Source organism: Lissotriton helveticus, chromosome 5_1 (assembly GCF_964261635.1).
Source record: "Lissotriton helveticus chromosome 5_1, aLisHel1.1, whole genome shotgun sequence".
Lineage (NCBI taxonomy): Eukaryota > Metazoa > Chordata > Amphibia > Caudata > Salamandridae > Lissotriton > Lissotriton helveticus.
This window is the reverse complement of record NC_136065.1, coordinates 1,329,056,219-1,329,200,397: the sequence shown is the minus strand read 5'-3', so window position 1 is coordinate 1,329,200,397 and position 144,179 is coordinate 1,329,056,219.

Genomic DNA, 144,179 nt, shown 5'->3' with positions numbered 1-144,179 from the left:
AAATGCAATCTCAATTTAAGAAAGCGCAATTTTGCGATTTCTTAAATTGCGAGAACAACAAAATGCATAATGCATCCCAAAAATGGAAATTGCATTCGCAAACGGCCGAATTTTGTGATTCGCACCGTTTGCGAATGCAATTTCCTTTGATGCATGTGCCCGATAGTCCTAGCCAGTCACATATTATCAGGCTCTTTGTCTTCGGTACTTGCAGTCCCAGAGAAGGCATTGAAGTGCTTTTCAGCATGTAGCACGCTACTCCAGAACCCAAAGGTGGATTAGTAGTTGTAGGAAAGTGCCCCTTTTTTGCACGGTTGCCCCGAATTTGTGCCTCATGTGGATGCTCTTTGATTGAGTGTGGCCAGGGTTCCTGCCAACCAGTTACCCAGGGCCATTGTTCTTTCTCTAAAACTGTGTTGTGTACCCCCAAATTGGTGCATCTCTGGCCACATATAAGTACCTTATAAAAGGTACCCTAGGTACCAAGGGCCTTATGACCAGAGAAGGCCTCTAAGAGCTGCAGCACTTACTGTGCCACCCATAGAGGTCCTGTGCCTTAACACACACGCACTGCAATTGCAGGCTGCATGTTTTGGTGCAGAGAAAGTGAAGAGTCAACATGGCACACTTTGTGTGCCATGCCTACAAGCCACTGCCATGGCATAGGTCAGCCACCCATCTCTCTGGGTGCCCAATGCCAGTGGTGAGGATACAGGTGCATGGGCCTTGTACCCCTACAGTGTCTAGGTCTATTCTTAGATATTGTAAGTGCAGTAAAGCCATAAAGGGTATATGGTCTGGGAGTTTGTCATTACGAACTCTGCAGCACCATAATGGCTTTACTGATATCTGGGAAGTTTGGTATCCGACTTCTCAGCACATTGAAACTACACTTATGCCAGTGTGGGATTTAATGAAAACTGCACACAGAGGGGATCTTAAAGATGCCCCCTGGAAAACGACCTAACTCTAGTGTCCTGGCTGACTGGCTGCTTGCCAGCTGCCACCCCCACATATGTTTCTGGACCCCTGGGTCAAGAGCCTCCCGCTCTCGGGTCCGGAAACAAAGCACTTCCCGGGCTGAGGTGCCAAGCCTCCTCCCCCATGACGGGCAGGGTCCACCAAGGGGAAGCTTCAAAGGCCTGCTACCTTTATGAGCTGTCCCACCCATTTGCTGCTCCCAGCACCTGGCCCCCTCCGGTTCTGACCCCCACTTTGGGCTGCAGAATCGGCAGGAAAACCAAGAAAAAGCATCCTCAGGTGGGGGAGGCAAGGGAGGCACAAATCTTTGTCCCCGCCATCTTGAAGATGGGGGGACCCGGCAAACCAGAGTGAGGCTTATGCCAACCTCCCACTGGAGAGTGGCACAATAGGGGGGTGTACCCACACCAAGGAAGGGACCCACTGGTCCCAACATGTACTTAACTGAAACACCCCTAGATCCAGTATTTAGGGGCAACTCCGAACCTTGCCTCCTCAGACAAGAAGAAACAAGAAGAAGAAGGACTGAAGAGCAGTGCAGAAGGAAGAAGAGGACACCAACTGACTTGGCCCCAACCTACTGGCCTGTCCTGACCTAGTACTGGTCCAGCGGAATCCCGGTTTGTCCTGCAGTCAGCAGCCCTCTAGAACCCAGAGAACCTGTCCTGCCTTCCCCAACAAGACTTTGTCTCCTGTGTGCACCAGATATGCTCACCAACAGACTCTGGCTCCAGTCAAATCCGAGAGTCTGCACCTAATGCCCATGGCCCAAATGCGAGTGGCCCACTAGGAGGTCTACCCAGCGATCCTGACCTGGGATCTGGTGATCCTTGACCTACCTCAAGTCTCCAGACAATGCCTGCATCCCCTTTCTGGAGGATCCTCCGACTGCAACCGGAGCCAGTAAGGAAAATCCAATGACAAAAGACACCCCTGCACTGCCTTGGGTGGCCCAACCGACAGTTTCCCGGCATCCCTCAACATCCCAACTTACCTCTCCAACCGGTGGTCAACTCCAGAAGATATCTGCCCAGAGCCTGAAGTGATTGTTGCAACCAGTGAATCCCCACTGACAACGACTGTACACCCTAATTAATCTGAGCTTAATTCTAGGAGCTTTGCTCCCACAAGCATGTGGCCTGCTCATGAGAAGCCATCAACCGGAGGCCCCCTATCCCCCATTGGATAACATTGGCCCTCAGTACTCTGCACCCCTCCTCCCTAGTGCCACCGAGGGTGCTTTTTGAGTGCATCCTCGACCCACAGGGAACCCTTGTTCTAACCCCAGAAACTCAACCCTCAAGACTGTTTACTTACCTGCAAAACGACGATAACCATAGGATTGCATTGATTGTTTTCCTCTGAAAAACCTCTTAAGTGTTGAGGGTGTTTTGTATGGAAACCTGTCACTGTGTTTTGATAAAAACAGTTGTATCCACCTTTTATCCAGGAAATGTCCCAGTGTGATATCTAGACATATCACACTGAGTAGACAAGGTAACCTGAAAAGTAACTTAAAAAGTAATCACAATGTAATTGGAAAGTAACTAAAGAGTAGTTTAAACTGTTTATGGACATTTGACTTACCTATAATGAAACCAATTGCATTCAACTGCATTTAACTGTATTCAACTGCATTATTCTTGCAAAGTACTATTATACTTACCTGTGCCAGGTCGTGCTTGGTTCTAGAAATAAAATACAACTAAATAATATTTTTATACAAAACAAATTGTGCAGAGTTCGGTCTTTGAGTGTGTGACATCATTTCTTGCTTGAGTGTGTACAATAAATGATTAACACTACCCTCTGATAAAGCCTGCCTGCTCACCCACACTACCACAATTAGAGAGCAAGGTATTATTCACTTTAACATATGTAAGCCTTTGGGGATCCACGGGACTCTGTGCACACTATACTCTACTTTGGTATAGTATATAAAGAGCCAGCTTTCTACAGTGCTGGATTAGTAGAGGGAAATACAAATTGTTATAGGGAGTGGTAGACATGCGTGTCTGATAATTGGACTAATAGGATAGATAGAGAAGGGACGAGTTTAGAAAGGAGTATTTAAGAGTTCATAGTAGTAAAAGAGGTTTGGGAGCAGTCAGAAAGCCTGTTGGTTGTATGAATAGGATACATGATAGATAAAGGGGGAGAAGAATTTGTAAAGGGTTATTTGGGAGTTCATAGCAGTAGAGAGATTTGGTATGAATAAGAGAGTGGAGGTAGGGGATATTTTGGAAAAGGAGTGGGATGAGTCATAGAGTGGTGGTTTAGTGAAGTTTGGGGAGATCATTTATTATCTCTGTAGTGGGAGTAAAATATATAAATATGTAGATATTTTACCTCACATAAGAGGTATACATAGAGATTTGAAACATGATTCACGTATGGAAAATATTCAGGAGATATATAATTGCACTATAAAAAGTCCTATATGTACATACATGGATGAATATTTACACACTCACGCTTTTCATAATACTGTAAATTGTTTTTTTTAATGTTATATATAATATATATATATTTATTTATATTCGTCCCCCAATATTTCAATAGGGTAACACTTAATACAATTCCTATAATTATATTTACACATTGTGACAGATATGTGCTATTATGTGTAAAATAAACCCATATGCATACACTCATCACCTTAAATCCTACGGATGTATTAATCTACGTATATATCAATATATTATTAAAGTTATACATCTATGTATGTCTAAGATATGTTTTAGTTTTTTACTTTGGTTTTTAAATATATTTATTTATTTTCAAGTACTTTAGTAAGTATAAAAATATATAGAGAGAGTTACATACACATATTGTTCTGCCATATAAAGATCTGCCGGCCTGGGCCTGATTACCATCGCGAGAATAAATAGAGCACGCTGGGGAGGCAGGTCTTTCTCTCTTCAGGCAGCTAAGCTATGGAACACCATGCCCAATAAGCTTCGCCTACAATCTAATAAGAGCTGTTTCAGAAAGGCATTAAAGACCTGGCTTTTCACTACGCCCTAGTCATCCAGTAGTAGCCTTACCCCCCTTGCAGCGCCAAGACGCCACGGCATAAGTGCGCTTAATAAATGGGGAACATCCTTTACAACTCAACTTTTACAACGAAGTACCTTTACGACGCAACCATTACAACGCAACTTTTACAACGTCTTGCGCTGGGGGCCCTCTAGGATAGGGAATAGTTTCCAACACCTTCCCTACTATCCACGGGGACTGGAGTTTGAATAGTAAATTAAACTATTCACTATCCAGCGCCCCCAACGCAAGTCGTTGTAACGACTTGCGTTGTAAAACTTGCTTCGTAAAGGCATGCGTTGTAATAGCATGCGTTGTAACGTCATACATTCTTAATAAATACTTCAGTCAGTCAGTCAGTCATTGTTGTTTGTTTTCGCCATAATTAATTCATCTTTTTTTTAATAATTTTATAATTTTTGATTTATGTACTTATGATTTATATAAGTAGTAAGGGTATTGAATAGTTAACATTTACTCATACTTTCTGCATAATCATGTTTATATTTTGTGATATGAGTTATCATAAAAAAGAGGCCCATAAGCATGTATGCAAATACATGTTCTATATGTAATGACCTATATACATTTCTAAGCATAGATATAAGGAATGCATATATGTTAACCATAAGTAATAAATTAATTTGTACATGTGTTAAACATAATTATAAGAAAGTACATATTCCTTTGTTCATAAGTAATGTGTGCATTTGTAGAAATAAATGTACATATCTGAATACATACATACATATAATCAAAGTTCACATGTTTACAAACACAAGTATATACACCATTAGAATTTTTTTGTGCATACCATTGCTGTACATTTGTATTCTTAATCTGTAGGGAAGAGCCAGCTCTTGAGTAATCTTCTGAAGATAAGATGGTTATCTGTGGATCTTATGTTTGGAGGTAATGAATTCCATTGTTTGGCTTCCTGAAGAGAGAAATATGTTCCACCCATTTTTTTTTCCTTGAATGCTGTTATTTTGAGGCGGGCCGCCAATCTGGAGCAGAGGTTTCTCTGTTGTATGTAATTTGTGAATTTCTTAAGGATGAAAATTGGTCCTGTACCATGTATTACTTTGAGGTTTGTGCTTTGTATATAGACAACACTCCATATCATTCACTGCATCCAAATGATATGTGATAGGCCTGCCCCATGGTAAGTCTGTTTTTTTATCCATCCAGTTTCTATAAGAGGCAGAGTGAACCTTGCTAAAGCAGCATTTGCAGCATCACAGTTCCAAAAATACATTTTTGCTCCACCCAAGTCATGCATGAGTGAAAGCTATGTGATCACCGAAGGTGGAATTAAAAACTGGGAATTACACGAGCTACGTGGAGCCCAGTGTGCTGCTTCTGCTGAGACTAGGCACAAGAAGGCTCACTGCTCATTCTATACAGGTCCTGTGTCGGAGAAAATAGCACCATTACCGGGATAATCTGTTCAGAAATTATACACTGTAGGAAATGGAGCATGGCAGTATTCAAACTGACAAACATCCCCTTTCACCAGGGCAGAATTCCCAATTCAAACATTTTGAGATGATCCAGAAACACTGCACAGACCATTAATGGAGTAAGGATGGCTCTGCTTTTATTCTAATCTGTATCTGACTGCCACTTTGGGAGCTTTCGACTCGTAAAGTAAGAAACGGCAACAATCTAATCAGTCCTCTGTTCCAGCAGCCTGCTGCCCATCCCCTCTAAGACTAGGACGAATCCAATTAGGAGGCGTTCAGGATGAACTTCTTTCCTTTTTTTGCCTTCTAAAGGAAATCGATTTCTCAGGACCAGGTGGTATTCCACTCATTTTGTTTCAGCACAGTCAGGATGTTACTGCAGTACAAAAACCTTTGTGATCTATTAAACACTTGGGGGGTTTGCATTCACCAGTCATCTGCTTGAAGTGATGGTGTATTAATAGAGACTGGTCGAGTTCAACATGATTGGATTTCAAGGCCCTATAAACTGCATCGTAAAGGGGAAACTTGGGCACCATTGATATACCCGTGTACCCCTTGTTGGCCCTCTCTCTGCCAGGAAGTGGAAAAGTACCTTAAGGTCATTGGTCATTCTGTATGCCTATATGCATGCATGTATATATGTATGTGCCATTCATATTGCAGGCAGCAAGCAGAAAGGCAGCAGAGCACTGTACAAAGTCAAAGGCAGAGGTGCAATAAGAGAGTGATTCTAGGTGGTGTTTGCTATGGTGTTCTTTGGGGTCTGGGAAGGGTGTGTCAACGATTTACTGTATCACAGAGTAGTATTGTTTAAAGAGATGCATCTTCTGTTCTTTATTAAATAGAAGAGTGGCAGCATGATTCAGAAGGATACATGGATGATGTGCCAGATCCTGGTGTCTTGATTAAGAAGGCCTGTTGCCTAGTTAGTTTTTTCTTTCTTGCATTTCCTTTTCTCCAATTTGTTGGTGTTCTAGCTGTAGATATTCTTAGGGCCACTGGTTATGGTGAGCATGTCAACCAGATATGGGAGGTATAGTCAGTAATGGCTTGGTAGTTGATACAGATGGCCTTAAAGTTTGACAGTCCAGCAAAGGGAGTGGTGTAGAGTGAATGTGTGGGGATGTGGCCATGTTTCTTCAGGCCCTTGATGAGGGAACTGCACCATGTTGGATGCCTTAAGGGTGGCCATTGTGCAATCTGAGCAGTACTGTCACCATCCAGATGCAAAACCCAAAGTATTTCTTTTAGCAACAGTTCTGAAGTAACTTTCTGGCATGGTTCACTTTCTTTTGTAGAGGAAGCTGGTTCAATCCACATTGTTTTTCTTGCTAGGCTTTTTAGGTCTCGGCTAGAGTTGCTGCGCAGATGCGCAGCTCGCTAGGTGAGATTTAATGATTTTGAGGAGTTTTGGTAAAGGGCTTTAAGCCCTGCCCCTCTTTTCCATTGGCTGACGTCACCGTTTATGCTAAACGGTGGCCATCCATTGGAAAATAACTTTTTCTGACTTGTACTTTTGGCTTTTTCAGACGGCCCACTTTGATGGGCTCGCCTGCTTTCCTTCTGCCGTAAAAGGTTTCTTATCTTTATGGGGCCATGTGTTTAAACACATGGCCCCATAAAGACGAGAGATCCCAAGGCTTGTAGCGTGGTCCTCCTTTCACTTTCGGGCCGTATCTTTAAGGGGTCATGTGTTTAAACACATGGACCCATAAAGACAAGAGATCCCAATACTTGCAGCGCGGTCCTCCTTTCACTTTCGGGACCGCGCTTGTCTATAAATGCATCTACATCTCCCAGTATGTTTTTCCACGTAACCCTCTATTGGCCCGGCAAAGCCTGGGGTCCAGGGAAGAAGGTCTGGCATAGCTTTGCGCACAACCGCTGGGTCAGGAGTCAGCTGAGAAGAAAAGGCAATCCTGCTTCAAAACAGTGGCAGCACTCACAGTCTTGTGATCCCAGCGAACGTTACACCTCTTCTCGTCAGGAGCCAGGTTACGGTCCCTGCCCATCAACTCGTTGAGTAACTGAGCGGCTGACAAACATAATTCAGACCGTGTACTCAAGCTGTTCATGTACCTGAAGCCTTTATGCCTGAAACACAAGACGGTCCCTTCCCTGGAATAGTGGCACAAGTGGCGTCAACGCTGACAGAGTGGCGTCAACGCTGACAGACAATAGGTTGTGCAAAATAACGGGGCCATTTTGAATTTGTACTGTGACTACTTGATTTTTCGAAGCCTTAAGGAATGTTAACCATATGAAACTTGTTTCATTTTCATAATGTTTGTGGTATCTTTTTGAACGCAACTACATGCATATTTTGGAATACTACAAAATAAAGGTCCATGAAGATGTTCCACAAAAAACAGTATTTTATTTCAGATAGCTATTGAACGGATCTAAACGTAAACTAAATATTGAACGGAGATTCAGTTAATAGGGGGTGGCGCTTAGTGCAATCGCCGTTCGGCGGTGGCACACTTATTCTCCCAGAATGCAATTGCATTTATAAGTTCGTTGCTAGTAAACACAAGCAGAGAACGCTAGAGCGTGCATCTCAGTGTACAAGTAGGTTAGCACCCCTCCTATTGTTGTGACCTTTATGGCCTTTCCTAAACCCAACTAACCCGGTCACCTTCTAGAACCGCACAAAAATACGGTCCTCTGTTAAAGAACTATCTTGATAATTTAGCGTCTGACCCCCCCTGTCCACAACGCCTGACCCCCCCTGTCCACAACAACTGAGCCCCCCTGTCCACAAAGCCTGACCCCCCTTACCAATACTCAAGGATTAAGAAGGTGGGGTGCCTCGATGTGCTACAGCCCCCGCGGATCCTGGTAGGTGGGAGCATCCATCATTTTCGGCTCCGAGTTCAAGGACCCCTCGAGCCCAGGCATGGACTCCCGGGCCCTGACATGGACCCGGTGCCCTGGCGTGGTCTTCCATGCCGTAGCATGCTCAGGCATGGACCCCGATACCAGGGCGTTGGCCCCGGTGCCCTGGCATGCTTGGGCATGGACCGCAATGCCTGGGCAGACCCATGGGATCCTAACATGCCCAGGCCTGGACCCCATGTGGCCTGAGATGCCTGGGCATGGACGCATGGTGACTGACCACGGCGGGCACTCCGTCAGGAGGTGTCTGAGAGGCACAGACATTCCCCGTTGGACACAATCCTAGCAAGGGCCGTTGGGCATTAGAAGGCATGCTTCACAGGGCCAAGCTTTGAATGGGCATGGTACAACCCTGGAAATGGCATGAGTGAATGGCACGCAGATGTGCCCGACCCTGGCATGCCAACTGCATTTCACTGCTGGAAAACCTGCAAACAAGAAGTTAGGTGGTATGTACACATGCCTAACTGGTGACTGCGGACCTAACTTCCTATCTCAACATCATTGTTTCACCAAATTGTGTGACCCTGGACACATCATTTTGTCCTCAAATGAACTATCATCCTTTAACGCCAAACTATGAGAGGCGCTTGGAGACAGGTTGATGGCAGTGGTACATTTAAAAAGAACAAACTGAGCCCAGACTTTGTTGTGATCTGTGCGTGCGAATATTGTGTTAAATGACGCTTCAGACGCACAGACCTCACTAACGCGCACCCTGAGAAAATTAAACACAAAACCAGCACCGTAACATCTCTCACCTTCTAGTTACCTGTGTCCAAGTCAAAATGCCATGAAAATGCCTGAAGTTCCATTGCATGTTCTAGAGTCAACGTGTATTTTTTTGGGGGGGGGGGCTCGGGGGGTTTAAAGATATGTTAATCATTCCGAGATGACAATATGACCGAAAAAACGACGTCTGGGTTTAGCACCCCAAGGGAGTCTTTTATAATCAGCGTCTGGACCGCATAACATCAAAAGCGAGTAGGGCATCAGGGGGTGGTGTCTTCCAATCAAAGCCCCGAGGCTTCTGGGCGCTAGCCTAGCATTCTTATTCATGGAGCACTAGTGACTGTGCAAGGGGCCCATGCGATCCTAGACGTGAGGAGTCATTCAACTGATTGTTCGGCCTGGATAGCAGACACCTATCTCACCCTCATGACTCATGCCGGACACTTTAAATCTCATCCAGATGGAGGTATCCCACAATCCTCTCTGCCCAGGTCTGTCTAACTCGCACAGTGATACATTCAAAACCTTAATCACGAGTCTTCAAATTCAGACATGAGAGGTGTTCCAGCAGTCTAGGCTGTAGAAACCCTCCTCAAACTTGTCCATTGTCATCATGTCGAACAGCTCAGTGGGTTTTACTCCTGCTGCTGGTATTGGCACTTAATCCACTAGTCTCAGGTTAAATTGGGGCCCATCGGGAGACGGGGAGGGCAAGAACCGACCGGAGACAGATGTAAGGTGTGATAAAGGCCGCTTTATTGAGAAACAGGTGCATCCTGACAATATACCACATCCTTGGCCTTTGCCGTACAAAACTAGGCCTAACTAACTATACGTATACCTGCCAGAACCCCTCAGCCCCACCCCTAAACAGTTCCCCGCCAACAACATAACATTAGTACCAAATCCCCAAACGCCTGCCTCAACTGTTTCAACCCCTGCCATATGTACACTCCCTCCCCCTCTGCCAGAAAAAATCATTCCTCCTATCCTACCTCCCCCATTTAACTAGGAAAAAGCGCCACCCAACATAACTTTCCAGCACCTGCTCCCAGCGACAACACAACCAGTCAACCCTACTTGAGAACGCACCTGCTTCCAACAAAACTCCGATGGACCCCTCCCGTACCATCCTAACCCAGGGAAAAAACCCCCGCCACACCCCCTAAACCAGAAACCACAGGGAGGGTGAGTGGGACAACAATTATCCTGCCCCCCGGCTGCTGGGTCACTGTCCCATGAAATGGTGCACAGTGACCCAAAATGGCCGCTCTTATCGTAACCAGCCCAACCCCGGCCAAATCCCACTGCCCAGCCCAACCAGCTCCGGAGCCCTTCCTGTCCCCTTTCTATTTCCTTCCCCCACCCTTCCTCCCGGGGCCCCAAAATCCCGGGGGGGGCGAGCCTCCCGCCGGTCGGCCACCCCCCGCAAAGCCCCATTGGGGCCCATCGCGGAGACGGGGAGGGGAAGAACCGACCTGAGACAGATGTAAGGTGTGATAAAGGCCACTTTATTGAGAAACAGGTGCATCCTGACAATATACCACATCCTTGGCCTTTGCCGTACAAAACTAGGCCTAACTAACTATACGTATACCTGCCAGAGCCCCTCACCCCCACCCCTAAACAGTTCCCCGCCAACAACATAACATTAGTACCAAATCCCCAAACGCCTGCCTCAACTGTTTCAACCCCTGCCATATGTACACTCCCTCCCCCTCTGCCAGAAAAAATCATTCCTCCTATCCTACCTCCCCCGTTTAACTAGGAAAAAGCGCCACTCGAGAGCCCCCCTACGGCTTTCGACCCCCCCCTAGGACCCCAGCACCTTTGGATACCTGTGCACCCCCACTGCCCGGTCCACTGCCTCCTTCAGCTGTACGATATAGAGCTCCATCCCATATCTCGATAAATGCACTCCATCTTCCATAAAAAAGTAGACCGCCCCATATCTCAGCTCCGGGTGCTCCATCCTGCCCACTCCCTCCTTCTCACAAAAGGCCCGCATCTCCCTGTTAATCTTTCTCCGAGTCCTGTCAATTGCCCCAGGTCTCTCCGCCCCCCTCCAACATCTCCTGGGTATGAATTCCGACCAAATGACATAACATCCCGCCCACTGCCTCCTGATCTCCAGCAAGTCCCTCTTCATTTGTTTCACCAGTGCCAGTCCCTTACACTGCACTAAATCATTCTCACCCAAATGGATGACTACCACATCCGGACAGACCCCCCCCGCACAACATTATTCAAAACCGGCACCAACTCGTGCCAACGCATGCCCCCTTTACTCCTCCAATGACACCTAAACAATTGCTCGTCCAATTCCAAATTGAGATTCCTGCGTTTTTCCCATTCGGCCCTCTCCGCTCTCTTTACAAAGGAATGGCCCACCACGTATATGCTCATCGCTGCTGCATCCGGCCCCGCCACCGCACCTGTAAAGACACATATGTGAGCAGCGCGCACCAACTGCAAGTCTATTCCATCACTACCCCCCGCAGCCTGACGTAGGTCTTATAGCAGTCTGATTTCCAGCGTCCCAGCTTCTTAATCTCCTCCTTCCCCCAACCCTTCCGCGCCGCCTCCGTCGCTGCCCCGATGCGAAACGAATATGTACCGAATTCCTTCGGGTCCTCACCCATATCCCGTAGGGCGTGCCGCAGGACCCACAGCAACTGCGCAGCTGTCACCCGACCGCCATCTCTCCTGCCAAAAACCTCTGGGCCGCCCCGCACCCGACCGGCCACAAGTCTTTTCCCCCATGCTGCCGGATAAACCGTCTCCGTTCCCCCTGGACCCAAGAGAACCCACGTACCCTCCCCGCGCTGATCAGTCTTGGACCGGCGAAGCCGCACCGCAACCTCCCTGCCGCGCAACTCCACCTCCTCCCAGGTAAGACCCGGCCGTCCTTTCAAACCTACCAACTCCGACACCCGGAAAGCTCCAAAGAACATCCATGACATCAACATAGAAAACAACACCGTCTCAGCCTGGTCCCTGCACACCACCGGCAAGCGGCCTACCAAACCCTCCAACATCGCCTCCGCAATGGGCCGTCTCTGCCGTGCCCGAGCCCCTTTCTCCCTCTCCCAACCCTCCAAAAGACGCCCCCCCAGTTCTCCCGCCGAAGGCGCATAACCCCACCATAGCTTGCCCATGAGAGCCACTCCTGCCAATTTGCCTGCTATCGTCACTCTCGTCAGACCTCTGTCCATTAACCCTAGCATGAACTGCACCACCTGCTCCTCACGACGCCACTTGCCGCGCTGCCTTACCGCTCCACCACGTAGAAACTCCATCCAAGCCTGCTCATAACTCCTCCACGTAGACTCTGCCAGGGACGACCTCACCAACTGAACGACCCGCGCTCTCCCACCAACCACAGCTCCTCCGGCACCCGTGTCTTGACCGCCGCCGCCTCCGTGGCTAGCCCATGGAACCTCCACCACTGGGAACGAGACAAAGCATCAGCAATGTCATTATCCACTCCCGGCACATGTTGAGCCTGGAACAAAATATCGTGCTCCAAACACCTCAATACGAAGACGTGCATCAACTTCAGCACTTGGGGCTCCCTAGCAGACTGCCGATTCACCACCTGCACCACCGACATATTGTCCACCCTGAACAAGACCCGCTTGTGTGCCAACTCCTGCGCCCACACTGACACAGCCACCACCAACGGGAACAACTCCAGGAAAGCAATGCTCCTACCCCCCGCCTGCCACTGCTCCGGCCATGTCTCCGCGCACCACCTGCCTGCCCAGTAGAGTCCAAAACCTCCGACGCCCGCTGCGTCCGATGACATCGTCACATCCCACTCCCAGTCTTCCGGGGGCGCCATGGGCACTCCATTGAAACGCCACAGAAAGGCCAGCCACATGCACAGGTCCTCCCGCGAGCCCGCCGATAGGCGCACATGATGATGTGGCAGCGTCAACCCGGACAAAGCCAGACCCAACCGCCGACAAAACGTCCGCCCCGCTCGCACCACTCGGCACGCAAAGTTCAAATGCCCCAGTAACACCTGCACCTCCCGCACCGTCACCTTTCGCCTGGCCAACATGCCCGTCACCAAATCCATCATCACCCCCCGCTTGTCCTCCGGCAGGCGTGCTTCCATGGCTGCTGAGTCGAGCTCTATCCCGAGGAACGACAGCACCGTGCTGGGACCTTGCGTCTTCTCTGGCGCCAAAGGCACCCCTAGGTACCCCATCAGGTCGGTGAGGCTGTCCAGTCGTTGCTGGCAGTCCGGTGAACCGGGCCGACCCACCAGGAAGAAGTCATCCAGGTAATGCGTTATCGCCTCAGAGCCTGTGCGCCAGGAAAAAACCCACTGCAAGAAGGAGCTGAATCTTTCAAACAAGGCACACGACACGGAGCACCCCATGGGCAGCGCCCTGTCGACAAATATGAGTCCGTCAAACTGGATCCCCAGCAACTGATGGTCCGCCGGGTGCACCGGCAACAACCGAAACGCCGATTTAACATCGCATTTCGCCATGAGCGCCCCCCGCCCCGCCGTCGTCACCAACCTCCTCGCGACGTCCACGGACGAGTATGACACCGACGCCAACTCCGTTGAAATAAAGTCGTTCACCGACGCGCCCTCCGGCCTTGAGAGATGTTGAATCAGCCGGAATTGACCTGGTTCCTTTTTCGGGACCACCCCAATGGGAGAAATGATCAAATCCGGCAATGGTGCCTCCTCAAAAGGCCCCACCATCCTCCCTTCCTTCACCTCCTTGAAAAGCTTCTCCCGGACGATACCCTTGTGCGCGTTCACAGACTTCAGGTTCTCTGCCCAACGAGCGATCCGCGGACCCTCGTAACCCAACCGAAAACCCTCCCTGAAACCCCGACGCAGCACGGCCGCATCGTCCGCCCGCGGGTACGCCTCCAAAAGAGGTTCCAGCCGTTCCAGCCTAATCGGAGTATGAGCCTTTTCCCAGGGTACTCCCCCCCTTCCGCCCCCCCCCCTTCCTCTGCCGGGCATGTAGGACGGGTGCTGCCCCTGTGCGGGGCCACCCCCAATCCCCCAACAACGTGCCTCTGGGTGGCGTCTCCCGCACGTGGAGCATTCGTGCCTAAAACGGCACACCTGCCTGAGACAAGAGCCCCTGTTGAAATCCCAACAGGCCCCAACGCCGGCAGTGCTACCGGCACCCCCCGCCCCCACCTCGCCACGGGTGGGGCGGGCCGAAAAGGGGGGGGCGCCAGCGGCAGCCCACTGGCCGTGTAGATGGTGCGGCCAAATTTCGCCCCGCTCATCGTCTGTTGGTACAAGTCCGCGTCCAACTCTCCCCACTTTGCCTCCGGATCCGATGCCATGCGCGCCCGAAACTCCTCGTCGTAATGCGACCACACATTACCCCCGTACGTCACCTGCGCCCGCCGCACCACGTCCATGTACTTAAACAGTGCGACCGCCCTGTCGGGGTACTTTTCGCAGTACACACTGGCATAGATCAGGAAAGCCGCCGACCAATTCTCAATCGTAACCGGCACCTTAGGCCGCCTGGCTAACTCCTGCTCCTCCTCCTTCGACCACTCTTTGGCCATCAACTCCCTGTGGAGCAACTTCAAAATCTCCACATACTCCCCCTTCCATATCTTCTCCCTGGTGGCCAACGACAAATGCGCCCCCAAGGGCTTCGCCACCCCCATGTACGGCAGCTTCCTGATCGGCACCTCACAGCTCTCCTTCGCCCCGACTCCAGACGCCGACGCCCCGCCAGACGTTGCCTCGCCCGACCCCGCGCTTGCCGACACCGCAGCACCCGCCGACCCCCCGGAATTCGCCACGAAACCCGTGCCTGCGCACCCCGACGTCACCTCACCTGCCGCCTCCGTACACACCCCGGCATCCATCACGTACCTACCCTTCACCAACCTCACCCAATCCCCACCCCCAGCATCCGTCCCCACTGACACCTGGCAACCGCCATCTCCACCTCCCGCCTGGCCTCCATGAGGCCCGCCCGAGCCACTCCCCGACCCTGCATTGGCCTTACCTTGCGTCAAGGCTGGCGTCCGCACCGGATCCCGCCGCCTAACCAGATCCACTGGGGGGGCCGTCACTCGCGGCACCGTCTGCCGGGGGCGTACCTGTAAAACACTGCCAACAACATTACTCACTTCCCCCTCCCACTCCCCCTCCCGAAGCTCCCCCTCCTCCTCTGACTCAAGGTCGCCAACCCCTGCCACCAATACCCCTCCTGCCGGTACCCTACTCAGACCTGCCTTGTCCCTGCACTCCATCATCAATGTCCCTAAATCCACATTCCCTCTTCTCCTGTCCTCCGTTTGGTAATTAAAGTAATCTGCCCAACTGCTGCTCCTTCCCCGTCCCCCGGCGGCCGGATCGACCCATCGGGAGGGGGGCGTTGGAGACCCATGTCCCTGCCAACTGCCGTCTGCTCGCACATGGTCCCTCGTTGGAGCGCGACCGCCCGTACTAGGCAGAGCCGGCCCATCCACTCGGCGGGTTGGAGCCGCAAGCTGCTCACCCGAGCCCCTCGCCAACTGCTCCTGCCAAGAAAAAAGCGGGGAAGTCCAGCATACCGGGGCAAACGCACCCCCTTCACCCCCCCAAACTCCTGGCGCACCCCTCCCCCACGCCGCCGAGTGCCCTCCCCGCCGCACTGGTTGCCTTCCCCACCCCCCTTCTCCCCACCCCCAGCCCCCCGCACCTCCCATGCCGCCCCACCCCCCACCCCCCGCACCACCACAAGCCCCGCACCCCCGCGCCCCACCCCCGTAAACCCCATCTACCCCCCCTTCCCCGTGCCCCCACTCACCGAGGCTCTCCCTCCCCCTTCCCCTCCCCCAACCCCCCTCCACCCTGCAACTCCTGTGCACCTCACCTACCCCCCGTCCCCCACCTGCCCCCGCCCCTCCCCGCACCGCACCCCTCCCCGCGGCAACCCCGGCCTGCTCGGCCTCACCATGTCCTCCTCAGACGACGACCCCCAGTCCAGCTCGCTCTCAGCCCCACCCTCTGCTCCCTCCCCGTCCTCCGACTCCTCAATCAACAGCGGCGAGAACCCCCCTCCACCCCTTTGCCCCTAAACCCCCCCTCCCCCTCAGCGCCCCCTGCCACCCCCCCTTCACCCCCCGCCGTCTCCTGGCCTGTGGGCACCCTCGCCGCATCCACCCCTCCCCCGAGCCCCCCCATCCAGCACACCTTGCACTTGGCTCCCGGGCCCACCCCCGACCTGGCACTCCTCCCCGACCTCGGGTCCCCCCCCTCCACCCCCTTAGCTTGTTCAGGGCCCGTTTCCCTCGAGGACCCTCCCGCCAGCCTCTCACCCGTCCCCCCCGCCCCCCGGCCCCCACCACGAATTTAAGCGGGGTCTTCCCCCGGCCGCTGCGCCTCTTGCCCGCCCTCCCTCCCCATTTTGGAGCCCCCACCGCCCTCTGGCCGCCACCACGCTCCGCTCCTCCCCGTGCCGCTCCTCCCCTCGTCCCCGCCTCCCCCTCCCGCCTCGCGCGCGAACGCGGCGGCTCCCAAGCCGCCACCGCCGCCGCGGCACCATCAGCAGCGCGCCGCGGTGGCCTTACCATCACGTCGCTCCGCAACAGGTCCGTCCTGCCGGCTTCTCCCAAGAGGCGGAGCGCCTCACGGACGCGGGGATCCGCCATCGCCGCCACCATCACCAGGTACCTTCCCTCACGTGCCGCCCGCACCGTCGCCTTCAAATCCTCCGCTCCCCGAACTACGCCCACGATAAAAGCACTCTAACCTATAAATCCCGACACAGTCTGCCGTAAAACCCGCTGAAAACCCCCGAAAACGACCACGCCTAAACGCCTAAGGCCGCAATACCCGACAACAATTATCCTGCCCCCCGGCTGCTGAGTCACTGTCCCATGAAATGGTGCACAGTGACCCAAAATGGCCGCTCTTATCGTAACCAGCCCAATCCCGGCCAAATCCCACTGCCCAGCCCAACCAGCTCCGGGGCCCTTCCTGTCCCCTTTCTATTTCCTTCCCCCACCCTTCCTCCCGGGGCCCCAAAATCCCTGGGGGGGCGAGCCTCCCGCCGGTCGGCCACCCCCCGCAAAGCCCCATTCTGACATGATCAGCCATGTATTTCATCCCTCGCAATTTGACAAACGAAGAACTAGTGAGACAGTAGTGTAAATAGTGGCAGTGACGTCAGCTGGGATGTAAAGTGTGCTCTTTGTGTCTGGAGTTGCTGGGGTGGGCGTCGGAAACCGGGTCTTATCTTTCATCATCGCACATTAACTGCGTGCCCGAGAGAGTCCAAGAGCCAGAGAAAGCCAGGCAGAAGAGGGCGAAAGAAATGAGAGAAATATAGGAAAACAGTGAATATGAGATTGAGCAGAAATTAATAGCAAAACTCCCAGCGTAAGATAAAGAGACCGAAAGTGTAGGGTGGTGGAAGAAAGAGGCATGAGGTGGAATCAAGATCAGGCAGCCTCGATATTCATGAGATAAAGAGACAGGAAGTGTAGGGTGGTGGAAGAAAGAAGCCTGAGGTGGAATGAAAGCTAGGGAACCCCAGCATTCGGCAGGGCCAGCAATGGGTCCATAAGAAAACCTTTTTATGCATTTAAAAAAGGAGTGTTCGAGTGTTCTATGCTATGTGAGTAGTAAATAGATAATTTGCTCGCTGTTGTAAAATAGTTGCCTGCAACCAAAATTAACAAGCATTGAAAATGCAATAGGTCTCGCCTTTGATTAAGTTAAAGCCAGTTGCTTTGCTGATGGTATTGTATAGCAAAGCAAATGGCTTTAACTTCATGAAAGGCGGGACCTATCGCATTTTTAATGCTTGTTAAGAATGAGGTCAGAATCAAAGGTGAATCTGCTTGGCTTGGTAATGGTCAAGAGTTGGGGTATGAATCTATCAAAGTCCATGTTTTTGTCAGGTTTTTGCTTGCTGTTGTTGATAAAAAAAAGAGGATTTCAGATTAATTTGTGGTTAATTTTCAGGTAGGTAGTGTACTTCCTGGTTTAGATTAGATGAAGGCAGTGCTTGAGGTAATAGAGGTCTAGAGGGAATTTTACTTTCAGGTTGAGTGGTGTGCCATTAATCAGATTAACTGATTTTGATACTGGTATGAATGAGTAGAACTCCACATATAGAATCAAGAGAAAAAAATGATTCTTGGGTAGATTCTGAGATCTGGGGAGCCTGCATGAGAAACTATTGTTAGGCAAAGAAGGGTCAAGTGGAGAACATCATTGGTGAAACCCATTCGAGACTTCAGTTTGCGGATGTGACTGGACTAGATAGTGGTGCCAAATGTGACACTGCTGATTGCTGATCCTATTTTTCACATATTCAATTGATTTCTCTTGTATTTCACATTGTGATTCTGCCACTGTACATCAATGTGTCATATTTTTTAAAACTGCAATTTGTCCCACATGTGCTTCATTACTTTCTCACTGGTACTCATTCATATGGGAGCATGAGTTAATTAACTCTTTAGCAAGGGTACTGAGAGTTCACATATCACTTCCGATTTCAGGTTTTTCATGATCACCCAAGGTGCAACAGCGATAGCCTTCCACATGCCTTTGACAATAGACTATAGACAGTCGGAAAAGTGCAAGAACATCAGGGATAAAGGTTTTGTGCATGTGGTTGTGTGTATGGTTGCCTCTAGTATGTCTCAATATGAGGTGTTCCTGGGTGTTTTGCAAATATTTAAGTTGCTCTAGCTTCCAAGGACTTGAAACTTTGTATGTGTCTTTGGCTTTACTGTTATGCCTAATTTTCTTTTACTGCCTGATTCATTATCTTTTCTGCATGCCTAAGTTCAACATAGGTAGGCAGAATATAGATATGCAATTGTAAAGTTCCAATCCTTATTCCCCAAATCTGGAATGAAGGAATCTTACACTCACCAATGGGATTTGGCAGTATGAAGATTCCGCTAGCATAGCGCTATTTGCACTTTTGCAAAGTTAGAGTAAGTGTGTGGTTATTAGAATTTTAGCAGCATCTAACCTGCAAATGTGGGTAAACAACCTCAAACACTTACATTCATGGATATTTGCATACCCCTTGAACATAGTTTTCCACATTAGATTTGCTGGTATGTTTACACCCATACTCCCATTAGTATAATTCTTGAAGAATTTAAAAGTCTGAAATTTGCTCCAAACATATTAGTAATACTATCAGAGTGAAATTCCTACGTTTTCAGCTTGAAAGTTTTGAATTCGGACCTCAAAATCTTTTTGTTTCTCCAACTATTGTTAAGATTAGAAATGTATTAAAAATTGCTTTCAGAATGTAACAAATTCTCATCTCATTATAAAACAATTTCAGACATAGACTCCGGGCCCTGCCTGGACAGATAGCATGTAGTATATACCTCAGAGAGGTTACAAGCATGTTCAAACAAGGCCACATAGCTGAGCGGCAATCTATGAAACGGTGCCATGGCTAGTAAAATCAACAAATTTGACACATAAAAATTATTTCACCAACAAGTTTGAGCTAGTTAGAATTCGGTCACTTTAGAGTCACTTTGGCTGGCCAACTCCACTAGGGAGCCAGTCAGCAGGACCATAATGGACCTTAGAAGCAGTTTCCTCAGCAGGTGAAGGAGTCTTTAGTTAGTTCCAGGCATTTTTATTCTTTGCAGGGCTTTCCTAAGAAAGTGCTCCTGATGCAAGGGATGAAGGATGCTGAAGATGCTCAAAGGATGCTGCGGATGGGCTGCTGTCGACGGTGGTTGTGCTGCGACAACTACTCAGTCCATGAAGGAGGCGACGCAGTCCTGGTCACAGGGTTGATGTCCCTCGAAGTCCTCTCAGAGCAAGCAGATGCCCAGTAACCTCTGGACTTCAAGCCGTCCAGTATCACAGTCAGTCCAATCCTTCCTGGGTCAATAGCTCATCATCTGGGGGTACCAGCTACACATTGACAACATTCCCAGGCTCAGAGAAATTTGATGCAATTTTGTGCCTCAGGTCCTGGGCATTGGTGCTGCTTAGTGGTGGTTGGCGGCATGTTGAAAACTTTTGGCTACCAGCTTGCCCCAGCATGTTTCTCAGCTGTTGTGTTCCTGTGCTGTGAACAGGACGCCAGCTCACTGACCCTTGGAGTCTCTTGGCTTTGGCTGGGCTCTGGAGATTCCTTCTCCTTGAGTAGGACACAGCAGGCACAGTCCCTCTCCTTTGATAGCCACCAGGTTAAGCAGGTGCAGTCCACGCTGGTGCAGCGTCTCTTTGCTGGTTCCACTGTGCAGTAGGGCAGTCCTTCATCGGTCCTCCTTCCATCCAGTTGAGATCTGAATTCAGGGTGCCAGGAGTGCCCTACCTATGCTCAGAAAATGCCTTCAGGGCAGAATGCGGTTTGTAGCCATTGGGCTACCAGGTTACTTCCCACCTGATGACCACTTCAGCAAAGTGTGGCATATGGGCACCCCAGGATTCAGCAGTCTGCTAATTTCCAATATGGCAGGACCCCCCTCCCAGAGTTTGGAGCTCCCTAGCCCAACCCATATATGTGGCTACCAAGGCAGCTACATACCCCTGGAAAACAAGTTTGGCAACTGGTTTCACCTCTCCAGTCCCAAGTGCCACCCTCTCTGCCTGAACAAAGGAGCAGCACTTCATCCAAGTGTTACCCATGTGCCTTTCAAAGGCCGCTTCTCCTTTGGAGATTGGCTTTTGGGTCAACATCCTTGTGGCTTCCTGCAGAAGGGGGGGATGACACCTCCTTCCAGAGCAGACACCTATTGTTTCCTTTCCTGGGAGTTGGTAGCACATTTCCCCAGGAGGGCAGAAAGTTGTCTCGGCTACAGGACCCTGTGTGCAACAACTGTGGGCACAGGGGAATGAAGACAACAAAACTGCAGCTTCGATAAAGTTGCACACTGCAACTTGGTACATTAAATTCGACCTGAGGTATCAAGTCAAGATTAATGTTGTTTGTTTCCTTGGATGAACCACTTTGGATGCACTGTTCCAGTGTTAGCACAGCGGAGGGATCAGCATGTAACTCTGCACGTGCCAATTGTTAAAAAATCCAATTCTATATTTTCACTGTCAAAACATGTAAAGTTACATGTGCTGCCAGTGGAACATGTTGCACCTTGATTTAGGCTGCTAGCCCAAAACCAGTCCCAGGATGCTTTTTTCCTGTCCAGGGAAGACATGGCTTTGCAGTTCAGGCTGGACTGTTACCATGAGGCACAGGGTCAAGACTGATTTGCATATAGCTGTGTCTGAACTGGCGTGGCGAAGTGAGCTAAAGAACGATAATGGATTCAACCCAGATCTGCAACTGGGGGTGAGTGTCTGAAAAGTTTCAGCTCTCCGTCCATCATCTCCTTGTCTTTGCAAAATTTGGGCAAGCCACAGACACATTTTCTCACACATCCCTAATCTTAGTCTGAAACCCTACTTACGTTTTAACTAGCTGCTTTGCTTTGCATTACATTGCTTTGTTGTGTATCATTGTATGCCAAGTAATGTAATGACTTATTGTGCCATCATACCTGAAGTTGGAACATCTGATTTCAGTTTCCCTTCAGCAACCGGTCCACGTGTCTTACCACAACCGGTCACACGTATTTTATATGCCTTTATTCCTTGTGGTGCTGTATGGAACCGGAAGGGTTGGGCTCCTGCTCGGCTTATGCTTTGCTATACAGGATAGCGAAGTATGATTCTTCTTCAAAATATAGTAATAGACAGAACCTTGCTTTTCTTCCTTTTTCCTACAAGGTAGAGCTCAAGGTCATTTCTCCTCGTTGCCACTATTCAGCTGTTGTGTTTGTGAAACAGCGTAAGAGGATAGAAATTTTCCTATTCCGACCTGTTAGTACGAGATCTGAAATGGTAATCGCACACACATTTTTTTAGGTACATTAATTACTTCTGAAGGCCTATAATGTAGGCACTTGCATCACGCAGTGAAGCACATTAACGCATAGTGAACTTTTCAGCGGTTCACTGATAGAATATTGATGCTAAAACATCGATGTAAAAAATATCTAAAAATATATATATATATAGAATGCAAAAATATCGACTCCCTATACTTGAACAGGAAAGAACAAAAATATCATATCAAAAATATCAAAGTTAAAAATTTAGATGTTAAAAATATTGATTTAAAAATAGAAATAACATAAAATAATATATATCAAATATATAAAACATTAATATTATCTTTTTTTAACATTTAATATACATTTTAACTAAATATAAAAAATAAACTTAATTAAATAAATATAAACACGCAAATATAATAATTTATACATATACATATATTTACTTTACAATAATTTATTTAATTTTTAAACTTTTAAATTATATAAAAATAAAGTATATACATATATCAATAATTTAAAATGTAAAATTAAAAAATTATATAATTAATTAAAACATTAAACTATTAAAACAAAATTAAAACATACATTTCACAATACAATAAATACAACTGTAGGGAAAATGTTGGATAGCAAAATAATTAAATGTACTATTCCAACTTCAGTGAGAGCAGCAGTAGGGAAAGTGTTGGATAGCGGAGGGGTAAAAATTACTATTCCCACTCCAGTGAGTACAATCGTAGGGAAAACGTTGGATAGCAGAGGGGTAAAAATCAATATTCTCACTTCAGTGAGTGCAACAGTAGAGAAAGTTCTGGATAGCTGAGGGGTAAAAATTACTATTCCCACTCCAGTGGGTGCAAAAGTGTGGAAAGTGTTGGATAGCAGAGAACCATTTAAACAACTGAATTTTTTTTTATCCTCTTAAAAACAAATAAACAATATTTTAAAAATATATGATTAATATAATAAATATATAAAAAGAACACATATTCTAATGTTAATTACAAATAACAAAAGGTTACAAATATTATATAGAATGAAATAAATACATTTATAAACAATATTTATTTAAAAAGAGAAAGTATTAAATAATTATTTAAAACATAAATGTATTTATTTTATTTCCTACCCTATAACACCACACCAATAAAAATTACATTAACATTTTTATTTAAATTTATTTTGATAATAATTAATAATGAATTAAAAAAATATTATTAATAAAAAAAGATAATAAACATTCATTGAGGACTCATTCTTTAACACTATATTATCCACAACACACCTACAATTAATTACACAATTACCACAATTAATTACTAATTAATTTAAATTAATTAACAACCAATTAATAATTCTTCAATAAAAAATAAATTACTTCTCACCATTTACACCTATGAATACCACAACACACACCTAAAATAATTACACAATTATTATAATTAATTACTAAATATGAAAATAAATTACTTCCCACCCTTTCCACCATTTCCACCTATAAACACTACAATACACACCTAAAATTAATTACACAATTACCATAATTAATTACTAATTAATTACATTAAATTAATTAACAACTAATTAATAACTCATGTTACTTCCCACCCTTCCCACCATTTACACTTATAAACAATGCAACACACACCTAAAATTAATTACACAATTACATCATTAATTACTAATTAATTAATTTAAACGAATTAAGAACTAATTATTAAATCATTAATAATACATTAATTTACACAGTTAATGCTATAACATCACAATTAAACAAATATTGATAAATAGAAAGTATTCAATACATTTTATATAATTCAATTACTTCCCACCCTATTCCCCTATAAACCCAAAACCCGCTACGGAACTAAAAACACACACTTCAAATTAAAAAAAATTAATCAATACTAAAAATATTCAATACGTTTTATGTAATTAAATTACTTCCCACCCTATTCCTCTATAAACCCACAACCCTTAAACTAAAAACGCAAAATTCAAATAAAAAAATGAAAACAACTACAATTTTAACACATATAATAAAAATACAAACAATTCTTATACAAAAAAACATACATCACATACATATAAAATATAAACTGATACAGTGCGACACCAAATCAGGAATCAATAACCAATAACACCACATACCAATACTAAAATACATAACATTAATAAAAAAATCAATATTTTTAACAACTACAATTTTGCAAACGATATTAAACACTTTGATATTTTAAACATCGATATTACTTACCTAAAATCAATATTCTTGACCACAATATTTTGTTTGTTGGTATTTCTGACCCACAATATTTTTGCTTCGATATTTGTGCAAGTCGATATGTTTGCATTGATATTCTGTCTCTGCACACTTTTCAGCATACAAGGCCAGTATTATATATGTAACGTTGTGAAATGTGTCTAGAAACCTTGCTGCCCACTTCAGATGGTCTAGGAGATTTTTTATTTTGGTTAGTCTTGTTGAATCACCAGGAGCAGCTCCTCCATTTAAGTGGAGGAGCATCACCCCAGAAAGAAAAACCCCAGGTTAGAGGTGAAAAGTAAAATGGAGATAAAGTTTATTCATTACCATTTTATTTTTCAACAACTGACCTCTCCCAGACTTTGGGGCATATGTAAAAACCCCTATCGCCACCACAACAGGAAATTGGGCTGTAAACATGCAGAGAGGGAAATCCTACGCCGAAGGCGAGAAGGAAAAGTATAAAACCTATATTTCTAACTACAAACAATCTCTCTTGGAAGCTAAAAAAGAATACTTATTGTTACAAATAACTATGGCTAAATCCAATTCTAAAGATTTGTTCAAAACGATTTCCAAACTAGCCAAACCTATTACCCCTAAGAAACAGGGTGATGCAGAATTCTGTAATAAAACAGCTGATTTTTTAAAAACTAAAATAGAAGCAATCTTTGCTTCATTGGTTGGTCAGATCAACGGTAATCAGACTGATCTCAATCCAATGGCTTCAGGTAGCTTAATTGCTCCCGCAGATTCACTGGATAATTTTACCCCGATTGAGAATGCTGACTTGGTCAAATTGCTGCACACTATAAAATCCGGTGCCCCCAGTGATCCGTGTCCCGCGGGAATTGTTGAGCAAATCCCTGAAATTATTGGAACCGTACTGACCCCCCTACTTAACACAGTTCTACAGACCGGAATCTTTCCTAAAAATTGGAAAAAGGCCTCTGTGCTGCCTCTATTGAAGAAGCCATCCCTGGACCCCAAGGACCCGAATAATTATCGTCCGATTTCCAGACTCCCACTACCAGACAAAGTACTGAGAAAGAAATGAATAGACAACTTAGTAATTTCATCTCGGCTAATAACTCCTTGGACCCATCGCAGTTTGGGTTTAGAGCTTTTCACAGTACAGAGCTGGCTTTAATAAAATCAACGGAGGAAATCAGAGAGGCCGTGGATAGGGGAGAAAATGCCATCTTAATCCTTCTGGACCTATCTGTGGCCTTTGACACAGTCCACCATAAGTTCCTGTTGAACCGGCTCTCTGACATTGGTGTGAAGGACTTAGCATGGAAACTGCTTCATTCCTTTCTGTCTGACAGGTCTCAGACAGTAGACCTAGATGGCAACACCTCTGAATCCTTCTCGCTTCCCTGTGGGGTGCCACAGGGCTTGGCTCTGAGCCCCACGCTCTTTAATATCTATGTGGCCCCCCTGGTCAATATCATCCGGTCGTTTGGTGTCCTGCTCACCTCCTATGCTGATGACACACAAATTGTGCTATCGCTGACGGAAGGAGCGGAAAGGGAAGCGGGAGATAGGTTCCAGAACTGTATGAGCTCCTTTTCCACCTGGATGTCATCTAACTGTTTAAAGATCAACTCAGCTAAAACAGAGGTGTTTAAAATTTGGCAATAATCCCCGGGTCTGGACACCGGACTGGTGGCCGGATGATCTGGGATTTTGCCCAATACCCTCTAGGAAAGCCAAGAATTTGGGAGTCATGGTGGATAACAAACTCACCATGGGGGACCAAGTGACGTCAGCTTGCTTCATGGTCCTCAGAATAATATAAAAAATCAAGTTCTTCCTGTCAGCCAGCAACCTAAGGATGGTCATCACTGCTCTTATTATGTCCCGTCTGTACTATTGCAACAGTCTCTATCTTAATGTACAGAAACAACATATGAAAAGTTGCAACTGGTCCAGAATGCGGCAGCGAGAATACTGTCTGGAACCTCGAGGTTTGCCTCGGTCAGAGGTCAGAGGAGAGCTGAAGAAATTACATTGGCTCCCAGTTCCACTCGGATCACGCTTCAAGGCACTTTTTGTTGTCTTTAAGGCGGTAAACAGGATTGCCCCGGAGTTTTTCAAAAATAGACTTACATGGTAAGTCCCAAGCAGAACTCTGCACTCCTCTGGTTCTAAATTAGTCCAAACCTCCACTTTTAAGAAAACCAACGAGGGAGGCAGAAGCTTTTTTTATTGTGCCTCTAAGGCATGGAAGGAACTCCCGTTCAAGCTAAGAAATGCGTCAGATCTCATCTCTTTTTGCAAGGGGTTAAAAGCATGGTTTTTCTCTCACTAAAACAGCTCGATGATTCCCAGGTCACCAGTACTCAGCGCCAGGACACCTTGGGGTAGCAGTGCGCTTTATAAGTACAAATAACATAACAACTTCACTATTACTGACATTGTGGTGGCGATAGGGGCTGCGCCTTATGTACAAGGCAGCGTTAAGCCACTTAACGTGGCTTAGCGCTATGTTAGCGTGAAAGGGATGGACAGTGGGTGTTGTGGTCGGTGTTCCACCGCAACATCCATTCATTTTGACGCTGACCCCATGTACAAGGATGGTGTACATAGGAGGCAGCGCCAAAATTAAGACCAAGTAAATCCTGGTCTTAAGTTGGCGAAACAAGGAGAAATGCATTATTTCTCCTCGTTTTCGCTTTTTTCATGTGTGCTGCCTTGTGCAGCACACATGGAAAAAGCAAATTTCCAGGCATTGTTTATGTACAGGAAGTTGTCCCTTCCTGTACATAAACAATCTTTTTTTTTTAAATGCCATTTTATCACTTTCATGTGTGCTGCATGAAGCAGCACACATGAAAGTGACAGAATGGCATTTTAGGATTGTTTGTGTGTAGAAAGGGATACCTTCCTTCACATAAACAATCCTCCCCTGCTCGTAGACTCCCTTGCACTATGGTGCAAGGATGCATAGTGCAAGGGGTGCCTGAGTTGGCGCTAAGTTGCTAAACTTAGCGCCATCGCAGGGGTAACGCAAGGCTGCACCACCTTCTTGTAAATATGGTGCAGCCTTGTGTATCTGAAGTGGCAGAGAGAGACGTTAAGCCAGGACGGCTAACGCCTCTCTCCACCACTTTATTGTACATATGGCCTTGAGTGTCAGGACAGGGCAGGGCTATTGCTGCTGAGTGGCAGCAGGGAGCTGTGTGCTTACGATTACAATGCACATGTCTCTTTGGCTGGCCATTTTGCGACAGTCAGCCAGACATGCACATTTTAAACTTCTCTAACCCAGCTGCCTAAGACAGCAGGGTTAGCGAAAGCGCAGGTCTACAGCGCTCTTAAGAGTGCTGAGAGAGCCTGCGCCCTCCAGTCTTGGCACTTCTCCCATGCTGGTGAGAGCAGCACCAGGACTGGTTAGGGAAGTTGGCTGGGCCTGGCATTGGAGCCTTATTCAAAGAGAGAAGAACGATCGAGGAGAATGGCCGTCAAGCAGGAAGCATGCATTTTTTTAATCTATTTTCTTTTCTGTGGCACCCACCTCACCATCCTCTGTACATGCCAGCTCCCACTGTGAATCACGTTAATAAATACACCTTTAGCAACGACCCAAAATCTTCTTTGGTGCTAGAAGGAAATTAATAGGAGAGAACCTTGGAGATCACACAACAATCTGAATTTGAACTTGAATCTCGTGGCTATAGAGAAGGGAATAGAGCAAAACCAAAGGGGACGATGGACGGAGTGTTGAACATTGCAAGCACTCAACCCCAGTCAACTTATCTGGGTTCTATCCATCATCATTCTTTAGCTCACTCTGCCACCCCAGTTCAGACATGGCCGTATGCAAATCAGTCTGACCCTGTGCCTCATGGGAACAGTCCAGCCTGAACTGCAAAGCCATGTCTTCCCTGGACCGGAAACAAGCATCCTGGGACCGGCTTCTGGCTAATCAGTCATCATCAGCCAGGCTAGCTTGAATCCAGTGGCAAAATGAGCAAGGGACCCACGTCTGGGCATACCCTGCCAACGTAGGGCAAACAAAGCAAAGCCAAAGGGGACGATGAACGGAGTGTTGAACATTGCAAGCACTCACCCCCAGTCAATTGATCTGGGTTTAATCCATCATCATTCTTTAGGTCACTCCACCACCCCAGTTCAGACATGGTCATATGCAAATCAGAAAGATTACATTTCATTAATCATTCCACCAATAATCAGGTGTAAAAAGAAAAGGGATTAGGGAGGGGTTCTGATCTTCTTTTGTATGACGAATGGCAGATGCAATAAGATTTGTAGACTTCAGTCATGATTTGTTACTCCTGCAAGAACAGAAGAAAACTTCTTTGGGACTTGGAGGCCTTTCTATCAAAATTTGCAGACAGTGACAGTCAATAATACTAATTACGATGATGCACCTTTTTCGCTGTATTTTGTTCCCCAAAAAGTTTTCCATGTTTACATTTAAATGAAAGGTAGACTGTAAGGGTTCTGTTAGGATGGCGGGCGGACTTCAGTCCACCACCACCCTAGTGGTGCTGGGACCGGCCGCCAGTGATGCCACCACCACAGTGGCGGTGGTATCCAGTATATATTACATTGTGGCGGGCGGTGCTGTAAGCAGCACCCGCCACAATGCAATATATGTATGTTGTGCATTGGCTTGCACAACGTGACAGGCACCACGCAGTGCCTGCCACCTTGTGTATGCCAATGATGGGGGGTACCCAGGGCACCCCCAAGTGCTGCCCCCACCCCCTCGGGGGCCCGCAATGGGCCCCCAAAGAAAACTATTCATGTCTTTCCATGGCGGAGTCTCCGCCATGGAAAGGCATTGAAAATGCCACATCACCGCTACCATGTTATGGGCCTTTTCCGCCCGGTAGGCAATCGGGACGATTGTACCTCCCAAGTGCATCCTTGCCTCCCCCAAATCAGGAGGGGCCAGCAACCAGGCCCTCAAACCCAATCCCCGCCAGCCTTTCTATGGCCGTTCCACAGCCATGGAAAGCCAACATTGTAAATTGGCAGAGAGTGCCTGCTAGGCACCGCCGCCATATTACTGATGAAGACCGCTCTGCCCGGCAATCCTAAGGATTTTCTCTGGTGGTTTTGTGGCGGACGGTCTTTGTGACTGCCACGGTCGTGGAGAGATTCCCCCTGCCATCCTAATTTGGTGGGGGGAAATTTGCAGTCAGAGGACAGAAGGACCACCACCACAGGGCTGGCAGTGGCAGTCCTTCCTCCATCCTAATGAGTCCCATAGTCTTGATTTCACCTCATGCCTCTTTAATACACCACCAGACACTCCCTGACCAGTTATCTCACTTTTGCAGGTGCTTTCTCCATTTGTCATAATTTTTCAGTCTTTCTGTTTCTCCATCTTTCCACCTTTTGTGTTTAATTTTCACACATAACAGAATGAACTCAGAAAGAATGGTCAAAGCTCACAATCCCCTGGATGTACCTCTGAACTCTCTTCTTTTCTGCTTGTTCCCCATCAATGAATATCATCGAACTATTTGCATTTTGAGCTGTATAACTTAGGCCTGTCTTTTACAAAAAATGTTTCTGGGGGAAACTTATTCATTTTTTACTCTTCCCACCATGACCCTACCCAAAACCCCTACATCCATGAGAATTTGACATGCCCCCTTTTTACTCAGAATTTGTATGTTTCATTGGCTATTATACTTTTCTTAGCACTAATGAAGAATGTCATGCACAATTTGCTGTTTTATATCCTCAAGACAAGACAGCATTTGCTGTTTTTCTAATTGAAAGGCGAATTCAAGAATGAGATGTGTATATATACATATTTTTACATAATTAACTTTATAAGCCAAAGTATGTAAGATTCCTTCCCGAATCAGGCAATTAGCATATGAAAGCTATTCAGCCATTCAGTGTTTGATTAATTTCTTCCCCATTTTCCTAAGGAAATGTGTTCAATGTTTCAGGCGACAAAGCTCTTGTTAGGTCGAGCCAACCAGGCAGCACAGCTGTCTGGTTGAAAAAGACTTATTGAGGGCTTACCAAGAAGTTAAAGTGGGATTCAAGCCCACCCATTGCTAACCATTGGTTGGTACTTTCATGTGCTTGCTTCTAAATCGATGACTTGCCTTGTCTATCTTGTTCCATCTTGTCTTTGTTTCTCCCCTGAAGCATAGCCTTTTTACTGTCTTCTTGATTTGGTTGACATTTCCACGGCTCACTTTTAGTGGACTATGGGGTCGATTACGATGGTGGGCGGACTTGCGCATTGGCAAAAGTGACCGCCCGCAATAGGTGCAGAGGTCCCGCAATACCAATTACGATGCGCCCACCACACTGGCGGGCGTATCCGGTATTTTTACATTGCGGCGGGCGGTGCTGCAAGCAGCACCCGCCGCAATGTAAAAATACATGTTGTGCTGCAAGCAGCACCCGCCACAATGTAAAAATACATGTTGTGCATTTTAATGTACAACGTGACAGGCACCCTGCGGTGCCTGCCACCTTATACATGCAAATGAAGGGGGGTACCGTAGGTACCCCCCCACGTGCAGCCAACCACGGAGACCCGCAACGGGCCCCTGCAGGCATTCTCCACCTGTATTTTTGCGGCGGAATCTCCGCCAAAAAAGACAGGCATCGTAATGCCCACGGCGGTGCCTGCACGGCACCGCTGTCATTGTCCCATTGTACTGTGTACGGCAAGGCGGGTGGAAAAGGACCACCTTGCGGGACCATGGCGGACGGTCTTTCCTTCCGCCATGGTACCATTCCCATTCCCATCGCCATCCTAATTTGGCGGTGAGAATATTCAGGTTGATGGCAGGCAGATCGCCACTGCCGGCCCGGCGGTCCTTACCGCCGGACCGGCGGTGGCGATCCACCCACCATCGTAATCGGCCCCTATGTTTTTGTTTTTGATTAAGCACTCCAGGAGAGTGCAAATGTTTTCATTCTCTTGCTGTCTCTCTTTGGACACCCCAATATGCCCCCATGCTCTCTTTTACTTCTCCCACATGCTCCATGTTGTTCTCTCTCCCGTGTGCTTCTATGCGACTCCTTGTGTTGCCATCACCCTTGTGTGCTGCTCGCGTTCTCTGTTGTGCTTCTCTCTCCAACCCCAAGTTCCATGTTCTTCTCCCTTGAACACTCACATTGTGTGCTGTTTCGCCAGATGCTTTCTCCCCCCCCCTTTTTCGATTTTGCTGTTTTTCACAAAACAATCTTAGTTTTTGTGGTGTCCAGCATCTTTCCGCTGGTGCGTGCATGCATTGAGATGTATGTGCACGTGACTAGCTTCAGTATCACACATTGTTTTACTACTGTTGCACAGCATCGGGGTTAAGCATTTTATCCCTGCACCCTCCACCTGATTCTGTACATCCATTGGCAATGCCAATAGGCCTTATGGGCAAAAGCTAATGCCTTTGATAATGCTTGTTTTTCTAATTGGCATTGAAGCAAGGGTGTAACACAGGCCTTGGCAACTGCTGTGGTGCAGGGTGTCCCTACCCTTCCGCGGCTGGTATTTCGCTTAAGTCTTATGAAAATCTGTGAGATATTTGAGTGCCAGGTTCTACCACCACGTTCTGAAGGGAGGGGCATCATTTTGTGTTGTATGGAGTGGCAAAGAGAGTGGGGGTGAGGTCCACTATATTTATGATCACCTGCCTTCATAGTCAATAAAATATTAAATTCCCTCTTCTCTAAGTACCTTATCAATTCAAACATGACAAAAGATGATTTGGCATTAGGAAGGAACTCCTGTATCATTTGCTTAGATGATACCGCCAGAAATAGGCCAAGAAACGAAAGAGTATTCAGACTGTCATCCTAAAAGTGCTGGTGTAGGAAGTCGTCTGGCCCCTTTGATGCATAAAATAGAACAAAATGGAATGTGGCTAAGTGGTTAACCAAGCCCCTCATTTCTGGGTACGCAGCTGACTACCATCATCAGACTGGCACCGTGAATGGCGCCTTTCAGTTATGTCCTACCTATTGAGTCGGTGCAGGCTCTGACGCTTTCAGATTAGGTGTCTCCTGTTGTGATCTGTGGATTCTTTGACACCCTTCCATCACTTGTTATTTGCATTCCCTCAACGCGTAGACTGGTGCCCAGCAACTCCTTGAAAAAATAGAGGGAATCACTGAGCACTCTCTGCCCTCTAATAACTCACTATGATCTTTGTCCTGCTTACTTACCCACAGCTAGATTGCCTCATAGCCTCCCCAGAATGCCTTTGCTGTTCTGAACATGATGTCAAGCCCTCCACTGGATTAAGTGCTTGAGATAAGGACTGCCTAATGCCTGCAACGAGAGGTCTTTGCTATCACTTTATCTCTTGTGGATACTGTACTTTCAGCATCCCTGAGTAAACGAATGCTTTCTCATTGGCTGTGCCTCGTATGGAAAAATCAGCTCTGGGTGGCGTTTTTTAATGCTAAAACCCGACTCTGTATACGGTGGTTTTCAGCAATAGACATCTTGGCCGCATGGCTATGTGCTGCTCTGCCCTCTGTGAGGCTGTGCCTCACCCCAGGCCTGTCTCGTGCCTAGTATTACTGAATTAACCATGTAACTGATCCCTTTCGATCTGCCAATTTCAGACAGGCTGTTTGTTTTGAAAACACAGACTGTGTTTTGTGCCAAATATAACAGCCAACAGCTGAATCCAGCATCTGTCCTAAATGTTGCTCCAATTATTAATATATGTATTAAGCATTTGTGTTTTGTGGTGCTACTGTTTATTCAAATGTATGGTTCCTTAAACTTGTACTGTCTCTATCTGAAACAGTTACAAAATGTGCCTGTGTAGAAAATGTTACAGGGACTGACTACATTTACACCTCCCAGGAAATCAGAGAAAGATTCTGGGCAAGCATGTCAAAATGTACTACTGTAAATTTCTCCTCCACCGTAGTAAATCTCACACAGAGTAGATGATGGTGTAAGAGAATTTTAGGGACGTTTATGTTTTTCCATCGTTTACAACATGCAGTATGCATTTGAACACAAAATTGCACATGTCCATACAGATTTCGCATAATTGCATTTGAAACGGCTTTTCTATGATGTGAAGAAGTGCGTTTTTCTAATGTATGTTAACGAGACCACATGTCTGTGCAAATGACATATTGGAAGTCATATATGTCACTCACCCTGTGCTTCCACACCCCCTGTGCACATTCTCTTCCCACAAGCTCCACGGCACACAGTCAAGCTGTAATGTATTAGGATATATATATAATAATATTATTCTGTTCACAGTGAATTTCCTTAGTTTGGATGTAGCTTGCAGCAAGTTTTTCTATTCTTCCACTGAAACCTATTCATACACATAACATGTCATTGTCAATGTAACTTGTTCTGTTCCAGCATCTCCAGATGACATTAGCATAGAGTGCTGAATTTTTATTCACGTGGTTGGTTCGTGCTTAGATGTTAAGGTAATGTGACGTTTAATTTTCACGTGTTCTGATTTCCTCAAAAAAATATGCATTTACTCATACCACAATGATTTTGCAAAAGTTTTCCTTTTCTATGCAGGAATTGTGTATAAAAACCACCGATTTTGTGGGTGAGCCGGAAGACTTTTCTATTTTACTAGGGTTGCTGCCCATTGAGACTTAACATATTTTCTGATTTACAACTTTTGGGAGTTGATTTAAAGTGGGGGTACATTGCCTTATATAATTGAGGTCAACACAGTCTCCAATCCAGTAAATTGTGGAACATCTGATTGAGGTAAATTTTGGAGTGCCTCAATTTCTGTGGGTGGAGGAGCGTCACCCCACTGCTTTCTCACAGTGCGAGAAGCAGAAAAAAAAATGGTATGAAAGCCATTTTATGTTTCTGCTTCTCGCACTGCGAGAAAGCAGAAGAAGGGTTTGGATGGGGGTGGGCAGTCCTGCGCGTGACCAGGAGAGGAGTGGCTAGCCCTATGTTGTGGGCGCTGACTGTTTGGTCGGCCCCAGGGCCGACCAAACCAGTCATGCACACTCTCCCTTTTCTTCATGTAGGCTGCATGTAGCCTCCATGGAGACACCTGCGCGGTCGGCGTCCAAGCCAATCACAACGCTGCAATTGCATCGTTGTGATTGGCTTAGGGGAGGGGAGGGAGACTGCCTGCGGCTGCTTCCTGCGAGGACGACGCGACACGGGACCGGACCGCCGAAGGTACGTTTTTATTTATTTTTTTATTTAAAATTAACCCTCCCCGCGCGTGACACCTGCCCCCCCCCCACCTGCGAATCATGCCTACCACAACTGCTCTTTTGTTCTCACAATGGGTATTACAATGAGTAGCTTGCCTTGTAAGTTTGTGAATGCCCACAAGCATGCACATTTGTGGAATTTCTCAAACTGAAACCATACTCTTTTCCATCCTGGAAATGTTTGGAAAATAGCTCCAGCCACTAGAGTAGCTCCTCTTCCAGTATGGAATGGGGAATGGAGCACTCACACATTTGGTGGGTGTGTAGATTAAGGTTTTTTCGCCAGGAAAAAAATGTTTTCCCAGCTGAAAAAAAATGTGCTTTTGAACATTCAGCTGCCCTTCCCACTGTGCAGATTTGTGATCTCACTAGCCTTCCAATCATGAGGAATAGGCGACTTTGAAGTCAGCACCTGTGCAAAAATGTAATTAAAGTACAGGTACAACTTTGCATCTCTTCTTGAGTGTATTTTAAGCATTTTTTTGTTCACATACATTTCTAGAAGCATGCCTGGAAAGTTATGAAAGGCACTGTTTTCAATGCGCATTTTTGGGAATGTCCTGAGACTTTTCCTAAGGGCTCCTACCTAGTCCCTATGTAGCATTCTCCATCACGTGGAACACTGCAGAGGAGGAATGGACATTTTATTTCTTCACAAGGGAAAACATTTTTTAGCCCTTTCCCTTCAGCCTAGCAAGACTGGTAGTGATTCATGGTGGATGGTAGGCTAAATAGGTACAGCGGTTAGGCACAACTTTTTGGCGGCGGCTCCTTCATTTGAGCAGAGGAGCATCGCTCCACAAGCCCCAGAGCTGAAACATAAAATGATAATAACGTTTATTTATTACCATTTTATTTTTTAGCAGCACGTCCCAAACTAGGGGGTCTATCATAATAGCGGGCGGATGGCCACCTACAGTCATTACCTGCCGCCCGCCTCCCATTTCCCCCGTCATATTACGATGGCGGGGGGGGGGACCCCGACGGACGGAAAGATAGTCCACCGATTTTCCGCCCGTCGACCGGGTGGAAAAAGGCTGGATATGGCGGCGGTGTCTGCAAGACACCGCTATTCATCCATATTACAATACAGGCAGAGTAGTGCCTTTCCATGACGGTGTTGCCGCCATGGAAAGGCATGCGGTGCCTCAATGTGGGGGCCCCGTTGTGGGGCCCCAGGATGTTGGGGGGTGGAGGGTGCACATGGGGGGGTACCTATGGTACCCCCTGCATTTGCATGCACAACGTGGCAGGCACCGCATGATGCCTGCCACGTTGTGCATGCAAATGCACATGGTGCATCCATGGCATTGTAGTGGGCAGTGCTGTGAGCACCACCCGCCACAATGTTGTGGATGGGGTGTGCCACCCTGGCGCCGGCATCCTAATTGCCGGTGCGGGACCACCGCACCGATGGTGGCCGGTCCCAGAATGGCTAGGGTGGCGGGTGGACGAAAGTCCGCCCGCCCGCCATCCTAATAGCCCCCTAAGTGTCAGGATGGGGCGGGGCCAGTACTGCCAAGTGACAGTAGAGGAGGGCTGTGCGCTTTAAAATGTGCATGTCTCTTTTGCCGGCCTCTCTTGAGACGGTCAGCCAGGCATGCAAATTTTAATGTTCTTGAACCTAGCTCTCTTAGACCGCTGGGTTAGGGAAAGTGCAGGTCTCCAGTGCTCTTAGGAGCACTGAGAGAGCCTGCCCTATCCAACCCTGGTGCAGCTCTCATGCTGTGAGAGCAGCACCAGGATTGGGTAGTGCAGTTGCCTACGTCCAGCGCTTCCTGAAGACACCCGAGGGGGGAGGACGTTGCGCTGCAAAGATAAGTCATTCCTTTTTTGTGCCCCCCTGCTGCACCCTCTTCAGTGCAAGCCAGCCAAAACTGCAACCTCTTTGTAAATGTGTGACTACAGAGGGTGTCTCCACCTTTACTACCAGGAAGAATATTTATCCCGTATTTATAGGTATGGAACCATCACTAACTGACTTGTTTGAATATGTACAGGTATAGGGTAGTCTGCGATCTACAATAGCCAGATGAAAACCTTTAATATGCATGGGCTCCAAGTTAGGCTGAAATATGCCAGCACCGAAATGGATGTGCAGATATAATCACTCAATACACATTATTTTTCATGTTTTAATCTTACCTATGGTACCCTGAGTTAGAATTGGGTTACTGGTTAACTGGGGTCTGATTCCTGGTCAAACAGCAACCACAATCTTAGTCAGGGTAAGGCACAAGCAAACCCCAAATGAACCTGTGCTCAACCCCCTGGTAGCTTGACACAGAGCAGAAAGGCTGAACGTAGAGGCAATGTTTAAAGTATTTGTGCAACACTTCAAACAGTAAAACACAGCACAAAATGTTCCCCACTTTAAATCAACTCCCAAAATACTGAGGTCAATAAAAAATACAATGCAATAATAACTTGGGACTTGAATGAGACCAATCAATAACTGAGTTCAGGATGAAGGGTTTTATTACAAATTCAATATTAGTGATACAAAGTTAATGCCATGAAGTTATAAATCAGAAAATATTTTAAGTCTCAATGGGCAGCATCTCTAGTAAAATAGAAAAGTCTTCTGGCTCACCCCTAAAATCGAGGGTTTTTACACACATTTCTTGCATTGAAAATGAGAACTTTTGCAAAATCCATGTTGTATGAGTGGATGCATAATTTTATCAGGAAACCAGAACACATGAAAATTACAGCACATTACCTTAACATCTAAGCACTAACCGACTACGCCACACAAAAAGATCTCACACCCGGTTAGGCAAATAAAGCTTAATTTAATAAATAAAACAAGAAGAAAACAACAAAAATTCAATCAGTAGAACCAGAGTCGCACTGGACCAGGTCAAAGTCAAAAGTTCAGGCCAACCACGATAGAGCGCAGGTCAGATACAGTTCCAGATGAGTCCAGCTGAAGGCTTACATTCTCAAGTTTCGTGACAAGAGTCACGTTGGAGAGGGTTGCAGGGAGCATGGAGCGCATTGCGGGCAGTGCTCTGTGTGGTCCAAAGATCAGGCCAGGCTTCGCAGACGTGCAGACTGGAGTCTTGTGTTGATGGTCAACATTGGGCGATCAATGTTTCCTGTGAAAACAGATGGGCTGGTGGCAGCTTGCATTGACTTTCAGTGTGAGTGGAGTTGAGTGAAGTGGTTCCGACATGAACCGGCCCGTTCACAGTCGCAAAGAGTCCAATGTTTAATTTCAAGAGCCTGTGAACCACACCAAGGATCCAGGTCCTGAGAGGCACTACCTGGGGGTCAGGAACCCACTGCAGCTGGGTTTCAGATCAGGAGGCCAGCAGGCTAGCCCTTGGAGTCACTCGGGGATCCTGTGTTGAGTATGAATGTGCCAGTCCAGTTCACCTTCCCCAGGAAAGAAGCCAGCAGGCAGTAGATCAGCACAGAAGGGCAGCAGTTCCTTTAGGGCAGGAGTCCAGCAGAATGGCAGTCATTCTTCCTTTGCAGGGTATCCATAGGTCTAGAAGTGTACTGAAGAGTTGGTGTCTGAAGTCCCCTTTTTATACCTTGGTGCCCTGGGTCTGGAAAGTGGGGAAAGCTTCTAGATAGTGTGTTTGAAGTGCATGGAATTCCCGACCTCCCCTGCCCTGGCTCCAATCTGACTGCCATAATAATGTGGGGTCATTGGGACCTTTAAGCCAGAGCACAGGCTATTCGTTTGCAAGTGAGGCTGTCCTACGCTCCACCCCCATCCTGCCAGCAGATGGCCTATTCAGGCACACCTCTTCCCACTATTTTGTGACTGTCTGGGAAGAAATCACAGAGGCTATAGGCACCAAATGGCTATGGCAAGAAAATGCCAACTTTCTAAAAGTGGCATTTTCAGAATTGCAGTTTAAAATCCGACTTCACCATAAATTAGGATTTTAAATTGTGATTCCAGAGACACCAAACATGAACTGGTCATTTCTTTCCATTTGGAAATGACACTTGCAAAATGTAATAAGGCAACTCCAATGTTATCCTATGGGAGAGATAGGCCTTGCAGTAGTCAAAAACAAATGTATGAATTTTTCACTACTGTTAAACCGGGCATCTTTGGCATGGTCTCCCCTGACTTTTTTTGGCTGCCGACATCCTGTTTGGAACTTGATTTGCTGTCATTCACTGCTAAAGTGGTGTGCTCATCATATACATGATTGGCTGATTAGGGTTAGCTGTAAGCCCCTTGTCAAAGGGTAAGACATAAAACCAGGGCATGTATCTCGAATGCTCCTTCGTGGGCTTGCAGCACTGGTTGAGCATCCATGGAGGCAGCTCATTGATTGCGCCACAGGTTTACCCTGGTGGGGCCTGTGTGCACGGGTTACTGTTACTTGACTTGGCACTTAAAAAGTTGCATGCCAAGGTTCTGCATGTCTCATGCTATATTGGAGTTCTCCCAGGTGGCAGGGTGCAATGTTGGAAAAAGGTTGGGCATGTGCATGTGTGCATTACCTGCAAGGGTCGTGAATGGCTCCGGGTGATGTGTTCAATATGACGGGCCTGCTTCGTGCATTGAATTAGCATGAGAGGGTGTAGGGAAAGGCAATCAAGCAGTATTTTCTACGGGCAGAGTAGTAGCAGTATAGTTTTTGGTTTCAATGAGTTGGTAATGACGAATCATTTCCAGTAGTGCCAAAGGGTTCGACATTACGGTGATGGAAATGCCACTTTGGGAAATTGGGCATTTCGAGGCTCATGGCTCTGTGTGCCGGTCTCTTAATTCACAACTGGGTGCTAGAGGGACAACCACATCTGTGCATTCCTGATAGAAGGCCATAAACTAGGGGCTCAAGGGAAACTGTGGACCTTTGACTCTAAGGGGCCTGTGCATTTCAAAGGTGGCCTTTTGAACTGATCGTATATTCAAAGAACATTGTGGGGATAACTACTGGGACTCTGGCCTCTGAAAGTAGAGATGATTTTGGATTTGGAACCATACTATGCTGGTTTGATGCTGGCACATCGACTGAAGGAATCATTAGGGCAAGAGGGACAGCAACTGGACTATCTGCAGACTTGTGGTGGTCTGGAGCTTGTTATGCACCAGGAAGGGGACTATTACTAGCTGGCCTGCAGCTAAGTGCCAACTGTCAAGGCCTGGGTCCTGAAGTACTTTCCAAGGGCCGGTGAGCTGACCTCCTGTCCATGAGCTCCCAGGGACACAAAGGAACTCACTGACTCTATGAGAACATAAAGACTGCTACACGGGGCGCAACGGAGATAGGTAGAAATGATTGTGGTTGGGACAAGGACCGTCCTGACGTACACCATCATTACACTGTGCAGAGGAGTATGCGGATAAAGATCAGCAGCCGCCTGCGGTGCCGGTATTGTGGAAAAGTAAATTTTGCCATGTTGTATGTGCCTACGTGTTCCCCCTGTTATGTCATATGTGCATGATCGATATGCATGTATTCCCCTTCTGATCGATTAAAGACGCAATTACAGTTGTGTCCATCTCTAGTATGCCAGTTTCCAGTCTTCGTGAATACAACGAATATCAGGCCTATGTAAAGCTACGTTGCCACGTTTCACAGTGTGCACGTTAATTCATTGAAAAGTCCCCGTTTCTAGGCCTCAAAAGGGCCCGGACTCAGATTCAGCTCCTGTCTCCTGAACCCTCTCCGAGGAGCAATACAGCCCCCACCTGTATCCCTGACCCTTAGCTTACTTCATGCCTCGCAGTGCCCGGCTCGGCCTGGCTCTGCCTCTCAGTCTGCCAAGAGTATGTTATGATTCTAGTTATCAGTCCAGTCCTCCTTCTCTGCATTCCTAAGCTACTGAATCGCATCAATAGTTTCCGTCATGGTCTAGCCTTTATGTCTTCATGTAAGAGAAATACTGTATTAATATTCATAGAATATTCCTCGCACACACACTACATATAGGATTATGCATGCACCAGTCTTAATGTCTGTTAGCCTTTGCCCTGATAACTTTTGGATTCTATCAACATGTTCCCTAAACACTAGATACTAGATAGGCTTTAGGTACATGTCGCCCTGACACTCCAGACTTTTCGTCTCCTCTTCTAGCACAGAAGTCATAGCCCCCAGTCCTCCTGGTAACACGTCATTGCCAGTTTGTGCGCACCACTAGGTTAGAGGTCCCAGCTGCTCAGGTAGCCCCCTCCATGTTTCCGCCCCTTTTATGACATATTCTGTTACGTTTACATCACATGTCTATGTATACGCCCTGTACACGCCTTCTTGTTACATCATTTTCTGCCCTTATCTTTCGCGACTGCTACAAACTCCGCCTCCTGCTACGCCTATTGTATTGAATGCCATGAAAATGTTTTAACTATATATACTTGTGCACTGTTATTAAAAGTTACCATTCCTTTGTCCCTGCCCCAGGCAGCTGCCATCCCATCCCCGTACAGGCTGTCCTGTTCCAGTCCTTTATGCTTAATTAAAGCCTGTCAACTCTAGCTACCTCGTATCTTGACTCTTATTTATTGAGCTATCTATTTGTATGAGTATCCTGAAAAATAGTAACGGTAATTCATTATTTATTTACCACATAATGGCGCCCGAATAGGGACTTGCCCTTTCCCCACGCGCCGGAGAAGCCACGCAAGCCCCCTGATCCTCTGCAGCCGTGACGGAACCATCCTGCGCAGCGGCAGATATTTCTGCTTCAAGTATCCCTCAGGTCCACGGAGGAGACGGAGGTTGCGGTCCAGCATCCAGACGAGGCGGTGGAGGAACGCGGCGAGTCCCGACCAGAGCCCAAGCCGAGAGTCCAAGGTCCGAGGTATCCGGAGGCCCACCTGTAACTGAAGTCGAAGTTCGTCGTCCGTCGTCGTAGCAGTTCAGTCCAGTCCGAGGCCTTCCGTTCTTGCTGCCCGGTGAGTACCGTTGCTGGGGTAGTATCTAGACAGGGTCAATTAATTTGTCTCTGGTCCGTGGGTTTGGGTACACAGATCCAACACGAAGTGTCCACTTAGGTGGATGCGGGTCCTGACGTGTCTCTTTATGGGACCGGTAAGTTTCGTACTGTTTCAGCAGTGCATCTAGTCTGTTCTAGTAAGTTCTGTTCTCGAGAAATTCATGTGTTCTGTTCTCAGCATTTCAGGTAGTATCTTGTCCGAACTGTTATTCTAAATGTTATTTCATGTGTTTTCAACGTCGTGGTATGAATGATTCATATTGCAGTTATTATTGTGTTCATTGTGTATTGTATTGTGTCCAGACTCCAGTCTAGTCATGCCTCTGTTCTCAAAATTACGTCAGCTAAGAACTAGAAAAGGTCTGCTCGAAGAAGCAGTTCCTGTCCCGCCTAGGGACAGTCCAGGTCATTTTATGTATCATAAGCATGGCATAAGTGCCATATTATATCTAGACTTATGGGTGGAGTACACCAAGGAATTAGAGGAAAAGTATAGATGGCCCGTATCAGGTACATGGGATGCCGAGTGCATCATGCGAGTAGAAGAAGTATTATGGAAAAAGAAAGCCAGACAGTCCCAGAAAGATGCCATCGAGTTATGGCGCAAAGAATCTCATAAAAGAACAGAGAAAGAAATCAGAAAGTCAGAATTAAGTAGAGAATCCTCTGAAAGAGCCCAAGAAAGGGAATTGATCGAAGTAGGTGAACGAGTTAAAGCCGAACAGTCAGACAGACAGAGAAATGCCCTTATTAAGGGTATGTATCCTCTTCTTGCCGAGGGCTTGCCAAAAGCAACCCCGGAAGCACCATGTAATTTTCCGCCACCATTAGTTCCGATTAAGCTACGTCACAAACCGACCGCAGCTGATATTTTTCTCTCGTCCTATTTGGACGACACAGTCCCAGAATATGTGAATCCAGTTCCGCCAGCTCCTGTAAATAATGTAATTCCTGTTCTTCCAGCTACCGGGGCACCTGTTACGGTACCCCCGGTCCAGCCCATAGTACAAGTTCCCGCTACATCGGTCACTCTGCCAGCACGAAGAGTATCAGTCGACGATTCCAGTTTAGGGGCCGCGGGGGGAGGTCCTCCGGGTACCCCGCCGCCACACAAACGTGTAACGTTAGTCGAGTTACATGAACGTGCGTTACAGCGTACGCCCAAATATCAGTCCGTTGCAGATATCAGACGAGCTCTTACCGAATGCCGTTATGATCCAGTCCCAGGCGATGATAATATGGTTTTATATTCATTGCGTGTAAGACGGGTGACCGAGTATTTGGACACCCTACCGAATATGAAAGAAGATCTAGACAGAATATATCGTTTCATCCGTACAGGGGATGATCCAGAAAGTATTGACGAAATCATGTCTCTAAGGAAAGCTGAGACCCAGCTCATGCTATTAAAGTTTTCAATCAATTGTTTAGTAAGGGAACAAGATTGTCCGACTAAAGATCCGACCGAAATGAAAGTCCTGACAAGGTGGAGTGATAATATAGCCGATGGTAGACACAAGACACTCAGTAGTATAGAGAGTATGTACAAGAAAATCCGTAAAGAAATAATAAGGTTACACGTGCAACGTAAAACAGCACAAGTAAGCGAGAAAGAAAACGACTCTTCTACCGAAGAAGTAGAAGACGAGAATACCGCCAGAATAGCGTATGTAGGTAAATCTAGATTTCCAGACCGACATTTACGCCTAGAACACAAGAAAGTTTTTCATCTTCCAGCACCAGAACAAGGTTCTCTGGAACAAGTATTTCAAGCTACCGATCACATTCTGAAATCACGTATCGGTTATAGTGAACTTAATACCATGCATGAACAAGAACTAGCCCGATCAGCAGTCCGATGGATTACTGATTCTACCACTTTTCCAGACGAAATAGTGGCACAAATGTTTCTGAAACTGCCCCCAGCCGAGCAGCGACTGGGGGGTATGTATATGATCCAGCACCTCATTACACTGTATGAGGGTCAGCATTCTGATCCAGGTCCGTTACATGATGTTCTGAACGAGTTACTCCAGTATAAATGGAAAGGTTTAGGGACCGATTTAATTAGTGTCATTCTAGAACAGCGCCACAAATATAGAACGTTTTTGAATCCGCATTTTGTTCACGTCTCACCTCCAGAAAGTAAACCATTTTACATAGATAGACAGCATCCGTTACGAGAAGTACACCCAGTTAGGACACCGGATGGTGAAATGCAACGAGTATTTGTTTACACTCCTGTCACAAAGATGGAACTCTTAGAGATGAAGAAATTAATTCCCTGTCACGACAAAGATCCAGCAGGGTTCCATCGAGAATTAAAAGACATGCTCCGTATGGGAGAATACACGTATCCAGATATTATTAAAATGCTAAAGGTCCTGTTGCCCGCAGGGGTATACGAGAAACTCAAGGAAAAAGAATGGGAGGTGGGAGAGAAAAAGATAGATTGGACAGCTCTAGAAGCTGAAGATAAAATACGAGTACCAGGTACCGGTCTTGGGGAGAAATGTAAAGAATTACCAGAGTTATTGATTCAGGTTTTGCCTAGGTTATTAGCCACGAAAAAGGAAGACTGGGATGCAATCTCAGCATGCAAACAGAAACAGGATGAAGATACTAGTGATTTTTATTCTAGATTTGAGAAATGTTTTATGATCAACAGTGGTTTGAAGACAGGTAGCGAGTCATACCCTCATCTTTTTGTTACTAAATTAGTCGAGAATTCAAGTCCACAAGTTAAAAATCGAGTTTTGAAAGTCGAAAGTACTTGGCAAGCTAGTACCCCGTCACAGATGCTCCAGATGCTCCAGTATCACCAGAATAGAATCAGGGAAGAGCAAGAACACAAAAGGAGACGTATGAAAGACACGAAAATGAAAGTACTAGTTGCACAATCTGTTCCACAAGACAGTCAGAAGAGGGGTCCGAATCAAGCCAGTCATCCTGCAGCTCCCGTTAAAGGGACATGCAACTATTGTAAACAGCCAGGTCATTTCATAAACGAATGTGCAGTTCTGAAACACAACATAGCCACTGGTAAAACTAAAGAAAGACCACGTCCGCCTAGACAAGAGCAAGTTTCAAAGACTTCTCAGTCACCACAGAATGCACAACAGACAGTTCCAGCACCGCAGCCTATCGCTGCAACACAGCATGTTACACAGCAAATGTACCAGTATGCCCAGACAGAGTATCCAGAGTATCAACCGTATTCATGAAACAGCCTAGAGAGGGAGGTAGGCTTGCCTCTCATCGAGATACCTGTAGATCAAGAGGGTCCCTATGTACACAGTCAAGTATTAGGGAAAGACAGAAAGTTTCTGATTGATACAGGGGCAAGTAGGACTACTATCAGTCATGACGAGGTTCCAGGGGCTCCGCTCTCAGGCTCTAGAAATGTTTCCCTTGGATTTTCAGGAAAGCCTATTGTAAACGAGATATCAAAGCCAGTTACTCTAGAAGTTGGTCCATTGTCCCGAACTACTGATTTATTACTTACGAAATCATGTCCAGAAAATTTGTTAGGTATTAAGACATTGAAAGAATTAGGTGCAGTTATTTGCTGCTCCCCAGAAGGAATACGTATGTTTTTGCGTGACTTTAAAGGTCACTATGTATTACGAGATTTTGATCCAAGATTGTCCAATGTTCCGCAGCACTTATGGGCGCAAGGTCCAACTGATGTAGGGTTTATGCAAATCACACCCCATCGTGTGACTCTCAAGCAAGGTATAGTCTTGCCACGAATCAGACAGTACAGATTGCCACCTGAGGCTGTAGCAGCCTTATCCAAAATTATTGACGAGCTCATTGCTCAAGGAGTGGTTGTAGAAACTGACTCCAATGTATGTAATTCTCCTATCATTCCAGTCATGAAACGTACTGATCCAAATGCACCTCCAGTATATCGATTGGTGATTGACCTTCGAGAACTTAATAAATGTATCATACCCCAGTATCCAGTAGTCCCAGATATTTCATCCCTATTGACAGCTATTGATTCTGAAGCTGTATTTTTTACAGTAATAGACCTCAAGAATGCATTTTTCAGTGTTCCAATTCATCCAGACAGCCAGTACCTTTTCGGTTTTTGTTTAAATGGAAGGAGCTATAAATTCACACGAGCTCCTCAAGGTTTCACAGAAAGTCCTAGCATTTACAGTCAAGCACTTAAAAGACAACTAGACAATATTCATATGCCAACTGACACTGCCCTGCTCCAGTATGTTGATGATCTACTGATCACAGCCCGTTCTGAACGTGACTGCGAGCGTGCGTCACTTACAGTCCTGTATTTCCTAGCCGAGATGGGGCACAAGGTGTCCCCTTCAAAGCTTCAGTTCTGTGTCCAGCAAGTGATCTACTTAGGCCACTTACTGTCCAAGTGGGGTAGGCAGTTGACACCAGACCGTATCCAGTTGATAGCGAGTCTTCCACAGCCCAAGACACAGAAGGAGGTACGTGCTTTTATCGGCCTTACTTCTTACTGCAGACAATGGATTCCTCAGTATGCATTTCTAGCAAAGCCACTGATACAGTTAACGACACAGGAGGCAGCCGTATCGACTGTCCTCCCTTGGACATCTGAACATACACTTAGTTTTAATGAGTTAAAGAAAGCCTTATGCCAAGCACCTGTTCTAGCTACACCGAACTACAGTAAGCCTTTTACACTTTTTGTCACAGAACGTGATGGTACTGCATTATCTGTTCTCACACAAGATCAAGCCGGACAGTACAAGCCCTGTGCTTATTTTTCGAGCACATTAGATCCAGTAGCCCAGGCTTTGCCTGCGTGCCTCAAGTCAGTTGCAGCCACAGCTCTAGCTATCAGACAAAGTGATTCCATAGTATTAGGACATTCCCTGACAGTACAAGTTCCACACTCCGTGGAAGTTCTTTTAAACCGAACACAGACTCAGCACTTGACCATTGCACGTTTAACAGGTTATGAACTGACACTGTTCCAGCCACACATAGAAATCAGACGCTGCAACGTTTTAAATCCTGCTACTCTGTTACCGTCAGTTACTTCAAATCCCGCCACACATGACTGTGTGGAAGTTGTTAACACTATGACTAAGCCAAGACAAGACCTGACAGACATTGCTTTACCTAATCCCGACCTGACACTTTATGTGGATGGTTCATGTATGAGAACTAGTACAGGAGAACTAGTAGCCGCGTATGCAGTGACTACTGACACTGAAGTTATTGAAACACACCGTATTGACACCCTGTCTGCTCAAGCAGCAGAGATAGTTGCTCTGACCCAAGCCTGCATACGTGCCAAGAACCTGAAAGTAAACATATATACAGACTCACGTTACGCATTCGGAGTTGTACACGACTTCGGAGTGCTCTGGCAGGAGAGAGGTTTCATGACTTCTCATGGAACCAAAATTCAGCATGGTCTCCTCATTCAAGCTCTGTTAGATGCAATACATTTACCGACAGCTATCGCTATCATGAAGTGCAAAGCACATACGAAAGTTACAGACATTATTTCCCAAGGTAACGATCTAGCAGATCGAACAGCCAAGCTTACAGCTCAGACACCAGACATTCCAGTTAACAAAACACAGATATCCACTCCAGATCCGACTACATGTATGACAGTTAAGGACCCTACACAAGATGTCATAGACATACAGTTACATGCTACTCCTGAAGAAATCAAGAAATGGTCCGAACAAGGAGGGGTCCAGACAGATCAGGGATGGGTGACGAAGGGAAAAGCCACATGGTTTCTCCCCGACTCTATGGTTCAAGTCATTATCAATACCGCACATAGTCCAGCACATCTAGGAGAAAAAGCTATGTTAGACAGTATCCAGAACCTTTGGTTTAACAAGCACTTACGAGCTGCAGCCAAGCAGAAAGTCCGTACTTGTATGATATGTTGCCAGTTCAATCCAGGTAAAAGTGTCCCGGTGGAACAAGGTGGATTCCAGCCCCCTGACCACCCTTTTGAAGTCCTCCAGATGGATTATATTCAGATGGAGCGATGTCGAGGTTTCAAGTATGTCCTCGTAGTTGTATGCGCTTTGTCCAGGTGGACAGAAGCATATCCAGTTCCAGATTACACAGCAGCGACCACTGCCAGGCAGTTGGTTCGTGAATTCTTCCCCCGTTATGGACTCCCTAGGGTCGTGTATTCTGATAACGGCCAGCCATTCTCATCTGAGCTAATGAAGCATGTTTCCCTTTTGTTAGGGTACCAGTGGAAGTTCCATTGTGTACGCCATCCAGAAGCAGCCGGTCTCGTAGAGAGACATAATCAGACCCTGAAAATTCGAATTGCTAAGACATGTAAAGAGAAAGGTGTAGACTGGCTGGTTGCCCTGCCAGTTGCTTTATTCTTCATGAGGATGGTTGCACACTCCAGATCAGGTCTGTCCCCTTATGAGGTCGTATTCGGCCGCCCCCCAAACATGTGGGGTACACCTAGACCCCGCAGTATTACAGATGTTTCCAGTAATATGCTGACAGATTACCTAGCTTCCTGGATGTCTGCCCTACACTCTTGTCGTTCACAGGTTGCCGCCGCATTTCCAGACAACACCGAGGTGAAACCGCATGAGGTCATCCCCGGGGATTTCGTTTTGATAAGGAACTTTGATCGTTCAAGTCCGCTGGAGCCCCGCTGGAAGCAACCTCAACTAGTCCTCTTGACCACCCGTACGGCCGTGAAGTTGGAAGGCCGTAAGGGGTGGGTCCACCTGTCCCACATCAAGAAGTTCCATGGACTACGAACTAAAACTTTTTCAAAGGATTGTTCCATTTCGAAAGACTGCCCTATTCTCAAGGACTGTCCCGCTACTGACTTTGAAATCAAGCCCTCCCTGTTAGAGAAAACTCCGCAGCAGGAGTATAAATCCAAACTACGGTCTAGTAAAATAAGTCAGCCAGTTTAATTGTCTAAGTCCCCCTCGGGTGAAACGGTTAGACAGGTATCTGACATGTATGAGATAGACCCCCATAGTGAGAGAGTTAGTCAAAACTCTATCCGATGTATCGTTTTTCTAAGTTTTCTATTGTTTCTAAGTTTGATGGTTACCTGCACAAGTTATGCATTTCATTTATGTTTTCCAATTCCGCATGTAAATAAGTTTGCTAATGCTACAGTAGAGCACACATTTAGTGATCTGCCTCCGCACGAGTTATCCTATCGTCTTGCTATGAGAAATAACACATTCATCAGAATGTTACACTATTCACACCAGACCAGCAATGCTACTAATTGTTGGGTGTGTGGTCGACTTCCCCCTTTCCAGACACCGAAGGGAGTTCTGCCACTCTTTCCTTATCCGTTTTCACATAATGGTTCGTGTGGAGCATGGTCCATGTTAACGTCATCCTCAACTGATATGTCCCTTCTGAATAGTACATGTTTCCCAGACAAGCAAGGTCTCACCCATAGAACAGGGTTAGATCTAGAAAATGAAGTATATGATTTAGGTAATTATTCTTCGAATTTTATGGTCCTGAATGTTCAGTCTGATACTACTCCAGACTTACCTGCTATTTCAGTACTAACAGTCAAAGGCGAATTATGTGTCAGAAAGAATGGTTCCGCATATGTAGGACATAGTGATTGTACTACTACTGTCGAGTATAGTGACAGTGGGAAATCTATTTTCAAAGCTTCACGTCATTCTTATTTTGTTTGTGGTCAGACCGCATATGTTCGTCTGCCCCTCGATTGGGATGGAACATGTTACATTGCCTTCCTACTGCCACCAGTTTTTCTAGCCCCATCTGATTATCACAGAAACACACATCTAGTACACGTCAGACATAGAAGGGAGATTGAGTCCCCAATTGTCGATCAAACTGAAACTGCTCTAGAACAGTATACAGATTTCAATAAAGGTTTTTTCTTCTTTATAGGCCCTGTTCAGAATAGTAAGTTAATACGTAGATTAACCAGAACCCTTGAAGCAGTAGTGAATGAGACTACTTCTGCTCTAGGTAACTTAACCGAAGAGCAATCTGCTATGAGATTTTTCGTGCTCCAAAATCGTCTCGTTTTTGACGTCATACTGGCCGATAGAGGAGGAGCATGTAGAGTCATCGGATCTAGTTGCTGCATTTTCATTCCTAATAACGCGCCGTCTGTTTATTCAGCTATAACCAGACTTCATAAAATTGCCCATCAGTTACACCAGAATCCAGGCACCTGGACATGGTCCGGTTGGCTCTGGAGTATCATATCTGCCTGGGGATGGAAAGTATTGTCATTTCTAGGTATTGCAGTAGCGATCATATTCAGTTGCTGCCTCTGTATACAATGTGGCCCTGCGATTTGCGGCATTTGTGCTACCTCTTGTATTCCTAGTCCTAAATCCCGTTCCAAGACAATTCGAGACGAGCAAATGATGCTGTATGAAATGATAGATGGTATCATGAATATAGATGTTTCCTGATGGAAACGTAGGGCACAAGGAGGGAATGTGGAAAAGTAAATTTTGCCATGTTGTATGTGCCTACGTGTTCCCCCTGTTATGTCATATGTGCATGATCGATATGCATGTATTCCCCTTCTGATCGATTAAAGACGCAATTACAGTTGTGTCCATCTCTAGTATGCCAGTTTCCAGTCTTCGTGAATACAACGAATATCAGGCCTATGTAAAGCTACGTTGCCACGTTTCACAGTGTGCACGTTAATTCATTGAAAAGTCCCCGTTTCTAGGCCTCAAAAGGGCCCGGACTCAGATTCAGCTCCTGTCTCCTGAACCCTCTCCGAGGAGCAATACAGCCCCCACCTGTATCCCTGACCCTTAGCTTACTTCATGCCTCGCAGTGCCCGGCTCGGCCTGGCTCTGCCTCTCAGTCTGCCAAGAGTATGTTATGATTCTAGTTATCAGTCCAGTCCTCCTTCTCTGCATTCCTAAGCTACTGAATCGCATCAATAGTTTCCGTCATGGTCTAGCCTTTATGTCTTCATGTAAGAGAAATACTGTATTAATATTCATAGAATATTCCTCGCACACACACTACATATAGGATTATGCATGCACCAGTCTTAATGTCTGTTAGCCTTTGCCCTGATAACTTTTGGATTCTATCAACATGTTCCCTAAACACTAGATACTAGATAGGCTTTAGGTACATGTCGCCCTGACACTCCAGACTTTTCGTCTCCTCTTCTAGCACAGAAGTCATAGCCCCCAGTCCTCCTGGTAACACGTCATTGCCAGTTTGTGCGCACCACTAGGTTAGAGGTCCCAGCTGCTCAGGTAGCCCCCTCCATGTTTCCGCCCCTTTTATGACATATTCTGTTACGTTTACATCACATGTCTATGTATACGCCCTGTACACGCCTTCTTGTTACATCATTTTCTGCCCTTATCTTTCGCGACTGCTACAAACTCCGCCTACTGCTACGCCTATTGTATTGAATGCCATGAAAATGTTTTAACTATATATACTTGTGCACTGTTATTAAAAGTTACCATTCCTTTGTCCCTGCCCCAGGCAGCTGCCATCCCATTCCCGTACAGGCTGTCCTGTTCCAGTCCTTTATGCTTAATTAAAGCCTGTCAACTCTAGCTACCTCGTATCTTGACTCTTATTTATTGAGCTATCTATTTGTATGAGTATCCTGAAAAATAGTAACGGTAATTAATTATTTATTTACCACAGTATGTGGAGATGTTGAGTAGTACGGGGGAAGCTTACAGAGTTTAAGGAACCATGCTTTCAACAAGGGGACCTGTGCTAGCTCGCGTTCCAGATCATGCAGTGACTGAGGGGTGTTGGGGAAACCTGAGCAAGGAGCTGAGATTGCCTTCAGCCTCCAGATCAGGAGGACGGCAGTGCCTGACAACGCTGCCTCTGTCCGAGGGGGACCCGTGCTAGCTCGCGCTCCAAATCGTGCAGTGACTGAGGGGTGTTGGGGAAACCTTAGCAAGGAGCTGAGATTGCCTTCAGCCTCCAGATCGGGAGGACGGCAGTGCCTGACAACGCTGCCTCTGTCCGAGGTCATTGGCTCCCTATCCCTGGACCCACACCACAAGGTGCTTTGTTGTGGGTGGAGAATACCGTGATGAAGCCGGAGGGGTTTGTGTGCCTTGTTAGCACCTACAGTTGACTGTTGGGGGCTACAGCAGGTTATAACTCCTCTTGAGGGGGAAAACAAATTTCAGACTTGGAAGTGCACCGACTTCCTGGGTCACATCTTTTTGTCTAAGTTGTATAGCGATCCCACACACGTACAGGTGCTGCCTGGAGGTCTAATCTGGATGGGCAAAACTAAGTTACTGTTTCTTTCCATGTTGGATGGTTCAGACTGTCTAGTACATGGAGTGCCAGCCGGGGCAATGTGTATCGTTGGCTTGGCTGATGGAGTTGCAGGACTTACGAGGCATAGTCAAAAACCTGTGACTGTTTGACCTTTCTGCTAATGGGAAAGCCAGACAATTGCTTATAACTATAAAGTTTATATTTAATGTGTGTTTTGTTTTGATTTCAATGGAGAAGTTTGACAATTGCGTATAACTGTAGAGGGTTTATACAATGGGTATCTCATTTTGATTTCAGTGTGTGTAATACAAAGACAAGTGTTTTACACATACGATGTGGAGTCTTTTTCTGGCATAAGCAGTGTGTTGCAAGGGTGGTGTTGTGCCAGTATTTTACTCTTGAGTCCTGAGGAAAAGCCTGATTGCTTGGTGCCAAGGTACCAGAGGGTGAGCACAGGTTATCGGACAAGTGAATCGTACATTTAGAACAGTGGATTCTGTCTGGCTTCGATGCATCCTAGTCAGCCCGAAAGCGCTGGGTCTAACAACCACCAAGACATGTAAATCTTAAAAGTACATGTCCAGCTTTTTAAATATATTGCACCCTGCCCTCTGGGCTGTCCGGGGCCTAGTCTAGGGGTGACCTATATGTAATAAAAATGAAGGTTTGAGCCTAGCAAAAGGTTTATTTTGATAGTTCGAAAGAGCAGTTTAATTGGGACACACAGACTCTGAATTTGGCATGCCTGAGACATGTTTAAAGTGCTACTCAAGAGGGTGGCACAACCAGTGCTGCAGGCCCACTTGCAGACTGTAATTTACAGGCCCTGGGCACACGTAGTGCAACTTTACTTATAAGTACATTTAATATACCAATTGGTTATAAGCCAGTTGTATCATGTTTTAAGGAGAGAGCACTGGAAAGCAATGGTAAAGTGCACAGAATCCTAACGCCAATAAAAATAACTTCAACAGAAATGGAGGATAGAAGGCAAAATATTTGGGATTGACCCTGCAGAAAGGGCCAGGTCCAACACCCTGTATAAAAAGAAACTACTTTGGGTTTACCTAGAGGTAATTTTAGTCCTCTTGTCCCTCTCCATATCCAATAGACTCTTATAAAAAACTCCCTCAAACGAGGTCAAGCCCATTCCGGTAGTAATATCTTGCCAGAATGGAGAAGGTTACCAATGATCAAGCAGGGCACGATAAGTGGGCGAGGTTTCATTATCCAGAAACACTGGTCTCTATTGGTAATCTTTTAAGGGTTACCATCAGTTATTATTGCACTGTTTGTGCTTGATTGTATAAGAAGGGAGGCTGTGCGATAATATCTTTACACTCTCTAGTCTGATGTTAAGTGATTCATTCCCTTTTCCATTTTTGATAGTGAGGCAGTCCATCCCTTGCTTTAGCAAATATTTGACTATTTCGAGGATAAAAAAGGGTTCAAGAGGAGCTTGGGCATGCCAAAAACATACAAGTAGTTGTGAGTTCACAAATTCCTGACAGATGTGAAATGGTAATTTCTGTTGTAAACTTCTATTTTTGACTCCTATTTATGATTAGTGAATAGGTCCCCTTACATGAAACAGGCAATAGTACACCTGAAAACTGGAGTCTGATGTGGGTTTCCAGGAACTCCTGTTTTGTGAATGGCAGAAAAGTGTGAAAGTACTCCACCCTCACATTTAATCTTTTCTATTTGATTTGCTCCCTATGTGTTTCATTACCTTGGTTCTCATACTACACTTTTTAAAATGGAGGCTTTGGTATTTTCTGGGTACCAGTATTTTTCCCTAAACATTTGTCTAGATGTCCGTCTCTTGAGTGCTGCCACCATACCCTGTTCAATGCTAATTCTAGGTGTTGGAGAAAATAAATATTCTATATGTTGGCAACGTTCTTGACCATAAGACCTTTTTAGGTAAGATTCGATAAGAAAAAACATCAATGTTCCACTATGTTTGATACCTGTTACCTTCAACAGGCTAGTGCAGTTTGTTTTTAAAGTATGCAATATTGCATTATGTGTATAATTGTGTTTATTATTATGGGTTGTAACTCAAAACAGAAATACAATAAATGAAATTATATTACAGTAAAAACCTGAAAAGACTTAATGGCTAATAACTACTATTCAAGTACACCAAGAATTTAATAGCAGTAGCTGTGAGGAAGGAGAAAACGGTTTAGGGTCAAGATGCAACTTTAAGAAATGACACATTTCTTTATAACACATTTTATTGGATTTGCCTCAAGACATAAAGAAAATGAAAATACGAATGGTCGACATGAAAAAGGAGCCGCTTACAATAATTCGAAAGTGACTCATAACCTCTCGACAGGAGGCAAAGCGAACCTTCCCTCTTCTCCCCACCCTCTTATTTGACAACAAGAAAGTCAATTATGATATATTTATGATTTGGAAATAAGTCTATCGTAATGCCTCTATATCGGGTCCAATCCCCACTTATCTTGGAATGTGTATGCGGACACCACAAGTCTGATAGACCAGTAACTCCAAAATCATAGTGATCCATCTCTTTGGGCCAGACCTCCAGAGGGTCCTCCACCCTCCTGCATTTAACGTTTAAAACAAATTTATATATGTTAAAATCCAGGTCTGCATTGATATGTAATGGGACAAATTCAGGGTTATCAGGCAGCTATTTCCCAACACCTCACACAGTGTATTGAGGTCTCTGCTCCAAAAGGGCCTGATTTTGGGAAAGAACCAGATAGTATGAACAAAATTTCCCATTTCAGTAGTGCATCTAAGACAAGGCAGGAACTTAGGGGCTCATTAGGATGGCGGAATGCCCGCCACCGTCAGCCGTGTGATGGCTGACCCTCATCCATGTGACTGGCAATGTCCTCTCGCCACATTACGATGGCGGGGAAATCGTTCTGCAAGAGTGGTGGGCGCAAAGACTGCCCGCCACGCTTCTGCCACAGGCAATCGTTACTATTGCCTGATGAAGCAGACAGATGGAGGTGAATGGTGGCAGTGCCTAGCAGGCACCGTCTGCCAGATCACAATACTGGCATCAGCCAGCCTTTCCATGGCGGGAAAACCACCATGGATAGACTGGCAGGGATTGGGTTTGGGACACCCGTTGCTGGCCCCCATTGTCTTGGGGGGAGGTGTTGCTGCACTGGCGAGGGTACCCATGGTGCTCCCCTGCATTTCCCTGCACTGCATGGCAGGCACCGCGTGGTGCCTCCCACATAGTGCAGGGAAATGCACTGCATGACATTTTAACATTGCGAACAGTGCTGCAGCCAGAAGCACTGTCCGCAATGTTAAATCCCAGAGATGGGCCCGCCATACTGGCGGGTGCATCGTAATTTCAGTGGTGGGACCGCCGCATGACTGGCGGGGAGTCCCAACCACCGCAACAATGGCGGGCTGCCCCCCATTGTCTTCGGGGGAGGTGTTGCTGCACTGGCGAGGGTACCCATGGTGCTCCCCTGCATTTCCCTGCACTGTATGGCAGGCACCGCAAGGTCCCCCCACATTTTAACATTGCGAACTGTGCTGCAGTGCTGCAGCCAGCAGCACTGTCCGCAATGTTAAATCCCTGAGATGCGCCTCCCATACTGGCAGGTGCATCGTAATTTCAGTGGTGGGACCGCCACATGACTGGCGGGGAGTCCCAACAACCGCAACAATGGTGGGCGGACTCAGGTCCGCCCGCCATCGTTATAAGCCCCTTAATGAGGTCCAGTCTCCACAGTCTTGCCCTAGGAAGATATGAGTGATGAAGGTCTTTTAGTTGGGTCAGCCAGAATTACGAAGCAAAGGTGATTTCAAAAGGGTCCATTAACGCTGTTCACCATTCCTCCTCTAGTTAACATGCCCAAGTCCTTATCCTGCATATGTCACAGGTTTTCCAAAAGTGTCAGGAATATTATCAGCAAGGGGTACACTTGAGATTTTTTGGGGGGGAACCTAGCTGACCCATCAATAGTTTAGCCTTGAGTAGGCTGAAATCCAGTAACTCTACCAGGCTGGATGTATACGACTTCAGATGCATACTACCCATGGAGACGCCTAACAACACAAATAAAACACACTGGAAGTGTAGTGTGTTTTATCTAACGGAAACGTTGCTAGATTTGCTGACAATTGATAATAGACACATGCGTTGGACCTACGGAGGATATAGTTTGGACGCTTTGGTTATAATGATGATTGATGACTACACTGCCGACCATCTATTATGAAGCAATATTCTTCCTACTGTACGTGTTCGACATTCTTGCCCTGATGAATGAAGCCTTGTTAGGTGAAACGTGTTGTCTGCGCTCCTTTCGGAAAGTACAAATTAAAGCTCAAGACTAAATTGGACTAGTGAAGAACTACAAGTATTATTTTATATGATAAACCTATTAATGAATGTGTTGTATAAATAATATCTGTGTTGCCTCTCACATATCTTTTGAATGGCACAATTGAAGGTACTTTAAAAAATGATCCTATGGAGCTCAAATTCCATTTATAAGTCTATAAAGGAATGATACTATGTCACCCAAGCAAGAGATTCCTATAGTGTCCCAGCTCTTAAAGCCTTGCAATTACACAGGGGCGTAGCTAGAGCTTATGGCGCCCGGGGCTATCCCTCAGATTGCTGCCCCTGGGGGGGGGTTGCTGGGGAAAAAGGATGGCGAGCACTTGAAAGATGTCCGAGAGACACGCAGTATTGCCGCTAATAGTTACCTCGATCATGCAAGTTACATGCACATACCTGACACGGTCAAAGGCTAGACAGTTGAATACACCGGTGACTGGCAATACAAAAGAGAACACACAGACTGCATGATCTATCTGGGGACTCAGAAAAACCGCATGTGACATCCATCAGAGAGTACAATGCAAACATGCACATACATGACACTGTTCAGGGAACCATCTTCTCTAATGTATAATTTAGTCACAATGTGTGGTATTATTTTGGCAATTTATTTAAATAGACACACCTAAAGCATCTCATGTAAGTTTAGCTGCATAGTGCAGCCTACCTGGTTTGCTCAATACTCATCTATGTACATCTACTTCCTTTAATATAGATGTATTTCACTTGTAGTTTAGCAGCTGACAATCACACTTAACGTGCTTCATGTCAGTGAAGTGTGTTGTAAGTGCATCTGAGATATATATGGAGAAAAGGATTGGGTTTTATATACACCTTTGCCTTAAGTTATTTGGTTTGTGTATTTTTCTTGATAAAGCTCAATTCCTGCCCAATTTAATTCTCATCCATGACCCTCATGGAGTTGAATGATCAATTTTAACAACTGATATATATATATATATTGATGTGATCAAGGTTACCCGTTAACCGAAACGCGTCATGCTTGAGAGAAGAATGTGAGAGGAGAGAATAAAAACTTCCTGGAATATTTTACTTGCTGCGTGGTGGTCCATCATTCTGTGGTGTAAGCACGCTGGTTGCAGAATCTACAAGAATATATATATATATATATATATATATATATATATATATATATATATATATATATATATATATATATACACACTATTTATATTTTTTCCCCAAAGGAGGGCACGGTTAATGGTGTTGTATGCTGTAGGTAAGTCTATATATGAGACATAGAGGGTCTGTTTTCATCTAAAGGCATATTCTTTGGCCAGCAATTTCAATATCAGGAAACCTTCCACCATTGAATATCCTCTCCTAAAGCCTAACTGTGCCATTGGGCACACTCCCTCCTCGACAGCCCATGTATCCAGTGATTGTAATAGGTATCGAACTTAGATTTTGCTTGGTATTTCCAACAGGGTGCTCATGCGGTAGCTCTTTGTAACTCTTGAGGGCCTTTTTTTTTATTTAGGACCTGTATGCTTCCGTTCCAGTATTCTGGAATTTTTTGACCTCTTATTTCAGCTTCAGACACTGGGGTCAACACTACGGCCCACAGGTTTGGGTTAAGCTTTAGTATATCAGAAGATAATCCAACTATGCCTTGTGCCTGCAAACTATTTAAGTTCTCTCACCATTGGATTCAGGGAGATATACTTCAAATCAGTTCTATATTGTCCATTTGAATTATGGGGATCTCCATGAGGGCAACATTCTTATTGCAGTCTTTTTCCTCCTTACATAGCTCTCTTATGACCCATTCTTCCTCAGTCACAAGAGTTGCTACTGGTTTACTCATTGATCCCAAAAGTTTGCGCAGTGTCCCAGAAACACTTTGATCTTCCTTTACGTAAATCTGTTATAACCTTGGACCAGGCTGTGTCTTTCTCTGTCCAGGTAGTCTTACTTATCTACTTTCTGAACTCCTTCCTGTATAGTTTGATTAGGGCTTTTCTGTTGGCTACGCTCAATTTAAACGCCTCCCTTATCTGTTTATTTATCTCTGTCTGTGCCTTGTCCCTAGCTGACCATTGTTTACCCTTGAGCCTCTTTCCATAATTTGAGGCCTTAGATGCAGTATCTCTCACTGAGTAAATTAATATTTTGCATTCCTCTAATATTGCCCTAGGGGGTTTACCTTGATATGTTCTCAGTTGGTCGCAGATTTTTTTTATCCTTTGGGTTTTTAGGCTTGCAGCTCATATGATCTGCCATTTCTTCTCCACTGTATTGAATAGCTATTCTGCCAACACCCTCCTTTTTTTGAAGAACTGTTCAGTGATAGCAGATGGGGCTTATGGTCACTTCCTCGTAACTTTCCAATTTCATGATCTTTTACAGTGTCAAGATCTAAAGATGAAATTATGGTGCAGTCAATAAGTGAACATGACTTCCAATTATCAAAGGCTTATTTCGCCAGCTGGTCTCCTTTGATTCTCCCATTTATTATGGTCATAGGCAGACTTTCCAGGTTTGTGCCCAGTTTTATACCTTTACCATATCCCAGGTATGATGTTAGGATCTGGCAAAGAATACCAGGGAATTTCTAGTTTCTGATTGGAAGTTGTCTCACATGGGTTGGCTGGAAATGTTTGCATCGAAGTCTCCTAACAGGAGAATTGTTACCTTTGGAAATTTCAGGATAATTTCCTCTTCCAGATCTATCATGTTTATTAATTATTTGTCCTGGACTAGGGAGGGAAATATGCATTTACTATTACTGAAACTATACCAGTGGAAGTCAAACATCCCCCTTTAGTTTATTCAAACCTGAAATTATGATACTTAAGAAATTTGTAAATTCACTGAATATTCTTGCACCCTTTACTTCATGTTTCACTCCAATTAGAAGTGCCAAACAGGGCAACCATATTTTCCCTTTACTTTGTTTAGATTATAAACTAATAGGTCTTTAAGTGGAATGAGATAACTGGAGGGTCTCTCAAAAGGGCGTAGTCAATGTAATTAAGCGCGTGGCTTAAAAACATGTAAGCTAAAAATCTGTGTTTCGCATAGTGTGCCACCGACTTGTATTTTGCTGTTTCTGTCATTGCATCCAGATATATGATACAACAAGTAACATCATACATACAAGTCAGAACTATTGCCTTTGTGAACACTGCATCTTTGCTCAGTTATCAGTCGGAATGCACACTTCAAAAATGAAAGGCCACATTCAAGAAATTTGAAATGTGGAAAATAAGGGTTCTCAGTGCTGGATGCACACTTCAAAGAATACATAAAAAACCATGTTCGAGTCCCCCTGGTGTCACCAAACTTTAAACTGAAGAGCCTTGTGAAAACTGAACCACTAACGATAAGATAAAATCTTACTTTGAAAGCGCTCCTGAAAACGTGCAAATCAATGGAGTGATCTACAATGAACATAGAATGTAGATACCTGTCATGGTTCGTCAATGGGTAAAATATAAACCACACAGTACTAAAAAACTCGGCTCTCTACTAACCTGGGAATTCTATCTCGAAATTCGGGCTGCTCCTTTGTTAACGATTACACTGATCCAAAAAGTTATCCTCGTGGAAGCACCAGACTGCCAAAATAAATAAAATAAATTCTACCAACATAAACTACAATCGCTCGGAATGACTCTAAAGTCATACGACATATTACTGACCAAGATTAACTGGAGATCCACGGAGTAATGTCCCTTCTTTTTGTCAGTGAAGTCAAAAACACCTCGGCAGAACGCAACGCATGCGTGATACCCTGTTCTTTACATCTTCTACCCGGTGGCTTTGCACTTTTAAACGGCCACAGTCGGCCGCGGCACTGGAGGCCCGTTGCGGCCGCCTTTACAATTTATTTGGGGACACTGTGTTCGTTCCCAAATAAATTATAAAGGCCGCCGCGGCCGCAGCGGGCCTCCATTGCCGCGCAGCCGCGGCCGACTCAAAAATTGTGCCGCCTGGGGCGGACCGCCCCCCCCCCCGCACCCTCACCTAGCTATGCCACTGCAATTCCATGACCTGCTGAAGCTTGTTACCCGCTGTTAGAAATGGGGGTCTCTAGTTGGTCTTTGTCCAAATAGGGGCCCTTGCTTCTAGTCAGGGTAAGGGGGATACACTCCTAAAATAACCCCTGCTCATCCCCGTGGTAGCTTGGCACGAGCAGACAGGCTTATCTCAGAGGCAGTGTGTAAAGCATTTGTGAACACATACAGGTATAGAGTGTCTGTACCCAGCCAAAAACAGTTCTGTCCTCACTGGTGCCGCTTCCTGGCAGGAGGTGGGGAGAGCATTGTTGAAAGCAGACCAGGCCCAGGCAGGTGATAGGAAATCTCCTCCGCCTACTCTAAATTCAACCCAGGTCCATTCAGAACAGCCCTGATTCATCAGACTTCTGGAGCCACAGTCTTCCTCGAGCCCCTGTCATTCAAAAGCCAGACATGCAATACACAAACCTAGCAGAGGCACGCTGGATGGTTAGGCAAGAAAATACCCACTTTCTAAAAGTGGTATTTTCAAACACAGAATGTAAATATCACCCTCACTAAAAGATGCACTTTGACATTCTGAGTTCAGGCATACTAAACTTTTCTTTTCTATCTTGTTCCCAGGGTCAGTTATGTTTATAAGATGTTAGAAACAAACTACCCATTCAGGCCTATGGGAACAGATAGCCTTGCAATAGTGAAAAACGAAATTGGTAGTAATTCACTAGCAGGACATGCTACACACATCCGAGCATGTCCTACCTTTCCCATACAATGCACCCTGCCCGCAGGGGTACCTTGAGCCTACCTTAGGGGTAACTAACATGTAGTAAAGAGAAGGTTTAGGGACTGGCAAGTGTGTGCACTTGCCAAGTTGACATGGCAGTCCCAGACTGCACACAGGCTCTGCAATGGCAGGTCTGAGACACATTTTACAGGCTGCATCTGTGAGTGGCACAATCAGTGCTGCAAGCGCACAAGCAGCAATTGATTTACAGGCTCTGGGTACACATGGTGTACTGTACTAGGGTCTGACAATAAATCAAATAACCAATCATTGAATCACTAATCCATACAACAATTTACAATAGGGAGCAGTTGCACTTTGGCACTGAACAGCAGTGGCAAAGTGCCCAAAGCATCTAGACCAACAAAAACAGATGAGGCAACAGCAAAAAGTGGAAGGGAGGCTCACGCCAATGGTGCCAAGTCAAACACGTGTCCCCTCCAGCTGAAATGTGGGGAGAACTACCCACCCTCTTGAAAGTTCTCTTCACTAAGGCGGAAAAGTCTGGACAGACCATCAGCATTGGAATGTTCTGTACCAGGGCTGTGTTCCACCGTAAAGTCTATCCCCTGTAGGGAAATGGACCACTTCAACAACTTTGGATTCTTACCCCTCATCTGCATCAACCATCTGAGGGGCCTGTGGTCTGTCTGAACCCGAAAGTGAGTCCCAAACAAGTACGGCCTCAACTTCTTTAGTGCCCATACAACAGCAAATGACTCACGCTCAATCATACTCCACCTCTGTTTCTGTGGAAGCAACCTCCTACTAATGAAGGCTACAGGTTGGCCTAGGCCCTCTTCATTCATCTGTGAAAGCACAGCCCCCACACCATGCTCTGAAGCATCTGTCTGCACAATGAATTCCTTTGAGAAGTTGGATGCCTGAAGCACGGGCGCCATGCACATGGCAGATTTCAGGGCATCAAAAGCTTTCTGGCAGGCATCAGTACAGTTCATGTTCTAGGGCTGCTTACTGGAAGTCAGCTCTGTCAAGGGGGCAAAAATGCTGCCATACCCCTTGACAAACCTCCTGTAATACCCTGTGAGTCCTTAAATGGCTCTCACCTCTGTTAGGGTCTTAGGGGGGTTCCCAAGCCAGAATGGTATCAATCTTGGGCTGTAGGGGCGCCACCTGGCTGCTCCCACCTGGTGTCCCAAGTACACGACAGAACCCTGCCCAATCTGGCACTTACTCGCCTTAATTGTGAGGCCTGCCCTCTGCAGCGCCTTCAACACTTCCCAGGGGTGGTGCAGATGTTCCTCCCAAGTGGCACTGAACACTGCAATGTCATCCAGGTAGGCGGCACAGAAATCCTCCAGTCCAGCCAACACCTGGTTGACCAACCTCTGAAAGGTGGCAGGGGCATTCTATATCCCAAAGGGTATCACCCGGAATTGGTAGTGCCCATCTGGTGTGGAGAATGCTGACCTCTCTCTGGCCCATCAGTTAAGGCGATCTGCCAGCACCTAGAAGTCAAACATACTGAGATACTGGGCAGCTCCCAACCGTTCAATGAGCTCATCAGCTCTGGGGATGGGGTGTGCGTCAGTCCTGGTGACTAAACTGAGCCCTCGGTAGTCCACACACAACAGGAGTGTGGCAGCTTTTGGGACCAAGACCACTGGGCTGGCCCAAGGACTGTTGAGGACTCAATCACCCCTAATGCTAACATCTTGGAGACCTCTTCTCCTTGATGCAAGCTCTGACCCTGTCAGTCACTCTGTAAATCTTATATTTTACTGGAGGACTGTCCCCAGTGTCTACATCATGGACACACTACTGAGTGACACCGGGAGTCAGGGAGAACAGATCAGGAAACTGCCCCAACAGTTGGCGACAGTCATTCTGCTGCTCAGGGGTCAGGGTGATAGAGAGGTTCACACCATATACTGACCCATCTTGCTCTTTTGCAGGCAGGATGTCAGGAAGAGGCTCAGTCTCCTCTTCCATCCCATCATCTGTTGCTAGGAGCTCTCCAAGTGGAGCTTCAGGCAGTTCACATGCAGGACCCACAAAGGGTTCCTAGGAGATTACAATTCCACCAGGTAGGTGACATTACACTTGCGTCCCACCACCTCAAATTGTCGGGTCCACTTATCCTGGAGCACGCAAGGCTCCACTGGGGCCATGACCCAAACTTTTTGTTCAGGCTGAAACTCGATCAGAGTGGCATTCTGATCATTCCAACATTTCATCTCCTCCTGGCTGCCTTCCAAATTCACATGAGCGAGCTGTCTGAAACGCTTAGTCTAGTTTCTGAAGGCCAGCATGTAGCTATAAACATCCTGGGGAGATTTACTGGGAGCTTTTTCCCAGCCTTCTTTCACCAAACTCAGAGGTTCTCTTATAGTGTGACCATACAATAGTTCAATGTGACTGAACTCTAAGGACTTCTGTGACACCTCTCTGTAAGCAAACAGAAGGCATGGTAAGAGAATCCCCATCAATGCACAACCCACCACGGGGGCGGTCATAGTCCGGAGAGGGATGGCTTCCGGGTGCCGGGTGGCATGGTCCACCAAGACCAGGATGAACCTGTTGCCCATGGCTGTCTTAGGATCCAGAGGCCCCACAATGTCAATTTCCACCATTTTAAAGGGGGTGCTGACCACAGGGAAAGGCTGGAGAGGAGCCTTGTGCTCCCTCCCACTCTTACCACTTGCCTGGATAGTCTGACAGGTCCTGCAATGAGTATCTGAAAACATGCACATTTGGGCCCAATAAAAGTGGGTGACAAGCCTCTCAAAGGTCTTGTCTTGCAAAAAATGTCCTGCTAAAGGCACATCATGAGCCAGACCCAATAGGGAGGCTCTGAAGTGCTGGGGTACCACCAGCACATAGGCTGACCCAGGCTCAGCATCCTTAGGCTCACTATACAGGAGACCATTCTCCCAGTAAATCCAATGTGATCCAGACTGATCACCTGCTGCCTGGCTTGCAGCCTGTTGCCGCAAACCCACAGAGAAGGGCATTTCTTCTGCTCCTCACAGAACTCTTTCCAGGAGGGGCCTCCATCCTGCTGCCAACGGGTCAGCTCAGGCAGATCCCCCAGTTCAGCTATTTGTTCCCCTATAGGTTTCAGGGCATCCCCGTCAAGGTCTGCCTCCTCCTGGACCATGGGAACTTCGGACCCCGGTTTCCCTTGCCCCCTGCCTCTTCTCTTTAAGGCAGGTACCTGGGCCACTCTTTCTGGATCCAGTTCCTCTTGAAAACCCTTACTAGCTGCCATTGACCGAGTGGTCACACAGGCCCACTCAGGCAGACCCAATATCTCCAAATGAGACCTTCTCTCCACCTTAGCCTATGGGGAGCTCTCCAAATTAGTGCCTAGCAGACAGTCAACAGGCATGGCCGGCCTCACAGCTACTTGAAATGTACCTGAGAACCCCCCCCCACTCAAAGGGAACCTGAGCCACCTTGCAGTGGCTCTCTGAATTGTCAGCGGCAATTACAGGGTAGAATGCATTTGGAACCACCTGATCTTCAGACACCAGCCGACAACTGACAGCTGTCACACTGGCTCTGATATCTCTCAGAGCCTATGGCCATTGATGGTCACCCATTGCCTGTACTTCTTAGTTTTATCAGGCAGCTGAGTCTTAGGGAACATCTCACTGTCTGCTAAAGAGACTAGGGACATCTCTGCGGGACCCCACCCACCTTGGGCACCCAACTCCTTCCCCAGGGCTACACTAGCCATCTGCTAGGTCGGTGCACCAGTGGGTGCAGTAGTAACTGGTTTGGGACACTTAGGATCTCCCCTAAAGTGACCCTCCTGACCACAGCTAAAACAGACTTTGGGACCCTTCTGCACAGTCTTACCTGGCAGACCAATGGCCTTTTCTCAGTGGGAGGCAGGGAACCTTTCCCTTGGTTACCTTGCGGATTACATTGGGGCCCTTTATGGAACTCCTTCTATTTACCTTTGTCCCCCGACTCTTCTGCTGGGGACCTTGCCCACCTTTGGCGAAGTCTCCCACATGACCCTTGTGAACCCTGGTACTGACCCAGCGGTCCGCATCCTCAGCAAGCTTCCTGGGCTCAGTCAGCTTCCTGTCAATTAAGTGTTGACGTAGCTTTGGAAAACAATTACTGGACAAGTGCTCCCATGTAATCAAATCATAGTGCTCCTTAAAATCATTTACTTTACTACCCTTCACCCAACCATCCAAGACTCTGCAACAGAAAGACACATACTCCACCCAGGTACTAGACTCCACCTTCCTATAATTTCTAAATTTCTGTCTGCCTAGAAAGCTCTGAGGTCAACCCATACCTGATCATTAAGGCTTCTTTCATGGGGGCATAGGACGTCTGATCCTCCTTGGGCAGGTCTAACAAGGTGTCCCTCCCTTCACTGACGAAGCGGCTCCACAACCCTGCTCCCCAGTCTTTCTCAGGGACTCTATGGGACATCAAGGCTACCTCGTAAGCCTTAAACCACTGCCCAATGGCTTCATGCATTCATGACATCCTTGGGAATATATACTTTACTTTCTACAGGCACTGGTGGTGTGCTGCCACCAGAGGGACTGATCGCTAAACTTTTTGCTTTCCCTCAACCCTCTTTCATGTCTAAAAGCATCTTTTTTTCTTCTAGTGCTAATTTCTCTCTCTGAAATGCCAACTCCTAATCCTCCTTTCCCAGCTTGAGCTTCGTGAGCTCCAATTCATGCATCCTGTTTCTCTCCCTGTCCTCCAGCTCCTCTGGAGACAGGTCTTTTGAAGAAGCACTGCTGCACACCCTGGGAGGTGCTTATCCCCCAGTCATGCCCAATGGCCCCATCTACATTCTCTCCCTCCATCATAGGCTCTTCTGGATGCTCACTGGCATTCCTAGATTCCACCCACGCCCTCAGCGCCTTTTGGAACTCAACCTTCCTGGTGAGGCCTCTCACGGAGATTTAGAATTTTCTGCAGATGGTTTTAAGCTGTGGCACAGTGTAGGTATCAAACCTTTCCTCTTCAAATTCTAAATCAATAGATGCAATGGATGCTGGTTTACTCATGGTAAATATTGGCAGTTCTTAAAAATAGTCCCAGAAAATCTCTACCAAAATGTATGTAGTCGCGTAATGGTCTGCAATCACAAGTAGTGTACACCAATCACTGTAAGTAAATCACAAATGCAAGTCCAAATCCTCACCGCTGACCACAAATGTTAGAAATGGGGGTCTCTAGTTGGCAATGGTTTGCACCTTTGTCCAAATAGGGACCCTTGCTTCTAAGCAGGGAAAGGGGGATACACTCCTAAAATAACTCTTGCTCACCCCCTTGGTAGCTTGGCTCGATCAGACAGGCTTATTTCAGAGGCAGTGTGTAAAGCATTTGTGAACACATAGAGTAACGCAGTGAAAACACTACAAATGGACACCACACCAGTTTAGAAATAAGTAATATTTATCTAAACAAGACCAAATGGCAAAAATACAGTATCAAAAATAGGCTTTTCAATAGTGGAAATAGTTCAGTTCAATGCAAGTTGTAAATGGAACTCTTTTCCCACAAATTCTCCTCCTCCTACTTCAACACCCTCCGCATGCTTCATATGATCTACAGATGGATCCCCACCGGAACCAGAAGGACGGTCACCCAGGCCCTTGTCAGTAGCAGACTGGATTACGGCAACGCCCTCTATGCAGGAACAACAGGCAAACTCCAGAAAAGACTACAACACACACAGAACGCCTCCGCACGCCTCATCCTCGACATCCCCTGCCACACCCACATCACAGCCCACCTGAGAGACCGGCACTGGCTCCCAGTCCAGTATATCTCAACAAATGACTCACCTTCTACACCCGAACCGCCAGCTTCGCTCCGCTGGCCTCGCCCTCGTCACCATTCCGCGCATCCACAGGTCGACCACCGGTAGCAGATCATTTTCCTACCTTGCCGCCAAGACATGGAACACCCTCCCCACTCATCTGTGACAGACCCAGGACCTGCTGACCTTCAGGAGACATCTCAAGACCTGGCTGTTCGAGCAGTAGATGCACCCCCGCCCACACTCGGCGCCTTGAGACCCTCACAGGTGATTAGTGCGCTCTACAAATGATTGATTGATTGATTGATTGATTGATTGTATCCCTGACCTTCAGACAGGAGTCAAGCTCAATTTTAAGCCCTTGGAGATCTTCCGCAAGATGACAAAGCAATCAGCAAAGTCCTTTTCTCATTTTCTTGGCAAGAAGTAACCACTGCAGGCCAACCCCAAACAACAAACAGCACAGGGGCAGTAATCCTCCTTCAGCTTCTCTGGTTTCTTCTCCTTGGCAAAGGTTCCTCTTGATTGCCCATAAGTAATCTAAAGTTCTGGGGTCTAGGTCCCCCTTTTTATACACACAAACCCTTTGTCTCTGAAGGCAGAAAGTGTCTGTACCCAGCCAAAACCAGTTCTGCCTCTCTGGTGCAGCTTCCTGGTAGGAGGTGGAGACAGCATTGTTGAAAGCAGACCTGGCCCAAGCAGGTGAAAGCAAATCTCCTCCCCCTACTCTAAATTCAACCCAGGTCCCATTCAGCCCAGCCCTGACTCATCAGACTGCTGGAGCCGCAGCCCTCTCCCAGCTCCTGTCACTCACAAGCCAGACATGCAATACACAAACCTAGCAGAGGCACACTGGATAGTTAGGCAAGAAAATACCTACTTTCTAAAAGTGGTATTTTCAAACACAGAATGTTAAAATCACCCACATTAAAAGATGCACTTTAACATTCTGAGTTCAGGCATGCTAAACTTTATTTTCCTATCTTGTTCCCTGAGTCAGTTATGTTTATAAGATGTTATAATCAAACTGACCATTCTGGCCTATGGGCCCAGATAGCCTGGCAATAGTGAAAGACGAAATTGGCAGTATTTCACTATCAGGGCATGCCACACACATCAGGGCAGGCATGTCCTACCTTTCACATACAATGCACCCTGCCCACAGGGGTACCTTGGGGCTACCTTAGGGGTGACTAACATGCAGAAAAGAGAAGACTTGGGGACTGGCGAGTGTGTCCACTTGCCAGGTCTACAGGACAGTTCCAGCCTGCACACAGGCTTTGCAATGGCAGGCCTGAGACACATTTTACAAGCTACTTCTGCTGCAATCACGCTGCTTCTGCTGCAATCAGTGCTGCAAGCCCACCAGCATCATTTGATTTACAGGCCCTGGGCACACATGGTGCACTGTACTATGGGCTGACAAGTAAATCAAATAGCCAATCATGGAATCACTAATCCATACAACAATTTACAATATGGAGCACTTGCACTTTGGCACTGAACAGCAGTGGCAAAGTGCCCAAAGCATCTTGACCAACAAAAACAGATGAGGCAACAGCAAAAAGTGGAAGGGAGACTCACGCAAATGGTGCCAAGCCTAACACACCCTCGCTCCTCAAATTCTGTCCTACGAGCACTGCCTTCTCCTTCAGTTTCCCTTTGACGCATCTTTAAAAGTTTCTAGCCTCCATGTGTCTCAATTATTATTTCACCTCCAATGTTTTGTCATTAGAATCTTTCCCAGTTTCTTTTGTATTTGTACCTATGTGTTTCCTCAATGCTCTCTTACATATGTCATTTCCCTCTGATATCTTTCACTTCTATCACTCCCAATTTTGCCCCACTCACTTGTTCTATCTACTTTTCTCCACTCCTCTTAATATTTGGCTTTTTCACACTGATTACCCTAGCTGTTATTTTCTCACCTTTTTCTTAACAGTTTTGCTCAGACTATGACTCCTTCCTCCTTTCACCACCACTAATCACAGTTTATCCCTTTCTTCCTTTTTTTCCCCACTTGTTTTTTTTGGGGGGGGGTTATATAGTGCGAACTAGACCCAGAGGTATCAGAGTACTTTACATGAGCACCAGTTGCGTTACAGACGGACACATTCATTTTCGTTAGGCACTGGGAGATTAACTGATTTGCCCAGAATCGCAGAATGTTGAGCGTCCCTGTTGAGACTCGAACCCGGTTCCCCAGCTCCACGGTCAACTGCCCTAGTGTTAGACCACATTCTCTCCCCACCTCAACCTCAGTCCCATTCTATCACCTCTATCCCTCCCACTTTCTCTCACCTCCATTTTATTTATGCATACCTGTTCTCTGCTAGTTGTCTTCTACCTCTCTCTCCTCATCAGGTTCTCTTTCTTTTCACATCCACACTCTTGTTTTGACTCCCTCCCATCAATGCAAAGAGAGAATTTGTGATGAAGAAATTATCCTTATATCAGGCGACTCACAGAAGCAATTGCCAGGAACAGTGAACACCCAGTACCGGATAATAATATGTCAAAAAAACATTACTATCAAAACTTTCTCTTTTCTAAATCGAAAAGATTATTACAAATGTCAACTATGAATGTACACACAAAACACAGGAGAGACTGGACATAATATATCTTCTTTCATTGTAGTCATTACACCATAAACAGAAAACAAACAACTCAAATGACAAATGACCCATGTCTGTGTGAAATGTCATGTCCGTGTTTAATATTAATGGGTTTCTGTCACACAACTTACTATGGAGGAACATGGCGGCAGGCTGACGTCTGCCGAGGGAGCTCCGGTCCGGGAGGTGATTTCTTCCGAAAGAAGGCAGCGACAGAGGCGCCGAAACGGTGAGAGCGGAGCGGGCGACTTTTTTTGCATAATGCGGGCAGCACCCTGATGCCTTTTCTCTGTTTTTCCATATAAAACGGGAAATTGAGCTAGTCAAGGCGGCATCCTTCCTGGCGAGGAATGTTCCCGGCACTAGGACCCTGGAGGAATGGAGAGGCGGGGAGACCGACGAATGCACTGGGAGACGGAGCCAGAGGCAGGAAGTGAAAACGGCCGGCGGCCGGCGGGGGAGCGAGGCAGCGAGGCAGCAGACGTGCTCGGAGTGTTATGTGTTCGAGCAGGCTTCTTTTTCCAGAATTTAATTCTGGTCCCACAGAGAGTGAAATCAAAGGAGCCAAAGGAGTCTGCGTCCCTTCCACAGCACACGAGGAGAGGAGGTATCTTGGGAGAAGAGTGCGGGGGTCGAGGGATTGGGCTTATGCGTGGGGGCAAGCGAGGAGGCTGTTGGCAAGAGTAAGCCTCAAGTCCCCACTAACTAGTAATTTTGTGTATCGTGCCTCGTTACAGGAAGGAGCTGTGAAGGGGGTTCTAGCATTCAGGCTCCAGAGAGGTTCAATTGGTCTGGAACTGAGCACTGGTGAGGTATTATGTGAGCTACAGCGTTTGTTACAGGACAAGGGCATGGACATAGGAGCAAGTCTAATACCTGAGAATTTGCCTATACACCCCAGACAAGAGGAGGAGACAGTTGTCTTCTCAGGGGGCCTGGTAGGTGAGGGGTACAAGATTAAGACTGCTACTAAAGATAAGATTAAGGTACCCTCAAACCGATCTTATAATATAGCCTCCAATATTCCTTCTAACGCATCCTCCCCCCCACCACCCCTTACTTCCAAACCTTTAGTTAGGAATAGGTACCAGTTGAGGTCAAGATTCGCCTTACAGAATTCAGGTGTTGAGGTTCCCGCCATTGTAACAGCAGGTGTTATCCCGATCTCCCCGATAGGAAGAAGGAGGGGTAGGAGCAACATCGTGGGGGGAGTGGGGGAAGCGATTAAGCAAAAGCAAAGGCAAAAGCAAAAGCAAAATTTAAAGCAGAAGGTGCTGAAATCCTGCGCGACAGTCCCGAAGCCCACCCCTTCCCTAAAGGCTTACTTTAAAATAATGGAGAAGGTTGTCGATTCCCCGACAGGAGGAGGAGGAAGTATCCCCTGCCATATTTCTCCAGGATCCCCGGGTTCATCTAGTCATCCTGCGTCAAAGGATCCACTAAGCACCAGAAGCTTATCAGACCATACTTCTGCTGATATACCAGGTACATCCTTCGCTGTGACTCTAAAAAATAGTTACTCTGTATTGGGACAGTTGGAGGATGCAACAATTCAAGAGAGTCAAGAGAGGGCAGAGGAAGAGCCAGAGCCAGTGCAAGATGATGAAACTGGAACTAGAATAGAGGGAAGACCTTTAGGTCAGCGGCCGACCGTTTTGGCTAGCCCCTCACCTCCTGTAAGATTAGTGGCGACAGCTCCGGACGCAGGTCTGTCACAGGTGGGTGCTCTTCTTTTAAGTCTTAGAGAGGACCTGCTGACGAAACTTGATCAGAAGTTTGATACATCCGAGGCCAACCAAAAGATCATCCATGATCAGTGCGCCAGTTTGGAGCAAAAATTGGTGGATGTCAGCAAGCGCACGGAGGAGCTTGAGGAAGATGTTAGTTTCCTAAAGGGAGCCTCACAAAGACATGAAAGGGATATTGAGACGCTAAGAGCGCAAAACAGGGACCTTCAGATGGACGTGGAAAGATTAGAGATCCACTCAAGAAGGAACAATCTGAAGTTCTTGAAAATACCTGAGGGGCTGGAAAATGGGGATGTTAAGGCCTTTATCTGCAAAATCCTCCGAGAGGGCGTCCTAAAAAACAGTCCAGAAATAGATCTTGAGAGGGAGATTCAAAGGGCCCACAGAGATCCTTTCAGGCAGCGTTCTGGAAGATCTGAGCCACGAAAGATCCTGGTGAATTTTTTATCCTTTTCAGTAAAAGAATTGATCTTGAGCAATGCTCTGAAGGAAAAATCCCTACAATTAGGTGCAGCAAATTATATGATCCGTTCTGATGTAGGGAAAATAACAGCACAAAGACAGTGGGAGTTAGGGACTCGTATGCCTGAGCTGAGGAGCTTAGGGGCTCAGGTCCAGATGAAGTTCCCTGCCTTTTTGAGAGTGGTCTGGAAGAACAAAACGCATAACTTTAATTCAGTTCAGGATGTCGACTCCTTTCTTATTTTGATGCGTGAGAAAACGCCGGAGTAAGATAAATAGGACTCTGGAAAGCCCCGGGGGGGGTTGAGAGCAAAATTTAGTTAGATAATTAGTTTAGAATTTAAGCAACACGCATATTATGGCAATTAACGGTGTGTGTGTGAGGCCTCGGGGTGCCTGTAGTTTTTCCAGGGTAGAGAAAGAAATGGCAAAGAAAATCAGGAGGGGAAAAAAAAAAAAAAATAAATAAATAAATAAAGTACAAAAAAAAAAATTAATAAATAAATAAAAAAAAAAAAAAAAAAGGGGGAAAGTTAATAAAAAAAAAAAAAAAAAAAATCTTCTTTCAACTATATAAAGGGTGTTCATTTGGAAAAAGTAGGGAAAGGGGAAGAATAGATTTAACTAGCTTTTGTCGCACATATATAGCATAATGAACCACGAGGGTTGCCTCCCGGGGGGTTTGGAGAGTTCCCGACGGGCGACATGATCGCCATAGGAGTAGAGGGGGGGGTTCCTCAGGGGAGGGGGGGAGGAGGGAGGGGAGCAGGGGGAAAAAGTAAAATTAATCCTCATATTAGCGTGAAAATAATTCTTGCTCAAGTAGGGAGCTGGCTCAAAATGCTTAAGGTGATGTTAGAGAATTATGGCCGACACGACATATAGCATAAAACTTATAAGCTGGAATGTTAATGGGTTAAGAGATAGGACCAAAGCAAAAAGGATCATAGATTTTTTGTTTAGATCAGGGGCGCATATCTGTCTATTAGAGGAGACTCATGTGGAGAGGGAAGAATGCAGTCAAATATTTAGGAGATGCAGATGGATCCAGGAAATTATATCCTCGGAACAAAGCGGTAGTTCAAGGGGGGTGGCCGTGATTATTAGAGCAGGCGCAGGGATTAGGTTGTTAAAATACGAAACAGACATTTCAGGTAGATGGTTGATAGCTTCTTTGATGGTAGGAAGTGCCCCTCTTGTATGCGCAGTCTACTATGGCCCGAATCTAGACGCCCTGAGTGCCCTGATGAAACTTAAAACTAATTTAATAGAGACAACAGGCCCAATAATTATTGGGGGAGACTTTAATCTCATTTTTGATAGTGATCTGGATAGAACATCAAGAGTGAGATTTTCTCCACCAAAAAAAACCCGTTTAGAACTTAAGAATATAATGAGGGATTTCAACTTGATGGACATCTGGAGATTCAAAAACCCAGGGGGAAGAGATTTTTCTTTTTATAGTAGAAGATATGGACATCACTCTAGAATAGATTTCTTCCTGCTAGATAAAAACCTCACTTCGGTAGTCAACTCTATATCATATGTCCCTGCAATTCTTTCAGATCACTCAGTGGTGGAAATGGTAGTCAATATGAAACAGAAAAAACATTTCAGGAGATGGACATTAGATCGGACGCTGTTGCTGGATGAAGGGGTCAGACAGAAGTTAGCGACCAAGTCTGAAGAATTCTTTACAGTCAACATAGGGTCAGCAAATAAACAAACTGTCTGGGAATCGTATAAAGCTTTTTCCCGAGGTTTTTTAACAACCCTGATGATCAGGAGGAATAGACTGAGGAAAGAGGAAAGAGAAGCACAGATTTCAAGAATCAAGCTTAAGGAGCAGGAGTTACAGAGGGCATCAGCAGAGGAGTCGGATAACAGGTTAATCCTTCAGAGAGAACTCGACAGTTTGCGTGCTGAATTCCAAGCAGGTTTGGACAAGGAACTGAAGGAAAAGTGGGACATTAGTAATCTACAGCAGTTTGCTTACGGTGAGAAGTGTGGGCGTCTCTTGGCCTGGAAGGCTCGAGCAGATAGAACAAGGAATCAGATAGATAGTTTGGTTTTATCAAGTTCAGGGGAAAAAACCAACGAAGATAACTGCATAAGAGAAGAAGCAAAGAGATATATGCAAGCCCTTTACGGACCTAGTTCTTCTGTGGGTAAACATCAATTGGAATCCTGGTTTGCAAATGTCTTGCTCCCCAAGTTATCTGAGTCAGACTGCTCTCATCTTAGTTCAGAAATCCAAGAAGGGGAAGTAAGGGCTCAGCTGGCGAAAATGGCTAAGGGCAAGGCCGCAGGCCCAGATGGGCTTCCAGTGGAGATGTTTAAAATTGTTATAGAGCAGATCATAGGGGTTCTGACCCCATTATTCAATGAAGTTCTACTCAGGGGAGGACAAGTCCCCAGGTCATGGGCGGAGGCAACGGTCACATTATTGTTGAAGCCAAACAAGGATCCAAGTAGGATAGAGTCCTACAGGTCCATTTCACTTTTAAATGTGGACTATAAAATATTTGCGGGGGTACTGGCCACGAGACTAGCAAAGGTAGTAAAATCAGTAGTACACAGTGACCAAAGGGGCTTCATTCCGGATAGGCAGCTCAACGAGTTGACTTTTCAAGTGGTAGCAGCGATTGATCTGGCTCAAGAAAAGAAGCTGCCTCTGACTATAGTAGCAGTGGATGCCGCCAAGGCATTTGACCAGGTTGATTGGAACTATATGTGGTTGGCGATGGAAAAATTTGGCTTTCCGATGAATTTCATAACAGGCATCAAGCACTTATACTCAGCTCCGACAGCAAAGGTCTTAGTAAATGGTTCATTGACTGAACAGGTCCATATTTCCAGAGGTACTCGACAGGGATGCCCCTTATCCCCCCTATTGTTTGACTTGTATATAGAGCCTTTCGTTTGTTTATTAAGAGCTGATCCAATAATTAAACCCTTCAAGATAGCGGATATGGAGCTTAAGCTGGCATTGTATGCAGATGACCTGTTAATGTACACCATAAATCCGGATATAGCGATCCCCAGATTATTAGAGGTTGCAAAGGGGTTTGGTAATATTTCGGGGTACTCAATCAATGCAGAAAAGACGGAAATAATGGAATGGAACCAGCAGTCTAGTTTGACGGGGAAGAAGAATAAAATGAGGTATCTGGGAATCCATCTGGTCACTGAGATAGAGGAAATCCCCAAAATTAATTTAGAAAGGGTCATTAGAGACACAATTGTTTTATTGCAACGTTGGTCCTCACTGCCTTTAAATATATATGGGAGAGTGAATCTCCTGAAAATGATAGTGCTTCCTAAGGTTACTTTTTTATTTAATGCAATCCCATTATCTTTTCCAGCACCTTTAATTAAAAAGCTACAAGGAAAATTGGGCTCATTCATTTGGAATGCTAAAGGCCCTCGTATAGCATGGAAGAAATTAAGAAGGGGTCTCAAGACAGGAGGGCTTGCATTTCCAGATTTAATGTTGTATTGCCATGCCTTTCATTTTAAGCATTTCAGAATTATGGCGGGTCATATGGATCAATCATCAATGGGGTTGCTATTTTCTATCTTATTAAAGGACGTCCCTCAGGGATCTAGTTTCTTTCTTTACAAGTTTGGGGACCCAAAATTCTTCAAGAAAGTAAGGTTGAAGATTTTAAGGTCAGCCCTGAAAAATTGGGTATTTGTAAGGACTAAACTAAACATCTTGTATTATGCGCCACAGGCTCCTATATGGGACTCACCAGGCCTCCCTGCTTGCCTTAATGATCAACTATCTCTACCTTTGAAGCAAGCAGGGTTGGAGAGGTGGGGAGACCTGCAGTGAGACGGCCAACTTTTAAGTTGGGACACTCTGTTTAATCTAACTAGGGGAGCCCTGACACGGTTTAAATATTATCAATTGTCAGGCTGGTGGACAAAGAGACCCGATATACCCAATGATAACAACCCCCCCAACCCCAAATTTGAAGAGGTAGCTAGAAGGGGTAAGTGGAAATCTCAAATATCATTTTGGTATTTGGCAATGCTGGAGGGGGAGGATGTTACAGAGACTGAAATTTGTAAATTGTGGAGTAACGCTCTTACCCCAGCTGACGGGTCCTTTTTAGATTTCTGGCACGATTCTTTCAGGGTGTTAAATGCTGTAATCAAGCCGGCTGCGCTGAAAAGGAATCACATATACACCATGTATAGGGTTTACATAACACCGAAGAAATTGTCAAAATTCTCAAATATCGACTATAACTGTCCAAGGTGCGGCCTCTCGAGAGCAGACGATATTCATATGTTTATAGACTGTTCCGAACTGGCGGATTACTGGGGGAAGATAAAGGAATTTTTGGAAGAAGTACTGTTAATGTCTATAGCACTTCCAAGGCTTACAGTTATGTTTGGGCTAGTAACGAACTATCAGGTGAATGACCTCACCACTAAATTCGTATTCTTTATCATCCTCTTAGCGAGGCGTGAGATCTGTAGGGCATGGAAAGATCCAACTCCCCCTACCTTTGCTAATTGCTTGAGGCAGATTATGTTAACTTGTTAATCAGATGTGGCATGTGATCCCAGAAGTGAGACGAAGGTTTGGGCAGCCTTGGTGGCATGGCAATCTCGATGACTGGTTTTCCTATGATTTGTCTGGAGCCCTGCTGGTTCCCCGTACTCCTAAGTAGCAAAGGGCGCACAAAGATCGGCGAAATAAAGGAGTTTGGAGGGGAAGGTAGTGGCCGCTTGAGGGTACGGGCAATCCAACTTGCATTAGGCCAAAACGAATGAGGGTCGGTGCAGAACGGCCAGCAGTGCATGGAGGAGCCAGTGTCCCATCAAGAGTTCCATATGTGATATATGAGGATTACCAAAAAAAAAAAAAAAAAAAAAAAAAAACACAACTTACTATGGATGTAAACTTGTATCTGAATGCTTTTACGTTTGTCATGTAAATAATTCAAAATGGCAATATTAATGGTTTATTTTTTTTTAAAAACACACGTGCCAGAATGACAAAAAATGAGAAAACAAGCAATTGACAGCAAGAATTATAATACAAATAGTCATAAAAAGAAACTGAAGTATATGGAGGAAATTAAAAAACACAAGAAGTCAAATCAGTACTTTATAAAGTCTTTGTACTTAGTTGCCAAACTTGCACGGTGAGGACTACAACGCAGTCCAGCACAGGAACGTCTCAAATCCAAGCACACTAGGTTATTTAAAGTGGAAGCAGAATACTCTATGGGGCGGATTACAATGGCGGTCTGCCAAAGTCTGCCCGCCATTGCAGCTGCAAAAGGGACTGCCCGCCATAGTTGCGGTGGTCCCGCCATACGAATTATGATGCACCCGCCAGTGTGACGGGCACATCCTGTATATTTTACATTGCGGCGGGCCGGGCTGCAAGCAGCACCCACCGCAATGTAAGAAATACATGTTGTGCTTTTACATGCACAATGTGACAGGCACCGCTCGGTGCCTGCCACATTGTACATGCAAAAGCAGGGGGGTACCATAGGTACCCCCATGTGCACCCTCCACCCCCCAACACTCCGGGGGCCCACAACGGGCCCCCAACAGCAGGAACCGTGAGCCTTTCGATGGGGGCAATGCAGCCATGGAAAGGCTGATCACAGCCTGCATCATAATATGGATGGCGGTGTCTTGCAGACACCGCCACCATATGAAACCCGTTTTCTGCCGGTTGATGAGTCAACTGGCGGAAAAGCAGCGGACGGTCTTTCCATCCGACACGGACCCCCAGCCATCATAATATGGCGGTGAGTCTTTGCAGTCAGGATGGTGGGCGGATCGCCCCCGCCGGGCCGGCGGTGACCACCGACGGCCCGGCAGGGGCGATCCGCCCGCCATCGTAATCGGCCCCTATGTCTCTTACCAGACTACTAGAATTCTAGGTCACCTCACCTTCACAATTGTCTGAAAATTTTAACCCACTTCATTTCATAATTGGACAACGTTGTTTGATACTTCTTTACTCATAACCAATCATACTTCATCTGACCTTTTGTGTGGCAAATTAATAAAAACCATAACTCTCTTCTCAACCTTGCTACTGCTGACGCACTTTAACACATTGTAACAAACTTTACTCTTCCATTCTCTTACTGTAAGAACGAGTGGAGACTCCAGTAGGTGTGTAGGATTATTGTGAGAGTAAACAGCAACACAACTATACTCTTCAATGCCTCCTCCCTAACTGGTTCCCAACTCAACCACCCCCCATCATTCCAGAACCTATTCCATCCTCCTGGCAACTGGCTAACCCAGATATCACACACCTTCCCTCTTAATATCAATAACCTCTATTAAAAACATTCTAACTACTACAATATACAGCATATTTTGGCAGTTAAACAACATAAAAAATACAGTTGGAGACTAAATATTACAGAAGAATTCCCCCGTCTGTTATGCAATATTTATATATACTGGCAGTTCCTAGGACCATTCAAGTTCTGCTGAGGCAAAGGGGTTGGGGAACCTGCATCATGGCGGTAATCAGTCAGAATGTCGAATTTTTAATATCCAAATGGCAAAATATCGAGTCTAAAATACAGAATGTACATAATATCGATTTACAAGAATAAAGTGGTACAGAATATCGAAATGCATGTAAGAAATATCATGTTAATAATATCGAGGTTAGTAATATCAACAGTCATAATATAGTTGTTAAAAATATCGAATTTTTTTAGTGTTTAAAGTGTTAGTATATGTGTTAAAAGTATGCATTATTTTTGTAATGTATGTTTGAATTTTTTTTTAAATAATGAATTTTAATTAATTAAATTCTTGTGTAATTTAAATCCGTAGCAGTTTGTGGGTTTATAAGGGAATAGGGTGGGAAGTAATTTAATTACAATATATTTTCTAGAAATATTTAGAAATAATTAATTATATGTTAATTATTTTTTGCGCAGTTTAATTCTGTAGCGGGTTGTAGGTTTATAGGGGAATAGGGTTAATTAATGCATTATTATTAATTACTAATTGATTAATAACAGTTATAATTTAATTGGTAATTATGTTAATTGTGTTATTTTTTTATTAATTAGATATTTGTTATTAATTATTAATTAGTAAATATGTTAATTGTGTACTTTATTTAGGAGTGGGGTGGGGGTTGATAGGGGAGTAGGGTAGGAAGTACTTTAGTTTTAATGTAATTTTTATTATTTTTTATAATTTATTTATTAAAAGTTATTTTATAGTGTTAATTTTGTGAACTAATTTAGATTTGATGGTTATTAATGTTATTGTTACTTGTAATAAGTTATTTCAGTGGAGAAGTGTGGCTCAGGGGTTAGAGGCGGCAGACCCAGAAGCTGAGATCGGTCCTGGACCAGGGTTCAATTCCCCGCCTCGGCGGGTCTTTGACTAAAAAAAAAAAATTCCACGGACTCGATAATTCTCGCCCCGGTGCCTCCTCGACTCACGGGTTCACACTCTGCGACTCTGGGCAATAGCTTGCTTAATCTCCACAACGGCCCCTCGCGGCGGGATGCCTGACTTTCACCTTGTGGATACCCTGCTATCTCACAGGGGAATATCAGGACGGGTTCCCTAAGCAAGCGCCGGGACACCCACTGCGGGTAGCCGTGCGCTATATAAGCACCATTTACATTTAATTATTTTTTATTTAATTATGTTAATTTATTAATATTTTACAATATTGAAGGTGACATTTATAGGGAAAAATGGTGGGAGGTAAATTAATTTTGAAAAAATATTTATTTGTTAATTAATGTTAGTTATATTGCAGGAGTGGGTATACTAAATTATTCCCATACGCTATTCAACATTTTCCCTACGGTTACACTTAGGGGACGATTCCAATTCGGTATAATCCCCTACGACTAGCCGTACGGAGCAGTTTTCCCGTACGAATCGTACACCTTCAACGTCCCCGTACGTACGATGAAGTACGATCCAAACCCAAAGCTGATCTCCGTACGAATCGTACGAAAGACCATATGACTTAAGGATACGTACAAATCGCATTCGGAACACGCAGTACGCGACGTCCGTATGGATCGAAGCAGCTTTTTCCGACCCAGCAAGTACGATTCGTTACAACAACACTCCGTACGACTCTTTTTCTACGGGAGTTTAAAACGTCTGTAAAAGCTGATTTCAACTCTAACCGCATGCGAAACGGACCCCCCCGGGTATGCGAGTACACCCCATGATTGCAGGGGGACGGTGCGTAGGGGTACGGTGCATCGGGGTACGGTGCATCGGGGTACAGTGCATAGGTGTACCATGCGTAGGGGTACAGAGGATAGGGGTACAGTGTGTACCCCCATGATTGCAGAGGTATGGTGCGTATGTGAATGTGTTGCTCTCCGTATGAATTGCTCATATGACGTTTAACGTACAAATCGCATTCTCGGTCCCCGGTCCAGATTGTATTTGTCGGGTCGTACAGCATGTTTACGATTCGAACGGTTCACCGTGAGGGTCCGTATCGTACGGATTTTCCCTTGGTTTTTGTACGGTTCGCAAAGATTCGGACGTATTTTTTTTCTACGGATCGTACTATGCGATTCAGATGGATTTGTACGATTCGTACGGAAACGGCTACAAATTCGAATCGACGTACGGATTACTTTCCCGAATCGGAATTGCCCCTTTAGTGGAGTGGGATTATTAAATTATTCCCACCCGATATCCAACACTTTTCATACTGTTGCACTCGGTAGAGTGGGAATAGGGATTTTTTACCCTCCTGCTATCCAAAACTTTCCCTACTGTTGCACTCACTGAAGTGGGAATAGTAATTTTTACCCTTCAGCTATCCAACACTTTCCCTACTATTGCACTCACTGAAGTGGGAATAATAATTGTTATCTACCCGCTATCCAACACTGTCCTTACTGTTGCACTCACTGGAGTGGGAATTATAATTTTTACCCTCCCGCTATCCAACACTTTTCGTACTGTTTCACTCACTGGAGTGGGAATAGTAATTTTTACCCACCCACTATCCAACACTTTTCCTATTGGTTGCACTCACTGGAGTGGGAATAGTAATTTTTATCTACCCGCTAATCAACACTTTCCCTAGTGTACTACTCGTCGGAGTGGAAATAGTTATTTTATCCCCTATGCTATGCAATGTTTCCAGTAATGTTATATTTAATGTAGTGCAAAAGATTATTTTGTAAAAAATATTTATTTCAATGTTTTAACTTATTATATATAATGTATGTTTATGTTTATATTATAGGTTTATTTATATATATATATATTACCTACTGGCGGTCGCCAGTAGGTATATATAGTTAGGATTGTTTTCCATAGGGAAATCGCAACATTCTATTGGGAATAACTTTGGCGCCGGTTGAGGAATCTTTTTCCTTAACTTTGCCTCGCGACGCTCCGGTCCTTCCCTGAAAGTTTGGGGGGGATTCGTCAAGCGGGGGCCGAGATAAAAGGGGGACCCAAAACGTGTTTTCCCATGTTAATTTCCATAGGGCGGTCAAACTCACTTTTAGCTCGAACGGCTGAATGGATTTTCACCAAATTTGGCAAAATTGTAGGGACTGGTAGCCCGATGTGCCTTTGCTATGTCTCAAGATATGTGCTGCAGAGGATTTTGAGTAATTTAGGTTCAAAAAAATTTATATATCTATGGCAGCTTACCCGTGAGCTTACCCATACGCTTACGGTACGCGCACGTACGCGTACCATACGCGTACCTCTAGTGCGCGAGCTGCATTCTGATTGGCTGCCATTGTCTGTCAACACTCCAAAACAGAAACTGTTGGCAGCCATCTTGTGCCTCGGTAGACTGAGGTACAGGAAAGCAGAAAAACAAACGTGTAGAACTCAAAAAGGGGGCAGGGTAGAAGCATCCTGACCCCCTAGGACTGCTCAGGGGGTCCCACAAGGACCCCCAAGGTCCAAAAAAAAAAAAAAAAGAAAATCGCGGGGTACGCTTACGGTACGCGTACCTCATTTTTTTACAAGAAAAAAAAAAGATTTGGGGGCCTTGTAGAAACACTCTGACCCCCTTAGGGCTGTTCTGGTGGTCCCATACGGATATTAACATATATAAATGTTATTCGCTAATAGAATTAGCATTTAAAAAACCTTGCGAGTTCACTGAAAAAACAAAGGTTTCAGGCCTTATATAATTAGGAATTAGCATTTAAAAAAACTTTGAAATTCACTGAAAAAACCATAGATTTAACACCAGTTATAGTTAGGAATTAGCATTTAAAAAACCCATTAAATTCACTGAGAAAACCATAGGTTTGACACCAGTTATAGTTAGCTGAACTTTTTACTGATACACACACACCCCACACACATACCCCCACATACACACACCCCACACCCACCCCCCACACACCCCCCCCACCATACCTCATACACCCACACCTCCACTTACACCCAAACACCCCACACACCCACACCCACACACGCACCATACACCCCCACACCCCCACCTACACCCACACACCCCCACCCACACACACCTCACTCCCCCCACACACACACACACCTCACAGACACACCCCACACATCCCCCACACACACCTCACCCCCACACACACACACCTCTGACACACACCCCACACACACAAACACACACACACACCCCACACACACATCTCACACACACACACACACCCACACACACATTCCTCACCCCCACACACACCCCCACACACACACACACACCCACACACACCCCACACACACACCCACACATCCTACACACACACACCCCACACACATACCCCCCACACACACACCCCACACCCACCCCCCCACACACAAACACACCACACACACACACACTCATTATTATTATTATTTTTTTTGAGGGGGTGCGCTCCCCGGTACACGTATCGGTACACGTACCGGTATGCGTACCCTGGAGAAAAAAAGAAAGACAGAGTTTTTGAAAAATGTAGCATTTTTATATACATTGGAGGTAGTTCTGAAAAGAACTGTTTTTTTATTCTTATTGTTGTTTTATATTTTTTTTATTTTTTTTTGTACCCCTCGACTTTAAAAAAAAATAATTATTTTTTTGCCTTGGGGGTCCTTCTGGGACCCCCTGAGCAGGCCTAGGGGGTCAGGGTGTTTCTACTCTGGCCCCTTTACGAGTTTCACACCTTTGTTTCACTGCTTTCTTGTGCCTTGGTTCTAACAAGGCACAAGATGGCTGCCAGGGACACCCAGTATGCAAGGGGAATTAGTTCCCCCTGTTCAAACATGAACGGGGGCTGCATTGCAGAGAGGTGTAAAAAAGGGTGTGGCCTCATTACACCTCTATGCAATGCAGCCATCTGGCGCATACTGGAGGCTCCTGGTGGGCTAGTTGGCCCACCAGGAGCATCTTATGCCCCTTGCATCTTATGCAAGGGGAATTAGTTCCCCCTCTGCAAACGCGCCAGGCGGCTGCGTTGCAGAGAGGTGTAACAAGGGGCATAGCCTCATTACACCTCTGCAATGCAGCCCCCTGGCGCATACTGGAGGTTCCAGGTGGGCTAGTTGGCCCCCAGGGGCCCCCAGTATGCAGGGGGAATGAGTTCCCCCTCTTCAAACATGCACGGGGGCTGCGTTGCAGAGAGGTGTAAAAAGGGCCGTGGCTTAATTACACCTCTCTGCAATGCAGTCCCCTGGTGCATACTGGAGATTCCTGGTGAGCTTTCAAGTCTTATATAGTTAGGAATTAGCATTAAAAAAAACTTTGAAATTCACTGAAAAAAACATAGGTTTCAGGCCTTATATAGTTAGGAATTAGCATTTAAAAAAACCTTTGAAATTCACTGAAAAAACCATAGGTTTCAGGCCTTATATAGTTAGGAATTAGCATTTAAAAAAACCTTGCAAATTCACTGAAAAAACCATAGGTTTCAGGCCTTATATAGTTAGGAATTAGCATTTAAAAAACCTTGCAAATTCAATGAAAAAACCATAGGTTTCAGGCCTTATATAGTTAGGAATTAGCATTTAAAAACCTTGCAAATTCACTGAAAAAAACATAGGTTTCAGGCCTCATATAGTTAAGAATTAGGCACAAGAAAGCAGAAAAACAAACGTGTAGAACACAAAAAGGGGGCAGGGCAGAAACATCCTGACCCCCTAGGGCTGCTCAGGTGGTCCCACTAGGATATTAATATATTTAAACGTTATCCGCTAATAGAATTAGCATTTAAAAAACCTTTGAAATTCACTGAAAAAACCATAGGTTTCAGGCCTTATATAGTTAGGAATTAGCATTTAAAAAACCTTTGAAATTCACCGAAAAAACCATAGGTTTCAGGCCTTATATAGTTAGGAATTAGCATTTAAAAGAACCTTTGAAATTCACTGAAAAAACCATAGGTTTCAGGCCTTATATAGTTAGGAATTAGCATTTAAAAAACCTTTGAAATTCACTGAAAAAACCATAGGTTTCAGGAGTTATATAGTTAGGAATTAGCTTTTACAAAACCTTTGAAATTCACTCAAAAAACTATACGTTTTAGTGGTGTTATAGTTAGCTGGACATTTTACTCATACAAAACCATTGAAATTGCTCCTATATAGTTAGTTGTACTAAGTATATAGCGCGCTCCCGCAATCCACTGCTGATGATGTCACATATTAGATCATTCATGACATGGTCAGTGACATCACTGATGACATCTCAAATGACATCACTGATGACATCACTGATGACATCATCCACGTGACAATCACATACACCTTTTCATACACTATTACAATTTTTCATCACTCTTTGTAAAATACAGAGTATCATATTTAAATCCATTGTCACAGCAATACAAGTATCTAAAAATCCACTCAGTGATTCATACATGTATACACACATCTAATCCTTTACCTATGGATTCAGTCATACATGCTGTCAATGAACAATAGAACACTATCAAAAATACTTATACATCTATATCGACATTAAACAACAGCACGCATCCTATTCACATATGAAGTCATCCTACTCACTTATGCAAACAATGGATCATACTTACATATTCACTTAGCAAAACACTTATACAAACAACACTTCTTCTATTCATTTAGATAGTAAGTCATACTTAGTGAATTATAAAATCATTATTACAAGTATACAGTTATCCATACAGTCACTCACACAATCATTGTGTCTTATGTATACTTATTTATATACAACAACTGACACATACACTGCCTTTTATATTTCTAGTTTGTTGGACCTGTACCTTTGAGAAATATATTTGCTCATCACCACACCCATAAAGAGATTTCCTCACCCAAACTATTAGAACATGTAGTTTTAACTTCATATATCTACTGAATAAACTATTCACACATCTTTGGACAGTCACACACCCTCCACCGAACCACACACACTTTCACACTCCCATACAAATACTCAGTTAACTAATCAATAATCAGCGACGTCAGAATGGCTGAGTCTAAACTCATAGCAATTCAATAGCACAAAAACCGAGGTATTACATTGCTCCTCGGACTGTATCCCTCGTCCTCTGCCATCGGAGTTTTGGCCCCCTTCCGCTCAGGGTACAGGGGCAGCGGCAGTCTCCACTCGAAATCTGGGAGTGCTGTTTGAATCCAATCTGCAGCTTGACGCATTTGTCAATAAAACCGTGGCAACGTGCATGCTGCTGCTCCGAACACTGCGGAAGATTTTACCCTTGCTTTCGGCCCATGCCCGACCAGAGGTAGTGCGTAGTATCATCTTAAGCAGGCTTGACTACTGCAACACGCTACTTCTGGGGACACCGGCTGTCCTAGTGGGTAAGCTGCAACGAGTGCAGAATATGGCGGCTAAGTTGGCTTTTTCCAGGCGGCGTTTTGACTCATCCGCCTTAGCAATCTTGGATCTCCACTGGCTGCCTATCTCCCGGCGTATTGATTTTAAGGCATTATGTATTGTTTTCAGGGCCCTTCATGGCCAGGGACCTTCCTCTTTACAGAGGATGTTCTCCTGGTATGTTCCCACCAGATCTCTTCGTTCCTCCTTGGCATGTCTGGTGGTAATTCCCAAAATCCTAAGGACGCGGATGGGTGGACGTTCCTTTAGGTTTACTGCTGCTAAGTTATGGAATGGTCTACCCCTGTCCTTGAGAACCATTGAAGATCTCCCTTCCTTTAAAAAAGGTTTAAAAACTTACCTATTCCCCAGGTCGGTGTAAAGTCCTAAGGCAGTATAAAGTTGAGTGTGGCAGACCAAGTCAAGCGCCAGGATACCCTAAGGGTGACAGTATAGCGCTATATAAATATGTCATACAATACAATACAATACAATACTTTCACATAGCTAGTAACCAACTGTAGAATCAGTTTACACAACAACTGACAAAGTGATACAGATATTCACACAGTTTAGTCACTATCCACTATATTTAGTGAGACATTATAAATTGGTCAAGTAAACAGTCAATTACACTGCTACTAAATCCTCCATCCAAATATTTATTTATATATATCCACTCATTCTTCAATGCAAATTGCTATATATATTATGCATATTTAAATAACGAAGCAAACCACATTCACTGGATGATGTCATCAGTGCTGTCATCAGTGATGTCATTTGAGATGTCATCAGTGATGTCACTGACCATGTCATGAATGATCTAATATGTGATATCATCAGTAGTGGATTGCGGGTGCGCGATATATACTTAGTACAACTAACTATATAGGAGCAATTTCAATGGTTTTGTATGAGTAAAATGTCCAGCTAACTATAACACCACTAAAACTTATAGTTTTTTGAGTGAATTTCAAAGGTTTTGTAAAAGCTAATTCCTAACTATATAACTCCTGAAACCTATGGTTTTTTCAGTGAATTTCAAAGGTTTTTTTAAATGCTAATTCCTAACTATATAAGGCCTGAAACTTATGGTTTTTTCAGTGAATTTCAAAGGTTTTTTTAAATGCTATATCCTAACTATATAAGGCCTGAAACCTATGTTTTTTTCAGTGAATTTATATATATACTCCAAATACCGTCACCTTCAGTAGCAGTAAATACACGAACTCCAAATTTCATAAATCGTTAGTCTTTTAATTTCTGAAAATATTTCGGCAAAAAATCCACTCTGCGCGTTTTGGGAATCGTTGTCCCTTGCTCGCGAGTGATGGTAGAGGGTATGTGATAGGTTTAAATTAACATGTGACTAGTGCACCACAAAAAAACATTGAAAACAGACTTAAGCTGCTGTGTAGAAAGTACTAAACGTGAAGGAAATGCGGTATTTACAAATATACATATATACATTCATTCAACCCCTCGGCAATGTAAATTATACAGAGAAAAGGAAAAGAAGCATTGGACGGCTACATTGTATCACTTTGCCCAAATTCTTAATAGCGCTTGTGTCGTTCACTCATGGCCGTCTGTTTATTTTTTGACACATAACTTTATTGACAATTCTGCCTCACGGCAGTTCTCTCAATTCCGCCCCAGTGGGCAATTGTTATGCGTTACATTTGGAGCACTCTAAATGCATGCTATATTATTTTTTTTAACACATAACTTTATATATATATATATATATATATATGTAATTATATTTTAAATTATGTTTTTAATATTTTATAATTAAAAATATTTATTATTTTTGATATTATTAAGTTAATATATATAATAAAAATACAAATGCATGTTTATTTTTTATACATTGTATTGATTGTTTATTAATATTGATACTTTTTCATCACCTCAGACAATGGCTCATGTGATATCGGATACCTGTGAGGCCCTCTTCCCAGGCACTGAATAGCCACTTTACATTCAGCCCATAGATTACCTGGCACCACAATGTCAAAAAAGGTATTCAAATCAACCCACAACACCTGCAAAATTTGTACAAGCAAGTAGAGTAACCAATTTAAATACAGCCCTCCTTCAATGGAAAGGTCTGACAGTCTTTTTGTATGTTTCAAACCAGCGGACAAGCGTGCTTCTCTGGGGCATGCATTCCTGATAAAAGGCATTGTGGGCAAAGAAACAAAGGACTGGGTTCATAACATGCTAACCCAAGGTATAAGATGGATGCTGACATTCCTGTCTGAGTGCTTGGCATGCCTGACCTGTGCATCAGAGTACACTGCCTCCCTAACCCTGGTTGCACCTCCTTGGGGTTACATTTTTCAGTATCTGAGCTCGGATACAAAGAGTTAGTAGGTCATGGTAATTAAATGAACCAGCAAGTTAGTCCAGATATTAATTACCTGAGAGAGACAGGAGTTGTCAAGAAGCTTTCTTTACTTGATTTGTGGTGGCTGTTTGCACTTCAGTGTCATGTTAATAAATGTAGTTGGCAGGCCTTTTTACAATTTCTCTGCCTTATTGAGGAAAATGCATGCCAGATGGGCGACCATGTCACCGGGGCCCATTCATCATTTTCTTTGGAGTAGTCTTGGTTCTGAAATACAATAAAAACAATGTCTCTGGTGTGCCTGGAAGTTGCTGTATGTGCTGTAAAGCCACTGAGGATTTTTCCTACTAGGGACAACTAGATCTCTTTCAGAGGTCCCGAGCAGAAAAAATAAACATCAGCAAGCCCACCCTAAAAAGGGAGGCCTTCTCATTTTCACTAACTGGGGTCCTTGTGTTTGGAACACCAGCTAAGGGTTTCTGACAGTAGAGACAGTTGAAAGATGTAATTGAACCACTAGTTTGGTGGAACAGAACTGCTGACTTATGGTGATTTTTCCTCTCTGTTAAAACTTATATGGCCCCAAACCCCTATATTAACAAAATAAAAAACTGCCAAAGTCTCAACATTATTGATAAGCCTTGGATAAAAAAAATTCAATTTGTAAGTCCCAATAAATCTTTTCGCTTGATTTGAGATAAATGTTGGGTCCCACTGGTAGCACTGAGAAATTTGGCATATGGTCAAAGGGCTTTGCTCAACTTAGAGATTTAGATGGCCAATCAGGAGATGCACAACATTTGAAAAGAATCAGGAGTGGGTATGTTGCTGTAGTCAGTGATTCTGGAATCTTTACTTAAAGGGAGTGAAGAACTTCAATGCCTGGATCACCAATTGTGTTGCTTGCATCGTTGACATCAAGAGAAGAGGCCAGAGAAAATTCTCCAAAAAGGCCAGCTGGTACACCCAAGGACTCAGAACAGCAAAACAAGACAGCAAGCAGCTGGAGAGGAGATGGCACACGAGCAAGGACCCCTCCGAGAGGGCAGCCTTCAAAACCTCCCTCAACATCTACCACTGCTTACTGAGGACAACAAAGAAGGCAGCCCTAGCCACATGCATCAAAACCAGCAGCAACAACACTAAGAAACTTTTCAACATTGTTAAGGAATTCTCCAACTGAGCTGCCAGCGAAAACAACATCACACCCTCACAGGAGCTGTGCAACAACCTTGTCAACTTCTTACAGGACAAGATCGCAACCATATAGAGAAACTTCGAAGCCCAACCCATACCTACGGACTTCCTCAACAGATATGTCACCACAGCAACCCACAAGAACCACAGACTGACCACCTGGAACCTCCTCCCTACCCAGGACTCCACCTCTGCCATGAAATCCACACAGGAGCTCCGACAGAGCAATGTCCGCACCACAATTCAACCTCGCTAACCAAAGGATCAGACAGGAACTCACCACCCTGCTGAACAAGTATATCACCACTGCAACATTTGCAGACTCCAGGAAAAATGTCGAAGTCAGACCACTACTAAAAAAAAAGCTCTGTCGACCCAGGCAAACTCAAAAACTAACGTCCAATCTCTTGGCTCCCATTCCCAGTAAAGGTACTGGAAAAGATCATCAACAAGCATCTCTTGACACACCTGGAGCAGAACCAGCTATTGCCCACCTCCCAATCTGGCTTTTCCAGCAATCACATCTCAGAAAATGCCATCATCACAGCCACCAATGGTATCCAAACCCTTCTCGAGTGAGGAGAAACAGCAGCTCTGATCATTCCTGACCTTTCTGCAGCCTTTGACACCACATTCCACCACCACATTGGCTTCCAAGGGGACGCGCTCAGATGAATCACCTCCTTCCTCACTGGAAAAAAACAGAGGATCCACCTTCCACCTTTCAATTCCAAACCCAAGGAGATCACCTGTAGTGTCCCCAGGGCTCATCCCTCAGCCCTACACTCTTTAACGCATATATGATCCCACTGGCCAACATCATCAGATCCCACAGTCTCATCATAATTTCCAATGCAGATGATACCCAACTCACCCTCTCACTCATCCATGACAACACGACCACCAGAACTAACTTCCACAGTTGCATGACAAGTGATGCTGACTGGATGAAAAACAACTGCTTGCAGCTGAACACAGACTAGCCAGAATTACTGATCTTCGGTAACAGCAGCAACGCAAGGACCGACTCCTGGTGGCCATAAGACCTAGGACCCACACCCACTAACTCCAACCAGGGCAAAAACCTTGGAATCATTATTGACAACAAGCTCACCATAGAATCACAGATCAATGTCATCTCCTCCGCCTGTTTCATCACTCTGCGCATGCTATGTAAAATCTTCGAGTGACTACCCCTATTCACAAGATGCACCATGACAGAGGACACAGGGCTTTTTTTTTTTTAAGTATGTGCCAAGGCCATACTCGGGAGACCACTGCACCCTGTTCCACCCATTGCCCCTGTCAGCACTGCCAATGAAAAAACCAACACAACTATTAACCATTGCACTCCTACAAGTGTGACAGTTCAAACTATCCCAAGACACCCAAAGCTATAATAATTGTGTGTGTGACAGATGTGAATCATTTTTAATGTATATTGACTTATTAAATATTAGTGCTGTTCTTATTTCAAACTCTGACAGACAGCGCCACCATGTGGTGGACTGTCACTAGAGCCGTGCAGGCAACTAAGTGCCGGTGCCAAGCACCAGACACCACGGGCTCACATTAAGCACCGACAGTCCCTCATCACCATCTGACTGGACTACGACAATGTCCTCTACGTAGAAATCGCCGCACACATCCTACATGGACGACAGACCATACAAAACGCTTCAGCCAGGCTCATCCTCAGCCTTCCCCGACAAACCCACATCACACCCCACATCAGGCAACTACCCGAACAGAAGAGATGCCACTTCAAAATGCTGCCCCACGCACACAAGGCTTCACACAACCAAGGACCCGTGTACATTAACCACCGCCTGAACTTCCACCAAACGTTGAGAAGACAACGATCTGCCTCCCTCTCACTAGCCCATACTCCCCACATCTACCAATGTAGAAGTGGAGGACACTCCTTTTCCCACAGCACAGCAAACACCTGGAACAGTCTCCCCACGCACCTACAGACCCTCACCTCACTTCAGGAATTTCAAATGGCCCTGAAGGCCTGGATGTTCGAATAATACTACGGGACCTGCATGCACCTGGTTACCCTATCAGGGGTATAAGCCATGATTTATGAATCCTAATTGATTAATTGATTGATTTAGTTGTTTCTCTCACATCCAATTTTCTTTGTGGTTTGTTCTAGGCTGCATAAAAGAGGGCAGGCTCACACTGCCATTGCAATTTGTTAATGCAGAATGTTAGTCTTATTTTGCTGGTGTAGGTACCTTAAAAATACTCAAACGATATTTACACTGTTTTCTAATGTGTGTTTATTTTATATTATTAAGTCAATTGTATCAGTTATTAGAATACCATAGGTTCATACATTTTTTAATCTATGACTTTTTGTGCGATTTAGCAGCTTTTATGTTGTTTTACACAAGCGGTTTACATTTTTGAATGAAAGGTATGTGCAGTGGGGTTTGTTAGTGCAAGCATTTTCTCATTGAATTCTTGATTTTTCAATTCTATATCTGATTTGCTTTTATTTCTTTTTTCAAATTATGCTAGATAAGAAAATGACAAAGACATTGGGGAAGGAGTTATATTTAGACACAGCAGTACACTCTGGTGAAGACTACAAATTTCCTGCTGGTCTTTCTTGAAATAATTTGTAGCACTTAACTTGCAGATGATTCATATATCAATCAATCAATCAATCAGGGGCTTTTATAGCATGGCTACTTACTCGTGAGGGTCTCAGGGTGCTGGGGGAGGTGGCTGCTGGGCGGACTTGGTGGAGGATCATTTGAAGAGCCAGGTCTTGAGGTCCTTCCTGAATTGGGTCAGTGACACTGATTGCCTGAGGTGCAGGTGCAGAGTGATCCAGGTCTTAACAGCAAGGTAGGAGAACAATCTTCCTCCGGTTCTGGTCTTGTGGATCCTGGGGATGGAAGCGAGGGCGAGTTGGGAGGATCAGAGTTGTGTGATGGGTACGTGGAATGTGAGGCAGTGGTTCAGGTATGCTGGTCCTTTGTCGTGTAGGGATGTGTAGGTGTGAGTGAGGAGCTTCAAGGTGAGGAGCTTGTTGACTGGGAGGCAGTGGAGTTGTTGGAGATGTTGCGTGATGTGGCTGTGGCGGGGAATGTCGAGGACCAGTCTGGTGGTGGCATTTTAGACGTTCTGTAGTTTCTTGATCTGCTTCTGGGTGATGCTGACGTGGAGTGCGTTTCTGTAGTTGAGTCTGCTGGTGATGAGTGCATGGATGACCGTCCTTCTGGATTCTGTGGGGCTCTAACTAAAAGTCTTTCGGAGCCGGCGGAGCATATGGAAGCAGGCTGAGGAGAATGTTCATTGTGAGTGATTCCAGTATAATGCCAAGGTTGCTTGCGTGGTCCATTGGGGTGGGTGGAGCACTCAGAGTGGCTGGCCACCAGGAGTCGTCCTAGGCTGACGTGGTGGGTCCCAGGATAAGGACTTTGGTCTTGTCCAAGTTGAGCTTGAGGCAGTTGTCTTTAAACCATGTAGGGACGGCCTGTGGAAGTTGGTTGAGGGTTCGTTGGTGAGGGAGAGGATCAGCTGAGTGTCATCGGTGTAGGAGACGATGTTGAGTCCGTGGCCTTTGAGGATGGCTTCGAGGGGGCCATGTAGATGTTGAAGAGTGTGGGGCTAGGGAGGAACCCTGGGGGACTCCACAGCTGATCTCTATGGGTTCTGAAAGAAGTGGTGGTAGTCTGACTCACTGGGTCCGGCCAGTGAGAAAGGAGTTGATCCAGTCCAGGGTCTTGTGTTGGATGCCGGAGTTGTGAAGTCTGGTGAATAGGGTGCAATGGGAGACTGTCGAAGGTGGCCGAGAAGTCAAGTAGGGTGCGGCCTGCGTTTTCACCCTGATCGAGGAGGGAGCGGACGTTGTCTGTGTTGGTGAAGAGTTCAGTCTCTGTGCTGTGGTTGCTTCGGAAGCTGGATTGGGAGGTGTCCAAGATGTGGTTCACTTCGATGACCTCGGAGAGCTTGGTGTTGATGGCCTTCTCCATGACCTTGGCTAGGAAGAGGAGGAGGAAGATCGGTCTAAAGTTCTTGAGGTCTGTCGAGTCTGAGGATGGCTTCTTCAGCACGGGGTTGTTCTTGATGTGTTTCTAGTCATCGGGGAAGGTGGTAGTTTTGATGCAGCAGTTGTTGGTGCAGCGGAGCTGGTAGGCGATGGCGGCGGCTGCTCTGTGGAAGATGTGATGTGGGCATGGGTACGTCGGGGCTCCTGAGTGGAAGCTCTTCATCGTCTTGAGCGTGTCCTCTGTAGTGAGCAGCGTTCAGCAGTGCACTGTCTGTTGAGGGGCGGCTTGATTGTGTACGATAGTGGCAGGCGTGTGTAGGGTATCAAAGCTGTCGTTGATCTTCCTGATCTTGTGGTGGAAGAAGGTGCCGAGTTTGTTGCAGAGGTCTTGGGAGGGGGGAACGTCTGTGGTCTTGCTGCTGGGCCTGACGAGCTCCTTGAAACTGGCAAAGAGTTCTTTGCTGTTGTGTGCGTTGGCAGGCCAGAGGAAATTCCTATTGCAGGAGAGTAAGTAGAGGCACTGTTGATGAAGTTGACATGCCAGTGCCTCCACAGTGATAGTCACTACAGTGATTATGTTGTTATGGAACTGGACATGCTTCTTTCCTTATACACCTTTTGATTCCAGAAGGAGGAATTCTGAGTAGCCATCAATCAATCAATCAGTAGATTTGTAGAGTGCTACTTTTCACCCATGATGGTATCCTGGTGCTGAATACAGGTTTGTTCCATCATGAAATAGATCTCTGTAGAAGAAGAATTAATTAAATACAAAGCATGGAGGATGCTATCTGGAATAGGGTGACGTATATCCAGCAGATCAGAAAACATTGTGTTTCCACTGTACACATTGCTGGTAATGCACGAACAGGGGCTGTATTATAGAAAGTGCCCCAGGGGTGCAATAGGCATGTGCGCCCTCTTTGTGTGCATCGATGGCACTTTGGTATTGCTAAAGGGGCTGCAGACGCTTGTTCAGGATCTTTTGTAATACAGATTGCGCTGGCACATATGTAGTGCCAGTGCTATCTCAAGAGAAAGGTCGTTCATTTTCATTGAGGCATGGCAACATGCAAATTAGGGAATCTCTTAACCTCTGCACCTGTGTCGTATTATAGACACAGGTGCAAAGGCAAAGAAGCTTGCAGGAGGCAGTGGCATCTCTCTCATCTTTTAAAAGTGCAGGCAGGTTGCTGCCTGCACAGTGAAATACTGAGTGGCTGCTTTAAATCCACTCTGAGTTTCATGTGCATGTGCTGCCCCCAGGGTTGCACAAGCTCACGGCTGCCCTGAGGGAAGCACATTCAACGTAACAGTACAAATTTTCCCTGTTTGTACATGGTGCACCTGTCTGAAGGTGTGCTATGGAGCAAACGGGAAAAGTGTGCCCTATATGTAATAGAGCCCCAGGTGTATTGGCGAGCTCCTGGGATCACATATCCATCATTATGAAGGCTCATTGGTTTCCACCACCTCTCTTATTAGGAGAGGCTGAAGAACCTAAACATGTATGCATGGGAAAAAATGAAAGGAGGAATGACTAAGACATTGTATTCACATACAAGAGGATGTGTCTACTAACAAAATAAACTCTTCGAACTGTCGGTCTTGGTGTGAGAGTCGAGGAGGGGAGCAAAGTGTGCAGAAGCATTTGAGAGCATTTACTAGTGAGGTTTGGAATGCATGGAGCACTATCCTTAGCAAAAGCAGAGGAGACTAAAACAGTAAAAAAACATTAAAAGGTCTAAGTACATCGAGAGTAATGTTTTGAATGCTTGAGACCCTAATGCAGAGCATGGATAAAACGGGAGGAATGGGAGGACATGAGCGTTTTCTGATAACAGATTGTAAGTTTCTTTATTTCCAATGATGAGGTGTTCTAGTACTGATCTGTTCTCTTTCACAGGCCTTATCTTCCAAAGTTGTTTATGCAGAGCTACATGAAATAGATACAATACCATATCTAAAGTACTGAATTTATAAACAGATTTGCTTTATAAAATTAAAATAATGTATCTTCAAATATTTGTATCCAGCTGGATAACAGTTTTTGAGGTCAAATCCAAGGGGTCTAGAAGGCCAGTAGGGCTGGAGCAAATTGGTGAAGTATGGTGTTGTGTGACTGTAAGTACCCTTATGCAAGACAGAGGGTTATGGGTTCAATCATTTGTTTGATCAGGAGTCAATGAAGAGAAATAAGTTCAGAAAGTATGTGATCTGTATACATAAAAGCCAAGGATGAAGCAGGCTGCATATTTTTGGGTTTGACCATAGCCCTAGTAGGAAGATAGCTAAAGATTCTGTTCTGGAGATTATAACAGCAATATCCATGGAGCAGGACTGCTTGAAAATGTGCAAAGGGATTTGAGGCATTGCTCGCCTGTGGAATGAAACATGTAGATGTCAAGAACAACATCCAGACTTTGGGCATTTTGAGAGGACGCTAGTGGTGGGCCTATGGATGGATGCAGTTAACAGTAAATTGGATTGTCTAATTTTCCCTAAGAGTGTGCCATTTTGGAGGCATTGGATGGAATCAATTCGTGTGCATCTAGCCTGGACTTGCTAATGATTCCCCAGATCATTAGAGACTCTGATGTTTGATCACAATCACGATGACCCATTGCTGACCTCAACTGTGCCTGACTCTGGCAAGCTATTGCCCAGACCGCTGTGACTTGTGTTCAGTTTTGAAGTATGTTACTTCTTCTGCATATGTAAAAAGGAATGCCACCTCATTTATGAATGGGAGTCTTGCTCAGGTAAGCTTAAATCATTTTAGCATGTTAGCTCTCACATGCCGTATTGACAGAACATTGAGATGTTAAAATAAAATGCAACCGAGTAGGACAGCTTTTTAATAATATCAAAACATCTTTTATAAAACGGCCTAAAGGCAGAAATGATGACTGTGCAAAATCAGAATTTCCTTAGGAAGTTGGAAAGAAAATAAAATGATTTTCACTGTGAAATGCTGACTAGATTGTGTATGTACTTCACCTGATGTAGCCTGGGTGCAAAATCTATCAACTAAACAGGGTTTATGGGAACATTTTCCTCTGAAAATGGATTTCTGATAGCCTTTTTCTGCTAAATTTAGGTTTGCTGTTGTGTAAAGACCAGACTTTAGCAACTTTTCAACGTTTTATTTCAAAGAATGTAAATATTTGTGATCTTTGAGAGGTTTTAATAGGAGACGTTCACAAATGTGCTCACCATTATCAGAAATGTGGTGTTTTCCAGATGTAAAATGTTATTCTTTAAACATGCTCTGCAGCTATTTCTTCTTGAGGTGAATAGTAAACAAGGTCTATCCTTGATGTAACTAACTGGAAATGCTTGCTTTTACTCTCTCTGTTCGAAATGAAAGATAATTTCTTGAACAGGATAGGATGGGGGCTTTTAACAGAAGGGCTGCTGCTAAGAATCAAACACAGGAGTCAAGAGAATGGAAATGGGGCAGGGCGTGCATTGAAGGCTCTTAGCCTAGATATCTTCATTGTGCAACTAAGTTACAATTTTCTTCTTGTGGTCCTAGAGTCTACATTATAGTCGGAGTCCAGAGAACTTGCAGAACTTGCTTTGAGCATTTTTCACGGTAGATTGGTTATATATGTTGCAGAGGCCAAAGTAGGGATCGTGGAAAGGAAGAAGAGGGGTAAATACAAATAGTGAAATGGACTCTGTGGAATGGACTATAAAATTGCCTAACTTTATTGGACTCATCTGATTGACGCTGTGCCCTGATTTCATTGCAATCCTACAGGAAAGATTGTGTATGGTGTCAGATCTAAGGCAAGCAAATAGCAAAAAAAGAGCAACATGATGCGTTTAGGTTGAACTGGATTTGCATGGCCTACAGGTGAACAAGAGATCCACAGAACAACATACATTTGTATGGAAATTAAAGGAACATGTGGAGACAGAACCACACACGTATGTCCTTCAATTCGAGAACTGAATTGTATGAAATATAATGGTCTAGTTGTAACAGTATGAAGGAAAGGTACTGTTAGGAAAAATCCAAATAGATTTTAGAGTCCTCTCTCTTCTGCCTACTTCTAATGCCCAATGCTATGACTGTTGTGTATAGTGATGGCCAACATTTGCTGAAAGATTTGCTAGGAGATCCGATAACATGTTATCTGTGTCCAAATAAAATAGTCTGAGATTTAGCATTAAGGATAAAATAAGGCAAACTAAAGATGCTAAAACAGGTCTGGTTCCTTTCGAACAGAAGAAGCCCAGCATAGTGTTGTGCTCGATATGAAGGTGTGCAGCATGGAGGGTTGATGTTGATATGGATGAGGAAGCAGTGAGAGAAAGTTAGATAGAGTGAGAAAGAGAATGTATAGGAAATCCAGGATAATATCTGAGTAGAGCACTTCTGCAAAGATTGTGGACGTCATGGTGGATGACTGGGTGAAAATAAAGTTGCCCTAGAAGGGACCATCTGTTGTTGGTGAGTATGTATGAATTAGTGTCAGTGGAAAGTAGAAACTGTCCTTGAATCACTCCTGTGTCGGAAAGGCTCACTTCTGTTCGTCCTAGAAGGATGCTAATTTTAGGAGCTTATAGTTTGTCCATAGAGTTCTACATAGATATGAAATGTCCCTCTCTTACCTATGTCTTGTCCTATCCCTATCACCTGTCTTGCCCTGAGTATTGTGGGTGTTACCGTTAACTTTGTGTTCACAGGGAGGTATATAATGCGCTCAGTCTGAGATAGTGTGTCTATGTCATGGTTCAGCGTGAAGTCTGCTGGAAAGCGTGACATCATCACGGTGGAATACTGCTAATGACGCGGAAACCAGTCGTTTATGAAGACACTGATTTGCAGTTTCGGTGACTCTGTGCGGGGCCCAAACTGAGCCTTGCAGATAGATATGTGTGTATAAAAGCAGCTGTGCGCACCTCGTCTCGAGAAACTAGCATCCTACGCCTACGGTTTCGGGTGCCTCAGCCAGGACGGCCCCTCCTTACAGTCTGCCAAGACAGTGGCAAGGAGGGGCGGGATTCGGGCTGTCGACGCCCCGCTGCAGCACGTGAAGGGGTGAGATGGCAGCGCTCGGCTGCACTTGTACTGCAAGCACCGGGATATCGTTGCGACTAAGCAGAACGGCGCTCTCCGAGCCCCGCTGACTTTGAACACTCTGCTCCGGCAATAAATCTCCAGCAGGCACTTTAATAGGACTCTTCATCTCCGTCAGAGCCCCGCTCTCCTGCTTGCGTTACGTGCCACCGGGAGAAATCAATGGCAATAGGTTTTTTTGTTTTCTAATCAAGGGAAATGCTTTTTGTGTTTTTCTGCTGCGGTGGCTTTTTATAGAACATCGAAGGATCCGAAAGGCGCGGAACGGCGAGCTCCATTACCGCCCATCTGTGCTGGTCTGGAGCCTCGGGCACAGGGAGGCAGGCGGCGGGGGCAGGCCCGGCCTGCCTCGTGCCCCGCGCCCAGCCTCTGCACTCAGCAGCTGTGAGAGGAGGAAACTGCAGCCTCAGATGGGCCCAGACTGCGGGGGCAAACCATCCGTCATGATCAGTGGCGTAGGGAAACTTGAGGGGGGCCCAATGCAAGCAAGGACATGGAGCCACCCTCCCCTCCAGACTCCATCAGGAGCTCTCAGGTCAGGGTACTGTGCAGATGGGGTGGCCCTGGAGCCCCCTCCCCCCCCCCCCACCACCACCCCCGCCGCGGGGACTGCGGGAGCCTATGTTACGCCACTGCATCATGTAATTGTAACTGTAAATTGTAAATTACATTTATATAGTTCTTACTACCCCAGACGAGGCGCCGAGGCGCTTTTTGTCGAGTAGCCCGCTAATCCAGGATCCAAGGTGTATAGTGGTGGATTAGTAGAGTGAAAATATAAATTGTTATTGGGAGTGGTGGGAATGTGCCCCTGCGAATTGGATGAATGGGATAAAATAGGGATGAAGGCGGGACGAGTTTGGAAAGGGTTATTTGAGATAGATTGTTATTGTGTGTCTGTTAGTTGGATGCACTGTTAGCACGCTTAGACGGAGACACTATGGGGCATATTACCAAGCAATAGCGATAATTATCGCTATTGCTTGGTTAGAGACAAAAATTTACCGCTGAGCTGCGGCGATTTTTATCGCAGATAAACCTTGGTATTACCAAGGTTTATCGCAAATGCGATAAAAAACGGCCGCAATGCATGAATATCGCTGAAAAGTCAGCGATATTCATGCATTACCGAGCTAATGCTCTTAGCCATGTTATCCACCTCCCATTGGATAACATGGCTAAGAACTGCTCAGGGCAGGTGTTAGCTTTTGGAGATATTCGTGCTTAGCGCGAATATCTCCAAAAGTTGGTAATAGGAGATAGCGATGTTAGCGACTGTTTCCAGTCGCTAACATCTTGGCACGCCCACTTTGCATGTCATTAGTGATAAATATCACTGACATGCAAAGTGGGGCCAAGATGGTCGCTATCTCCTACTAGCTGTCGCTAACTGGCGTTAGCGACAGCTAGGTAATAGGGAGATAATTTTATCTCCGCTTTCTTGGCTTTTAAAGCCAAAAAAGCGGAGATAAACCCCCTTGATAATATGCCCCTTTAAACTTCCCTCATGCACACAAATCATGTACAGGAAGTTCCAGTATTCGCATGTGCGGATTAATCAAATATGGCAGTGGAGTAAGGTTTCCTTGTGCACAGACCAGACGCTGAGAAACTGCTCTCTTTCTTTTTACACAGGTATGGCACAAGGTTATACAAGCGATCTTCACTTAAATGCCTATGAAAAGTGGTGGCTAAACGGCAGAGTTTGCGCTCTGTTCAGGCACTTGAATGAAGACTCTGTGCTTCTGGAATGGAATTGTATAATTCAAAGAGCTGGGTCCCCACTTGATGTTAGATCTTGCATTGACTGTCTACCGTCAGACCCCCATAATATGCAGAGCTTGGTTGTTACCAAACTTAGTTTGTTCTATATAATATCAGTAAGTCCAAATGGGGGCTGTGAAGCTTACGTTGCATACACAGACGGAGGCAGTGCAAGCTTTTCTCAAACTGGTTCATGTGTCTGAACCTGTAGCAGGGATTCCGTTCTCCTACAGAACTGTGCATAGAGACTTGGAACCTCAGTGAATTAGGGTGTGTCAAAACTCACCTCAGTACCCAAAATCCCCTTACCGAGCTAGCTACAGTGTCTCATTGGTCATTATAAACTCCCAATGTTTAGACAAACCAGAACATGAACTTAGAATACCTTAGGTCATGTGGAATACATGAACACTCTTTTGTTATACAATCATTTCAAACCAAAACAAGGAGTAAATGAGGACACGTGCATAATTGAAATGTTTATTCACTAATGCAGGGTTCTCAAACGCAGTATCTTAGATAATACCAACAAACATATTATAGAAGCAAGATAATCAGCATAGCTACTAGTCCATAAAATACACAAGGTGACAACTTATTAAAATGTTGAAATGAATCGGGTTTAACAACACCTAATTCTCACCCTCCCTAACTAGCATATTATATTATATCTAAGAATGTCTCATTGGGTTTTAGCAGGGCGGCCCCATACCTCAAGATCCTAGTGTGAAGGGATCACATCATCTTCCACCAGCTCTCTGCATGCGAAGCATCATCAAGTGTGTGTGGGTGCACTGCGTGAAGCAATATAAAACGTGCCTAAAGCCAGAATTTGGCTGCCACTGTATGTATGTTATGTCTAGGAAGGTGCGAAGATCAGACCTCACAACAACCACTGTGTCGAGTTATCCTTGAAGGCTTCAGCACTCAGTGTACAGACACATTTCACTAAGCAAAGCTGATATCAGAATAATAACATATTATTCTCGTGTGAATCCAAAGCGCTCTACTAGGCTCAAAGCTATAACAACAGTTTATGTGTCGTGTGCAAAAGCAGCAGACAGGAAGAAATGGCATTTAAACATCTAATAAGCACATGCTAATTTAACACAGCATATAAGTAATGCGTATCAATATGACATCCCCCCATGATCCGAGCCCGGACCAGACATAATAATATAAGGGGCTCAACGTTGAAGTGCAGAGTCCAAGAACGATATTCAGTTCAAATTTGAGCAAGTGAGAAAAATAATTTCGAGCAAAGTCAATAGCCTTGGGAAAAGAACAAATCGGACCTAATTCCAAAAAAGTAAAAAATAGAAAAATTGAAAAAAGTCAATTTTGTCAAAGTCGATAATTATGGGACATGTAAATTTAGTCATAAGTAGTCGTGAGATTTTCCCAAAATATCCCTTTTACGGTACGCTGTATGTCACCCTCTATTAAAAGGACTATTTCATAAAGTCTGTCAGGGGGAGCAACTCTAGTGTAAGCTGTTTCCACTACAACATAACGGTCAGTCGCTGTCACCTTCAGTAGTGGACGCAGGGCCTCTCGCACTATGGTAATCTCCGCCGCGCTGTCCAGCAAGGTCAGAGCCCATGTCAGATTCCAAAGCCGCGTTCTCACTATCTGTGGCATATCTTGCTGTTAAAGCGGCGACTTTCTTCCTTTGAAACTAAACGAATATACGGTGTATATTCATTCGGCACAGCAGTGGGAGTGTACGTGTGGAACACACCTGAATTTCCGTCCACAGCCGTGAAGGTCACCCACGAGTAAAATATCTCGTAAGGGTAAGCCACCTCTGCACTCACCACCATTATCACTGCCATGCCATCCACGGGAACATTATACTGCAGCAAATGGTTACGTACCGCAATGCGACTATGTTGCGGAATGTCCACCGCGGCCACAACGACACAGGAAGATAAAAGGACAAAGTAAACTTCGTAGCACAACTGGGTTGTAATTCAAGGAAACCGTTTAGAAAGATTCAAGCTTGAAAAGACCTATTTACAAAAATAGGTAGTGTTTTACCGACACCACCGTTTTCCAGAAACGACAGTGAAGGAGTTAAGGATTGAAAGATCAACTACTCAAGTGTCATGTAATAAGGCCATGGGAACGTTGGGCGCCATGTAGCAGGGATTCCGTTCTCCTACAGAACTGTGCATAGAGACTTGGAACCTCAGTGAATTAGGGTGTGCCAAAACTCACCTCAGTACCCAAAATCCCCTTACCGAGTTAGCTACAGTGTCTCATTGGTCATTATAAGCTCCCAATGTTTAGACAAACCAGAACATGAACTTAGAATACCTCAGGTCATGTGGAATAAATGAACACTCTTTCGTTATACAATCATTTAAAACCAAAACAAGGAGTAAATGAGGACACGTGCATATTTGAAATGTTTATTCACTAATGCAGGGTTATCAAACGCAGTATCTTAGATAATACCAACAAACATATTATAAGAAGCAAGATAATCAGCATAGCTACTAGTCCATAAAATACACAAGGTGACAACATATTAAAATGTTGAAATGAATCGGGTTTAACAACACCTAATTCTCACCCTCCCTAACTAGCATATTATATTATATCTAAGAAGGTCTCATTGGGTTTTAGCAGGGCGGCCCCATACCTCCAGATCCTAGTGTGACGGGATCACATCATCTTCCACCAGCTCTCTGCATGCGAAGCATCATCAAGTGTGTGTGGGTGCACTGCGTGAAGCAATATAAAACGTGCCTAAAGCCAGAATTTGGCTGCCACTGTATGTATGTTATGTCTAGGAAGGTGCGAAGTTCAGACCTCACAACAACCACTGTGTCGAGTTATCCTTGAAGGCTTCAGCACTCAGTGTACAGACACAGTTCACTAAGCAAAGCTGATATCAGAGTAATAATATATTATTCTCGTGTGAATCCAAAGAGCTCTACTAGGCTCAAAGCTATAACAACAGTTTATGTGTCGTGTGCAAAAGTAGCAGACAGGAAGAAATGGCGTTTAAACATCTAATAAACACATGCTAACTTAACACAGCATATAGGGAATGCGTATCAATATGACAAACCATCCTCTTGGTCTGTTGACTCATTGTTTCAAGCTTTCAGCACTGTCTGGACTGACTGCATCTGCAATTCCCACCATAATACTAAGCTGCTTGACCTGCAACCTAAAAAATCAGCCAACTGGACAAGCTGTTTGTCCGGCTCCTTTCTAGCAAAGCCCCACTGTGGCCTGGCAGATACACAAAGAACCCCAAATGTATTGCCTGCCCGATACAGCATCACCCACTCTGGACTCTCTAGCACTAACTCTGACTTATACTTTGCATCTAAAATCTCTGTTAAAGGCACCGGGACCACAATACATTCCTCTGTCCCATCTATCACTAACTTTCATAACAATGACTTACATAATTTCAGAATTGTTTTAAGGCCAGGGCAAAAGTGACAATTGCCCAGGGCCCTCACCTTCCAAGGGACCCCTGATAAAGTGATTGGTCTCTCTTTCTCACTTCTGTTACTCTTCTCAATCTCTCTCTGCCTACCTCCAACTTTGATTTTAACTCTCTCTCTATCCCTAACTCAACACCCTCTGCCTCTTTATATACCTCTTATGGGCTTCTTATCTCTTGCTCTTTCATCACTCTTTCCCTACTGGACCTCGTCCCTCAACGTTTTTTCTCTACTTTCCTGTCTATCTCCCATTAACTTACTTTTAACCACATCTACATCTTTCTACCTTTCTCTACACTCTCTGTTGTTTCTTTTTTACCATACCTCTCTCTACTTCAACTTTCTGTCATGTTGTACCTCATATGTGACTACCACATCAATCACTAAATTCCCGCCATCCTCTCTACCTCATTTCTCTACCACTGTCTGACTATTTCTGTGCCACCTCTCTGTACTACCCAACACCTTTGTTTCTCTGCTTCACCTATCTTCATCTCATCTGTCTTTTACTCAATTTTTTAATATTATCTTTCTTTCCCTCTCTTCACCTATATCTAAACCTTTATGTACATCTCCCATATAAATGTTATGTTAATCTGTTTTATAAAGCGCACAAATACTCAACAGAGTGTCCCGGCACTCATGCAGTGGGCAACGGCCAGGGCACCTAGATTGACTGTTTAAAAAGCCAGGTCTTTAGTTTCCTCTTGAAGATGTCCAGGTTATGTGCTAAACGAAGATCAGGTGGGAGTTTGTTCCAGTTGAGTGGACCCAAATAGTAAAAGGAAGGCCGTTGATGCAGGGCACTCTTGCAAGGCACGCAGAAGAAGAGGGCAGAGTGTGTGCTGGAGTGTATTTGCTGATCTTCTCTCTGATATAAACCGCGCCTGCATCATGCATGGACCTAAGCATTAGGACCATAGCCTTAAAGACCACCCTCTACCTCACCTCTCTCTCAATACATCTCTTTCTACCTCACCATTCTCTACTTCTCAATCATGACCTCACATCCCTACCACTCTCTTAGCCTACCTTTTCATGTCTCCTCCCTCGCCACCTCATCTCTCTTTACGTCATCCATTTCTCTGTATCACACTGCTGTTTCCATCTCACCCACCTCTATTTCTCTTCCATCTACTACACCACTCATTGTCAAAATAATCTCTCTCTCTTTACCTTACTTATCAATTTATTTCTCTCTCTCTGTACCTCATGCTACCTTTCTCTCACTCCTGTCTCTTTCTCATCCCTCATTTTAGCAGGCCGTTAAGGCCCTGACTTTGATCCTCCCGCATCAGATGCAACTAGAACAATTGTTTATGAAGATCATGACACCGGACATCCTTCATCCTTCGTTGGACAAGGTCCTTAGCGGATCTAATTTCAGGCACCATCAACCACATGGACACCTGGAGCTGGAGGATGTTGGCAATAACGGACCATAGACTCTTCCTAAATTATCTCAAATTAATCAAGCTCACTACGCTGTGAACCGTAGAAGGATGGACCCTACTCCGTCCAATCAATACGTGCTTGGCTTCCGCCATCAGTTCAACAAGCAGATTTATCAATTTACACAGCAGATTCTTGTCCTTCTACCTCCACCTTCTCCTACTTCAAAGGTCTGGGGTGCACATATACCTTGGAACTAATTAAATTCTGTGAGCGAGTATGTATAGAGATGTGGGGCCCTCAAACGGTGAGAATGAAAGCTTTACCTCTTCCTTCCCTGCTTCTTGACAGAAGCGCTCGTATGCTTTACATAGATGTGCGTGATGAAGAGAACTACTAGAAGCCTCGCTCACGACTTGAAGCACACTCAATCCAGGCCATGCTTCAACTTTGCACACTCCTAACCATGCATGAATGGAAAAAAGAATTCCCCCCCAAAAATACATATGTTAAACATTTTATCTAAAGAGCTTTAATGACGATTGTATCATTAATTCTTCATTAAATGTTTTTATTTTTATTGATGTGCTTGTCCAGGTAGACAGGTGCTCACTATTTGGCCATTCAGCATCCGGCATTGAACAACCTTCACGAGCATTGCATTCGTCCAAGTGGCGACAGAAATAATGGGTGCTGCCGCAAAAATAAAACAAAATGTGCAGAGTCTGTTCCTAAATGACTGTGAAACTCTTCCCGTGTATTTTAGGACTGCCCTTCACGCACTAGCTGCTAAAAAACGTTGTAAATTACTTCCGAGGAGGTCGTATGACGGTTCATCTAAACAGAAATTGCACTTTATTATTGGCATGCTTGATATGTGACTGCAATTTCTATAAGCATGTTTAGTCATTTCATTCAGAGGAAAGAGCTATGAACCTCAAATATGAAGAATGAATATACTGTGTTATTCGTAAGAAATGTTTTCAGCCAAGTCAGACCTCTGTAAATTAACTTTTTTCATGTTTTGTCCCTTTGAACATATGCTCAGGCAGAACTCAGGTGAAAAGAAAGATTGGGCAAACTTCTCTCACTCTCTTATGAACATTAGAAGAGAGCAAAGGAAGGAAAAGATTCATTCACCCACCACTCGGGTACAGAGAGAGGCAGAAAAACACCCCTCATACAATCATCTTGCACAGGTTGCGAAAGATCCATTCATTTGCACAGTCCGGATTCAAACTAAAACAGTGCACATAAACCCTTAAGCTAGCCCTGGCTCACTTACTAGTGGTGGCTAAGTTGCCCAACCTTCACTGTTTACAAAAAACGACTCACTGACACTACTGAGCATATGGTACGGTGAATATATGTGAAGAGCATGAATTTCATGTAACTGAGTGGAGTTGAAGAATGGTACCAAAGGTGTTTGAAAGGTGGCAAATAAAGGCTTTTGCACGCAGAGAGACACAGAGATGCTGAGTCACTACTTAAATCAGTAATTGGCAGGAAACTATGGGGCATATTCTCAAGGAGTTATCGCCAAGTTAACGGCCCTTTATCACCGCCAAAGTGGCGATAAATATATTGCCCTATTCACAAGCTGGTGCAAACAGCCCCTATCACCAGTTAACCTGTGATCTAAAAAAAACCATTGCCACAGATGACCCCCACAACTATCGCTAATGAGAAGCAGAGTAGGCGTTCTTGTGCCAAAAGCCGCTCCAACACCACACCGCAACATTCTCAATGACCAGCCAGATCGATGATAAGAACCCAAAACAGCGATAAAGCGCGTTAGCAGCAGGAAACTAACACCTGCTCTACCTGGTGTAAAGTCGGACAACAGCCTGCATCAGAAAAGGGAGCTCAGCCCAGAGCCACACCTCAAGGGAAACAGATGCCATGGAGCCAACAATCATGCAGATGGTAGCCCCAATAGGGCTACAACACCCACTGCCACCACCCTCAGGACCCCCTCTCCCCGGGCACCACCCCCCAACCCGGTCAAAGACATGCCACATCAACTACACAAAACATGTAACAAATAATCCGCCTGATGTCGTGATGTCGCACAATCACATTTGGTGACAAGCATGTGTCTTTACAAAAATGAGCATCACACATTCAGCTTCAAATTAACAAACAAAAATGTATTAAAATATACACAGAACAGAAAGGAAGACAGAAGGCGGCTCTCCTCGGGGCAATCTATAGGTCACAGCCTGCCAGACTAAAATCCAGATGAGAAGGTGTGACTTGTGCTCATCAAAGGACAGAAAGAGAGCAAAGGAGAGAGAGAGATACAGAGATACAGAGAGATAGAAAGAGAGGGAGAGAGAGAAAGATGGACAAAGAGGGGGAAAGAGACAAAGACGGACAGAGAGAGGGAGAGAGAGAATGACGGGCAGAGAGGGGGAGAGAGAGAAGGACGTGCAGAGAGGGGGAGAGAGAGAAAGACGGACAGAGAGTGGGAGAGAGACACATATAACAGAGGAGATGGACAGGGAGAAAGGGTGCCGACACTGCGCACCCAGGCCTCACTTCTCACCTGCTGACACCGGTGTGCCTCCAACCCGGTATGTAGTGCAGTTCACCAGCTCCCACATCTGAAACAGATCTGTCATCTGAAACAGAGTCCAGATACATGAATGGCAAAGTACATACAATTGCACACAACATCATCGCCTGCCCGCCCCTGCGCACCCAGGCAGCTGCAACCCAGCCCCTCCTGCGGCCCAGCGGTGTATGCCCTCCCCTGTACACCCAGGCCTCACTGCCACTTTCCGCCACCGGCATGTCGCAATGAGGGCCCACCATGTGCCAGTGCAATCCCCAAGTCTGGGGCCGGTGAACATGGCACCCTCCATATCATGCAGGCCCACTCCTCAGGCCACGACGTCTCACATTTGATTCTGGGTCTTGATTGCATCATGCCAGAGGACATACCAGTGCATCTGGCATCTTCGCAGGCTGCACACCCGCTTAGCCCATGAGGTGCCACTAACTGTGATCCGGGAGGCGACGCCACGTGGCTCTGGCCTACACTGCGGTCCAGCAGGGCACAAAAATCCTGAGCAGTCCGGACCGCCAGGACGGGACATCATCACAGGCTGCACACCCACTCAGCACTTAAGGTGCCCCTACCTCAGTGCACCGAATGTCACCGTCCTGTGGCGGTGTGCCTGTTCCAGCTGCAGTGTATCAGGTGCCACCAAGTCTGTGCCCCAAAAGTCATGGACCATGTATGATTGGTTATCGTGATGCGGATGACAGCATGTCACCTCCGGCCCTGGGAATGTGACTTTGCAGGGCCATCATGCCTACATGTACACCACATGGATGCACCCAGATAGAGTGAGGAAATGGCATCCACCACCTGCGCCCGGCCCTTTTCATTGGCAGGGTCATATGTCCTGTGACGCGTGTGCCGGATGGGTGTGGTGTGGGTGTAAACCAGCCATGAGGGAGTGGCTGTGGCATGCTTACAACTAGACCTGTGAGCAGCAAATCACTACCGGGAAGACCTGGCACATGTAGTGTTGTCGTCCCCCCTGTGAGTGTAAGCGGAGTGGTCTGGCCTGGCATATGCCAGTCCAGCATAACGGTGTGAACAATGACCCCAGGGCTCTGGGCATGGTTCCGTACTGGGCTGGACAAGGAAGTAACTAATGCGTGTGTCCCCGTTCTTGTGTCGGCGCCACTTGGACTGCATTCGGAAATGTGTCACCCTGTGACCCTAGTCCAACAACATGAGCAACATGGACATAAGGGGGAATCACTGAGCCTACATTCGTCCATGCTTCCACACTTGGAAGACTAGAAACAACACACATCTGTGTGATTATGTATGTTTAACCCTTTAACCGCGGCGGAAATTCCGCCGCGGTGCGGGCGAAATAAAAGGTGGGCGTGGTTCGGACGGCCCCCGGCTGTCGTCCGCACACGCCCACCGTAACGTCGGACGGCCCCCAGCCGTCCGACGCATCCAAGGGGTTAATGCACATTCATTGGAGTGTTGCAGCTGGAGCAGTACAGGGCCATGCACACCCCTCTTTACAATGTTGGCCCATGGAGGGCCAGCCCACGTCCTTCAGGGAATGACAAGTCCAAAGGAAAAGGAAGAGTTCCGCTCGCAGTCTTTTTGCTGTGTCATTGATAACCAAACAGAATATGGCAGTCCATTTCGAGGTCCAAGGTGAGTGTCGCAGAGTGTATCAGGGGACAGTGGAAGGTGATGATGCAGAGGGAAGAACCAAGCAAAAACAGGCCCTATGGCGGAGAGGCATACTACTGCGCCCTTCTTACCACGACAGCAGATTCATCCGCGTCTTCCTCCTCTGCAGTTTCATGTGCCTCATGTGTGGGTGATGGTGTTATGTCTCCATCACTGTGTGGCAGTGGCCCATCAGTGGCCGAAGGTGGAATGTCTGCTGCACTGTGTGGCACTGACACTTCAGGGGGTGGAGATGTGGATGTAGTGGTAGCAGCAGCATGCATCAGCGCCAGGCCTTGTGGCAGCAATGCCATGAGGATGCTCCTGAGGTCATTGAAGAACCCAGCTACCCCTCGCTGGTGTGCAGCTGTGGCAGCCGCTCTTTCCACCTTCGTCCACTCCATGGTCTCCATTGACCTCCGCATGTGTTCCAATACAATGTGACATCGCTAGTGCCACTCTGACTGGACAGTTGTTCAGGATGTATGACGTTACAACGCATACTTTTACAACGACTACCATTACAACGAATTTTTTACAACGCAAAAACTTTTAAAACGCATACCATTACAACGCAAGATTTTACAACGCAAGTACCTTTACAACGCATACCATTACAACGTAAATATTGGTAAGTATATAATATTTTTTTTAATATAAATTATTTTAAATTATTAAAATATAATTACATTTTATTTAATTTTATTTAATTAATTTAATTTAAATATAATTTTAATTTATTTTTACAAATTAACCCTGTACCCCAAAAACCCAAAACTGACCCTGAACCCTAAAAATATTTTTTTTAATTTAAATTAATTTAAATTATTAAAATATAATTAATTTTTATTTAATTACATTAAATTAATTTAATTTAAATATAATTTTATTTTATTTTTACAAATTAACCCTGTACCCCAAAAACCCAAAACTGTCCCTGAACCCTAAAAATACCCCTTTGCCCAAAAACCCAAAACTGACCCTGAACCCTAAAAATACCCCTTTACCCAAAAACTGAAAACTGTCCCTGAACCCTAAAAATACCCCTTTACCCAAAAACTAAAAACTGACCCTGAACCCTAAAAATACCCCTTTACCCAAAAACTGAAAACTGACCCTGAACCCTAAAAATACCCCTTTACCCAAAAACTGAAAACTGACCCTGAACCCTAAAAATACCCCTTTACCCAAAAACTGAAAACTGACCCTGAACCCTAAAAATACCCCTTTACCAAAAAACCCAAACATATAATATTTTAAAAATATGTATATACTTACCAATACTTACGTTGTAATGGTATGCGTTGTAAAGGTACTTGCGTTGTAAAATCCTGCGTTGTAATGGTATGCGTTGTAAAAGTTTTTGCGTTGTAAAACTTTCGTTGTAATGGTAGTTCGTTGTAAAAGTTGCGTTGTAAAGGTTGTTTCCCGTTGTTCAGGGCTCGAGAGATGTCAGCCACAGGCCGTTGAAGAGCATGGAGCGGACTGTGGGTGTCCGTTAGGGAGCGTGAGTGCTCCCTGATGGGACTTAGACACCCACGTATGGCATCTAGTTTGGCTGCCATGCGGTCGAAGCCTACCCGCACCTTTTCAGTCAGATTCTCCTGGCACCCCAAAACACGGCATTGGAAGGCCATGTGTTGTTTGTGGGGGTCCTGGGAGGCAGACGTGGTGGTGGGTGCTGCCTGCTGCATGGCTTGTGCAGGGGGTGGGATTTCCTCGTAGCAGATGGGCTGCCCTGCTCGTGGAGGTGGGTGCGGAGGCTTTCCACGAGCTGTTGGAGGGCGTCGGAGTCGAAGTTGTGGTGGTCCTCTTCATCATCACAGAAGAGAGGTTCGGGCTGCTCTGCAGGAGGTAATGATTGTCCCTCTGCAATGTGAAGGAGAGATGCAGTTTTACAATGTATTCACATGAATGTTGTTGCATTGTACATTTTTTCATTCAGATTGCATGGCTGTATATATTGTGGCTGTTTGGGGGGAGCTGCTTATTTGATAGGGGACAGTGGACATTTTGACAACATGACGGATGTGTGTTTGTACTTGTACATTCTCAACTCACATTTCCTTGCAATGCCAATTGTGATTAGCCAGTTTCTACACACAAGCAGCACCTGTTTTGTCCTGCGTTCTGTTGTGGACGTGTTTCGGTTTGTACCACATGGTTGTCACTGTTGATGTGCCCTGCATGTTACGTGTGTGTGTGCTGCTTTTTGGTGGAGTTGCCTCTGCAGCTCTGATTTTGCTGTCCCTTCTCTATTTCATGCAATGTGCCTTTGACTTCTGTGCCTATGCAGTACTGAGATGTTGCATACTTGGGTACATTGATCTCTTGGTGGGAGTTGGGGACTAGGGCATGGTTTGTCCGCAGATGTGCTCAGCTCAATTGTACATGTGTGCCATTGCGCCCATCTCCCGCCGTCCCCCAAGTACCTGGTCGGTACTCACCCTGGTGCTGTTGTGTCCGGTCATGTTGAGCAGTGTCCGGTCCCCCAACTCCTACCACCATCTCCCCACTGATGACTGTGGACACCATTTCCTCCATCTTGTCCAGCTCCTCCTGTGGTGCTGGACTCCCACCTCCAGTCTTCATTGCTGTATTCCGGTTGTTGGCAAGTTTCAGCTTGGTTTTGCGCTTGAGATCATTCCAGCGCCTCTTGACCTAATCTATTATCCTCTTCAGTACCCCCACTGCATTTACCTTGTCCACGATGAACTGCCATAGTCCATTTTTTGTTGCCAATGACACAGTGGAGGTGACGAACAATTGTTGATGGTGGTCTACCAACTCCGTTATCTGGATCCTGTTTTTCTGCGGACTGAACCACTTCTTCCACTCTTCTTCTCCTTGGCTTTCCCTGCCCCCGAGGTCCCAGGCAGGTCCTCCGGGGAGCTTGTGGGGTTCTGGTTCTCCTCCATACTTGCTCCTGCAACTTCCATTGTGCTTCGCTGTTGTTTGGCATTTGTTTGTCTACATTTATGGTGATTTTTCCTGCCTGACGCGTGTGAATTGTAGTCCTGTCATTGTTTTTTGCCGATTTTGTATCGCAATTGGCCTCATTGCAGCTTTTTCTGCTTTGTGTTTCGCATTTTTGCAGCGTCGCGTTGGTTTTAACTCGGTCTTTTGACGCGTTAGCATGAGACTATCGCATGGTACCGCCGTGTTGTGAATACTTAGTTAACACAGTATAATTTTCTTGTGATCGACTGCAATGTTGAAAGTTGCGTTAAGCTAATTTTGCAATAGTTAGCACACGTTCTTGGGAATATCTCCCTGTGTTTTACGTGATTAATGCACGATGCAAGGGTCACAGCCAAACAAAGTAAACTCCACTCCAATCAAAGATGGCATCCTAGTTAAAGGAGAACAGGTTGTCTACAGTAAAAATAAAAGAGTAATGAAAAACGTATACTCTGTCTTTTCGACTCCTGTTTGTGTAATGCTAATTACCAGTCCAAGGAGAACAGAACTATAGAATTTGGGACTGAGCTACTTACCTTACAAATGTACTTTACATTTTTTTAATTGGCCTTTCTTATATCAATAACATAAAGCTGAAGTGACATTTATTCTTTTAAATATAGGAATGAATGCTTGGTCGAATGTTGCATTGGTACAAACATCACTTTTTAAGAAATCTCACCTATTCTTAGCCTATTTTGAAAGGATGCTTGAACAACTTTATTCAATGCATTCAGTTTTCCATTCGTTGAGGGGAATCTGAGATGGAACCAGAGATCTATAAAATGCTAAGTTTCCGTTAGCTCAATAATCTTCAGAATAAGTTTAGCACTAGGAACTTTTTTTTGCAGTGAATTGAGATAAAAATTAAATTATACATTGGCTCAGATGTCTTATGTTTATGATTGTTTTGTTGGAGTAATTAGATTATTTAGCTAAATGTAGAATTTAGAAATGGCTTGTTATTTTTGATCACCAGATTTTTCCCTTTCTTGACACCAAAATCTGTGAAGTTATTTGAAGTTATGCCCCCTTAACCAAGAGTATTCATGAACCAGAGATCAAATGTATGCTTCTGTTGTGTGGTTTGAAGTCATGCTACTGAGGATTGTCCAAAGTGTGGTGCGCTGAAAATCAAGTATCCGTTCAGCAATTCCATCATGGTACAGCATCTGCCAGCAACTCATAGTCTCCTTTTTCTAATAGTGCTATAAATACTTCACCACCCTACATTTGTATGCAGAAGTAAAACAATAGAGGGGTAAAGTAATCATTTTAATTATAAAGGTTGGTTGTGGAGCTATGGAAACTTGTGTACATGCCATTATATACCCATATTATGAGCTGTTTATAAAGATGTCTAAGGCAACATCTGCAACTGCTCTAAGAGTATAGCTATAGCCACATACGGGAGTGAACTCTAGGGTTACAGTAACCATGCGTGCCTACAGATTGTCGAAAATACATTTTTTTTAAAACTCTTATGTGTCCCACAGGGAACCCCTAACCTATCAGTACATGAAGAAACTGGCATGCCTTTTTTAAGCAACACTTTGTCACTGCGTCCCCTTCTGTTCTGGCTGCAATGTTGGCTCAATAAACACCTAGGGCTAACACATAGCTTGTTAAAAGAAACCCTTAGCCTAGACAACATGTCCAAAATTCCTAGGCTGAGTTATCTTAAAGACACCTTCCGCAAAGAAGGGCGACCAGATCTTTTTTTAAACCCAGCGGGTATAACAAATAAAGATCCTATACTCATAAAACATTCCTTTATTGCCCGTAAAAAGCTGGACAGAGAGGGTAGGGAATTATTGAAGCCTAGTGTGCGCCTCCACCTTCTGTTAAAAACCTCACTTGTGGAGGAGCAATATTTACTCTGGCCCATACCAGAATATGACCGTTTCCTTTTAATCAGGTTCAGGCTTAACATGTTTCATCTTTTATTGGCAGTCCCCAGGGGCTGCCATAAGGGGATGGTGTTAGCACCCTGTGGCTGCGACTCTCAGTCTCCACAGGATTGGCTTCACTTTATGTTTTTTGTAAATATTATGAATTCCTTTTATCTTTTACCTTAAACCAATTTTAAAAAGGATGAACTTTGTACAAACCCGGCCTGCACTATATTATTTACAAATGTTAAATCTAGAAATTATATCCCATGTGGCGGGTTTTTTAAAATGTACTATGAAGTACAGGAAATGCTTGGACATGTAAGAACCATTAAGTGCTAAACCTTTTTATTATTCTGTTTCTCTTTCAAAGTGCAACAGCAGAACAACCACTATCATGAATTATGGGCTCTCCATATGTTGTATTTTGTCTTATAAGCTTTTTTAAACGTAGCTTGGAATGCTATTTTTTATTGTAATATGAACATTTATGGTTTTGTACACAAAAAAACGAATACATTACTTTTTGAATTTGAATTTGAACTGCTAAATCTATGCCCATGTTTACAGAGGAATAAGCTGAAGTGGTGTAGGGTGGTCTGGTGTGATCCTGATGGAATGGGTGAATAAGATGTCAATGATTATCGTGATGTGTGCAGACCCGACAGCGGCAATACCAATAAATGTGATATCAATGTATGCCATAAACTGTGCGTGCACGACCATAGCAGTACCCATCAATGCAATGTCAATGTATGTCAAAACCTGCACCCGCACAGTAGCACCGACAACAGGAATTACGATATTAATGTATGTCATAATCCATGCTCAAATGAGAATACCGTTACTTGTAAAAACAATGCTGTTGTACCTTATGACCTAAAAAAAATAACCATGTCAATACCAGTAAGAACAATGCCAATGTATCCTACAACAATTGTGTACGCAATGTTAAGGATGTTGATAAAAATTATACCAGTGACTGCCATATTATATTCAGGAGTTCTAATGAACTCACATCATTGATGTTGGATGCACCCAAGGTGACCTCCCCATCAATCCAGAGTCAGAAATACGTGGTTTGACAAGTCCTCGGACCCACACCTATCGAATAACAGGTCACAGGTGGGGTCTCTCTTAAGCTAAAGACAAGCAATCGCCCAGGGAAAACACTGATGGATCCCACAGATAGATAGTTGCACCACAAACAAGTAAGAGGAAATTGGCGCCAATAAAACCTGTTTGGCCAAAGGCTCATGTTCCCCAAAAATACCACAAAGCTAGATCTCACATGTAGATAGAAACACTCAACCAGTCAGGACACGATATGCACACCACACGTAGTGATCATGTGCTCCTCATTCCTGACATCTGGACACAATAACACTGGCCCACACTAGCTCTCCCGGAGGATGAGAGACATCTGTGTCCTTATCAGAAGCCGAAGCTTGTGAGGCTTTTTTGGAATGTAGAAATTGCTTTATTGTACCTCATGAATAGTATATAACAGCGGCCAAGACATTGTACATCCAGAGACTTTGAGCAGATGCACTAAGGTAAATTCATATCCAGGCAAAAATTCCAACCTTCTTTATCCATCACAAAACAGTAGTGAAAAGGATTTGCATTTCTATTTTACTATCATCATGCCTCCAAGTTTGAAACTATTTTTGTGAGTGCCTTAGCTTGTGTGTCATAATTCTGAAATTAACTTGTGAAATAAGAATGATAAGCCTCCTAACTTATTATGTATCTGGTCCGTATAGCTGTCCAGCTGTGAGAGATGAAGGCAAAATGGTTCTGGTGATGAGAGTTCAGGTACTGTCTGAACCTCATTCTTGTTGGTTTCTTTGACTGTAAAGAAGCAGATACGTTATCATCTCAAGAGCCCTCTGATAGCCGAATTTACATTCAGCCTGATGCAGTAATGATTCACTAGAAAATGTATCATTGTCTGATAAAGGAAATTATATTTTTGAAAAATATGTAAAATAAAATGTATGAATCATTTTCTCACACGCTATACTTCCCATGGCGTGCCATATATTTTCTTCATTGCTGGTTACCTTCCTTTAGCAATTTTTAGGTAGCTGATGACTGTTACAATTAATAATACGGCCTTTTATCATCCATTCAAAAAAGTGTCTTCTTATGCTAAGCTGCATTTCAAAGGTGCATACAACTTGATAGAATCTAAGGTGAGAATTCACAGGAACCAGCATTTTGATCATTTTAAGGGCATTCTCACTGCTTAGTTCAGTTTTCCAAATGCTCCTGCAGCCTTCCAGGCATTTGGCAATCCTTTTTCTGGAGCTATTTCTATAGAGTAAACCTAGCCAAAAATAGTGGAGCTTTGTACAGGATAAAAGGCAGATTTAAAGAAGAGTATTAGATATTGCTGTATGCATCTTTTCCACAATCTACATATATATATATATATATAGCATCACCTGGTGTTTAGCGAAACCCTTCAATGCATGGGCTCCTGAGGTGAACCACAATGCCCAGAATGCAGTGGTAAAGCAGGCACAGCGCACTGAGCTTCGCACCTGTGAGGCAGAGGAAGGGTGTGGTTACAGAATGGGAAGTGGCCACAGCTTTGAAAACATCAGAGCAAAGGACCCTCGCTAATGGCTACAACTGAAACGGGCACTGAAGATTCCGATTGAAGGATGAAACGCGTCTGCCGAGCGTTTCAGGGACCCTTTATTTGTCAGCGCTTTTACAGCAATAAAGCCTGCCATTGTTCCCCCGGAGCTGTGTCACACTTTCTTCTTTCAAGTGGGAAAGGGACTGGTTTGGATATATATATATATATATATATATATATATATATATATATATATATATATATATATATATATCTCACGCTCAAGCTTGTACCAACAGGCGGGGGGAACGCATGCACGGACACGGGCCTCAAGCTGCAGCCCGATACCAATCCGTGATCTAGAAGCTGCCTGTTTACCACATCCTTTAGCAGCCCCAGACACCACTGCCTGACGCGTTTCGATAAGTCTTCATCAGCGGCTTCGGTGAAGGAGAAAGACACACATATGCCAGTACTGCAGTTTAGGCTTTATTATTGGCGCGCTGTGGATCAGCTGATAGCGCAATAACGCATTGATTGCTGGTACCTGCAGTCCAGAGGGATTTGGATATCTCCTCAGCATATGAGCGAAAAAATGTTCTGCTGGCAATTTCGGCCCCGCAATGGGCCCCGGCAAACAGGTGGGTTCTGCATTCAGTGTCCGTGAATCCATGAAGAGAGGGGTGCTGGATGCACTCCTCTGTGGCCCCCAGGGATAGAGGGTTGGTTCGCTCCCAGCGGCATGGCGGCCGCTAAAACATCACGCTCAAGCTTGTACCAACAGGCGGGGGGAACGCATGCACGGACACGGGCCTCAAGCTGCAGCCCGATACCAATCCGTGATCTAGAAGCTGCCTGTTTACCACATCCTTTAGCAGCCCCAGACACCACTGCCTGACGCGTTTCGATAAGTCTTCATCAGAGGCTTCGGTGAAGGAGAAAGACACACATATGCCAGTACTGCAGTTTAGGCTTTATTATTGGCGCGCTGTGGATCCGCTGATAGCGCAATAACGCATTGATTGCTGGTACCTGCAGCTGGTACCTGCAGAACCCACCTGTTTGCCGGGGCCCATTGCGGGGCCGAAATTGCCAGCAGAACATTTTTTCGCTCATATGCTGAGGAGATATCCAAATCCCTCTGGACTGCAGGTACCAGCAATCAATGCGTTATTGCGCTATCAGCTGATCCACAGCGCGCCAATAATAAAGCCTAAACTGCAGTACTGGCATATGTGTGTCTTTCTCCTTCACCGAAGCCTCTGATGAAGACTTATCGAAACGCGTCAGGCAGTGGTGTCTGGGGCTGCTAAAGGATGTGGTAAACAGGCAGCTTCTAGATCACGGATTGGTATCGGGCTGCAGCTTGAGGCCCGTGTCCGTGCATGCGTTCCCCCCGCCTGTTGGTACAAGCTTGAGCGTGATATATATATATATATATATATATATATATATATATATATATATATATATATATATATATATATATATATATATATATATATATATATATATATATATATATATATATATATATATATATATATATATATATATATTCCAACAATGTGGTTCTTGTTTTCCCTGCAATGGCGCTTCGTAGCGATGCGTCGCTCCTGCGGCAGAACCAAGCCGCTTGCAAATCCAACAACGTCAGTTCCGAAGAAAAAACGAAATGAGCCGCAACTCTCAGCCACTGTTCTTTTAAAAAACAAATGTGTTTATTTTCTTTTTAAGCACAGATTTCAACCAACGCGTTTCGGTAGTTCGTCTACCTTGCTCACGGTTGATTACACCTAAAGTTACACATTATTTAAAACACACCCAGATTACCCAGAAAGCATGTGATTTCCAAACTTCCTGTTTTTTCTGAAGCTCGGAATTCTGGACTATGTAGTTTTCGTTATCATTAATAATTCATTCCCATCATGATTACTAGTCAGTATTTCTAGACATTCTGTCTGTTTAATCATACCATTTATGCTGCGCAATCAAATAATACACAATGAAGTATGGCCCTCCAGTGGGCTTTCCCCGCAGCTTGTGGTTCAAGGTCAGTAATGCCCTCCAGTGGGCTTAAAAAAAGGGGAAAAGAGAGTGGGGTATGGGTGTGGGGAGAAACAGTTGGATTAGAGAAGTTACAATAAATTCCAATTTACAAATGGATATACAGTTCCTCCGACTGGTTCAAGCCTGACGGTGTCATGGTTCAAAAATTACGAATATGCCGTGACTCTTTTTGCCTCAAAAGTTTCTCTCGGGGGCCACCTCGATCGGATAGGGACATTGTTTCGATTCCCCAAAACTTTAAGAGTTTCCAATTTCCATCGTGATGGCTCTCCATGTGCTTGGCTACCGCGTTATTTCTGTCCTTGTTGACTGTAGCGCGGACATGTTGTAGGATTCGTGTTTTCAATTCACATATGGTGCTCCCTATGTACTTTAACTTGCAAGGGCACTCTATCATGTAAATTGTGTACTGACTTTTACATGTTATTAGTTCTTTTATTTTCCAGATTTTATTGTTTGCCATAACTAGTTCTTTTGTGGGTTTAGCAATCTCACACACCTTGCAGTTATAGCATTTGAAGAATCCCTTCGTTTTTAGCCATATGTTCTTTGACCTCTTGCTTTGGAAATGGCTATGGACCAACTGGTCTTTTAAATTTGTTGCTCTTCTGTAAGTTATAGTTGGGTGAGCCCCCATCCTCTGTCCCACAGTGGGATCTAGTTGCAATATCTTCTAATTCCTTTTTTAAAATCTGAAAGATTTTTTTGGATTCTTGGCTGTAATCCATAATGATTATTGGTTCTTCTTCCGGTTTCTTTTGAAAAGAAACCGGAAGACGAACCAATAAGACTCATAATAAGCCCAATTGTTTCCTCCAAGGGCTGTCTAACGGAAGCTATGTCCCAATACATTGATTTCTTCCTGGCAGAGTTTGTAAGGATGTTGCCCTTGTATATACGAGACACTACCCACTTTATCAAGAACTGCATGGATATATCTTGGGAACTGGACATGCTGATGATCGTCTTGGACATAACGAGCCTTTATACCTGTATCAAACACATCAAAGGGTTGCATGCCCTACAATATTTTCTGAGAGGTAGATCATTGCAATTCACAGAACACAATGAATGCTGATTGAATTGACTTTGTTCTGTTTAACAAATAACATCTTCCTGTTTAATAAGCAGCACTACCGGCAAATACAGGGTACGGCCATGGGCACCTGCTTCACCCCCAGCTATGCAAACATGTTCGTAGGCTGGTGGGAAAATCAGGTGGCCTGGGCGGAGAAATATAATCATTGGGTTAAATGCATTACTGCATGGTACAGGTATATCGACAATCTTTTATACTGTGGAAGGGTTCCCAAAGCAAAGCGGAGAGCTATATATCAGAACTCAACAATAACTTCTTGAACCTACACTTCAGTGGACCACTCAGTACAACAGAGGTTTCTTTCCTAGATTTAAAAGTCTTTGTAAGAGAAGGAAAGATTTGTGCCACCCTTTTCAGGAAGGAAACAGCGGGCAACTCCATTCTAGAAGCACATAGCAGCCACCAAAAATCTTTAGAGAATAGTATACCTTACGGTGAGCTACTCCGCTTAAAAAGAAATTGTACCCTGGAGAGTGATTTTCACAATGAGGCATCATTAGCAATAGAAAGATTCAAATTACATGGCTACTGCCCGGATCTGCTGGCTAAAACTTAATCTAAAGTAGACAACATTCCAAGACACTGCTTACTACGGAACAAGGAAAAGTCTAACACTACAGAAAATGAAACCTTTAGATTCATCAACACCTTTTCAAATGAGGCAAGCACACTGAGGAAAATACTGTGTCGTAACTGGCACATTTTGAAAACAGATGTGGTGATAGGAAACACGCTTCCAGACTATCCACAGGTGACTTTCAGAAGGAGTAGCGGGCACATGCATCAACGTTTCAAAATACAAATCCTTATTTGCGATTTTTAAGGAATCGCAATTCGGAATGCATGAATTTTTTCGCAATTTTTTTGCGATGCGGTAAAATTCGCAATTTTGACAGAATCGCATGTTTTTTGCGAATTCTTATTTGCGAATTTGCAAATTGCGAAAAAGCACACATGCTGAATCTCATTGAGATTACAACCAGGAAGGCAGGAGAGTAATTCCACACAGCTGCTCCCAGGTTTGAACTGGAGGTTTGGCAGTTGGAAGTTGGAGCTCAACCTGGAGGACCTGCAGCAGTGTGTGTGTTTGCAGTTTTTGTAGAAATGGCTAATGAAAATGCTGAAGCAGAAATCCAAGCCAGGAAAAGAAAAATTAAATTCAGTGACCAGGAGCTGGAAATACTTATTGAGGAGGTCACTGTGAGGCAGGACCAACTTTTTGGTAACATTTTTTTGAAGGTGCCTGAAGCAGTGAAAAGTAATCTCTGGCTTGCCATTCAAGCAAAGGTGAATGCTGTGGGTGTTGCACATCGTGAGATAAACAACTTACAGAAACGCTAGTATGACCTGCGCAGTCGTGCCAAGGAAAGAATAGCAACCAGGATGAAGGCTGCCAAAAGGACTGGTGGAGGAACCCCCAGGGATAGGCCCAATACCCCCCATGAAGACATGGTGGAAGGAACACTTTTAACTGAAGCTGTTGTTGGAGTAATTGACATTGATACCTCAGAGCTTGTTGGGCCTTCTGAAGGTAAGATTTTTTGAATATGTTTTTTATGATGTACAAAGTGATAGAAAGAGGCCTTAAAATGATCTTGTTGCTGCTTAATTTGCAATCCTCTCTTGTAGTAGTTCTTTTACATTTTCAAAATCTGTATATTAACCATTTTCAGTCATAAAGCAGTGAATCATGGGAGTTGTAGTCTTTTTTAAAAATACTACATGCAAAAGATAAGCAAAGATAAAAAAAAATAATGATAGTATTTAAGGAGACCAAAGTATCCATGAAACAAGTGTTTTTTATTTGAAAAGCAATTTAGAAAAAAATATCAAAAAGTGCAAATTTGAAAGTAACATACTGTTTGCACTATTTCAATCATAGATACACAACAAGAAATTAATGAAAATGAATTGACAGAGTTTAATACTCAAGATGGACAAGACACAGATGAGTCAAATGCTGCAACTTCATTATCCTTCATTTTGGAAAGAAGGCAAAGACACAGAGTGCGCCAACTGCAGCAGTCTGATAGTGATGAAACTCAAAATGTTAATGTCCCAGAACTGCGACTGTTGAAACACCAGCAACCTCTAACCCAATGCAGAGCAGGCATAATAGACTTCAACAGTTTTATAGGCGCCGGTCACATGCTTCTCAAAGAGGAAGAGCTGTAGAGGAGAGCAGCACCGGCAGTGTAGTTGAGGATAAAATTCTTAAAGTTCAGCACCTACAAGGCTAAGATATTAGAGTCATGAAGGGAAAACTTGGTCACATCGGCAAAGAGATTGGTGCAATGCACAACAGTATTAAACACATGACAAATGTAATTGATAAAGGGCATAGAACTACATCAGATAAGCTACACTACATTGCAACATCTTTGGAGACACTGTGAACAGTAATACAGAAACAGCAAGGGGGAAGTGCTAAGAGGCATCTTAGAGCAATGACCTGCATGCAGGGTCACACCAGGGGAATGTCTCGGCTTTCAAGCACTACTGCTCAACTCTGCAAGCAGACAGTTGCCATGCAACTTGAAATGAAACAAATTTGTGGAGAGATTGCCAGGGGAATGGGGACACTCCATAATCTTGTAGAAAGAATACAAAGTGATGCTGCACCTGCAAACCAGCCACAAATTGGGGTTAGTGATGTTGGCAATAATGTCAGTGGCATACTTGACCCAGTGTTACCTGCGACACGTTGTAGCAATAGGAAAAAATAAATTTCAAGCAACATGCCCATGGGCGACATGATAAATACAGGCAAAGCATTAGGGGTGCGTGGACATAAAAAATAGTATGGTACCTTTAAAGTTACATTTTTGTCAATAAGATGACCATCTGATTTAAAAAGCATTGCTTTCTGTTTAAAAGTAAAGGCAATGTAATTTACTGTTTGATCTAAAAGCATTAACATTTTAAGAGAAAACTGCATATACTTTAAATTCTGTGCAATAAACAGTTTACAGTCAAGCACCTGAATGTCTTGTGTGGTTCTTACCTTTTTTTAAAGTAATGTTGTGTTATCTCTGCCCTTCTCCTTCTTCCCTCTGCTGCTTCCGGTCCATGTAATCTTGCATGGGGTTGATGAGTCTGATTATCATTTTGAGGTAGTACATCATCCAAATCCAGTTCTATGCCTCTCCTAGTGGCTAAGTTGTGCAACATTGCACATGCAGCAACAATTTTACAGCAAATTTCAGGACGATATTGTAGAGCTCCACCAGTTTTATGTAGGATGCGAAACCAAGATTTCCGCACAACAAAGGTTCTCTCTATCACATTGCGGGTTGATATGTGAGCATGGTTGTACTGCTGCTCTTTTCTGGTTGTTGGATTGAGATAGGGTGTTAATATGTATGACCTCACTGCATAGGCACTGTCACCTAAGAAGTAATAACAGATACAATGCATGAGTAACATGTGTCTACAAGTCACAGGGATATGTAAAAATTGAAAAATTTATAATTACCAAGCAAATATGCATCTCCAAAATCACCAGCAAGCAGTCTTGTCAGGATGGCACTGTGTCTAAAAATATAGGAGTCATGGGCACTTCCAGGGTAACTTGCCACTAAGTCTGTGATGATAGTTTTTGAATTGCAAATTGCTTGTATGTTGAGAGAATAGTAACATTTCCTGTTGCGGAAAATGTACTCATTTTCAGAAGGTGGGCAAATGGGAACATGTGTGCCATCTACACAGCCAATGACATGTAGAAAATGTGCCATGTTGTAGAAATCTAACTTGGTTTTTAGCAAATCCTGTTGTGTACTTGGAAATTTAATGTGATGTCTTATCCTTTGCAACATGGCATTCAGAAAAGCATTAAAAAATCTTGAAAGGGAACTCTGGGAGACACCACCAGCAATGGCTATTAGACCCTGAAATGACCCAGAGGCAAGGAGGTGTAGTGAACACTATACCTGAACATGTGTTGGCATGGCTTGTGTCCTGCGTGTTTGTATCTGCAAGATTGGGTCCAATTCAGCAATTAAATCTAAAATTAAATGAGCATTGAGCCTATACTTATCAAAGATTTCTGCTTCTGTCTGCCCTAGTAAGGTAATGCACACTCTGAAAATTCTCTGTTGAATAATCCTTCTCCTCCATCCTGCTGCAGCTCTCAACCTCTGCCTACGTGCCAAAAAAAAGAGTGCTGCCATTGTGAAAAAAAGTTTGATGCTTTCTGGGGCACCTTATATGCACTCTTGATGGATTTCACCTGCATTGTGCAATGTTGAGGAAATTACCACCTGGTTTGACTTCTTCTTATTTTAAGAATTCTTATTTGCGATTTCTTAAGAAATCGCAAATAACGAATTTTCATGCATTCAATTTTTTCGCAAAAAAATGCGAATCGCAAAATTTGCGATTTTTTTAAGGAATCGCAAAGCATTTTGCGATTCCTAAAATAGCGAAAATACACTTCAAAGATGACGCATCCCAAAGCAATAAATTGCATTCGCAAATGGCCGAATTTTGCGATTCGCACCGTTTGCGAATGCAATTCCCTTTGTATGCATGTGGGCATAGATCTTTAAAAGAAGCACTTGTGAAAAGCCATTATGAACCAATTTCATTTGTTCCACGAATCAGTACACTAACAGGTTTCTTTCCTTGCTCTAAATGTAACGCATGCAAACAGAGCTCTAAGGTCTTGACATATAAAATACCAGGCATGAGAAATACCAGGGCCATCAATAAATTCTTGACCTGCAATTCGCCATTTTGTGTGTACTGCTTGTTATGTCCATATGGCAAGCAGTACATTGGGAGCACAATACACCCCACAAAGCGACAAATCTTAGAGCATGCAAGGGCTATAGAGAATAAGGATTTTACTTATCCCGTGGTGAGGCATTTTGCCAAATTTCATAACAGGGACAGAAATTTACGGACATTTTTCTGTCTGAATCATGTACCAGCAAGTGATCGGGGAGGTAATCGAGAGCTGAGACTTGGGCAGCTTGAATCAAGATTCATAATTGACATGCAAACCATCTTCCCAAATGGTCTAAATACTGAAGAAGAATTGGCAATCCATTTGGGATAAGGGCTGATGTTTCTATGCATTGCTAATTTCCTGTGTAACTAAGACTATGAGTACACAAGCACATAAAATCAATGAGAGAGTTGGTGTATAACCGCTATTTAGCCCACATGAGACTCCTGTAATCTGTGTATATATATATATATATATATTTATATTGAATATAATATATAGGATTATCCAGCAACTCCACAGACAACCATCCGGCACTCCAAAGTAGGTTTCAACTCAGTTTTTATTAATAAAAGACGAGTTACATCAACGCGTTTCGGGAGACAAGCTATATATATATGACATCAATTTTGAGGCACAATTTATTATTTCTTAAGGTACTTTTTTACTTTTTTTACTTTGTATTATTTAGAAGGTGCAACGTCGACTAGAATTATGTACTTTTGATGTCAGTGCCTTGACTATGCCCATCCAGGGCAAAACAATGATGGGTGTTTTGGAATATGAGGTAGCCCTCTAAATGGTCTCTAACGGGCTACAACGGGCCCGCCCTTTGCCTGGGCTTAGCTCCGGGCTGAGTCCCGCGATGCACTGTGGGAACGTCAGTTAAGTACAAAAAAGGAGGCGGGGCACGCCCGGCAAGAGGCACCAGCTGTAGATGTTACAGGGAATGCTGGTCCTCGCAGTCCCGGGCTCCCGGGCTCCCGCTGTGGGTCCTAGTTGTCAGGGTCCTCCACAGAGTATCAGCCTCCAAACGGCCACGGCAAGGAAAACATCAGAGGGATGAACCACCACCGGTTCGGGAAGGAAGCGGACGCCAAAGTCCTGCTGCGAGCGGCGCCCGCGAAGCGGGGGCCGCGAGCAGTAATGAAGCGGTGAAAGGAGGCGTGGCACGCCCGGGAAGAGGCACCAGCTGTAGATGTTACAGGGAATGCTGGTCATCGCAGTCCCAGGCTCCCGCTGTGGGTCCTAGTTGTCAGGGTCCTCCACAGAGTATCAGCCTCCAAACGGCCACGGCATGGAAAACAGCAGAGGGATGAACCAACACCGGTTCGGGAAGGAAGCGAACGCCAAAGTCCTGCTGCGAGCGGCACCCCAACAAACTGCTAGGGTGACCTACCGTCCGTAAATTTCACGGACCTTCCATAATTTGGCCCTCACATCTGCTGTTTCCCTGTGAGAGGGCTCAACCCCCTGATGGGACCACCTTGCACTCATCATCGGCGCACCAGAGCAGCCGTACCCCGCCCATTGTCATTCTGTATGCCAGCTGATTGTCACATTTAGAATGACAATGGGCCAGTTTGAGCTGTGACAGCATGTGGTGACCTCCTCCTGCCATAGTCTAAGGCAGGGCATTCTGTTAGGGTTAAATGGAAGAAATGTATAAAACAAATGTACAAAGTTAAAAAGAAGAGGTTATAGTTCTGACGCAGTCTCATTATTTCAGAGCTGAAGCATTTTTAATATTATATACAATAAAGGCATAGTTGCTGCTTTTTTATTTACTTTATGCAACTAACATCCATTCACAAAGCCAATAGTCATGGCTTGTTGTAGGTCTACTGTTACTAGATGCAATGACAGAAACAGCAAAAGTACCAGTCGGGTGGCACATTATGCTCAGCACATATTTTTAGCTGAGGTGTTTTAAGCCACGTCCTTAATTACATCAGACACCCCCCTTGGAGAGAACCCCAGTTTTTTCAACCTACTTAAAGCCCTGGAAACACCACCATGTCACAGTCACCCCACTCCCTGGTACTGAGCATCATGCAAGACACATAACTCCCTAATTTTCAGATTACCTATGTGCAGGGGCATAGTAAACCCTCCCCTCCACCACCCCACCACAACCCACCCCTTGCTTTAGGAACTACAGCGAGGGTGAAGTTCTTGATTAGCCTCTTCTGTCTGCAACTGGATGGGTGGGTGGATGGGTGAAGGATGGATGGAAGGATGGGTGGCTAAGTGAAAGGGGAATGCAAAGAGAAAGGATGGATGGATGGATGGATGGATGGATGGATGGATGGATGGATGGATGGATGGATGGATGGATGGATGGATGGATGGATGGATGGATGGATGGATGAGGGAAAGCATGGATGGATGATTGACAGACTGGATGGGCGCATGGATGAGTGAAAAGAAGAATGTAAAGATGGATGTGTGAAAAAATGCGCACATGAGTGAAAGGGAAGGTGGAGAGCTGGAAGAAAGGATGGATGGATGAGTGAAAGGGTGAATGGATGGATGGGTGGAAGAGTGGATGGATGTGTGAAAGGATGGCTTAGGTGAAAGGGTAAATGGTTGGATGGATGAGTGAATGGATGGATGGGTGGAAGAGTGGATTAATGAGTGTAAGGATGGATTGGGTGAAAGGGTGGATAGATGAGTGAAAGGGTGGATGAAAGGATGGATGAGTGAAATGATGGATGGAAGGATAGATGATGGATAGGTTTGCAAATGGTTGAAAAGGTTTGGATACGGATGGACGCACAGATGGAAGGAAGAATGAATAGTGAAAGACTGAATGAAGGATGAAAGAATTAATCGATGACATTTTGAGTGACACCTAATTGCTACTTGAATGTTACACTAGCAATTGTAAATGTTTGCATGTTTTATTTTAGGTGTAAGGTTTTAGGGAGAGGCTCATAGTCCCATTAGCTGTGCTTGAGATGTATATTGTAGCAATAGGCAAGGTGTCACTAATAAACTATGTAATAGTGTATCGACAGTGCCTTCTTTAAGAAAGCTGCTGGGAAAAGCACCATTGTGACTTCTTCTGTCAGCTAGTGCAACTCTCTGCGAAGCCCCCGTAAGCAAAGTCATATTCAATACACCCATAATTTTTCATCACAGCAATCCTCCCATTAGTTCACCTGTGCGTGCCGCTTTAAATCTCACAATGGCACTCAGATATGAGATGCTAGTAACAAAGTGTATCTGAGCCGATCTTCCAGACCACTTCTGTCACCAAACATGCCTCCTCAGGACCATGAGTTGTAAACAAAATATCAGACAATCCAATGCAGTAACCATATACATTTTTGTCCTAAATTTTTACCCATCTGTCCTGAATTTTTACACTTACCGTCTTGAATTTGCACCCATGTCCGTTGGTCACCCTACAAACTACAGGTAAGCCAATACTTCCAAACTTCCCAAGACAAGGCTTGCATAATAAAAACTACACAGTATTAGACTGGACAATCCAGTGCAGTAACCATATAAAGAGATTATTATCATATGAAATACCACAAAAAGACCTGCACAGTTGCACAAAGCTGCACACATACCAAAAAAACGTGATGTGTATGATTGTCTCCGCCTAATATAAAACTTACTTTGACTTGTACTTCAGTAGTTGTCTATTTACTATTATACTACCGCGCAACTTCCTCTAATGTGTCTGTCAAATGTAACTTTTGTCCTGCAGCTTTGTCCTGAATTTTGACCTTCTGTCCTGAATTTTTATCCTAAATTTTGACCCTCTGTCCTGAATTTTAACACTTTCCATCTTGAATTTGCACCTATGTCTGTTGGTCACCCTACAAACTACAGGTAAGCCAACACTTCGAAGCTTCCCAAGACAAGGCTTGCATAATAAAAACTACACGGTATCAGACTGGACAATCCAGTGCAGTAACCATATAAAGAGATTATTATCATGAAATACCACAAAAAGACCTGCACAGTTGCACAAAGCTGCATACATACCAAAAAACGGAATGTGCACGATTGTCTCAGCCTAATACAAAGCTTACTTTGACTTGTACTTAAGTGGTTGTCTATTTACTTTCATACTATCGCTTAACTTCGTCTGATGTGTCTGTCAAACGTAACTTTTGTCCTGAAGCTTTGCCCTGAATTTTGACCTTCTGTCCCGAATTTTTACACTTACCGTCTTGAATTTGCACTCATGTCCGTTGGTCACCCTACAAACTACAAGTAAGCCATTACTTCGAAACTTCCCAAGACAAGGCTTGCATAATAAAAACTAAACCCCCCTACCTGGGTGGCGATGGACTCTTGATTTCTCCAAGCCTATGCCGCTAAGTGGCGCTGAACTCAAAGTGGTGGCAAGACTCTTCGGGGCATATTTACAATACAGTTAGCTCACTTTTTCCCATGTTAAAATTGACGCACCAGCAGCACAATGGGGTTTGTAAATAAGCCCCTTCATGTTTTACCAAGCAGTAAGATGAATACATTGCTTGTTTGTGTATCATTTAGCACTGAAGTTCTTGCCACTTTTAGGCTCTCTATGATCTAGAATTGGACTATCTGTACCATTGGAAAGACAGTGATTCTGAGTCTGGACAGAACTTGCTGTTTTTTAGGTTTCGCCTGCGATGGCTGCGCATGCGCAGTCTCACTGGTGAGATCTAATGAGATTGAGGAGCTTTCACTAGCAGGCTTTAAGCCCCGCCCCTCTTTCTCTTTGGCTGACGTCAACGTTCATGCTAAATGGTGGCCAGCCATTGGGAAAAAGCTTCCTCTGACATACACTTTTCTCTATTTTGTCAGTCCCACTTGGACTCGCTGCCCTGACTTACTGCTGGCGTAAAAGGTTTGTTATCTTCTTTATGGATCCAAACAGATGGCCCTATAAAGAAGATAATAAACCTTTTATGCCAGAAGGAAGTCCGGCCGAGCCCGTCCAAGTGGGATGGCAGAAAAACAGAAAAGTGCCCATCATGGTTCCCTTCATGTACTGGAAAAGAAGGTAAGATACCAAGTGTACATTTCGCAAAGTATTAAAAAGTCTACTTGTATTTGCTTTCTTAAGAAACCCTGGTTGATTTTACTTCTTTGAAAGTGCCTTTTCCATTTGCGAGATGACGATTTAAAAAGTATAAATCTGACGTCCATCCCCAAACCCCCCGCCCCTTTCACATCCACACGTCTCGCAATCCTGTTTCCTCAGCTCCGTTCGCCTTGCATAGGCAGGGCTGCGAGAGACCCCCTTGCGTATTAGGAGGGTTACCCTATTATCCAGTTAAATGCGTCTGTGCAGATTCATAACTTGGCGTTGACCACCTCTGTCCCTACCCTTCTGACTGCGGGCTCCACATCTCCCGCCGCCCCTTCCTCCAGCAGTCATTACTCGAAGAGATCGACTTACCTGTTGTCTCGCAAACAGTGGTCGCGCGCACAGCTCCTGGTAGCACACCGTGAGGCGGCGCGCGAGAGACCAAGCAGCTCTCTAGCGCAGAGCGCGCCAGAGCCGTGCCACTGCACCACAGTATAGCTCCATCTGCTAACTCTTAGCACTGGGCAGGTTGACGTTCGACGGGGTAATGATGTCTGTCAGGTACCTGGTCTTCCCTTTGCTTTCACACAGCAATCTTGTCAAGACCTGGCGGCGAAGTTAGTAGCGTCCCCACTCCAGTCATGTGAAATTTGCATTGTAGGTCTTGGCATCTCTTGCTTCGTTGTGGAGATGGCGCCCATTCCTCCTACATGCAACAAATAGTCCATACTCCATATGCTATTCAGGGGACAGTTGCAGTTTCAACTATACAGATTGAAAGATGACAGTGCTTCAGAAATTTGCAGACTACTTTTCATGCAATAGCTGTAACTATTGAACTATACTACTCTCATGCAAACTATATGCAAATGAAAGTTTGAGATTACGTTTTTCTTGTTGCATAATGTATTTGTAGACTTGTAAAGGCATACGTTTAGTGCGAATAGCGAGAAGTGCTGGTATTCACAAAAAAGGGTTGTGCTTTCATCTATATGCAACACATTCAGCTACTGTTAAATTCAAGTTTCTTCCTTGTTGGCGGATATACATTGCGACATTCCTTTCACACGTTACCTTTTCTGAGCTTTGTTGCAGAATGCAGGGATCTTGAGTTCGGTTTTTAAATGTTTTCATTTCAAATAGGAATTTAATATTTCACATTCAGTCTGCTCGTTGTCTGTAGTAAGGTAGTGGATCAAATAAGGATGGAGATCCAGACAGAAAGGTTGATAAGGTGGTTTATTTCAGGCAGAGTAAATCAACCCACGACCAGTAAAGTAGAATACCAGGTTTGCAATGGTCAAAGCATACAGTATAACATTCTAAGAACATGGAATAGGAACTCTAAAGAAGGCATTCCTTAAAGAGCTAGTATACTAATAATAAAGTACATACTACACATCCTTCCCCTAATAAATATAAAGATAAAAAGTAGATAAAAAAACAAAGTAAAGTAAGCAAATGCATACAAAGAAAAACAAGATTAATCCAACACATAATCATGGAATCTTACAGGAACAGATCTAATTCTCCGACTGTGATCCCTACCATCCCCCGCACCAATGGAATTGGAAACAGGCTGTAAAGTGGGAGGAGGCATGAGAACGTTGGAATCACCATGTGCTAACAGGGAAGTGTCAAGGACAAGGCTATTGCCGGGAACAGAAGGAACATTTGGAGAGGTAGATGATTCACCAACACCAAACCAGTCAGAATAGCGATCATCCGATAAATCTGAGGTCTGTTTGTTGGAAGAAATTATCTTTGCTTGTTGATCAGAGATCTTAATAAGGGCATTCTTGTTCCACCAACCCCTTTCAAATAAAAGAGCTGCAGAACGAGAAACTTTCAACACTTTAACCGGAGCAGAAAATTTGGATTGCCCCTTAGTTACCTTCACAGGTTTCCTAATGATGACCCAATCACCCGAAATAAGAGGTTTTTCTGTGACATGCATGCGTTTGTCATAATTATTTTTGTAACTCTCTTGTTTACTCTTGACATGTTCACGAATTTTAGTTAAATCCACGTTGACAAGAGAACTTTTCATCAACCAAGAAGGGTTCAACCTAGAAGTGGGAATTCTGCCCCGCAGTAAAACAAAAGGGGACACTCCTGTGGTACTGTGCGGGGTGCAATTATAGTTCCAAATTTTCTCGCTAAGAAATTCAGCTACATCAAGTTTATTAGCACAGGCTGTTTGAATAGCTTCCTCCAACAAACGGTTGGCTCTTTCTACAAGACCATTAGAAGCAGGACTGTAAAGAGGAACTAACATGTGCTTAATGTCAACATTGTTTAAAAACAAATTCATCTCCTGTGAGACAAAGTGTGAACCGTTATCGGAAACAATTTCATGTGGAGTACCATCGATGACAAACAAACCCTTTAAAAATGAAATTACAGCAACAGAATTAGGGTTCTTGACTAAAGAAAAATAAATCCATTTGGAAAAGTAATCAATGGCAACTATTAAGAATTTGAGGTCATCCTTAAAAACAGCAAATGGACCAGAAAAGTCTATGGCAATTTTCTGCCAAGGAGACTCAGGCCACTCTACAGGAACCAGTGGTGAATTAGACAACTTCCAGTGTTTATCAGAGCATAGACACTGTGGACATTGATTGACAAAGGATCTAACCTGGTTATCGATACCAGGCCACCAATAAGTGGTTTTAATTTTATTGGTGGTACCAGTGATACCAGGATGAGTTTCATGGGCCAGAGAAATGATGGATTGCCGGATGCCAACGGGTGGGACAAATTTGTCTTGCCTGAACAAAATGTCACCTGACACCGACAATTCAGATGCAACTTGTGCATAATGTTTTTCTTCCATTGACATGTTTCTATCTCTGGGCCAACCTTTAATCAAAAATTTTTTGACATTGAGTAAGCAAGAATCGTTATCCATACCTTTTAACCAGTCTTGTTTAGTAAGTTTTGTACCTTGAAGGGCATCATCAACAGCAAATACATATTCTAAGTCAGAGTTGACAATGTTACAAGTGGATAAAGGAATGCGTGATAAACAATCCGCACGAATGTTTTTTCCTCCAGGTAAGTATTTTATTTCAAAATTAAATTCTTGAAGACGTGCCAATAGTCTAACTAAACGCGAAGAAGCTCTATTGGAGGAACTCTCGCCGAGCATATAAATTAACGGCTTGTGGTCTGTGTATAAAAGAAATCTGGTGCCCCAAATGTACATTTTAAATTTTTCAACTGACCATGAACAAGCTAAGGCTTCTCGTTCTATGGTACTGTAATTTGCTTCAGCTGAAGTTAATGAACGAGAAGCGAATGCAACGGTGCAATCTTCACCTTTAACTATTTGACTCAGAACAGCTCCTAGGCCACGGGAACTAGCATCAACGGTAATGATGCTTTGAACACCATGGGAAAAGGGCTTGATGGCAGGAGCAGAGAGTATCAGATCTTTGACAGAGTTAAAAGCAGATTGAGATTCAGGGGACCACACAAACTTAGCATGTTTTTTTAACAGATCTCTAAGGGGTTGAACTACAAGAGCATAGTTCCTAACAAAACGAGCATAATATTCGCTCAACCCCAAAAATGCCCTGAGTGAGTCTTTATCAAGAGGGGGAGGAGCATTTTTAATAGCATCTAGCAAAGAAGATTTGGGTTTAATGCCATCTTTTGAGAGGTTGTGGCCTAAGTAATCTACATTACTAGCCAAAAATTTACATTTCTTCTTGTTGACGGTAAGACCATTATTTAGTAGAGACTTTAAAACATACTCCATCAATATGTAATGTTGATCCAGGGATTCAGAATGAACCAAAATGTCATCCTGGAACGCCTGAATTCCGGGACAATTATAAAAAATGGAGTCCATTAATCTTTGAAATATACTGGCTGCAGAGGCAAGCCCAAAAGGTAACCTTTTATACATATATACACCAAAAGGTGTAACGAATGTTGTGAGAGGTTGAGATTCTAAAGATAAAGGAATTTGGTGGTACGCTGAGCGCAAATCGATAGTGGAAAAATATTTGCTACTACCGATGTTGGCCAGCATATCATGGATTTTAGGTAAGGGGTGTACATCAATGATAATGTTGCGATTGAGTACACGCAGGTCTGCACATAAACGAATTTCCCCAGAAGGTTTTCGAGCTACGACGGCAGCAGAAACCCATTCTGAAGACTCAATAGGAGAAATAATGTCTTGAGCAATAAGAGATTCAATATGTTTTCTCAAATCCTCTCTCACAGACAGAGGGACAGGCCGCACCTTTTGAATAACAGGGCAAGCGTTGTCTTTTAACTTAATATCATGCACGAAATTTTTCACCAACCCAATCCTATCTTCAAAAACAACCTTGTATTTTTCTAATACATTACAAAGAATGGGGTCATTACAATAATCAAAAACAGCTAGTAAAGGAAGATCACCCAAAGTAACGGGTTCAGGATGACCGGGTTTTAAAATAATGCCCAGTCTGGCTTGGTCTTGCCAACCTATAATATCACGGCCATTGTGTGCAACGTATATTTTAGTATAGATAACACGACCTTTAAAATCAATGTTGTCTGGAAAATATCCACGCATAGTTATGTCAAAACCCCCGAAAGCTTTAGGATTAACATCAGTAGTGAATAATTCTTTGTTATTCCAAGAGCACTGAAAAGTGGTTTCATCCAAAATGGTAATAGGGGATCCGGAATCAGCCATAACCTGTATGGTCTGAATCCCAATAGAAATGGTGCAAATAGGCCCCTTGATGCTGAAATCACACAAAGCATTTACCTGAATGAACGAAATAGAAGAAAGGTTTAACGCATCACAAATTTCCTCCTCAGAATAAACCATATTAACCTTAGACTTATCTTTGGGTAAACGACACGAAGCAGCAAAGTGACCTACACGTTTACAATTAGAACATCTTTTACCTTGTGCAGGACATTTTGGATTATTTGCAATGTGAAACTTTGAACCGCACCTGTAACAAAACGCATTAGTTTTGGGTTCAAAAACTTTTTTCCCAATATTACGGTTAGAAACCACATTAACATTGCAATTGTCCCCTGATGCCTGCGAAATATTGCAAACAGTTGAAGAAGAGGCATGTTCAGCTAAAATTTTAGAGGAGACAACAGAACACTCAATACTTTTCGCAATTACAATGACTTCATCCAAAGTTGGATTTTTACATGTCAAAATTCGCTCTTGGATCTTCTTATTAAAGCAATTAAAAACTAACTGATCACGAAGAGCAGTCTCCAGATAGGTACCAAATTCGCATTTCGATGCAAGAACTCTTAAAGTAGCTACATAGTCTTCTATGGACTCTTCTTGTAACTGTTTCCTTTTAAAGAACATATGTCTCTCTACCATGACTGATGGATCATCTTTAAATTGTTTGCCCAGACGTGTTAGTGCCTCGGTATATTCATTCCATGAGTCATCATCAGCAGGAGCTTGAACTACTGCTAAATTGTCAAATAATTGTTGGCCAGCATCTCCTAAGTGATTGAACAGGATAGCTCTTTTTCTGGATGCAGGATATTCTAGAGCATCTATAGCTTCCAAATAGTTTGTAAATACACGTAGCCATTTGTGCCATGGAGTAGGAGGTTTGCCAGGAACAATTAAAAAAAATGGAGGTGCTACAATCCCATTGTTGTTATTACCTGAAGCAGCCATAATAATTCACACAAAAAAATTTTTGTATATATTATGATAATTTCTTACTTGTCAGCCTTGAAATAGCACTGTCAGGAAAAACGATCTTTTAAACCTAGACAGAAGACGACCAAAATTTCACAGACAAGGTCGCGTTGACAAGAAGTTGAGGAGTGCGATGCCTGTCAGCGTTATATGAAGCAGACGCGGAGCGCTGAAATAGACGTTTTATTTTGAGAAGTTGACGTCAAGCGCTGCACACGTAAATACAGCTGGAGCGTAAGCAGTTGGAGTTGAGCGCCGATAACGTAAACAAAGCTGGGGCGCACTTAGATCACAGCATACGCTGGACGCATTCCAGAGTGACGCTGTAGACGTACTGCGCGTGTGCCAGAAGCGCGTACGAAAACAATTCCACAGCTAGCCTCACGAGCGTAGAATGCTTCGCGCATTTGAAAATAAACGGTATGGAGCAGGCAGCGCTCAAAGACGGCTTCCAGGTAATAAATTATTAAAAAAAAAACTCACAGTTTATGTGAAGGTGGTTTCAGAGATGAAAACGAAAATTCCCAAGTTAAAATCCGATTTTAACAGAAACGTTGGAGCCAGTGACCTTAAAGTTCATGGTCGAACTGCTCATGTCGGTGGGTTTGATGCCAATCAGCTTCCGATCGTCGCCAATAATTGTAGTAAGGTAGTGGATCAAATAAGGATGGAGATCCAGACAGAAAGGTTGATAAGGTGGTTTATTTCAGGCAGAGTAAATCAACCCACGACCAGTAAAGTAGAATACCAGGTTTGCAATGGTCAAAGCATACAGTATAACATTCTAAGAACATGGAATAGGAACTCTAAAGAAGGCATTCCTTAAAGAGCTAGTATACTAATAATAAAGTACATACTACATTGTCCCAAATAAATAAAGTGGTAACTTGTTCAGAGCTGTCGGATGATTGCAGACCTGATGTCTGTGTCTGGGCAGTGCTGCAGTCGAAAATAAGATGCCTTTAAGGTAGAGTGGGGGCATGAAAAGATAACTTCACATTTCAGATGTACTCTCAGGAGAGTGTTGCTGCGCACATTGCCTGACAGCCTTGTTTGTTCAGTGAGCAGAGAGTGATTACATGTGTGACTGTCGAGTAAGAAGTGAGCTGACCCAACTACACTGCATGAATAAGTGTAAGTGTATCTGTGTGTATGAGTGCATATCTGTCCTGTCTCAGGACTAGTGTATATGAAGGCATCTCTGTGCCTGTTTATGTATCGCAGTGAGAAGAGGCGTGTTAAATGTACTCGTCCAGGTTGTGTGTTTTGTGTGCACAGACAACGGTGTTCGTGTTCCTGCCAGGACTGAAATCCAGTCAATGTGTTTTTATATGTGAACTGTTCATATGGATTCTTTAAAATTCAACACTGCATTTTGCTGAGAACCCTATGAACTGCTCACTTGTATCGCACACATGCCGTACACCCAAACAACACACGTAATACAGAACAGCATCTTTCCAGGTTGTTTAATGTCCTCGTTTTATTCAAACTAATCTGGATGTGCTATTGAATGTTTGATGAGGCTAGATTGCTATTGTACTCCCCCTTCTCAGAACCTACAATAAACTTTAATGTAAGTTCATTTATTTTTCAGTTAGAGAAGTTTTATCATTATGATGGTGCAGTACATAGCCAATGACTCCCGAGCACAGTGTTGTTAAATGTGCAGCTTCGTTTGCTCACAGCGTTGGACACAATGGTATTCGAGTCTGTTACCTAGTGCAAAGAGTGCATCTCTGGAAGACATTCACTCATCCTTTAGTAATATTAGAATGGCAATTATTGGGTTCAGTTTCTGGCAAGTGAAAATGGTTATTTAACTGTTTAAGCACATACTTTAGAAAAACAAATGCGATTACAACCTAGAGAACAAGACCTAATTTTCAGCAAAGTGACTTTAAAAGTGGCCTTTTGCCTTATATTCGGACAGAGGTTAATGCGGAAATTGTCCTCTGGTAATAAATATTTTGGTCATTATTAGGTCTCGGCTAGCATAGGCTGCGCACATGCGCAGTCTCGCTCGCAACATTTAATGACTCTCAATAGGGAGGGTAAACCCATCATTGGCTGGCCTCCTAAACGACGGCCAGCCATTGGAGAAGAGGTCTCAGTGTCGTCATTCTCTCGCTCTAAGGCCCGTCTTTTTCAGATTGGGGGCGTGTTTTTTCGTTTTGTTCTACTAGTGATGTTGTCAGTCAAAAACACGCCCCAGTCTGAAAAGGACGGGGCTAAGGCTCTGGGTATAGCTCCTCCCACACACAACACACCACTAACTCTTCATTTGTTGTTCTCCTTCGCCTCGCCTCTTCCTGGATCAGCGCGGAGGGTGAAGCCACAAATGTCTCCTGGCCACGGTATTCTTCCAATATCGGATGTGCGAGCTTCCTGCCCTCCTGGGAGGAGAGTGCAACATGTCCCCGGGCGAGGGGCCCCGTGATCACTGCTGCACACGCACCTGCACCAGTCCGGCACTTCTCCTCAGCAGGTTTGTGGTTTGCGTGTCTGTGGGTTGGGAGTGCAAGACAAGCTTGAAGGGGGTGGCACTGTTAACGTGTGCCGTATGGCAGACTTCCAGTGTGCGGAGTGGAACCTGCACCCCCGGCACCACTCACCTATGCAGAGGAGATGCCATGCTCCTAGCAGCAGGTTGTTTACTTCTCTGAGCGCTGCGAGGCTCACCCTCGGTGCCAGGGGCCGGAGCCCCACACCTGTCAGCACTTGCAACCATGCTGGTTGTGCCATGCACTCCGACTCGGCGGGGATAGCGAGGTGACACTCTCTTTGGAGCATATTAGTTATTATTTAACGAGCATATGGCGGAACCCGATTGCATGCAAACTTAACGCCTTTCGTTTTGACTGTGAAATCAGCTCCATGTGCGTCATTGGGAGCCAAAATGATGTTTTTTCCTTTTCGGCGATATTGCGTCTTTCATTCTAAGTTACTGTTTCCAGGCAAGCGCGTGTATTGGTGTCTGACATAAACTGGCAGGCGCATGCCACTACTTCCTTCAGTTGTAACAATATCGATTAACTCTACTCTGGGTTGGGCTGCCTGACCGTGAGAGGTTTTGCAGGGAGCACATCAGCCACTTTCACCTCCACTGACTCTACTTTTTCTCCTCCCTCCGAGCGCCCTATTCCCAGGAGCTTTTTCCAAACCAGAAACGGGATTGGTGCAGAAAGTCCGAGCATTGCCCTTCAAGTAGGACCATATGTGTTGTTTTTACTTACACTAATAGGACTTTGAGAAAATAAGGTCACCTTTGACGTGCCCCTGCTCAGCCTCTGACAAAGCAGTAGGGCTGTCATAAACGTTACTCGACGGACGGATGCGTCACTTGTTAGGCTCGCTGGAGGAGGACGTAACTTTTTAAAGAGGCAGAGCAGGGCAGGGCTTCGGACAGTGCATTATTGCCCTGGCTTCTTACTTTGAAATCTGGAAAAGTCAAGAAGAGCGCATTTCGCATTTAAGGAGTTAACGATTACCACGTTACTATTGCTCATTTTTTCTTCTTGGGAGGGCATTTGAGAGAGACTGTTTAACTTGAATCACCTGGAGCACAGAGAGTGACCCTGAGAAGCGACAGGAGGGAATGGGAGGAGACAGGGGGGGCGAGGAGAGGAGCCCTATCGCAGGAATGGGCCGGGGCGCAGCCTGGACAGATGAGGTGAGTGCAGACCTCCCTTGCCCTGGCTACTACTGTGAAACGTGGATTTTTGCAGGCACTCGTCCGTCGTCCCCAGGACAGCAGGCAGGACGCGCTTTGCTGAGTTGTCGTCCATTTGGCGCCGAGCGGGGAGTGCGCAAAGTTGACCAAACTTGTTGTGCAGTTCCGGTGGGCCCCCCAGAGGGTGCTGGTAAAGGTGAGTTGGGGAATTTTGGGGACTGAATGGAGCGGCTGTGGGGCTCAAACTGTTAGATGGGGAGAGTTCAGTCGTGAGTGCGAGGGACTTGGGGGGGAGTGTGAAGGGGGTGTGGGCAGTGTGAGAAAAGGACAAAAAATAGACCCGGCACTAAAAGCAAACTGGCCCTCATTAGTGAACCGGATGACTAAAGAGTCCCAGAAAGGCAAACCGGGCCACTTGTGAACGTGTAAAGACATGATGTGTAGATATTGTGCAATCTGCAAGATATAGGAGACATCATGCGTTTGTGCTTGCTGCAGGCAATGCTTGTGATCGAGAAATTAACAATCAGTGGATGTATGAATCAGTGGGTGGGTGGAGTTGAGTGGTGGTTGGGTGGATGTATGAGTCATGGGTAGACACAGTTGAGTGGTGGTTGGGTGTATGGAGTCAGTGGGTGGAAGGAGTTCAGTGGTGGTTGGGTTGATGGAATCAGTGGGTGGAAGGAGTTCAAGGGATGCATGAGTTAGTGGGTGGTTGGAGTTGAATGGTGGTTACATTGATGGAGTTAGTGGAATGCATGAGTTACTGGGTGGCTGGAAGGAGTTTTATGGTTGGATTGAGCCAGTAGATGGTTGAATTGAGTTAGGTGTTGGATGGGTGGATTTGCATGTTGGATGGACAATTCAGTAGGTGTGTATATGTCTGGATGTGGTAAGTGGATGGGTGAATGGATAGAAGACGGAGCTGGCCAATGGATGGGTGAAAGAGTCAGTTGGTGCATATAGTCAACAAGTGGATCCATGGAGCTGGCAAGTGGGTGGATGCATAGATTGAGTCAGCCACTATTTGACTGGATGGATGGAGTCTGCTTGGATCTTGGAATTAGGCTCTGTGTGTGGCTCTGTGTGTGTGGGTGTGGCTGTGTGTGTGTGTGTGTGTGTGTGTGTGTGTGTGGCTGTGTGCATGTGTGTGGCTGTGTGTGTGTGTGTGGCTGTGTGTGTGTGTGGCGGTGTGTGTGTGTGTGTGGCTGTGTGCGTGTGTGTGGCTGTGTGTGTGTAGCTGTGTGTGTGTGTGTGGCTGTGGCTGTGTGTGTGTGTGGCTCTGTGTGTGGCTCTGTAGGTGTGTATGTGTGTGGGGCTCTGTGTGGGTCTGTGTGTTTGTGTGTGGCATTTGCGAGAGATTAAGCTATTGGCATTGTAAATGACAATGCCATTTATTTATCTATTTTAAAAACCAACACATAAATAAAACAATTGTCATTTACAATGCCAATAGTTCTAACTTTTGCAAAGGCGAGACCGTCGCTCTCTAATACTCTTAATTCACACTCTACTACTAACTCAACTAATCACACTCTAATACACCCTCTAACTATTCTCTACTACATACAAGTCACACTCCTCACAACTCACTAAATTACACTATCCACAATTTTATACTCACTCTCGACTACTCTACTACTCTCTACTACACTCTAATACTAAAAAGTACTAACTAACTACTGCTCTCTAATATATACTCTATTTTAAAAGTCATTCGCTACTCACTCTACTAAATAGATCTACTACTCCATATACTATCTATAACTCTCTACACTACATATATTTCTATCTAGTACTTTTCATTACTCACTACTACTCGGTCTCTCCTACTCACTAAATCCTACATGGTCTCTACACACTATCTACTACTCACTCTATACTACTCATCATTAATCTACACTACTCACTAACTACTATTGCCTACAACTCACTATTACTCTACTCTATACAAGTACACTCTCTATTAATCAACTAGTCACTCTCTACTAACTATTAATAACTACCAAAACTCTCTACTACTCTCTAATGCTTACCTATTGCCATTGTAAATGACAATACCATATATTTATTGGTTTTAAAAAAAACAATAAATGAAAACAATAACATGTGCAATAGCTCTAACTTTAACAAAGACGAGACCATTGCATTGTAAATGCTTGTTATGTCTGGCCTCGAGGCGTCTTTAACTGTGTCGTCAATGTTATGTAAGAAAAAACATGTAGTGTGTACCTGTTCTAAGTACACCTGCCTACTAGAAAGCACCTGTACTGTTGTTTTGAAGTTATTTGTGATGGTATGTTTTTTAATGAAATACATGTTTATTACCAAGATATGGCGTGACATTTGTTTGGCAACTTGTTCTTTATTTTTTCTTTATTTTTATAACATTTCCTTACAATAAAAATAAAAAAAAGATAATGATCATACCAATTTTCTAAGCCCAACAGTTTGCTCACCCAAAGCTTGGTTTCATTGCTGATGATTTAGTTTGTTAGATGTACATGCTATTAAAATAAGGTTAACAAGCACTGACAAAGCCAATTAGTGTGGCATTGGGCACCATACTCTTGGTTTTGTCAATACTTGTTTTGTTTTATCATGGTTTATGCAAAATGGTAAAATCTCCGTGCCATCATCAATAAAAAAAAACATTGAAAATGCAATAGGTCTTGCCTTTTATTACGTTAAAGCCATTTGCTTTGCTATACAATACCATTAGCAAAGCAAACTGCTTTAACTTAATCAAAGGCGAGACCTATTGCATTTTCAATGCTTGTTACGTTTAAGCCTTCACCTCCTCTATTCTTTTTTAACACTTAAATAAGTCATTCCTCTTGTTAGGTCGTCATAAATATGAATGTCTGGTTGTAATATTCATGCTGCACAGTTTTTGTCCATGTAAAACTCTTCAGCCGATGAATGACCTTTTCCTCTGTACTATCATGTCTATGAATACCTTTTTGTATTGTGAATACTAACAACAAACCTCCACTCAGAACTGTCTCAATAGCACAGTAAAAGGAAGAATTGTTACCTTAATACCTATGTGTGTAACTGGAGTGCTCTGGGGTACCCTAGAACAATTTTATGTGGATATTCGCCTCTTATGACCTTAGCAGAAGGTATGGGCTAAGCCATACCCCGCATAAGGTAAATTGACTATCTAGTAACAGCATACCAGCAGGGTCAGCTTTAGGGTGGTGCAAGTGGTGCAGCCATACCTGACGCTGACTTTCATGGGGGGGCCACTGACTTTGGCGGGGGGCGCTGTGTTTAAAAATAGCTTTTGGTTTGAAAGCACACAAACTTCCTCTTGTGTCCAGCAGTTTTCAGGCAACAATAAAAATCTGAAGATAACACTGGTCCTGAATGTTCCAATTGGTGAGAGATTGGAATTTTGTTTAGTGGCAGTTTTGGCTCATCAGAAAGTAGCATGGAGGGTTAATGTGCCTGCTGCAAAGAATGTGCACCATGCAGATCATTGAGAGTGAGTGAACTATGAGGAGCACTATCAAAATTGAAATGTATGTCAAAGAAAGGCTATGGAGAGTTGAGGTGCAGTGTTTGAGAGTGGTAGTGAGGGAATTCATGGGGAAGGAAGTCATGGGGGGGCGCCAAAAATGACTGTCCCGTGTGGCACCACCAGCACTAATGCCGGCCCTGCATTCCAGCAATAGTTTATAGTGGCTGTTACACCTGACAACCACTAGTGTTTGGCCAAGCCACAGTTATAAATGACAGTGTGATTCACTGGCTGCCAGCCCTAAGTGTCCCAAGTAAATGACATAGGAATTATGTAACCAAAGTGTTCACAAGGCTTTCCAGTTTGTAAATTAGTAAGTAGGTATTTTATAAAGCGCGCGATCACAGAGGTATATTCGCGCTAGCGGAACCCTCAGAAAACAGCTACCCAGGATACAAGAATAATTAGAGGAGGTGGCAAAGAGCCATGTCTTTAGTGATTTTCTGATCTGGCTGCAGTCCAGTTCACTGCAGGATCAAGTGTTGCATTGATGTCATTACACCTTGGCTTAAACCATGAAAGGATTGCAGTTTCACCATTTTCCAATGGCTGTTTACCTGTGTTCTTTCACCAAAGGTTGATTGATACTACTTAGACAAACCACATAGGCAAGCAGTTGATCTCATCAAAGGAGCATATTTCCAAGACAAATGTAAAATGCAAAAAAATTTAAAGATAAATGAAAACTAATGTATGAAGCAAATAGAAATGAATTAGAAGATGGGGATACAAATGTTTGATAAATATGACATAGATAAAAAACTATTGAAGATAAGATCAACCAAATAACAAGAATGTTCGCAATAATTGGGATGCAAATTCTTTGGGGGAATATAACTTACTTTACTTTGTATATCCACCACTGTATGACATACCCAATGTGCCACACACTAAAAGTCACCTGAATGAAAAGGAAGATTGATATAGACACATGTCACCTATTATTCAAATTGTTAGAAAAAACATTCATGTTCTAGTAGCAAATACATATGCTTGTATCTTGTAGCCCTGAGGAAGTTGCAGCCACCTGCCATGGGCGACGAAACCACGTGTTGGCTTAAAAGAGGCTAAAAACAGAACTAAACAAGAACATATGAGAATAAACCTAACAAATACAAAGAAAGACAAAAAATGTTGATATCTGTTATTTATGTAATACATGTTGACATTAGCGTATGCTGGGGAAACCAATTTTCTGTTCTTTCACCAACACTGTAATGCATGATAGCTGCCCTGCAGCACTGGAGGGTGATCGCTGACAAAAATATCTAGAAAATGAATGGTACACAAAGCAACTTTTTCCTGCAGCATCCATTTTCAGATACTTTTATCTTTGCTCTCAGTTGAGAGAATGCAAACAAGCATTTGTAAATGCGTATAGCACACTCTACATATGTCAAACATATCAGCTTTGTCCTTACTTGTTAATTGGTTGTCATCGTCACAGTCTCACACATTAACATTTGCAGCTCAACGAAGAGGCTCATTATTAGACTCAACAAAATATTTTTTTTAAATTCAGGAATTAAAAATATTCTTTGTTTGGCTTGCATAAACTATAATGTACACCTTACCAATGTTTAACAGTATCTAGGTCAATCTGTTTTGTGCACTTTAAAAGATGTAACAATGATATCAATGCATGGCTTAAAGACTGGCTGGTTTTTGACTATCATGCTGACACTTTATAATATAGGTCTACCAAGATATGTTAGCAATTGCAAGTGGACATAGATTCTTTTTCCAACCTACAAGCCCACTGCATTGGATTCAACAAATCGCAAACTGTTCTAAGATTACCCGTAATTATCAACTGCACAGTATCTAAAGACTTAAGTCAAATAACTGTCAAATATTGGAAAAGTACAAATATGTCTGTTTATTAATATATTTAATAAGTATATTATCAAGTTTAAAACTGTGATAGAAAAGCTTTCTGATGTAGTTTTTTTGTATATATTGAAATGTATATAGTAATGTTTAGCTTGTATGTCTAAAAATAATTGTTTAAAATATTCTTATTTACTCTTCTTGTTATTAAGAATTAAAAATGTATATAACAAATATATACAATAATATAATACCATGACTATACAAATATTTAACTACTAATGAATAAATATAAACAAGTGGGTGTGACGGTAGTAATAAGTTCCTAAATGTTATCCCTCAAAAAGAATGAGGAAGGACACAGTAATTCCTCTGTAATAGGACATTGTATTGTAGATTATGGTTTGTAGATGCATTTATTGCATGCATATTGCTGAACATAATTTTACTGGGTTGCACAGTCAGGGATATGAGTCAAGGTGGT